Source organism: Zophobas morio, unplaced genomic scaffold (assembly GCF_036711695.1).
Source record: "Zophobas morio isolate AGI-343-1 ecotype UQ-CSIRO unplaced genomic scaffold, CSIRO_AGI_Zmor_V1 ptg000007l, whole genome shotgun sequence".
NCBI classification, from domain to species: Eukaryota; Metazoa; Arthropoda; class Insecta; order Coleoptera; family Tenebrionidae; genus Zophobas; species Zophobas morio.
In genome coordinates, this window is record NW_026972112.1 from 2,889,837 (window position 1) to 3,033,509 (window position 143,673).

Genomic DNA, 143,673 nt, shown 5'->3' on the forward strand with positions numbered 1-143,673 from the left:
ACATTTACACAAGGAAAATTTTTGAAGGTAGGATGCAAGTTCTAACTACTATAGTAGGCGCTGAAATTTATTTTTAAAATAATGATGCGTCATTGTTGCCAACATCATTTTTTTTAACTTTAAATTTCAGTACTTTCCAGACGACTTACAGTGTGCAAAGTACTAATCATAATTTCACAAGTGTGGACACTTACGATACAAACACACAAAAAACAACGCAATGAAAGAAGATTGCAAAATGTAAAGTTTTATTTTTAATAGAAACAAACTGCGAATTGCTTCACACATATTTATCGTCATTAAATCATTTACTTATGTGTCAATGTCATGACACCATTCGTATAAAAATCTATTTTTTGTATGAAAGCGAAAATGGTTTCATTATCAATCCACCATCACCAGTAAACAAATTATTTTACAGGTTTTCACCCTGGTGCCAACATTCCCACATCCCCCTGACACCATACAATTAAAATTTAACAGAAATCAATACTAAGGTCACCATTTCGCAACTACCAACTTTATCATATAAATCACTCCCTCCACAATCGACAAAATACTCAAACCCATAACAATGCCAAAGATACCACCAACACTGCCTGAAACACAAATCACTCAGCAACAAAAATCGGTTTGTGATATAAGTACGAACTTAGTATGTCAAACCAATAGTGCACTACGTCTTGCTGATACAAACTGTGGAATCTGTTTCCGTAGAAAATATGAATCGACGTGTAATTCCCCGCGGAACTAAAACAGTAGTGCCAGCATAAAGTAGCATAACCTCAAATGTGTGGTATTTTACTCGAAGAGTCTGACAGATGAAGTGGTAATTTCGTAGAGCGTGGCCTCGCAAGAAGGATAACACGTTTCGGTGCAGAAGAGACCATCTTCCTGTTCTTTGAAAGTGTACCCGTCTACATGATCGGGGACCAAAGCTGTCCATTTTCCTAAAATTATCTACTTAATATTTTATTGCGATTTGTACAACTCATATGTATCACAAATTTACTTTCTAAAATTTTGATATAACCTCATTTTATTTAGACAGACAGTCGTTGACAGACAAACAAACGGAAACTTACACTCCAGCAGTTCTCAAACAATTAAATACAAATTATATACCCTCCACGAAATACTTTTTTAATCGTCAATTTTTTCCCTTTTTGTGTTAGAACTGCGTACAAATTATACTCCTAATCCAACAGATTAATTTTAATCCGAAATGACAGCTGTCACTTCCAGACGGATGATTACATCACCTTTCCTCCTCCGCCGCCCTCACACCTACTTTGATATTTGCTCAAGCATGGCAGATCCAGCAGAGTGCAAACAGTCGAGTCATCAGTAAAAGGGATGGTAAAAGGGATGCACTCACAAAGCGTCATCATACTCCTAACCCTACAGTCCACAAAACAGTCGCTTTGAGAGTACACCCCGAACTGCGTGATCTGCTCGACTTCGAACAGGCAGTTTCTCTACAACAGGCAACTTAGTTGGGGGTTGCGGTTTAAGGGTTGATTTACTTTGACGACGTTGTAGTTCATCACCTCCTTCATCGCTCGTACGGTGGTGGGAATAACTTCGATGAAGTTTTCTGACCCGATGTCGGCTAGGCTTTCCATCAAGTTGCCGCTGGACTTGTCCGGGTAGTCGGTGGGGATGAAGACGTGCACCTAGGGGCGGAGTAAAGTGGGTGTTAATGAGGGGGTGGGGACTAACGTTAACTCCGGAGGATGAGAGAGTGGTGTAGAAGTAGTCGTCGGGGTCGTTGTTGATGGTGACGGAGAGGCCGTTTTTCATGCCGGGGGTGCCGTGGGCGGGGGCTGAAAAGGCGAGATGTAGTTGTAGTTGGGCGAGGATAGGATTAGTGCGGCTGGAGCTCCGCCCGCTTAAGAAAGTCGCTTTTTGATTAGGCGCCAAAGCTCCGCCCTAGTTACTATGTACATCGTCTGTCGTACTAAGACTCTTGTGGGGTGTGCATCGCGTGTTTTTAAAGTTTATGAAAATTTAGGAACGAGGTCTTCACCACCGTTTTCACCTGTCAAAATGATAATTCTTCAATTATTTTTTTTTGTTTCTGCAGTTTTCGGGTTTTTAAATCCCCAACTTTTGAATTTTCCAATTTTTAGATTTTGCACTTTTTCGATATAGAATTTCTCTAGTTTTCAATTTTTTATTTTTCAGTTTTTAGAGTCTTCAAATTTTCGATTTGCAATTTTTTGTTTCGGTTTTTTGTTTTCCTTATTTTTACAATTTTTCGATTTTTCCATGTTCCGAATTTATAATTTGTTGTTTTCTCTATTTTTCGGTTTGCAATTTTTCAATTTTTCTTCTTTTTTTGTTTCTTCAATTTTATGATTTGTAAGATTGTTCCGTTTTTTGGATTTTCCAACTTTTGGATATTGCAATTTTTAAATTTTGCAATTTTTCGATTTATAATTTCACGAGTCTCCAATTTTTAATTTTTCATTTATTAATTTTTCAACTTTTAATTTTTCATTTCTTAAATTTTTCAATTTTTAATTTTCGAATTTTTAATCTTCCAATTTTTAATTTTCCAAATTTTAATTTTCAATTTTTAATTTTTGAATTTACAATTTTCCAATTTTTTTATTGTTTAATTTTACATTTCTCCAAATTTTCGATTTGCACTGTTTCGTTCCGTTTTTTTATTTTCTTTAGTTTTTCGATTTTTAAATGTTCCGAATTTATTATTTAAAAAGAACGAAAAAGGACGAAAAGGACAAAAACGAAAAAAAAGGACGAAAAAGGACGAAAAGGACGAAACAGGACGAAAAGGAAGAGAAGGACGAAAAGGACGAGAAGGACGAAAAAAAACGAAAGGACGAAAAAGGACAAAAAGAACGAAAAGGATGCAAAAGAACGAGAAGGACGAAAAGGGATAATAAGGACGAAAAAGGACGAAAAGGACGAAAAGTACGAAAAAGGACGAAGAGGACGAAAAAGGACGAAAAGAACGAAGAAGGACGAAAAGGACGAAAAAAGACGAAAAGGACGAAAAAGGACGAAAAAGGATAATAAGAACGAAAAAGGATAATATAGACGAAAAAGGACGAAAAGGACGAAAAGGGCGAAAAGGACGAGAAGGACGAAAAAGAACGAAAAGGACGAAAAGGACGAAAAAGGACGAAAAAGAACAAAAAATAATTTGTTGTTTTTTCAATTTCAATTTCCTCAATTTTCCGATTTTCAATTTTTCAATTCTCAATTTTTCCACTTTTAATTTTTCAATTTTTAATTTTTCAACTTTTAATTTTTCAGTTCTTAATTTTTCAATTTTTAGTTTTTTAATTTTTAATCTTTAATTTGTAATTTTCCTTTTTTCAATTAATCAATTTTCTGTTTTTTCAATTTTTTTTCAATTCTTAAATTTGCAATTTTTTGTTTCGATTTTTTATTTTCTTTATTTTTTCAATCTTTCGGTTTTTCAATGTTTTGAGTTTATAATTCTTCTTTTTTCTATATTGATTTTTTAATTTTTCGATAATCCAATTTCAGTTTTTCAATTCTTCAATTTTCGATTTGCAATTTTTCTAGTTTTCATTTTAAAAACATGTAATTATAATTTTTGAAATTTTTTCACTTTTTCAATTTTTGATTTTTGAATTTTTATTTTTTCAATTTGTAAGTTTTAGTTGTAATTTAAATTCTAGAAGTTACAAAAGAAATATTGCTGACTTACCAATTCTTCAATTATTATTATTTTTTGTTTCTTCAGTTTTTCGATTTACATTTCTCGAGTTTTCAAGGATAAATTTTTCGGGTTTTTAAATTACCAACTTTTGAATTTTCCAATTTTTAGATTTTGCAATTTTTCGATATAGAATTTCTAGTTTAAAATTTTTTATTTTTCAGTTTTTAGATTCTTCAAATTTTCGATTTGCAATTTTTTGTTTCGGTTTTTTGTTTTCCTTATTTTTACAATTTTTCGATTTTTCCATGCTCCGAATTTATAATTTGTTGTTTTCTCTATTTTTCGGTTTGGAATTTTTCAATTTTTCTTTTTTTTTTGTTTCTTCAATTTTATGATTTGTAAAATTGTTCTGTTTTTGGATTTTTCAACTTTTGGATATTGCAATTTTTAAACTTTGCAATTTTTCGATTTATAATTTCACAGTCTCCAATTTTTAATTTTTCATTTCTTAAATTTTTCAGTTTTTAATTTTTGAATTTTTAATTTTCCAATTCTTAATTTTTCAATTTTTAATTTACCAATTTTTAACTTTAAATTTTTAATTTCCAATTTTTAATTTTTGAATTTACAATTTTCCAATTTTTTTATTCTTTCATTTTACATTTCTCCAAATTTTCAATTTGTAAATGTTCCGAATTTATTATTTAAAAAGGACGAAAAGGGCTAAAAAGAACGAAAAGGACGAAAAAGAACTAAAAAGGACGAAAAGGACAAAAAAGAAAGAAAAAGGACGAAGAGGACGAAAAAGGATGAAAAGGACGCAAAGGACGAAAAAGGACGCAAAGGACGAAAAAGAACGAAAGAGGACGAAGAAGGACGAAAAGGACAAAAAAGGATAATATGAACGAAAAAGGACAAAAAGGAGAAGGATGAAAAATAACGAAAAGGGCGAAAAAGGACGAAAAGGACGAAAAATAATTTGTTGTTTTTTCAAATTCAATTTCTTCAATTTTCCGATTTTCAATTTTTCAGTTCTCAATTTTTCGACTTTTAATTTTTCAATTTTTAGTGTTTCACTTTTTAATTTTTCAACTTTTAATTTTTCAGTTTTTAATTTTTCAATTATTAATTTTTCAATTTTTAATCTTTCAATTTGTAATTTTTCTTTTTTCAATTGATCAATTTTCCGTTTTTTCAATTTTTTTTTATTCAATTCTTAAATTTGCAATTTTTTGTTTCGGTTTTTTATTTTCTTTATTTTTTCCATTTTTCGGTATTTCAACCTTTAGATTTTTTAATTTTTCGTTATTCCAATTTTAGATTTTTCTGTTTCCCGACTTTTCAATTTTTCGTTTCTTCAATTTTCGATTTGCAATATTTCTAGTTTTCATGTGAAAAATAAGTAATAATAATTATAATTTAAATTTTTTTCACTTTTTTTCTAAATTTACGATTTTATAATTATTCAATTTTTCAGTTATTCGATTTTAGAACATTTTCATTTATTTAAATTTTCATTTATTTGATTTTTCAATTTTTCGATTTTTAAATTTTTGATTTGTTTATTTTGAGTTTCTCGATATATAATTTTTGAATTTTTTGGTCTTCCAATGTTAAAGTTTTTCAAATTCACAATTTTAATTAATTTTTAGATTTTAAAATTTTTGCGTTTTCAAAATTTTCGATTCGATTAATTTTTTCTTCTATCCAATTTTTCGATTCATTAATTTTTGTTTCGATTTTTAGTTTTTCAATGTTCAGTTTTTGTTTTCCTCAGTTCTTCTATTTGCAATTTTTCGATTTTGCAATTTTTCGTTTTTTCAGTTTTGCAATTTTTCGTTTTTTCCTGATATTTTAGTTTTTCGATTTTTCAATTCTTCAATTCTTCAAGTTGCAAAATTGTAGTTATAACTGAAAAAACGAAAAAGTAAAATGAAAACTTTGAAAAATCGAAAAACTGGAAATCGAAAACTTGAAAAATTGAAGGAGCGAATTATTGAAAAATTGAAAAATTAAAAATTCGGAAACTTAAAAATCAAAAAATGAAATATGTATTGTAAAATCGAAATATTGAAAATTAAAGAAATCGGAAAATCAAAAAATTGGGAAAGGCAAAAATCGGGAAATCGAGGACTCGAAAAACCAAACATAGAAAATTTGAAAAATTGAATAAATGAAAAATTGTAAATTCGAAGGAAACATTGAAAAAATAAAGGAAATGAAAAAACGAAAAATTGTGATATGAAAGGAAATGAAAATTAAAAAAGCGGGAAAATGGAACATAAAAATCAAATACTTGATTTGAAGATAAACGAAAAATTGAAAAGTCGTAAAATTAAAAACTGAAAAACTTAAAAATTGGAAAATCGAGGAATTGAAAAATCGAGCATTGAAAATTTGAAAAATTGAACACGAAAACTTATAAAATCGAAAGAAACATAAAGAAAATAAAAAAAAACGAATCATTGTGATATTAAAAAAAAACGCAAATTAAAAACAGATATAATAAAAATAAAAATCAAAAACTTGAAAAATTGTGGAAATGAAAAATTGAAAAGTACAAAATCGAAAAAACGCGATATAAAATCGAAATTTCAAAAATGAAAAAAATCGGAAAGTCGGATAATTGAGAAACTCGAAAATTGCAAAATTGAAAAACCTAAAAATTGGAAAATCGGGGAATTGAAAAATCAAAGATTAAAAATTTGAAAAATTTAGCACAAAACTTATAAAACCGAAAGAAACATTGAAAAAATAAAGGAAATAAAAAACGAATAATTGTGATATAAAATAAAATGAAAATTAAAAAATAGCGAAAATGAAAAATAAAAATCAAAAACTTAAAAATTGAGGAAATGAAAAATTAAAAACTGAAAAAGTTCAAAATCGAAAAAACGAGATGTAAAGCGAAATTTTGAAAATAAAAAAAACGGAAAGTCGGATAATTGAGAAATCCAAAAATCGCTAAACTGAAAAACTTAAAAATGGGAAAATCCACGAATTGAAAAATCAAAGATTGGAAATTTAAAAAATTGAACACGAAAACTTATAAAATCGAATGAAACATTGAAATAATAAGGAAAATTAAAAAAGATATAATTGTTATATAAAATAAAATGAAAATAAAAAAAATAAGGATAATGAAAAATAAAAAATAAGAACTTCAAAAATTGACCAAAAGAAAAATTGAAAAGTCGAAAAATTAAAAATTAAGAAACTTAAAAATCGAAAGAGTACAAAATCGAAAAAACGAGGTGTTATAAAATCGAAAATTCGAAAATAAAAAAAATCGGAAAGTCGGTTAATTGAAAAATCCAAAAATTGCAAAATTGAAAAACTTAAAAATTGAAATATCGGGGAATTGAAAATCAGAGATTGAAAATTTGAAAAATTGAATGCGAGAAAAAATAAAAATAAAAAAATTGAAAAATGAAGGAAACCAAAAATTGAACAAATTGGAAATCGAGAAATTGAAAAATTGTAAACATTTATAAGTTGAAAAGGGGAAAATTGTGATATCAAAAAAATGAATAAATGCAGATGTTTCGAAAAATGATAAGATTAATAAATTCGGACAGACAGCAAACAGACAGACAGACAGACAGACAGAAACGCGTAGTCGTACTCTACGAGTCATGAACGTCCAGGAAATATAAAACTAGCCAGCTTAGGCTCAAAAAGTAAAAAAAATCTTTTAAACAAAATAATTTATCTTTTAAAAATACACGCATACTCGATAATCCAGTTAAATTTTGCGAGTGAAAATAACCCCTTGTGTGTAAAACAAAATTAACTTAATTGATCTCATTACACCTTTAACCTTTAATTTTTCCGAGTGGTTACTACAGCAACAATACCTCACATTTTCCCCCAGATTTCCCTAAATTAATCCAACTACACAGCCCGCTTATTGTCATAGCTCACGTTTCACTAATCCCAAGCATGACAATTAATTATGCACAAACCCCGCAAGTGGTTTAATTTAAGCCTTTAAAATCCTCAGTCGAGGAATAACATAAGTTCCCGTAAAATTTCAATGAAACAACGTGAGCTTATTAAAGTAAATGCCGTCAAGTTGCCATCACTGATAAAATTACACTATACATATTTGTATAGTAATACAATTTTACAATCTGCTCAATTTAACTTTCCATAACCTCAAAAAAATGGTTGTTAAATAAAACGTCGCTCACCTAATTTGGCGGGATGTCGATGCTCCTCCCACAAATCGCTCGCATTCTTGATGTAGTTGAAAGTACAACAATAACCTTCAAACGTCAGCCTCATGTGGAAAATCTTCGAACAATTAACTTCAACACCTCCCCATAGACAAATCTGAAGAAATTCCTCACAAGGCGTCATCAACTAAAGTAGACATTTCTCAAACATTAGTAATTACAAGTCGACTCAGTAATCAGTATACGAATAAGACAAATGACAATTTACAGTCCTACCAACCCCCCAACTTACACTCCTCATCAAATCCTTGATCTTCAGCTTCAACCCATCCAAAATCCCCTGAAACTCCTCAATGTGCCTCTTACTCCCCACGTTATAATCCGCATCATACAAGAACCCCAAAAACCTAATATACCCCATGACCTTCTCCCGCTTCTCCCCCGTCTTCTCCACTCTACAACAAACCCCCTAAAATCCCTCCCACCTCTCCGCTTCAATTTACATGTAATCCGCCAAACTCGCAGCCCTCTTCTTGCTGATTTTGTTCAGGTTGCAGAAGGAAACTCCGGGATAGGGCACTCTGGTGACCGGGAAGACCGAGCTCTCCAGTGACGTCACTGTCGGGTTGTCGACGAACCGGTTCCACACGCTGACGAGCAAAAACGCGGTGAAAGACGTCAGGCCGAGGTAGACCAAGCCGGGTCCCAGAAGCCTGAAAAGAGGACTAAATAATTAAATCGTGCTCATTCCAGAGCACTTACCTGTTACGAAAATGGCTCGCAGGGTTGTTATTCTTTAATTTAAACATGTTTGCGTTAAGTTAAGGGTGAAACGGTGGGTTTGCGGCGGATTCGACCGGAGTATTGAAATTGTAATGAGGGTGTACGTGTAAAATATTCATTCTTGTTGTTATTATCAAGGGTAAGTAAATGGGCGCGGATTGCGGAGGGGCGGTTTTGGAGGAAATGGGTCAGAGGGCGCAAGGTGGATCGTGGAAATGTATGTACGAGGAGTTATAGTCGGGTTTTGGGTTTTTTTCCAGAGAAGGTTTATGATTTATGTTTCCGTTCCGATTTTTCTCTTGGGTTTATTTTTGTAGTTTTCAATTTATAATGGTGGTCGTTTAAATTTATAATGGTGGTCGTTTAATGATCTCGTGATCTCTTAATTTGTGGAATAGAGTGTGGATTTAATTCTAAATATTTCGTTTTCAATTTTTGTTTTTCCGATTCCCATTAATCTTCAGTTTAGATATAATTAATATTTGTATTCGATTTTTCGCTACACTAAGAACAATCTTCTGGAAAGTCAAAAAATCGAAAACTGAATAATAGAAAAATCGAGAACTCGAGAAATTAAAAAAAGAATGGAAAATTTGAAAAATTGAATCAAACTGGAAATTCGAATATCGAAAAAAACGAAAATTTGAGAAACAGGAAACCCGAAAATGGAGAATATAAAAATCGAAAAACCGAAAAATCAAACAATCGAAATATAGGGAAAATATCGAAAGTCCCAAAATCAAAAATTCGAAATTTCCAAAATTGAAATTTTGAAAAATCGAAAAGCCGAAAAGTAGAAAAATCGAACAACCCAGAAACCGAAACATGGGAATATTGAAAATTTGAAACATCAAAGATTCAGAAATCCAGAAATCGAAGGTCCAGAAGTCGAGAAATCGAAAAATTTTGAACACTGAAAAACCGAGACACGGAAAAATTGAAACGTCGAGCAATTGGAAAATTGAAACATCGAGAAATCAAAGCATCAAAATATCGAGAAATCGAAAAATTAAGAAATTGAAGTAGCCCAAAATGGAAAAATTCAAATTTGAAAAATTGAAAAAATTAAATTTAAAAAAAAATGAAAAATCGAAAAATCTTAAAATTGAAAAATTGAGAAATCGTAAAATGTAAAATTTAAAGAAGGAACGATTGAAAAATTGAAAATCTGAAAAATCTAAAAACCAGAAATCAAGAAATCGCAAAATCTAAAATTTGGGAAATCAAAAAATTGAAGAATCGAAAAATTGAAAAATCCCAAAACTGAAAAATTGAATAATCCAATAAAAATTGAAAAATCGAAAAACGGAAAACTCCAAAACTAAACCATTGAAAAACTGAGATATAGAAAAATTGGAAGATCGAGAAATCGAAAAATCTCAAAAAATTAAAAAATCAAAAATCTGAAAATTTTAAAAATCAAAAAATTGAAGTAGAAAAGTCGAAAAATTGATAAATCGAGTAATCGAAATAGCCCAAAATCGAAAAATAAAAAAATTAAACTTTGTAAAATTGCAAAAATCTAAATTTAAAAAAATCGAAAAAAGGAAATCGCAATATTGAAAAACTGAAAAATTTCGAAAACCTGAAAAATCGAAAAACAGAAATCAAGAAATTGAAAAATGAAAAAATTGAAGAATCGAAAAATTGAAAAATCCGAAAGCTGAAAAATTTAATAACCGAAGCAAAATTGAAAAATCGGAAAGCAGAAAAAATCCAAAACTGAAATATTGAAAAATTGAGATATAGAAATATTGGAAGATCGAGAATTCGAAAAATCGAAAAATTTTGAAAAATTGAAAAATCAAAAACCTGAAAATTTGAAGTCGAGAAGTCGAAAAATTGAGAAATGGAGAAATCGAAATAGTCCAAAATCGAAAAATCGAAAAATATGTTTAAAAAAAAATTTTACAACGAGATATCAAAATATTGAAAAATTGAAAAATTTAAAAATCTAAAGATTGAAAAACTGAAAATCTGAAAAATCAAAAAACAAGAAAAAATTGAAGGATAAAAAAATTGAAAAATGCCAAATAATAATAATAATAATTGACGAAAAATTGAAAAATCGAGACAAATATCGAATATAGAAAAATTTGAAGATCGAGAAATCGAAAAATTGAAAAATCAAAAACCTGAAAAATTAAAAAATCAAAAAATTAAAGTAAATAAATCGAAAAATAGAGAAATCGAAATAGCCGAAAGTCAAAAAATCGACAATTAAAATCTGAAAAATTGAAATTTAAAAAAAAATCGAAAAAGCAAGCAATTAAAAAATTGAAAAAACGAGAAATTTAAAAACCGAAAAATTGAAAGCAAAAAATTTTAAAATTTAAAAAACGATAGATTGAAAAATTGAAAAATCGAGAAATCAAAATAGCCCAAAATCGAAAAATCAAAAAATTAAAATTTGAAAAATTGAAAAATGTAAATTAAAAAAAATTGAAAAATTGAGAAATCGAAAAATTTAAAATTTAAAAAACGAAAGATTGAAAAATTTAAAATCAGAAAATTCAAACAACCAGAAATCAGGAAATCGCAGTCTAAAATTTAAAAAATCAAAAATTAAAGACTCGACATACTGAAAAATCCGAAAACTGAAAAATTGAATAATCGAAGAAAAATTGAAAAATCGAAAAACAAAAATCCTAAAATGGGAACATCAAAAAATTGAAAAATCAAAAAATTGAAGACGAGAAGTCTAAAAATTGAAAAATTTATAAACCGAAAAATCGAAAACTGTAAAATTTAAAAACCGAAAATCTGAAAAATCAAAAACCAGAAATGAAGAAATCCAAAAATCTAAAATTTAAGAATTCAAAAAATTGAAAAATCCCAAAACTGAAAAATTGAATAATTGCAAAAAATCAAAAAAAAATCCAAAATTGAAATATCGAAAAACTGAGATATAGAAAAATTGAAACATCGAGAAATTGAAAAACCTGGAAAAATTGAAAAATCGAAAACCAGAAAAATTGAAAAATCAAAAAATTGAGGTCGGGAAGTCGAAAAATTGAAAAATCGAGAAGTCAAAATAGCCCAAAATCGAACAATGAAAATTTGCAAAATTTAAATTAAAAAAAAAAAATGGAAAAGCGAGAAATCGAAAAATGTAAAATTTAAATGAAAAATCGACATTTGGGAAATCAAAAAACAAGAAATCAAGAAATCGCAAAATCTAAAATTTAAGAAATCAAAAAAGTAAAAAATTCCAAGACTGAAAAATTGAATAAACGAAGAAATATTGAAAAACCGAAAAAAAATGGAGAAAAACTGGAATATATCAATCAAAAAATCGAAAAATCTCGAAAAATTGAGCAACCAAAAATTGAAAAATTGACTAGTTGAAATAGCGCAGAATCAAAAAATAGGAAAATTAAAATTTGAAAATTAGAAAAATTTTAATTTAAAAAATCGAAAAATTGAAAAATGGAAAAATTTTACATGCGACAAATTGAAAAACCGAAAATCTGAAAAATTAAAAAACCAGAAATCAAGAAATCTTAAGAAAATTTAAGAAATCAAAAAATTAAAAAATCCCAAAACTGAAAAATTAAATAAACGAAGAAATATTGAAAAATCGAAGAAAAACCAAAATTGAAATATCGAAAAACTGGTAGATAGAGCAATAAAAAAATCGATAAATCTCGAAAAATTGGGCAACCAAAAACTGCAAAATTGAAAAATCAAAAAATTGAAGCCAAGAAGTTTAAACAGCGCAGAATCAAATAAATCGAAAAATTAAAATTTGGAAATTTGAAAAACTTGAAAACCGAGAAATTGAAAAACGGAAAAATGTAAAAATTTAAAAGACGAAAAATTGAAAATTCGGGAATCTGAAAAATTAAAAAACTAGAAATAATCAAGAAATCAAAAAATCTAAAATTTAAGAAATCAGAAAATTGAAGAATCGAAAATTTGAGAAATTCCAAAACTGAAAAATTGAATAATCGAAGAAAAATTGAAAAAAAATCCCAAAACTGAAACATCGAAAAACTGAGATATAGAAAAATTGGAAGATCGAGAAATCGAAAAATCAAAACATCGAAACTTTTCGATAAATTGAAAAATCAAAAAATTGAAGCCGAGTAGTCCAAAAATCGAAAAATTAAAACTTGAAAAATTGAAAAAGCGAGAAATCGAAAGATTGAAACATGGAAAAATTTAAAAACCAAAAAATTGAAAAATCAAAAACCTATAAAAATCGAAAAATTGAAGTCGAGAAGTCGAAAAATATAGAAATTAAAATGTGTTCAAAAATTTATAAATGCAAAAATTGAAATTATAGAAAAATCGAAAAATTAAAAAATGGAAAAATTGAAGAATCGAAAAGCTAAAATTGAAATGATAGAAAAATCGGAAAATTAAAAAATTGGGAAACTGAAGAATCAAAAAATTGGAAATTCCTAAAACTGAATATCCCAAAATTGAGAAATCAAAAAATAAAAAATCGAGAAATCGAAAATTTGAAAAATCGAGAAATTGAGTAATCAAAAAAATTGAAAATAGGGAAATTGAAAAACTGGATGAAAAATCGACAAATTTAAAAATCAAAAGTCTTAAAAATCTCAAAACTCGTACTTGTACTCTCAGGGTCATGAAACCTCTGAAAAACAAAAAGTAGTCAGTCGCCCAATGGACTGGATTATAATTATTAAAAATGTCAGACTTCATAACTCAAGCGAAGCTGATTTAAATGAATTACAAAATTTCAGTTCATTTTTACAAAAGTGTGTAACCTGTATTTAGTGCTGTCTTTGGAAAAATTATACGTGTTGGGGTACCTAATTCATTCACAAAATACGTGTCAATATTTTTTTCCCAGAATATAAAAGAGGGTCTACTATTTTTGCATAGCCAAATAAAATGTTAATTTTTGTGCTTCCATTTCGTCAGAACAGGCTTTTTATTATTCAACAAAAACCAAAACATGCGTGCTGTACAACACTGATTTAAAAAAATAGTAACAATGCTAATGATATCTCCGAACTTAATTCTAGTATAATTCCAGTCTGTTTAAATATGTATTTAGATTTTGTATTCTGTGCTTTCCTGTGTTTAGGTACTAAATATTTCTAATAATTTTTGAGAAAATTCGGAAAGAAATATCGAGGTCAACGCTGGTGGACTGGCACGTGAGTTTCAACACAATATACATTAGACATTACATAAAAGAAAATAAATTTCTTACAAAACATTAATTAACACATTGATGCTACACGTGATCAGCACCAACGTGACACGAAGAAATAGCGCATTCAGCATCTGAAGTCGCAGGTGTTATTTAAAATTTAATTTTAAAATAAACGTGAAAAAAATACTATGTTCCACGCACGTGTTAGAACATTTTGTTTTAAATCCTACAAAAACTAAAAGCCGTGTTTAAACACGACACATTTTATAACATATTTGACGTAATCACTTTTTGTAGGGGATTAGTTGTTAAATTTTAGTAAGTTTTTTACCTGAAAAGTTCAAGGTAGTCGGATTAGTGACCTCAGCTCAGAAATTCTAGGCATTATAAAAAAAAAAAACCTGTTGTCTGCCTTGATTTTATTCACTCATGTAGATAATTAATGACCAGATATCGCATATTGGTGGATGCGCCGGGAAAGCCTCATTATCACCCCCACCAGCACTCAGCTGCTACTTTTGTGTTGACACGCAACTGCCCACAATTTCCCCACATATTTAGTCTCCCATTACTGCCAACCTGATAGCCTGTCATTCCCCATTAACCCGCCTCACAATACTTTATGATGGATCCGCCCGGCCCTCTGCCCATAACTCCTCACTCTATTGAATAAACGTCATGTCCCCAAATCCGTCTGACATCCGAAACTATCAAAACGATTATTCAGCATGATCGTCCCATTATCTATTTTCGTCCGAAAATTATGTAAGGACCCGTCGATAAATCACTTTTCCTCCCGCGAAAGCTCACCTCCCTTAAAATATTAAATTATCCTCCCCCCGCCTTGCTGTTTTTGCATTTCTTTTTCCGCCTCAATTCGTGTGTCAGCGCGAACATTCGATTTTATTCATGAGTGGCAATTCCGATGAAATCACATGTTTTATTTAAATAGTCCCTTGTATCGATTCTGGCCGTGAACGCGTGATTTGAGGTGTACGTACGTGTTGTCCTGCGTATTCGGAGAAGTCGGCTGAGGAAACCAGCGGTCCTCAAAATGCCGAATCTGCAATGCTAATATTTCGCGTGATGGTTTTGCTGGATTAGGGCGTTGAAGTTCACACGACCTGTTGATTTATATTGGCATATATCGGGCGTGAGATGGAAGGAAAGTGGGTTCGAGCAAGCCGTTGAAAGATTCATTAGATTGGTAGCACTGGCTAGTGGCGGTTTACACGGGCGAACCCGTTTAGGGTGGTTGTAAATTGATTCTCAAGTTAAAAATACACGAGCCACAATTTTGCTGGTTTGAATATATCAACAGCGTAAATTTTATCCGTCAAGTTGGCAGCAGAAATATCTTGAATTATTTCGGAAAAAATGGAAGTGTACTTTGATTTTAACCCTCCAGCTACAACAAAATTCTTATAGACAACATTAATCAAGATAGCATTGAAAAAATTGTGAATTACCTCACAGGAAAAAAATATGTCGATTAATTCATGATTGGTTATAAACAAGATACAAGGAGATGATGCTGTAAGATCGAATATCGTGTGTTTTCTCACCAGTTATAAATATATAAGGTGCTCTACATCTTTGACTTTAATGGCGACTTTGAATTTTTATGGCTAAAAGAAATTGTGTACAGTAGCGGTCATTTCTACGGAACCACTCGATAAAAAGTCAAGTTGGTAGCCCTGTCATCTAGTACTTTACGCCGAACGCAGTTGGTAGCGATAGTTGACATGGCAATCGAAACTAGTACAACACGAATGTTTCGGTTGCCCTCAGCTATGCCGCACTGTATCCCGTGCAGACTGTATGTTCTGTTCATCTATTTATTAAAATAAAATATCTACATTGACAATGGGGCCATCTAACCTGTCAAATTTTTGACACATATGTTTTCCCCCAGAAACCCGTCAAGGTCACTTACACCAAACAAATTTTGAAAATTTACAGTAGGGAGTGGTTCTATAGAAAAGATCGCGACTTTATTTCCAAAAACTGACGACGTAATCTCAAAACAAACTTTTGAGCTTTTCAGAGTGAAAATACTTTGAGAACAACACACCAAAAAAAAACGTTATTTCACATCTTCTTTTTGTTATTTATAACCATAATAATAATAAATCTAGTAGCTGGTAAGATAAGACTTATTTTGGCAGATGACATACTTTCTAAGAAAAGAGAGGGTGGGTGGGCGGGGTTAGTAGCTGGTAAGATAAGACTTATTTTGGCAAAAGACATACTTTCTAAGAAAACAGAGGGTGGGTGGGCGGGGCTAGTGCCTGCTAGGATAAGACTGATATTGGCAAATGGGATCCCTCTAAGAAAATAGAAAAATGGAAAAATTGAAAATTCGAAAATCGAGACTTCAAAAAATCCGAGACTCGAAATATAGGAATGTCGAAATATCGAAAGTCAAAAAATCAAACATTCTAAAATCGAAAAATCGGAAAGTCGAAAAATGGATAAAACTGAAAAATCAAGAACTCGAAATTTAAGAAACTAAAAATTTGAATACCGAAAATTCGATAAATGGAAAAGTCGAACGTTCTAAAAATTAAAAATCGAAAAAAACAATTGACAATTCGAGTAGGAACGTAAAATTGAAAACTCGAGAAATAAAAAAAGTGAAAATTCAAACATCGAAAACTCGAAATGTAAAAAAATTGAAACTCTAAAAACTCAAAAATGGAAAAACTGAAAAATCGAGAAATTGAAGAGGCAGCAAACTGAAAATTCGAATATCAGAAAATCGAAAATTCTAAATCGGAAAGTCGAAAAATTGAAAATTCCAATATCGGAAAATCGGATACCGAAAATTTGAAAACCTAAAAATCGAAAAACAAAACCGAAAATTGGAAATTCCAAATTTGAGAAATGCAAGCAACGAAATACAGAAAAATCGAAATATGGAAAGTCAATAAAGCGGAACTTCGAAAATTCGGGTTCGAATCGAAGACTGATTTTGGCAAGTGGCATACCTTCGAAGAAAATAAAGGGTGGGTGGGCGGGGTCAATACTTTCCAAGATAAGGCTAATCTTGCCAAATGAGATATTTTCTCCCCTTCATTTTCTTAGAGGGTATCTCATGAGCCAAAATCAGTCTTATCTTAGCAGCTGCTAGCCCCGTCCACCCACCCACCCTTTCTTTTCTTCAAGGGTATGTCATTTGCCAAAATAAGTTTTATCGTAGCAGGTACTAGCCCTGTTCATCCGCCCTCTCTTCCCTTAAAGGGTGTGCCATTTCCCAAAATTAGTATGTATCTTGATAGCTTACCTGCTAGAATAAGACCGATTTTGGCAAATGACATACTTTCTAAAAAAAGAGAGGGTGGGTGGGTGGGGCTAGTAGTTGCTAAGATAAAACTAATTGTGGCAGATGACATACTTTCTAAGAAAAGAGAGGGTGGGTGGACGGGGCTAGTAGCTGGTAAGATAAGACTTATTTTGGCAAATAACATATTTTTTAAGAAAAGAAAGGGTGGGTGGGGTTAGGCTAAGGTAAGAATGATTTTGGCAAATGCGATATCCTCTAAGAAACCAGAGGGTGGGTGGGCGGGGCTAGTGCCTGCTAGGATAAGACTGATTTTGGCAAATAGGATCCCTCTAAGAAAATAGAGGGCGTCTGGGCTGGGTTAGTACCAGTGGTGGGAAGGTTTACTGTAATTCAATTCCTTTTCAAGTAGTGAAAGTAATGCATTACTTTTCAAAAAATGTAATGAGAAATTGTAACGAATTATTTTTTATACAACTTATACAATTACATTTTGCTCAGTAGAGAGTTAAAATCTAAAACAAGTTTACCACAGAATTTGTTAAGAAACCAAATAACCATAATATACAGAAGCTCTTCATCATTTTAACTACCTCTTTTTGTTGTTTATAACCATAATAATAATAAATCTATTAAATGATAAATTGTGATTCCTCTCATAATATTTTCCCTCTAGTTATTGTCGATAGAAGTACTATATAGGATGTTTCAAAAATTAATTACTATGCGAATGAAATTCCCTCCAAAGAACTGATGACGTCATTTCATTCGAAAGCTTACATTACAAGCAATGTGATGAATTCGATTTTTTTGCGTATCTTTTAAATTTATTAAAATAGAATTTGACGTTTCAACCAGAAACCAGTTTTTTCATAAAGAACAAACAACACCTTACTGATAATAAGTGGTTTTTCACAAAAAATTTCATGGGCAATTTTTTCAATCAAGGAGACTGGATAACAAGGAAAAAATAAACGACGTATTTCCATGAGTGATACATTAAGATTGCAAAAGTTACTGCTCCCAATCCTATCACATTTATTAAATACCACTTCTCTAATTACTACACATTCGGAGTCTGCCGCACTCATTTATATTAGTTGCTCTGGTTGTAAGCCGTTAAGTCACTCGTAGGTATAATGACAGAAACGAAGAATTGGGTGTATCGTGAGTAGCAACAGACGATCAAACCTATGTGTTAGACAAAGAACAAACATCAGTGCAGACATTTTTTCAGCTGTGGATTGAGACAAATCCATCTCTTTTCTTTATTATGTAGATGTTCTACAGTGACATCTGGTATAAAGTTAAGGAACTAGTTTTAGTGGAACTGATACTTCATTAATCCAGAGCGATAACGATGTAACCTTATACACTACATCAGTCAACATACAATTACGACAGTAATGTTATGTAGTTAAAAGTCGCGTGTTACTGACGTCTTTAAATTATCATTTATCAGTAAATGGAGCGCGCCACAGGTCATTTAGTTTGTGTAGTTACACGAAATAACATGCCATCAGATATAACACAAATCAATACTTGAAAATTGTCCAAAGTGAATACAATCATCTGTCGTTTCGGCATATCTTTCAGTATTCTGAAACTGATTTGATTGACGTTTGTTTATATGTATATTTTAGTCATTACTGAAACGAAAAAAATAGGTCATCTATTTTTTAGATGTTAATGGTAATTTGACCGTATACTTAAAATTTTCCAATTTATTGGACATTGGCATGTTTATAAATCTTAAAATTTGCTTAATCTAACCGTAAATGAAATGCTAACTTGGATCATCGTCATCATCATCATCGTTTTCTTTTTCTTCACGAAAAAAGAACTAAAAAAAAAACAGATGGAATTATTCTGATAGTTTTGGTATATCGATTCACAAAAACTCAGTATTAAGGCAAAAAGTAGCTGCCTTTCGGAAACAAACCATTTTTATTTTCAAGTTTGTGCAAAAAGCGCGTTTTTCTTTTTTGATTGTCCACAGCCCCACATTTTGGCAACTCCCGCGCTGGCCTTTCGCGCCATGCCAGTGCCGGCATCCGCTGAACGCTCCTCAGTTGACACTCCTCAGCTGTCAGTCGCGCCATGGCCGCCTCTGTCTAACCACAACAAAGTCCGGTGGAGTCTCCAGCATGTCTCACGTCCGCGATTCCCGCAGCACCGTGATCGGCGTTATCAGCGCGTCAGCGTCGCGCCTCCGCAGCCGCCCCTCCCGAACATAACCTCACTCTCCGTCATTCGCGCAGCGCCAAGTTCAAAGCCGTCTTTCTGAAGAGATGCAGCAGCGAAGGCATCATGGTGTTGAGCACGGAATGGTCGCAAGTTGAGATAATCGATTTGGTGAACGATGGCTCGGGCTTGGGGTTCGGGATCGTGGGAGGGCGCAGCACCGGGGTCGTCATAAAGAGCATCCTGCCCGGAGGGATAGCGGACAAGGATAGCAGGCTCCAGAGCGGCGACCACATCCTGCAGATCGGGGACGTCAACCTCAGGGGGCTCGCTGCTGATCAAGTTGCCACCGTACTGAGGCAGGCTGGGGCACAGGTGGTTAACATTTTTAATACACGAATATGTAAGACATCACTTAACATTGTGCACTGTGTTCGTGTAGGTTGTAGCTGTAGGGGGGCCCGGGCATGCACACGCACTCACGCACGGGTATTGCATGGTTCACACGTGGGTAGTGATAGTGGTAGTTTTATAGCGTCAAAACTGTCATGATTGGCAGTTGTCACTAGGCAGTGACAGTTTTGACTGTTTGCACTTGTCAGTGCCGCAAACTATAAAAAGTCAATTGTCAGAATTGTCTACAGTCAAGTTTTTTCGAAAAACACTTGTTAGTGACATTTTCTGCCAACATTATTATTTTAAAAATAAATTTCAGGACCTACTAGACGATTTTTTTCTTCATTGATCACATCTATGTAATGATCAAGTGTATTATTATTATTATCATTATGATTTATTTATTGCCCAACAGTGTAAAAGACACCAATGACAGGTACAATTTATTTATGTGGAATGCCTACACTTAATATAAATTCAAATTAGTGATATCTATCACTCAAAAATGAATAAAATATTTGAAAATACTTGACCAGTAAATACATATTACGTATTCAAAAGCAATTTCAATATACATTTTTTAAATAACAAGTATTGTATATGAATATGTCAACATAATAGCACACAATGAAAGCAATTTTACTTTGGTTGTATATTTTTAATTGCTCAGTAGACTTAAAAGGGTGCGGACTAGTCCACTTGCGAAGTTAGGGGGGAAGATTGTATGTACTAGTTATACCGGGTGTCTGGAAAATGGCGGATCTTCAGTGCGTTACGTACGGGGGTTTCGGGAGTCCCAAAAAAATAATAAAAACAATCTTTATGATGTAGATTACGAAAAAAATGTAATTTATTAATTATATTCTTCTGTAGAATGAGAATGGAAACTAATAAAATCTAGGACGTGGAAAACGTAAAAAGCGCTAATCTAAAATTTCTTGTATAAAAACTTTATTTCTTATTTCAGACGAAAAAAAAAAGAGAACGGAAGGGTGGGTGGGTGGGGCTAAGTTTAACTTTTCTTTAATGAGTGTTTTATAAGTAAACAATAGCCCGCCCACCCACCCACTCTTCATTCTGGTGACTACTCTTAACACTGGTAATTAATGATAACATTATTATGTTACAAGAATCTTAAGCAAATCCATTAAACCATTGGTGAGAAAATTGTTCAATTGTTAAACAAAGTATCTTGCCAGAAATCATGTTTAAAAGACAATATTGCTGATGCTCCTCCCACTCGCAGAAGCTCCACCTTGATAAACCATTTCATTGGCTCGGAGAAGAGGGGCGGCCTTTACAATTGTATTGCGTTGGATCTACTTTATATGATTTTTGTTATTGACGTGTAAATGCTGGCGGAAAAGACATTTTTCTAAAAAAAATTAAGTGGGTGTGTGGGGCTAGTAGCTACTAAGATAAAACTAATTTTGGCAGATGGCATAACTTCTAAGAAAAGAGAGGGTGGGTGGGCGGGGCTACTACCTGCTAAGATAATGCTGATTTTGGCAAATGACATATCCTCTAAGTATAAAATCAGTTTTATCTTAGCAGGTAGTAGCCCCACCCACCCGCCCTCTCTTCTCTTAAAGGGTATCTCATTTGCCAAAATCAGTCTTATCTTGGCAACAACTAGCCCCGCCCACCCACCCTCTCTTTTCTTAAAAGGTATATCATCTGCCAAAATTAGTTTTATCTTAGCAGGTATTAGCCCCACCCACCCACCCTCTCTTCCCATAAAGGGAACTTATTGGCCAATATCAGTCTTATTTTGGGAGCACCTAGCCCCGCCCACCCACCCTTTCTTTTCTTCAAGGGTATGTCATCTGTCAAAATCAGTTTTACCGTAGCAGGCTTAATGGTAGCTTACCTGCTAGAATAAGACCGATTTTGGCAAATGACATACTCTCTAAAAAAGGAGAGGGTGGGTGGGTAGGGCTAGTAGTTGCTAAGATAAAACTAATTTTGGCAGATGACATACTTTCTAAGAAAACAGGGTGGGTGGGCGAGGCTAGTGCCTGCTAGGATAAGACTGATTTTGGCAAATGGGATCCCTCTAAGAAAATAGAAAAATGGAAAAATTGAAAATTTGAAAATCGAGACTTCAAAAAATCCGAGACTCGAAATATAGGAATGTCGAAATATCGAAAGTCAAAAAATCAAACATTCTAAAATCGAAAAATCGGAAAGACCAAAAATGGATAAAACTGAAAAATCAAGAACTCGAAATTTAAGAAACTAAAAATTCGAATACCGAAAATTCGTTAAATGGAAAAGTAGAACGTTCTAAAAATTAAAAATCGAAAAAAACAATTGACAATTCGAGTAGGAACGTAAAATTGAAAACTCGAGAAATTAAAAAATTGATATATATTTAAAATTGATCCATAAATAGGGAAAACCAGATAATCTCATACTCATCACAATATTAACCCGTTGTAGCTTTTTTTGACAACCAAATTTAAAAAACGGAAAAGCAGTCTGGGTAGGGTTTTTACGCTCATTTCAATGGTGTGAAGTTTGTTACAATCGGACGTATATTTTTGGCAAAAACTTGGGCAGAAGTTTATATGTATTTCCCTATGCTGGAATATGCTTTAGCTCACCCTTAAAATGATGAAGAGCTTATGTATATTGTATACTATGGTTACGTGGTTTTTTAACAAATTCTTTGCTAAACTCGTTTTAGATTTTAACTCCCTACCGGGCAAAAAGTAATTGTAAAAGTGACTGAATTACTCAAAAAAAGTAATTCGTTACAATTTCTCATTACATTTTTTGAAAAGTAATGCATTACTTGAAAAGGAATTGAATTACAGTTATGAATTACTTATAAGTCAATTACTTCCAGCCCAGACGCCCTCTATTTCTTAGAGGGATCCCATTTGCCAAAATCAGTCTTATCCTAGCAGGCACTAGCCCCGCCCACCCACCCTCTGCTTTCTTAGAGGATATCGCATTTGCAAAAATCATTCTTACCTTAGCAGGAACTAACCCACCCACCCTTTCTTTTCTTAGAAAGTATGTCATCTGCCAAAATAAGTCTTATCTTACCAGCTACTAGCCCCGCCCACCCACCTCTCTTTTCTTAGAAAGTATGTCATCTGCCAAAATAAGTCTTATCTTACCAGCTACTAGCCCCGCCCACCCCACCCTCTCTTTTCTTAGAAAGTATGTCATCTGCCAAAATAAGTCTTATCTTACCAGCTACTAGTCCCGCCCACCCACCGTCTCTTTTCTTAGAAAGTATGTTATCTGCCAAAATTAGTTCTATCTTAGCAACTACTAACCCCACCCACCCGCCCTCTCTTTTTTTTAGAGAGTATGTCATTTGCCAAAATCGGTCTTATTCTAGCAGGTAAGCTACCAAGATAAGTACTGATTTTGGGAAATGGCATACCCTTTAAGGGAAGAGAGGGCGGATGAGCAGGGCTAGTACCTGCTACGATAAAACTGATTTTGGCAAATGACATACCCTTGAAGAAAAGAAAGGGTGGGTGGGTGGACGGGGCTAGTAGCTGCTAAGATAAGACTGATTTTGGCTCATGAGATACCCTGAATGAAGGGTAGAAAATATCTCATTTGGCAAGATCGGTCTTATCTTGGAAAGTATTGGCCCCGCCCACCCACCCTTTATTTTCTTCGAAGGTATGCCACTTGCCAAAATCAGTCTTCGATTCGAACCCGAATTTTCGAAGTTCCGCTTTATTGACTTTCGATATTTCGATTTTTCTGTATTTCCTTTCTTGCATTTCTCAAATTTGGAATTTCCAATTTTCGGTTTTGTTTTTCGATTTTTAGGTTTTCAAATTTTCGGTTTTCCGATTTTCCGATATTGGAATTTTCAATTTTTTTACTTTTCGGTTATCGATTTTTCGACTTTCCGATTTTTTTCGAATTTTTGGTTTTCTGATATTCGAATTTTCAGTTTGCTCCCTCTTCAATTTCTCGATTTTTCAGTTTTTCCATTTTTGAGTTTTAGAGTTTTAATTTTTTTACATTTCGAGTTTTCGATCTTTGAATTTTCAATTTTTTGATTTCTCGAGTTTTCAATTTTACGTTCCTACTCGAATTGTCGATTTTTTCGATTTTTAATTTTTAGAACGTTCGACTTTTCCATTTATCGAATTTTCGGTATTCGAATTTTTAGTTTCTTAAATTTCGAGTTCTTGATTTTTCAGTTTTATCCATTTTTCGACTTTCCGATTTTTCGATTTTAGAATGTTTGATTTTTTGACTTTCGATATTTCGACATTCCTATATTTCGAGTCTCGGATTTTTTGAAGTCTCGTTTTTCGAACTGTCAATTTTTCCATTTTTCTATTTTCTTAGAGGGATCCCATTTGCCAAAATCAGTCTTATCCTATTTCCCTATTTATGGATCAATTTTAAATCTTCTAAAAGGTACATTAGTAGAAATTGGATTAAAAAATCCTTTGCGCTTGCTTAAATATAATTGAATAAACAGGGGCAGAATATTTAAAATTTGTGGTCAAACAAACTTTAGCCATTTTTCTGGTCCACTCAAATCTATAACAAGTAACGATTGAGCCCGTCCTTTTAAATCCTTCATAATCCGACAGTAAAATTTTATGAGAGTTAAGGTTTTCTAAATTTAATCTGTAAGTCACAACGCCAAGTAAAAGGCAATTAAAGACAGACTTTTAAGGTTAGCTAGTTCCTGCTAAGATAAGAGTGATTTTGGCAAATGACATATCCTCTAAGAAAACAGAGGGTGGGTGGGCGGGGCTAGTACCTGCTAAGATAAAACTGATATTGGCAAATGACATACTCTCGAAGAAAATGAAGGGTGGAAGGTATATCATTTGACAAAATCAGTCTAATCTTGGAAAGTATTGACCCCACCCACCCACCCTTTATTTTTTTCCAAGGTATGCCATCTGCCAAAATCAGTCTTATTTTGGTAAGTTCTAGCCCCACCCGCCCGCCCTTTATTTTCTTAGAGGGTATTTTATTTGACAATATCAGCCTTATCTTGGCAAGCCCTAGCTACGCCCACCCGCCCTTTATTTACTTAGATAAGACCGATTTTGGTTAATGAGATCCTTCTAAGAAAATAGAGGGCGGGTGGGTGGGGTTAGTACCTGTTAAAAGAAGATCGATTTTGGCAAATGACATATCAAAAAAATCTCCAAATAATACACCATGGGTACCCAGAACTCTCTCGAATTAAAAAAAAACATTGCGGCACTCAAGACTTTTTCAAATTCGTAAAAAATAAAACACTAAAAAAAGTTTTATTGATGCCATTTTCCAGACACCCGGTACAATAATTCGTACTTTAATCAAATGAGATTTTGTCAGAATTACTTGCTATAAAAATAATACGAAAATACATTTTCCAGAAGACAAATGATATTGGCTAAACCCTGAGTGACAGATGTGATGACTTAGCTCGTTCTTCTCATAGCATCTCCATTCTGGCTTTCGACTTATTTGAATGATCACCTACGGTAAAATTTCTGACAAACAGAATAAATCTATTTTTACCTTTAGGTTGGTAACATCATTAAAATTTGGCAAACTATTCAGTAATTTTTAATTGGTGATATTGGCAGTACTAATTGTCACATTTATCTTAGCCGCCACGAATTACTAAAACATTTAAACCGGGCAAAGCAAGACAAATCGTTATCATCAGTGTCATTTTATAATTTATCGCTTCGCAATAAAGAATAAAGTGACAGATTGCACGACAAAATTAATGGAACTTTTCTTTTCCGACTACAACTTGGAATCTAAAATCGAAACAAACTTGGTGTGTAGCATACGGCACGTGGTCGGCCGTTATCGGAAAAATACAACATGTCACCTAAATCTTACTTAGCACAAAAACCTAAATGACAGCTTGACCTAGCCGATGTATTATTCACTACGTCTCAGAATAACACTTGTTTACTTTAAATCACGCATTCACAAGCTTGACGGATAACAAGTTTTGTTTAGATAATTCAAATGACTTAATTTTACATTGACTTTAATGACATTGACGTCACTAATGTTATTAAAATCAAGTTTTACATAATTAACAACGATAGGAGAATGCATGCTGTTTCTGAGACTAGATCCTAACTGTTCAATTATGTGCCTAATAGACTTGGGAACTTGGTAGGTAAGTAGATTAGGCGATCTTATCATATAATGTAACATAATGATCTTGATTTTATGTGTTGTAATTACGAGTTGATTAAATCTTGCCAACTTGGAGAACCATTTGTGAGACACTAACTTGTTACTGATTTTATCCACAAAATTGGAATATTCTTTTTAACGCTTTTGAGCATCATCATCAACGCGGCTCTGACATTTCGTGAATTTGCCGCCTCGTTGTGATGATTGATGGCGACTACTTGTCACAAATGTCATTCATTCGAAAACGAATAAGCTACTTTCAGTGGTTTCAGTGCTACCAAATGTTTTTTTTGCTGGAGCCTGGAAATGTCATAATTGGGTAGTCCATATACAGCGTAATCTTTCTGAAGCCGCCTCTCCATCTGGACTAAAAACAATTCAATACGGCAGCTATAAAAACTTTCCGAATTGTGACGGAAATGTTGTAAAATTTAGTTACAGGAAATAAAGTTCGAGAAACGAAATATAGCAAAGAAGAGAAAACAGAACGCAATTCAAAACAACGCTAAGCATTCTTGGACGTTTTATACGTTGCTGAAAACCATAAAGTCACTTAAGTAACTTATGTCAGCAACTTTATTGATTAAGAAACTTGTGATTGGATCTTCCGTGAAACTGAATTTTGTCTTGTGTGCTAAATTCGATGTCCCAACAGTTGAGTCAAATACAGCATTTCAGTTTTAACGATGACTCGATTACAAAGAATCGATAAACTTTGCTTGACGTGAATTTAATCTGATAATGATTTGACAGGTAACATGAAAACAAAAACATTTAGTTCATTTAGAATCTCGCGGGTTTAGAAAACAATTTGACAGAATTGTTTTCTGCAATTATGTTAAGCGGTCTTAGTTTTTAAGAAATTTCCCGCCACGTGCCACTCCCCCAATTCTCGGCTTGTTTTTCTCGCCTAATTCCCTTAAAACTTTAAACCGCCGTTATTTTTAACCCAAACAGCCCCTTTCCGCAATAAAAGTGCCACTCTAGCCTTATAAGACGAAAAACCGCCATAAACTTGTTTCAGCCCACCTGCGATCGAAACTTCATTCATAAAAAATGGCCCGGGGTTAAGCGTTCCCTTGTTTTTTTCTTCGTCCTATATATTATTTCCACAACTTTTACTATTAAGAAAGTTGTCTGAAGTCTGATTCCATTACGGAAAGCCTGGAATCGGTGTAAACACCGCCGCCTAAAATGGCGTGCTTTGGGGTGAAATATGTATTTGTTATGGTCAAATTTAATCGATAGGTATACATTTTAACAAAACTAGGGGAGGAGGAATCGGAACGACGTTGTTTTTTGGGGGTTGTTTTATGGAAAGTTCCAATATCGTGATGCGAATGTCACATGAAACGTTTAATTTCGGGAATAAAATTAGAATGAGAATAGACTGGTCGGTAGGAGAGAAATCGCGAAAGTAAATAAGTTTTGTTTGGATACCGTAAAATGGGATCAATAGTCGAGGGGTGTTGCTTTTCGCACGGTGAGTTAATAGACACTCGATTTGTCAAGTTTTCAGTGTGCAGTTTTTTTTTTCTCAGGTTGGCGCCTGCAGTGACATGATTTGTTTTCGTGTAAAGGTCGATTTATAAACTTGTCGCTGACGTTGCCGGTGTAAGATAAATACGCAGCGAAGGTATGCGTCGTTTATACCATCCGTCGACGTTGCCGTTGAAAGTTCGAGATGTCCAACTTTTAACTTTCGCCGTTAAGGTCAATTTACATTATGAGAATTTTCTTATGATAATTCCTAAGCAAAAATACGACGGTACCCATTTTTTGTGAGTAGCTAGGGAATTTTGTACAGAAACTTTTAAATCTGGCGCTAAAATATAGTAATTTTCACAGCTTCTTATATTTTAGGTGTGCTCAGACACAGTTGTCACCTCTTTATAGGTTAGAAAATTTTAGATTTAAGGTTAAATGTCAAAACCAATCCTAACAAAATTCCAAGTATTTTTACAACAATGTAAACCCGAATATTGCTCATAGTGTTCATTCCACAAGAAAATCATAAGGAATTTGCTTAAGAAAGTTCCTAAGAAAAATCCCATATTGTAAACTGACCTTTACGTTGCCGTTGACGTTCGGTTTTCAACCAATCAAATTGTGGTAGTGTGCAGTGCTGCCAACTTGAAGGAAAATCCCCTGAAGTACAGCAGACATTTTTCAGGTTGACCGCAGTATTTAAAAAGCCATTTAATGACCTGTTCGCCGAAACCCTCATATTTTTATTTTATTTAACTGCAAGGGCTTACATTTTGCCCTTTTTTAAATATAGGTAGTGCAGTCTTCTTTTCACAACAAGAAAAATAAAACATGGTTAAATTGGTAAATGTTTGTAGGAAAGTATCGATTTTGCAATTTGGCTCCGCCCCTCGCCTCGCCTGAGAACGAATGAAGAATTGAGATTGGAATGGATGTGGGTGGGGCTTAATTTTTGACCCGTTGTTTTCTTAATATACATACCTACATGGTATTTTTTGAACAACACGACATTCAAAAATATGTTTTTCATCTCTAGAGAAATAAGGATTTTGCGATTAAGCTCCTCCCCCTTGGCTCACGACGAATAAAAAATCATCCCAATTGAGACAGGACGGGTGGGCGAGGCTTACATTTTGCCTTTTTTCTTAATATGTGTAGTTATCTTTTCGCAACAAGAAACTTAAAACATGTTTAAAATGGTAAATTTGTATAAGGAAATATCGATTTTGCAATTACGCTCCGCCCATCGGTCTGAGAACGAATGAAAAATTCATCACGATTGCGATCGAGACGGATGGGTGGGGCTTCTCTTTTGGTTTGCTTTTTTAATTAATACATTTTGTTTTCTTTGTATAACACGATTACTTAACATATTTCACATGGTAATTTCTCGTAGAAAAATAAGGATTTTACAATTAAGCTTACGACGAATAAAAAAAATCATCAGAATTGAGATAGGGCAGGTGGGCGGAGCTTATATTTTGCGTTTTGAAAAGTCCAGAAAAAGCGAGAATTTGAAAAACCCAGGAATCGAAAAATCCAAAATTTAAAAAATTGAAAAATTAAAATATCGAAAAGTCGAAACATCGAAAAATTGAAAAATCGAAAATTCGAAAAACCGAAAAATCTAAAAACTAAAACATCAAGATATAACATTGAAAGATCGAAAAATCAAAAAATTGGGGTATCGGAATAACCCAGAATCGAAGAACTGACAAATCAAAAAGTTTTTAAAACCCAAGAATTGAAAAATTAAAATATCGAAAAGTCGAAACATCAAAAAACTGAAAAATGGAAAATTCGAAAAACCGAAAAATCTAAAAATTAAAACATCAAGATATATCATAGAAAGATCGAAAAATCGAAAAATTGGGATATCGGAATAGCCCAGAATCGAAAAACTGACAAATCAAAAAGTTTTTAAAACTCAAGAATTGAAAAATTAAAATATCGAAAAGTCGAAACATCGAAACATTGAAAAATCGAAAAACCGAAAAATCGAAAAACTAAAACATCAAGATATAACATTGAAAGATCGAAAAATTGAGAAATTGGGATATCGGAATAGCCCAGAATCGAAAAACTGACAAATCAAAAAGTTTTTGAAACCCAAGAATTGAAAAATTAAAAAATCGAAAAGTCGAAACATCGAAAAATTGAAAAATCGAAAATTCGAAAAACCGAAAAATCGAAAAACTAAAACATCAAGATATTACATTGAAAGATCGAAAAATCGAAAAATTGGGATATCGGAATAGCCCCGGAATAGCCCAGAATCGAAAAACTGACAAATCAAAAAGTTTTTAAAACCCAAGAATTGAAAAATTAAAATATCGAAAAGTCGAAACATCGAAAAATTGAAAAATCGAAAATTCGAAAAACCGAAAAATCGAAAAACTAAAACATCAAGATATAACACTGAAAAATCGAAAAATCGAGAAATTGGGATATCGGAATAGCCCAGAATCGAAAAACTGACAAATCAAAAAGTTTTTAATACCCAAGAATTGAAAAATTTTAATATCGAAAAGTTGAAGAATCGGAAAATCGAGAAATCGAAAAATCACAAATCCGAAAAATTGAAAGATCTACAAATTTTGTTTTTTTTTCATATGGATTTTGCAATTATGGAGCGGAGCCTAAAATAAGAAGTATACACATATTAAAACAAGAAGGCAAAATGTCAGCCCGCCCACCCGCCCTGTCTCAATTGTGATGATTTTTTTATTCGCCATTAACCAAGGGGGCGGAGCTTAACTGCAAAATACTTATTTCTTTACGATAAATTAAAAACATATTTTCGAGTATCGTATTGTTCAAAAAATACTACTACATTAAGAAAAAAAGGCAAAATTTGCAATTAAATTCCGCTGCTTTAGCTCTCGACGATTAAACAAAATTATCACAATTGAGATAGGGCGGGTGTGTGGGGCTTATATTTTGCTTTTTTTCCTTAATATACGTAGCCATATTTCCAAACAACAAGCTAAAACATGGTTAAAATGGTGCATTTTTGCAAAGAAATGTGGATTTCTGCAATTATGGGGTGGAGCCTAATTGCAAAATCAATATTTCCTTGTACAAATTTCCATTTTAAACATGTTTTAAGTTTTATGTTTTGAAAAGAAGTATACACATATTAAAACAAGAAGACAAAATGGCAGCCCGCCCACCCGCCCTATCTCAATTGTAATGATTTTTTTTATTCGCCGTTAACCAAGAGGGCGGAGCTTAACTGCAAAATACTTACTTCTTTACAAGAAATTACAAACATGTTTTTGTGTATCGTATTGCTCAAAACATACTATGTACATTAAGAAAATAAACCCCGCCCACCCACCGCATCTCAATTGTGATGAAACTTTAAACATGTTTAAAACGGTAAATTTTTGTAAAGAAATATGGATTTTGCAATTAAGCTCCTCCCCTACGTGTGCCAACGAATGAAAACTTCATTACTATTTAGGTCAGGCCAGGTATGGGTGGGGCTTAATTTTTGCTTTTAAGTTTTTCTTAATATACATAGTATTCTTTGAATAACACGATACTCAAAACATGTTTTTTATTTCCTGTAGAGAAATAAGGATTTTACAATTAAGCTTACGACGAATGAAAAAATCATCAGAATTGAGATAGGGCGGGTGGGCGGGGCTTATATTTTGCGTTTTTTTTCCTTCATATTGAAAACTCCAGAAAAAGCGAGAAATTGAAAAACCCAGGAGTCGAAAAATCCAAAATTTAAAAAATTGAAAAATTAAAATATCAAAAAGTCGAAACATCGAAAAATTGAAAAATCGAAAATTAGAAAAACCGAAAAATTGAAAAACTAAAACACCAAGATATAACATTGAAAGATCGAAAAATCCAAAAATTGGGATATCGGAATAGCCCAGAATCGAAAAACTGACAAATCAAAAAGTTTTTAAAACCCAAGAATTGAAAAATTTTAATATCGAAAAGTTGAAGAATCGGAAAATCGAGAAATCGAAAAATCACAAATCCGAAAAATTGAAAAATCTACAAATTTTGCGTTTTTTTTTCCTTAGTATACATAGCTATCTTTTCGCAACAAGAACATGGTTAAAATGGTACATTTTTGCAAGGAAATGTGGATTTTGCAATTATGGAGCGGGGCCTAAAATAAGAAGTCTACACATATTAAAACAAGAAGGCAAAACGTCAGACCGCCCACCCGCCCTATCTTAATTGTGATGATTTTTTTTATTCGCCGAGAACCAAGGGGGCGGAGCTTAACTGCAAAATACTTATTTCTTTACGAGAAATTAAAAACATTTTTTTGAATATCGTATTGTTCAAAGAATACTATATACATTAAAAAAAGGCAAAATTTGCAATTAAATTCCGCTGCTTTATCTCCCGACGATTAAAAAAAAATATCACAATTGAGATAGGGCGGGTGGGTGGGGCTTATATTTTGCTTTTTTTCCTTAATATACGTAGCCATATTTACAAACAACAAGCTTAAAACATGGTCAAAATGGTGCATTTTTGCAAAGAAATGTGGATTTCTGCAATTATGGGGTGGAGCCTAATTGCAAAATCAATATTTCCTTGTACAAATTTTCCTTTTTTACATGTTTTAAGTTTTGTGTTTTGAAAAGAAGTCTGCACATATTAAAACAAAAAGGCAAAATATAAGCCCCGCCCACCCGCCCTTTCTCCGTAGGTGATGATTTTTTTATTCGCCGTGGACCAAGAGGGCGGAGCTTTACTGCAAAATACTTATTTCTTGACAAGAAATGTTTTTGAGTATCGTATTTTTCAAAACATACTATGTACATTAAGAAAATAAACCCCGCCCACCCACCCCATCTCAATTGTGATGAAACTTAAAACATGTTTAAAACGGTAAATTTTTGTAAGGAAATATGGATTTTGCAATTAAGCTCCTCCCCTAAGTCTTCCAACGAATGAAAACTTCATTAATATTTAGATCAGCCCAGGTATAGGTGGGCCTTAATTTTTGCTTTTAAGTTTTTCTTAATATACATAGTATTCTTTGAATAACACGATACTCAAAACATGTTTTTAATTTCTCGTAAAGAAATAAGTATTTTGCAGTTAAGCTCCCTTGGCTTACGACGAATAAAAAAAAATCATCACAATTCAGATGGGGTGGGTGGGGGGGCTACGTTTTGCCTTTCTTTCTTAATATGTGTAGACTTATTTCGACAACAAGAAACTTAAAAAAGTGGTAAATTTGTATAGGGAAATATCGATTTTGCAATTACGCCCCGCCCCTCGGTCTGACAAGGAATGAAAAATTCAACACGATTGAGATCGAGCCGGATGGGTAGGACTTCTCTTTTGGTTTTCTTTTTTAATTAATACATTCTCTCTCTAATTAGTTTTCTTTGCAAGTATAACATGATTAGTTAACAACATATTTCACATGGTAATTTCTCGTAGAAAAATAAAGTTTTTACAATTAAGCTCCGCCCCTCGGCTTACGACGATAAAAAAAAATCATCAGTATTGAGACCGGGCGGGTGGGCGTGCTTTATATTTTGCCTTTTTTTTTTCTTAATATGCATAGCCATCTTTTCACAACAAAAAACTTTAAACGTGGTTAAAATGTTACATCTTTGCAAGGAAATACGGATTTTGCAATTATGGGGCGGAGCCTAATAAAAAAAACGATATTTCTTTATACAAATTTTCAGTTTTAAACATATTTTTAGTTTAATGTTGTGAAAAGAAGTCAACACATATTAAAACAAAAAGGCAAAATGTAAACCCGCCCACCCACCCTGTCTCAATTGTGATGATTTTTAGTATTCGCCGTGAACCAAGAGGGCGGAGCTTAACTGCCAAATCTTTATTTCTTTACAAGAAATTAAAAACATGTTTTTGAGTATCGTGTTATTCAAAGAATACTACGTACCTATGTACATTAAGAAAAAAGCGCAAAATATGAACCCTGCCCGCCCACCCCATCTCAGTTGTGATGATTTTTTTTATTCTTAGAAACTTAAAACACGCTAAAAACGGTAAATTTTTGTATGGAACTATGTATTTCGCAACTAGGCTCCTCCCCTAGGTCTGCCAACCAATTAAATCTTCATCACTATTTAAATCAGGGCAGGTATGGGTGGGGCTTAATCTTTGGCTCTAATTTTTTTTAATATACATAGTATTCTTTAAATAACACGATACTCAAATACATATCTTACATAAAATATGGATCTTGCAATTAAGCCCCGCCCCTTGATCTGCCAACGACTGAAAAACTCATCACAATTGAGAATTGAGATCGGGCCGGGTATGGGTGGCGCCTAATCTTTGGCTTTATTTTTTTCTTAATATACACAGTATTGTCTAATCAACACGATACTCAAAAACATGTTTTTAATTTCTCGCTAAGAAATAAGTATTTTGCAGTTAAGCTCCACCCCCTTGGCTCACGACGAGAAAAAAACCATCACAATTGAGATAGGGTGGGTGGGCGGGGCTACATTTTGCCCTTTGTACTTAATATGTGTGGATTTATTTCGCCCACAAGAAACTTAAACATGTCTAAAGTGATAAATTTGTATACGGAAATATCGATTTTGCAATTACTCTCCGCCCCTCGGTCTGACAAGGAATGAAAAATTCATCACGATTGAGATCGAGACTGATTTTTTCACATGGTAATTTCTCGTAGAAAAATAAGGATTTTACAATTAAGCTCCGCCTCTCGGCTTACGACGATTAAAAAAAAATCATCAGAATTGAGACCGGGCGGGTGGGCGGGGTTTATATTGTGCCTTCTTTTTCTTAATATGCATAGCCATCTTTTCACAACTAAAACATTGTTAAAATGCTACATTTTTGCAAGGAAATACGGATTTTGCCATTATGGGGCGGAGCCTAATAAACAAAATCGATATTTTCTTATACAAATTTTCAATTGTAAACATATTTTTAGTATAATGTTCTGAGGTCTACACATAATAAACTAACAAGGCAAAATGTAAGCCCGCCCACCCACCCTGTCTCAATTGTGATGATTTTTATTATTCACTGTGAACCAAGAGGGCGGAGCTTAACTGCAAAATCCTTATTTCGTTACACGAAATTAAAAACAAGTTTTTGAATATCGTGTTATTCAAAGAACACTACCTATGTTCATTAAGAAAAAAGGCAAAATATGAACCCCGCCCATCCACCCCATCTCAATTGTGATGATTTTTTTTATTCTTAGAAACTTAAAAACGGTAAAAAAAATTTGTATGGAACTACGTATTTTGCAATTAGACTCCTCCCCTAGACCTGTCAACGAATGAAAATTTCATTACTATCTACATCAGGTGGGGCTTAATCTTGACTTTAAATTTTTTTTAATATACATTGTGTTGTTTAACAACACGATACTCAAAAACATGTTTTTAATTTCTCGTAGAGAAATAAGGATTTTGCAGTTAAGCTCCGCCCACGCTTGACTCACGACGAATAAAAAAAATCATCACAATTGAGATAGGGCGGGTGGGCGGGCCTACATTTTACCCTTTTTTTCGTAATATGTGTAGATTTTTTTCGCCAACAAGAAACTTAAACATGTCTAAAGTAGTAAATTTGTATACGGAAATATCGATTTTGCAATTGCGCTCCGCCCCTCGGTCTGACAACCAATGAAAAATTCATCACGATTGAGATCGAGATGGATGGGTGGGGCTTCTCTTTTGGTTTTCTTTTTTAATTAATATATGTATTTAGTTTTCTTTATATAACACGATTAGTTAAGAACATATTCCACTTGGTTATTTCTCGTAGAAAAATAAGGATTTTACAATTAAGCTCCGCCCCTCGACTTACGACGATTAAAAAAAAAACATCAGAATTGAGACCGGGCGGGTGGGCGGGGTTTATATTTTGCCTTGTTTTTCTTAATATGCATAGCCATCTTTTCACAACAAAAAACTTTAAACATGGTTACAATGTTACATTTTTGGAAGGAAATACGGATTTTGCAATTATGGGGCGGAGCCTAATAAAAAAATCGATATTTCCTTATACAAATTTTCAATTTTAAACATATTTTTAGTGAAGTCTACACATAATAAAAGAACAAGGAAAATGTAAGCCCGCCCACCCACCCCATCTCAATTGTGATGATTTTTTTTTTTCTTAGAAACTTAAAAACTTAAAAACGGTAAAAAAATTTTGTATGGAACTATGTATTTTGCAATTAGACTCATCCCCTAGACCTGTCAACGAAAGAAAATTTCGTTACTATTTACATCAGGTGGGGCTTAATCTTGACTTTAATTTTTTCTTAATATACATTGTATTGTTTAAACAACACGATACTCAAAAACATGTTTTTAATTTCTCGTAGAGAAATAAGGATTTTGCAGTTAAGCTCTGCCCACGCTTGACTCACGACGAATAAAAAAAATCATCACAATTGAGATAGGGCGGGTGGGCGGGCCTACATTTTACCCTTTTTTTCGTAATATGTGTAGATTTTTTTCGCCAACAAGAAACTTAAACATGTCTAAAGTAGTAAATTTGTATACGGAAATATCGATTTTGCAATTGCGCTCCGCCCCTCGGTCTGACAACCAATGAAAAATTCATCACGATTGAGATCGAGATGGATGGGTGGGGCTTCTCTTTTGGTTTTCTTTTTTAATTAATATATGTATTTAGTTTTCTTTATATAACACGATTAGTTAAGAACATATTCCACGTGGTTATTTCTCGTAGAAAAATAAGGATTTTACAATTAAGCTCCGCCCCTCGACTTACGACAATTAAAAAAAAATTATCAGAATCGAGACCGGGCGGGTGGGCGGGGTATATATTTTGCCTTCTTTTTCTTAATATGCATAGCCATGTTTTCACAACAAAAAACTTTGAACTTGGTTAAAATGCTACATTTTTCAAGGACATATGGATTTTGCGATGGAGCGGAGCCTAATAAAAAATCGGTATTTCCTTATACAAATTTTCAATTTTAAACGTATTTTTAGTTTAATGTTGTGAAAAGAAGTCTACATATATTAAAACAAAAAGGCAAAATGTAAGCCCTCCCACCCACCCTGTCTCAATTGTGATGATTTTTAGTATTCACCGTGAACCAAGAGGGCGGAACTTAACTGCAAAATCCTTATTTCTTTACAAGAAATTAAAAACATGTTTTGAGTATCGTGTTATTCAAAGAATACTACGTATGTACATTAAGAAAAAATATGAATTGTGATGTTTTTTTTAATCTTAGAAACTTAAAACACGCTAAAAACGGTAAATTTTTGTATGGAACTATGTATTTTGCAATTAGGCATCCTCGCAACGAATTAAAACTTCATTACAATTTAAATCAGGGCAGGTATGGGTGGGGTTTAATCTTTGGCTTTAATTTTTTCTTAATATACATAGTATTCTTTGAATAACACGTTACTCAAATACATATCTTGCATAAAATATGGATCCTGCAATTAAGCCCCGCCCCTCGATTTGACAACGAATGAAAAATTCATCGCAATTGAGAATTGAGATCGGGGCGGGTATACACACTATTGTTTGAACAACACGATACTCAAAAACATGTTTTTAATTTCTCATAGAGAAATAAGGATTTTGCAGTTAAGCTCCGCCCACGCTTGACTCACGACGAATAAAAAAATCATCACAATTGAGATAGGGCGGGTGGGCGGGGCTACATTTTACCATTGTTTTTTCGTAATATGTACAGACTTATTTCGACAACAAGAAACTTCAATCCTCCACTTCTCTTGAACGTCAACGGCAATTTTATAAATCCCACTTAATAAATGGTTGAATTTTACTGCATTGTTATTTCTTTACATTTAAGTATCGTTAGTACTGCGGGGGTCAGTGTGAACTTCCTACAAATATAATAAAATAGGGTGCAATTACCTGCAGTCATTAACCTACTTTTTCTGTGTAATACAATGAATAAAAATTATGGGTTCCAGATTGTTATTACACAGTTCAAAGGTCGATAATTATTGATGGAAACTACTTTCAATAATATTATAGATAATGATTTGTCTTGTTATTGTATCATAATTGTTTACATGAACGCACGAGACACTTTTATTGATTAAAATATATTTAGCGTTTTTAATCGTCACTTAAATGTCGCTTACATATGCAGTGCTAAATTTACATAACTTTAAGAGCTGGATGGAGAGCGGTAGATGGCACCACCTGCGATGCGGAAATAAAACTTCAAAACAAATAAGTAACTATTATTAGTTTAATCTGCAACTAGGGACCACTGGTTTAAAGGTAAAATTTTGAACAAAGACGATTTTGTTTCATTAATTCGGGTTATAGGGTTAATTTTGTGTGTATGCATATTTTACTTAACGCATTGTCTACCCTTGAATTAGTTGTAATTACACAAATATTTTTAACATGACGTACCTACTTAAGCTGCGTCATTACTTCATTGATATTTACATTTATTAGCCGCATTTTTTCTAGTTAGTTTCTATTTTTCCATTGCGTAGGTAGGAGTTACCATGGGGGAAAAAAGATCAATGAAGTATGTAAGTGTCTCAAATAAATTTTGGTGTGAATTTTGTTCATCACAATTACACATATTTGACCAAATGGAAATAATTGGCCTACGAAATACAGCCAAAATAATTTCGAAATTGAAGTTTATTCAGTAAGTAGCTAAGAAGTTATTGTAAAGTAGGGTCCGTCAAATAATGAACGTTGACTTTCTTGGTCGTTGACATTTAACGTTCGTCAAATTTACATCCTCCGTCATCAATTTTTGTGACTTTTATTACTGCATGATCATCTCTAAATGTGTATAATTTGGACCCTTTTTGTCAACGCCAAAACACACCCATTTCGAATAACTAGCTCTCCACTGTCCACTCCAACCGCACTGTTCACTTCCAGGTCAGAATGGTGGTTGCCCGTCCCGTCGAGCCCTCGTCTTCGGACTTCCAGAACTTCGGCTGCTCGGCACCGATAGTCCCGACTAAGATCCTCACCGACCCCGAGGAGCTCGACCGCCAACTCCAGCAGAACGGCTACGCCTCCTTTTACACGTACAACGACCGCACAATCTGCGACGACCTCGACCAGACCGACCTCAACTCGGACGCCAATCCCCTTACCTACAACTCGCTGGACGTCGCCGTCAACAATAACAACAACAACACCAACGACTACTCGCCGGTTAATGATGGCCATGTCGTGATCATACCCGCGGATATCGAGTACACCCTGCCGGAGACGGACCGCTTCACCGTAGAGCTGAACAAGAACGAGTACGGGTTGGGAATTACGATAGCTGGGTAAGTGGGAGAGCTGGGGAGTTCAGAGGGTGAGTGAGGTGAGTCCGTGGAGGGTCGGGAGACTCCTGGTGCCGGTGGTTGACTCGGGAAGATGATGGGGAATTTGGGGTAAAGCCTCCAGTTCAAAATCGAAGTTTTTGCTCGACTCGGGAAGATGATTGGGGTTTCGGGTAGTCTACCGCAAATGGTCAGAGGGCTTGCAGGTTCCAGAACCTGTTGGGTGTTTTGGAAAATCAAGGGAAATAAAAAATCGAAAAATCCAGAAATTAAAAATTATAAAACTTGAAATGTTGAAAAATCGAAAAGGCGAAAATTTTTAAAAATCGAAAAACCTAGATGTCAAGGAATCGAAACATGAATAAATCCTAAAATCGAAAAATGGAAAAAACGAAAAATCAAAAATTCGAAAGATAGAAATTCGAGAAATCGGGAAAACGAAAAACATAAAATTTAATAAATGGAAGAACTGTAAAACCGAAAAAACGAAACAACAAAAAATCGAAAAGTTGAAAAATTGCAAAATCGAAAAGCTGATAAATCGAAAAATCGAGAAGTCAAAAAATCGAAAGACCCAGAAATCGAAACATCAAAAAAATAGAAAACACTAAAATTTAAAATACCCAAAAATCGAAAAATAGAAATATGGAAAAATCAAAAAATTGAAAAATCGAGTAACCGAAACATCAAAAAATGGAAAAATTGAATTAACCAGAAATGGGTTATTCCCAAAATTGAAAAATTTTGAAAAGTCGGGAAATCTGAAAACCCAAAAATTGAAAAACTTTCAAAATCGAAAACCCAGATGTCAGGAGATCGAAATATCAAAAAAAAAATGGTACTTAAAAATTGTATAATTTAAAAAAACAAAAAATTCAAAAATCAAACAGCTAAAACAGTAAAAATTTGAAAAATAGAAATATGGAAGAATTAAAAAATCGAAAAACTTAAAAATTCCAAAATTAAAATGTTGAAAAATTGAGAAATTTGAAGCTTGAAAAATTGTAAAAATTGAAAAACCAGATGTCAGGAAGTCAAAAAAAATTGAAAAATAGAAATTTCGAAAAACTGAAAAAAAAAATCGAGAAATCAGAAATTCTAAAATTTAAAAAAGTGAAAAAATAAAATATCGAAAAATTGACAAATGGAAGCATCAAAAAGCCGAAAAAGCGAAACATCAAAAAATTGAAAAACTAAACATTCAGAAACCGAAAGATCGAAAAGTCGAGAAGTCAAAAAATGAAAAATTTGGATACCTTAGCCCTTTATCTAAAAATAGATATTAAAATTTGAAAAATTGAAAATCCGAAAATCTAAAACCGAGAAGTCGAAAAATCAAAAGATCGAGAAATTGAAACATGAAAAAAACCGAAAAGTCTAAAATTTAAAAATTCCAAAAATTCTGCGAGAAATATCGAAAAATTTAAAAATTCCCAAAATTAAAATGTTGAAAAATCAGAAATTTAAAACTTGAAAAATCGAAAAATTGCAAAAATTGAAAAACCAGTTATCAGGAAATCGAAACATCAAAAAATTCTTAGATCGAAATATGAAAAAATCGGAAAATTTAAAAATCAAAAAAATGAAAAATCAAAAATTTTAAATTTGGAAAAATTGAAAAATAGAAATATCGAAGAACTGAAAAAAATCGAGAAATCAGAAAATCTAAAATTTAAATAAGTGAAAAAATAAAATATCGAAAAATTGACAAATGGAAGCATCAAAAAGCCGAAAAAGCGAAACATCAAAAAGTTGAAAAACTAAACATTCAGAAATCGAAAGATCGAAAAGTCGAGAAATGGGTTATTCCCAAAATTGAAAAATTTTGAAAAGTCGGGAAATCTGAAAACCCAAAAATTGAAAAACTTTCAAAATCGAAAACCCAGATGTCAGGAGATCGAAATATCAAAAAAAAAATGGTACTTAAAAATTGTATAATTTAAAAAAACAAAAAATTCAAAAATCAAACAGCTAAAACAGTAAAAATTTGAAAAATAGAAATATGGAAGAATTAAAAAATCGAAAAACTTACAAATTCCAAAATTAAAATGTTGAAAAATTGAGAAATTTGAAGCTTGAAAAATTGTAAAAATTGAAAAACCAGATGTCAGGAAGTCAAAAAAAATTGAAAAATAGAAATTTCGAAAAACTGAAAAAAAAAATCGAGAAATCAGAAATTCTAAAATTTAAAAAAGTGAAAAAATAAAATATCGAAAAATTGACAAATGGAAGCATCAAAAAGCCGAAAAAGCGAAACATCAAAAAATTGAAAAACTAAACATTCAGAAACCGAAAGATCGAAAAGTCGAGAAGTCAAAAAATGAAAAATTTGGATACCTTAGCCCTTTATCTAAAAATAGATATTAAAATTTGAAAAATTGAAAATCCGAAAATCTAAAACCGAGAAGTCGAAAAATCAAAAGATCGAGAAATTGAAACATGAAAAAAACCGAAAAGTCTAAAATTTAAAAATTCCAAAAATTCTGCGAGAAATATCGAAAAATTTAAAAATTCCCAAAATTAAAATGTTGAAAAATCAGAAATTTAAAACTTGAAAAATCGAAAAATTGCAAAAATTGAAAAACCAGTTATCAGGAAATCGAAACATCGAAAAATTCTTAGATCGAAATATGAAAAAATCGGAAAATTTAAAAATCAAAAAAATGAAAAATCAAAAATTTTAAATTTGGAAAAATTGAAAAATAGAAATATCGAAGAACTGAAAAAAATCGAGAAATCAGAAAATCTAAAATTTAAATAAGTGAAAAAATAAAATATCGAAAAATTGACAAATGGAAGCATCAAAAAGCCGAAAAAGCGAAACATCAAAAAGTTGAAAAACTAAACATTCAGAAATCGAAAGATCGAAAAGTCGAGAAGTCAAAAAATCGAAAAATGGGGATATCTTAATAGTCTAAAGTCTAAAAATAGATATTAAAATTTGAAAAATATAAAATCGGGAAAATTGAAAAACTGAAAAATCAAAAATTTTAAAAATCGAAAAATTGAAAATCCGAAAAATCTAAAACCGAGAAGTCGAAAAATCAAAAGATCGAGAAATTGAAACATCAAAAAAACTGACAAGTCTAAAATTTAAAAATTCCAAAAATTCGAAAAACAGAAATATCGACAAATTTAATTCCCAAAATTAAAATGTTGAAAAATGAAGAAATTTAAAACTTGAAAAGTCGGAAAATTGTAAAAATTGAAAAACCAGATATCAGGAAATCGAAAAATTGAAAAATCAAAAAACTGAAATATAAAAAATTTTAAATTTCGAAAAATTTTTAAATAGAAATATCAAAGAACTGAAAAATCGAGAAATCAAAAAATCTAAAATTTAAATAAGTGAAAAAATAAAATATCGAAAAATTGACAAGTCGAAGCATCAAAAAGCCGAAAAAGTAAAACATCGAAAAATTCAGTAATCGAAAGGTCGAAAAACCGAAAAGTCGAGAAGTCAAAAAATCGAAAAATTGAGGTATCTTAATAGCCTAATCGAAAAATAGATATTAAAATTTGAACAATTTAAAAATGGGAAAATTGAAAAACTGAAAAATATATCCAAGAATTGAAAATCGAAAATATTTCGAAAAATAGAAGAGTCCAAAATCGAAATATTGAAATAACCAAAAATTGGTAATTCCCAAAATTATAATATTGTGAAAAATCTAGAAATTTAAGAACCCAAAAATTGTAAAATTTTCAAAATCTAAAAACCGAGTCCTTGAGAATCATCAAACTATCGAAAAATGTAAAATTTAAAAAATTCAAAAATTCAAAAATCACAAATTTATAAATACGAAAAATTGAAAAATAGAAATATTGAAGAACTGGAAAATTGAGAAATCAAAAAATATAAAATTGAAAAATTAAAATAACGAACAGTCGAAAAATAGAAAAACTGCGAAATTTGAAAAATCGACAAGCTGGGAAATTTGAAAAATTGAAGATTCGAAAAATCCAAAATTTAAAAAATACGAAAATTCAAAAATCAAAATGCTGACAAATCAAAAATTCATAAATTCGGAAAATTGAAAAATATGAATATCCAAGAATTGAAAAATCACAAATTCAAAATTTCGAAATATTGAAAAATAGAAATACATATCGAAGAACTGAAAAATCGAAAAATTTAAAAATTCTCAAAATTAAAATGTTGAATAATTGAGAAATTTGAAGCTTAAAAAACCGAAAAAATCTAAAAATTGAAAAACCAGATGTTAGAAATCGAAACATCAAAAAATCGAAGAACTGAAAAATTGAGAAATCAAAAAATTTTAAATTTAAAAAAGTGAAAAAATAAAATGTCGAAAAATTGACAATTCGAAGCGTCAAAAAGCCGAAAAAACGAAACATCGAATAATTGAAAAACTAAACATTCAGAAATCGAAAGGTCCAGAAATCGAAAGTCGAGAAATAGATATCTTAATAGCTTAAAATCGAGAAATAGATATTCAAATTTGAAAAATTTAAAAATGGGAAAATTGAAAAACTCAAAAATCAAAAAGTTCGAAAACAAAAAATTGAAAACCGAAAAGTCGAAAAATTGAAAGATCGAGAAATCGAAAAAATAAAAAAAACTGAAAAATCAAAAATTTCAAAAATTCCAAAAATAGAAATATCCAAGACTTGTAAAATCAAAAAGGTATCGAAAAATTGAAGAGTACAAAAAATTGAAAAGTCGAGAAATCGAAACATCAGAAAATCGAAAAATTGAAATAACCAGAAATTGGTAATTTCCAAAATTGAAATATTGTGAAATCTAAAAACCCATAAATTGAAAAACTTTTAAAATCGAAAAATGTAAAATTCAAAAATTAAAAGAATTCAAAAATCAAAAAGCTGAAAAATCAAAAATTGATAAATAGAAATACTGAAGAATTGAAAAATCGAAAAATTTAAAAATTCCCAAAATTAAAATGTCGGAAAATTGTAAAAATCTAAAAACCAGATGTCAGGAAATCGAAACATCAAAAAATCGTAATCGTAAACATCTAAAATTTAAAAATAGAAAAATTAAAAATCGAAAGGCCGAAAATTCGGAAAATCGAATAACTGAGAAATTGAAAAACCGAGCAATTAAAGAATCCAAAATTTAAAAAATCGGAAACTTGAGAAATCAACAAATCGAAACATCGAAAAATTGAAAAATCGATAAGTCGAAGAACCGAGAAATCAAAAAATCGCAACTTAGAAAGATCGAAAAGTCTAAAAATTGGGAAATAGCCCAAAATCGAAAAATAGAAAAGATACAATTTCTAAAATTTAAAATTAAAAAAATTAAAAAATCGAAAAATTGACAAATCGAAAATTTTTGAAACCAGAGAATCGAAAAATTAAAATAACGAAAATGAATCGAAAAATTGGAAAAATGTTAAAATCTCAAAACTGAAGTATCGAAAAATTCAAAAACCGAAGAAAAATTGAAAAATCCCAAAACTGAAATATGGAAAAATTGAAAAATCGAGAAATCCAGAAGTCGAAAAATTCAAATAGGAAAATTGAAAATTTAAAAAATGGACAAGTCAAAAACCTGAAAAACTGAAAAAGTAAAAGATCCAGAAATTGAACAGTCGAAAAATCGTAATCTCAATAATTCAGAAATTGAAAAATCGAAAAACTGACCAATCGAAAAATCTAGAAATCGAAACATCAAAAATTAAAAAAATTGAAACACTTAAAATTAAAAAATCCCAAAACTGAAAAATCAAGAAATCGAAAATTTGAAGAACGAAAAATTGAAAAATAAAAGGCTGAAAAATCCCAACATTGAAATACATATCGAAAAAATGAGAAATCGAAAATTGCAATATCTACAATTTGAACTTTTTTTTAAGTAGGGATGTCCAAGAAAAAAAATAAAAACGGATCCATAGACCACTAGTTAACGACTTTGTTACTTTTTAACATTTAAATAACATTTATTCACCAATTCCTGGGGGGGGGGCAATCTGGAAAAACTTAGGTAAAAACTCAACGGGGATTCATAAACCACAAATGGAGGAGTACGTTATTTTATAAAATTTAAATAAAATTTGCTCTTGTAAATTGACAATAATCAGTCCGGAAATTTCGGAGATTATCTGTCTAGGGGCTAGGGGTCGCCCGATGGACTCGATTACAGCACTTCCTTAGCTTACGCTCGAGAAGCAAAATCAACCCTCCGGTGTATCAATTCTGTGCTTTGACTGTGACACGTCCCGACCATCTCATGACTCGGTAGGACGATAAAGGACTCCGGGATTCCGTTTACAGACATGCAAACGCACGCGGTTTCAATAATAAATACCCTTTACGATTCATCAAAACGCGGCAAGTGCTTCCGTGACTCGGCTGGATGATGCGATATAGGTAAGGCATTCCCCGGCCAGATCAGCCGGGGCTCCGATGACCGACCGATCGTGCGCCCTCCATTACCTCGTTAGATCGGCCCGGGTTTTAATTCTGACACGGATGGATAAAATTGTCGCAACCCTCGTGGGGATGACAGGTCCTTTTAACGAATTAACATTACGCCACACCGAACTCCGCCTGACCTGATCCAAGGCGGAGGTCTTTTTGATTACTCGTGATCTCGGCTCGGGCTGAACACCGTAATGCGATCCCCGAACTCGCCCGTTTCGCAATTTAAGCCCCAATTCCTCCGACTGCCACTAACGAGGGTTTAAAATTCCCCAGGTACGTGTGCGAGAGGGAAGACCTGAGCGGTATTTTCGTGAAGAGTTTAAACGAAGGCAGTGAAGCTTACAAGTGCGGAAAGATAAACATTAACGACCGAATCGTGGAAGTTGACGGACAATCTCTTCACGGTTTTACGAATTATGAAGCTGTAGAGAAGATTAAGCAAACTGGGGGGAAGGTCGTGCTGACTTTCGAGAGGTACTTAAGAGGGCCGAAGTTCGAGCAGCTGAAGGAGGCGCTCGCGACGCAGGAACAAAAGGACTTAAGTCCGCCGTCGCCCTCGCAGACGACGCTCAGCTGGATCCCGATCGAGGCGTCAGAGGTAATGAGAATTAAATAATCATGCGGGGATGAAGGTAAAACGATGTAAAGTTCAAGGGGACGAATTCGGAGGTTATTTTTAGGCGGAGTAATGATGGAATTGCTGCCTTTATAGGCATAATAATAGGGAATTTAATATTCTCGACTCCCACTCGTTTAATGAACGCGGAACATCCGCCTAAAAAAGCGAGGAATTGGATATCACGTGGAAAGTTCTGTCGCACGTAATTGTGTTATTCTAGAAGTGTCAACATTGTTTTGTCTTTTTTTCCTTTGAATAAATTTATAAGTCACTTTTAGAAGTTCTTGATCATCCCTCGGAGCGCTGACTGCGTTCAAATATTTCGGTGCTGTGGGAATAATAACGTGTTTGAATTAAAATTTCTTGTCATTCAGAAAAATCTATTGTATTAGTAATTCGCGCCGTGGATATTGAAGGAAGAAGAACGAAGTCTTGTGAGTTTGACACAGTTTACTTTATTTAAATTAGAATGAACCAGAAGCCCCAATATGCGATCTACAGTGTCATTCCCTAATTGTTCAATCGTTATAAGGTCGTTCCATATGAAAAGACAAAATTTGAATAAAAGAGTGCGCTGTCAATTAGTTTTTGGATTTTTGAATTCCGATTGGCACCCCTTGGAAATCTGAAGTTGTGCCATTTTCAAACTCTCCTATTATAGGCTGTAACTTTTTTTCTGTAACACGTATTTAAATTATTGTAATTTTATTTTACTGCTTAAAAATGTGCTTTCAATAATAAGTATCATATCTGAACAAGTCTTCCATGCATGGTGGGCTACTTAAACTTGGTTATAATTTCCTGATTTTGGTGATTTTTAGCTGGTTTGTGTGGCAACACTGGTGATCTAAGAGAGTTGTTTTTTTTTAGGCATTTAGTACTCATATAATAGAAAATGTAACGGAAATTTTATGATCCTGGACTATCTATCATTTTCTTGCGGAATAAATTGCTTGAAATATGTTTTTCGAATTTTCAAGTTTAAAATTTTCATTTTTTAAATTTTACGATTTTTCGATTAGAGTTTCTCGTGGTTTCAATTTGCAATTTTTCATTTCGGTTTTTTATTTTCTTTATTTTATCAGTTATTCGATTTTTAAATATTTCCATTTTTTAATTTTTCGAGTTGATATCGAAAAGTTCAAAAATCGAAGAAAAAGTGAAGACTCGGAAAATTGTAAAATTCCAAAACTGAAACATCTAAAAATTGAAAAATCGAGAAATCGAAAGGTCGAAAAATCCATTAGCAAATTCGAAAATTTAAAAAATCGAAAAACTGGAAAATCGAAAAATTAAAAAATTGAAAAAGTGATAGATCTAGAAATTGAATAATCGAAATATGTAGTGAGAAATTGAAAAATTTAAGAACCAAAGAAATTTTTCAATTTTGGAACTTTTGAGCCTTTCAGTTATTCGATTTTTAAATGTTTCGATTTAATAATTTTTGCGTTTTTTCAATTTTGATTTATTCAATTTTTCGATTTTTCCATTTTTAGAATTTGCAATTTTTCGATTTAAAATTTTTCGAGTTTTCAATTTTAATTTATTCAATTTTCCGATTTGCAAAAATCCTAAAATTGAAATATCTAAAAATTGAAAAATCGAGAAATCGAAAGGTCGAAAAATCCATTAGGAAATTCGAAAATTTAAACAATCGAAAAACTGGTAAATCAAAAACCTGGAAAATCGAAAACTTAAAAAATAGAGAAAATGATAGATCTAGAAATTGAACCATCAAAAAATCGAAACAGAAATCTCAATGGGGAAATTGAAAAATTGAATAATCGAAATACTGAGAAATCGAAAAATTTAAAAACCAAAGAAATCTTTCAATTTTGGAGCTTTTAAACTTTTCAGTTATTCGATTTTTAAATGTTTCGGTTTCATAATTTTTGTGTTTTTTCAATTTTGATTTATTCAATTTAGCGATTTTTCCATTGTTTTGTTTTCTCCATTTTTAGAATTTGCAATTTTTCGAGTTTTCAATTTTAATTTATTCAATTTTCCGATTTGCAAAAATTCCAAAATTGAAATATCTAAAAATTGAAAAATCGAGAAATCGAAAGGTCGAAAAATCCATTAGCAAATTCGAAAATTTAAAAAATCGAAAAACTGGAAAATCGAAAAATTAAAAAATTGAAAAAGTGATAGATCTAGAAATTGAATAATCGAAATATGTAGTGAGAAATTGAAAAATTTAAGAACCAAAGAAATTTTTCAATTTTGGAACTTTTGAGCCTTTCAGTTATTCGATTTTTAAATGTTTCGATTTAATAATTTTTGCGTTTTTTCAATTTTGATTTATTCAATTTTTCGATTTTTCCATTTTTAGAATTTGCAATTTTTCGATTTAAAATTTTTCGAGTTTTCAATTTTAATTTATTCAATTTTCCGATTTGCAAAAATCCTAAAATTGAAATATCTAAAAATTGAAAAATCGAGAAATCGAAAGGTCGAAAAATCCATTAGGAAATTCGAAAATTTAAACAATCGAAAAACTGGTAAATCAAAAACCTGGAAAATCGAAAACTTAAAAAATAGAGAAAATGATAGATCTAGAAATTGAACCATCAAAAAATCGAAACAGAAATCTCAATGGGGAAATTGAAAAATTGAATAATCGAAATACTGAGAAATCGAAAAATTTAAAAACCAAAGAAATCTTTCAATTTTGGAGCTTTTAAACTTTTCAGTTATTCGATTTTTAAATGTTTCGGTTTCATAATTTTTGTGTTTTTTCAATTTTGATTTATTCAATTTAGCGATTTTTCCATTGTTTTGTTTTCTCCATTTTTAGAATTTGCAATTTTTCGAGTTTTCAATTTTAATTTATTCAATTTTCCGATTTGCAAAAATTCCAAAATTGAAATATCTAAAAATTGAAAAATCGAGAAATCGAAAGGTCGAAAAATCCATTAGGAAATTCGAAAATTTAAACAATCGAAAAACTGGAAAATCGAAAAATTAAAAAATAGAAAAATTGATAGATCTAGAACTTGAACCATCAAAAAATCGAAACATCGAAATCTCAATGGGGAAATTGAAAAATTGAATAATCGAAATACTGAGAAATCGAAAAATTTAAAAACCAAAGAAATTTTTCAATTTTGGAACTTTTGAACTTTTCAGTTATTCGATTTTTAAATGTTTCGATTTCATAATTTTTGTGTTTTTTTCAATTTTGATTTATTCAATTTTTAGATTTTTCCATTTTGTTTGTTTGTTCCATTTTTAGAATTTGCAATTTTTCGATTTAAAATTTTTCGAGTTTTTATTTTTTCAAATTTTCGATTTGCAATATTTGGTTTGGGATTTTTATTTTTTTTTTACAATTTGTCAATTTGTTAAAGTTCTGGTTTTATAATTCTTTGTTTTTCAATTTCAATTTTTCATATTTTTTTGTTTCTTTATTTGTACGATATACATCCAGTTTTCATTTTTAAAATTGTCAGTTTTCCGATTTTCCAACTTTTCGATGTACCGGAAAATTGTAAAAATCAAAAAACAGAGACGTCAGGAAATCGAAAAATTGATAGAAATGTAGAAAAACTGAAAAATCGAGAAATAAAAAAAAATTGATATTTTTAAATATCGGAAAGTCGAGAAATCAAAAAACCGAAAATTCGAAAAATTGAGGTATGTAGTACAATAGCCCAAAATCGAAAAATAGAAAAGTTAAAAATTGTAAAATTTAAAATAAAAAAAAACCGAAACATCGAGATCTCGAGAAAAATTGAAAAATCGAAAAATCGACAAATCGAATCGTCAAAAATTCGAAAAATTCAAAAATCGAAAAAAAATTGAAGACTCGAAAAATTGAAAAACCAAAAATTGAAAAATCCAAGGAGGAAATTCGAAAATTTAAAAAATCAAAAAACTGGAAAATCGAAAAATTGGAAAATAGAAAAAGTGATAGATCTAGAAATTGAACCATCGAAAAATCGAAACATGGAACTCTCAATGGAGAAATTGAAAAATTGAAAATTCGAAAAACTGACAAATCGAAAAATTTAAAAGCCGAAGAAGGTTTTCAATTTTCTAACTTCTGAACTTTTGCGATTTTTGGATTTGAGTTTCTAGTTTTCAATTTTTAATTTTTCTATTTTTAAATGTTTCGGTTTTATAATTTTTTATGGTTTCAATTTTATTTTTTTCAATTTTTCGTTTTTTTTTTCTTTCTTTAATTTCCAGCTTTTACAACTTTTCGATTTAAAATTTTTCCAGTTTTTAGTTTTTAATTTTTCGATTCTTTAATTTTTCATGACTTCAAATTTTCGATTTGCAATTTTTGGTTTCGGTTTTTTATTTTCTTTATTTTAACAATTTTTCGATTTTTTAATGTTTCGTTTTTATAATTCTTCGTTTTTTCAATTTCAATTTTTCATTTTTTGTTTCTTCGTTTGTACGATATGCTTCTGACTTTTCAATTTTAAATTTTTCAGTTTTATTTTATTTTTTATTATGATGTATCGAAAAATTGTAAAAATCAAAAAACCGAAATGTCAGGAAATCGAAAAATAGTAAAATCGAAAAAACGGGAAATAGAAATATTGAAGAACTGAAAAATCGAAATATCGAAAAATTTTAAAAATCTAAAAACCCAGTTGTCAGGAATTGAAAAATGAAAAAATCAAAACATTGAAAAATAGAAATATCGAAGAACTGAAAAATATCAAAATCAAATATTTAAAAAAAAAATTGAAAATTTGAAACATCTAAAATTTTAAAATTGAAAAATTAAATGTCGAAATGTCGAGAAATCGAAACACCGAGAAATCGAGAAACCCAAAATTTAAAAAATCGGAAAATTGGGAAATCGAAAAGTCAAAAAGTCGAAAAACTGAGAAGTCGAAAAGTCAAAAAACTAGATAAAACAGTAGCCCAAAATCGAAAAATAGAAAAGTTGAAAATTGTAAAATTTAAAATAAAAAAAAATCAAAACATCGAGATCTCGAGAAATTGAAAAAACCGAAGAATTTAAAAATCGAGACATCGAAAAATCTAAAATTTTATAATTGAAAAAATTAAAAGATTCAAATATCGAAGAAAAAATGAAGACTCGAAAAATTGAAAATCCCAAGACTGAAACATCAAAAAAATTGAAAAATCGAAAAACTAAAAAATCAATCGAGATATTGAAAAATTGAAAAATCGAAATGCTGGCAAATCGAAAAATTTTTGAACCGAAGAAGATTTTCGATTTTCAAATTTTTGAACTTTTCAGTTATTCGATTTTTAAATGTGTCGATTTTATATATTTTTTTTTTTTTCAATTTTCATGTATCCAATTTTTCGATTTGCAATTTTTCGATTCTTTAATTTTTCATTTCTCAAATTTTTGGTTTGGGATTTTTTTTTTTTACAATTTCTCGATTTTTTAAAGTTCCGATTTTATAATTCTTTGTTTTTTTAATTTCAATTTTTCTTTTTTTTTTCTTTCTTCGTTTGTACGATATGCATCCGAGTTTTTATTTTTAAAATTTTCAGTTTTCCGATTTTTCAACTTTTCAATGTATCGAAAAATTGTAAAATTCAGAAAACCGAAATATCGAAAAAATCGAAGAACTGAGATTCAGGAATCAAAACTTAAAAAATCGAAAAATTGAATAGAAAAATCGAAGAACTGAAAAATCGAAAAATCAAAAAATTTTAATTCAAAAAACTAAAAATTTTAAGTATCAAAAAATTGAAACATCCAAAATTTAAAAAATTGGAAAATTTGGAATTCGAAAAATTGAAAAATCGAAAACTCAAAAATCGAAAAACCCCAAAAGCCAAAAAAAAAAGTTGAAAATTGGAAAATTTAAAATAAAAAAATTAAACATCGTGATCTCGAAAAATCGAAAAAAATGAAGAATTTAAACAAACTTTTTCCAACTTTTCGATGTATCAATTTTTAGATTTTGCAATTTTTCAGTATCCAATTTTAGGAGTTTTCAATTTTTCCGTTTTTCAGTGTTCTGGTTTTCTAATTTCTCTTTTTTTTCAATGTGAATTCTTCAATTTTTGGATATGGCAATTTGTCGTTTCTTCAATTTTTCCTTTCGGTTTTTGATTTTCTATTTTTTCCTTTTTTTCATGTGCATTTTTTAATTTTTGGATTTTTCAATTTTTCAATTTGCAATTTTTCGGTTTTCAGTTTTTCGATGTTTCAAATTATAATTCTTTAATTTTTCGTTTTTTCAATTTAAAATTTTTCAGTTTCTCAATTTTTCAATATTTCTTTCTTCAATTTTTGATTTGCAGTTTTTCTAGTTTTCATTTTATGTTTCTAATAATAATGATATTTTTTTAAATTTTTTGCTTTTCTAATTTTACGATTTTAGAATTTTTCGATTTTTTAGTTAAAACGTTTTCACTTGGTTGTTTTTTCATTGTTTTATATTTTTCTTCTTTCCAATATTTCGATTTTTCGTTTCCTCTGTTCTTTAATTTGCAATTTTTCAATGTCCCACTTTTTCGATTTTGCAAATTTTCCATTTTTTCAGTTTTCCTATTTTTCAATTTTTTCCGATTTTTTAGTTGTTTTCGAATTAAAAAAAATGAAAACTTGCAAAATTGAAAAATCTAAAACGAAATAGTATAAAATGAAAACTGAAAAGTCAAAAAATTAAAAATTGAGAAACTTAAAAATGGAGAAAGTGCAAAATCGAAAAAACGAAATGGTGTAAAACTGAAATATTGACAATTAAAGAAAAATAGGATAATTAAGAAATTCAAAAATTGGAAAATTGAAAAATTAATAATCGGAAAATCGAGCAATTGAAAAATCGAATACTGAAAATTTAAAGAATTAAATACACAACAAATTGTTAATTAAAATCGAAAAAATGAAAAATAAAAATCTGGGAATGAAAAATGCAAATCAAGAACTTGAAAAATTGAAAAATTTAGGAAGTTTTGAAGTTGACAAATTGAAAAATGGAAAAATTTAAAAATTAAAGAAAATGAAAAAACGAAAAATTCTGATAGACAAATAGACAGGCGGAAACGGAAGACCCATTTTTTTCGTACTCTAGGAGTCATGAAATGTCAAAACAGAAGAGTTGTTCAGTAAATTTTTTCCACCAAAATCAAAAATCGTTTGGTGTTTTCATATGGAACCACCCTATATAAAGATAAGTAACTCTACTAAAGCGCACTAGATCCCCCCTAACCACACCCCAAACCACGCCTTCTTTGCCACTCGACTTCGTTCTCCGCCCTCCTCCATCGCCACGCCCCTAACCTCACTTTGCCCAGCAGAGCCAGATCGAGCCCGAGGGCGAGTCAGTCCTCAGCGTCAACAGCGAGATCTACGAGCAAAACCCCGAAAACAAGGAAATCTTCATCGAAGAGAACTTTGAAGCCAACCCCGCCGACGACCTCGAAACCGCGACAAAGAAAAAGTGGGAGGTCATCGTGGGGGACGATGTCGAAATCGTCGTCGCCAACTTAACCAAACTCAAGGGTCTGGGCATAAGCTTGGAGGGCACCGTCGACGTCGAAGGAGGCGTGGAGCTGCGCCCCCACCACTACATCCGCTCGATCCTGCCCGAGGGCCCCGTGGGCCTCAACGGGAAATTGTCTTCCGGCGACGAACTGCTGGAGGTGAACGGGCAGAAACTCCTCGGGATCAAGCACGTGGACGTGGTGAAGATCCTTCGGGAGCTCCCGAACACCGTGCGCCTCGTCTGCGCCCGCAAGAGCGAGAGCGGCGAGAACCGGGTCATCAACACCTCGCAGGATAGGGCCGCGTTCGAGGCCAGGAATATCCTGGGGGGCAGTTTGAAGAACTTGCTTCCGCAGCCGGAGCAGCGGCTGCTCAAGGCGCTGAGTGACACGAGTTTGAACACGTCGAGTACTGTGACCGTCACGAGTGAGCCGAGTTTGCAGAAGGCCAAGTCGCGGTCTCTGGAGGTTACGAATTTGGCCATGTGGTCGGACGAGGTGGAGTTTATAGAACTGATCAAAACGGATCGGGGGCTGGGGTTCTCGATACTGGACTACCAGGACCCGCTGGACCCGAAGGGCACGGTTATCGTAGTGCGCAGTTTGGTGCCCAACGGAGCCGCTGAACACGATGGCCGCATCACACCTGGTGATCGCCTCATCAGCGTCGACGGTAGGGTCATCAAGAACGTGACACTAGACCAGGCGGTCCAGGCCCTCAAAGGTACCCTCCCTGGCCCGGTCAAGCTGGGCATCTCCAAACCCTTGCCTAGTTCCAGAGCCAGCGAGAACCCCAGCACCGTAGGCTCCTAAATCACGAAAAAGTGTATATAACATATTTTAGTACTTGGATTTTGGATAAGCACAATCACTGCTGCCTTTTTGAATATTTTTCCGTAGATAAGTCAATAAATAGGTGATTAGAACGAATTTATAAGCTGTAAGGCTTCAAGGGCACAAATCCGTATGTATTTTATATGCATATCAGCGAGGTCACGAAGGGCGGGAATCTGCGGAGGCGTGACCTAATCGGACACGCCCACTTGCGATTCCGGCCACTTCCGGGTTTTAATGCTCTAGTCGCTAGATTAAGGGATTCTAGTGATATAGACGGTTGTATACAGGTTCTCGTGTTCGGTCACTAGTGCTTCATCGGTTTCCTTCTAAGAGCTGGTTCTTCCATAAATCAATACGTAACAAGGAATTCTATGCACAATACTGGTTGACGAATCAGGAATTGACACTCGATGTTTTACGTACACCCTGTATATAATTACGTGTGGTGTTATATGTTGCATTTATTCTTGTCAGAGGCGAGTTGTCTCAAACTGTCTACTACTCATTTAAAATTATTTAGTTAGTCGCTCGAGGATTGGTCACTTTTCAAAAAGACCGAGTTTGAGACGACTCGACTCGTCTCCTATGTCCGTGCCATATATGTTGTGATTTTTGTTTGGTTGTGTTTGTAAGACTGATTTAACAAACATGGAGGTCAATATTTAAGCAATACGTTTATTATTATGACGTGATCTCACTGGATCGCGGCTGTCGTCGCCATTTTTATTTTTTAACCACTAAATACATTGGTAGCACTGACAATTAAGGTCGATTTATAAACTTGCCGCTGATGTTGCTGTTTTAAATTCAACGTGGTGAGTCATCAGAATCTGACAACGGACTGTCAATCAATAGCGTAACATGCACAGTTCACAAGGGGGTGATTTTCAAATCGCAAACAATAACACAGGGAAACATAAATTTAAGTGAACTGATCAGCACGCTAGCACCAATGCGAATCTATTAGACACAAATCTAAGCAGGTAATACTTTTGCGCAGGTATATAGAAACTATAACAGAGAAACGATGACGGGCGCCTCTGAGGGTACGTCCACTCCTTAAATTTGAAAGTGGACTTGGCCCGACTGATTTTGTGCTTCTACCCAGATTTACGGCTGTGTTGATCTTACAGTGAACGGTGTCTAGTACAGTGCTGCCAACTTGAAGGAAAATCCCCTGAAGTAACAGAAAACAGATTAGGTATAACTACAAGGGCTTACATGTTTTTTCTTAATATGTGTAGTCTTCTTTTCACAAGAAAGGTAAAACGTGTTTAAAATAGTAAATATTTGTAGAAAAGTGTCGATTTTGTTGGGAAAAGAAGACTTCGTATATTAAGAAATATACGAAGTCTTCTTTTCCCAACAAAATCGATAATTTTATTATTCGATATTAAGAAATAATCGACAAAATATAAACCCCGCCCACCCACCCGTTCTCAGTTGTAATGAATGCTTTATTCATCGTGAGCTCAAGGGCGAAGTTTAGCTGCAAAATCCTCATTTCTCTACAAGAAATTACCATATGAAATATGTTTTTAGAAGGGTAGAATTTTCTAGAGAAATATTGATGTTACAATTAAACTCCGCCCCTCGTCTGATTAGAAATGAAAATCTTATCACAATTGAGGTAGGGGTGCGTGAGGCTTACTCTTTTTTTTAATATAGGGTTTTTTTCAACAACATTTTCAGTTTCTTGTTGGGAAAAAAAGACTTCGTATATTAAGAAATAATGGACATAATATAAGCCCCGCCCACCCACCCGTTCTCAATTGTAATGAATGCTTTATTCATCATGAGCTGAAGGGCGGAGTTTAGTTTGCAAAATCCTCATTTCTCTACAAGAAATTATCATTTGAAATATGTTTTTAGAAGGGTAGAATTTTCTAGAGAAATATTGATGTTACAATTAAACTCCGCCCCTCGTCTGATTAGAAATTAAATACTCATCACAATTGAGGTAGGTGTGGGTGGGTGGGGCTTACTTTTTTTTTATGTATAGAGTTTCTTTCAACAACATATTTTCAGTTTCTTGTTGGGAAAAGAAGACTTCGTATATTAAGAAATAATGGACAAAATATAAACCCCGCCCACCCACCCGTTCTCAGTTGTAATGAATGCTTTATTCATCGTGAGCTGAAGGGCGGAGTTTAGTTTGCAAAATCTTCATTTCTCTACAAGAAATAACCATATGAAATATGTTTTTAGAAGGGTAGAATTTTCTAAAGAAATATTGATGTTACAGTTAAACTCCGCCCCTGGTCTAATTAGAAATTAAATACTCATCACAATTGAGGTAGGGGTGGGTGGGTGGGGCCTACTATTTTTTTAATATATAGAGTTTTTTTCAACAACATATTTTCAATTTCTTGTTGGGAAAAAAAGACTTCGTATATTAAGAAATAATGGACAAAATATAAGCTCCACCCACCCACCCGCTCTCAATTGTAATGAATGCTTTATTCATCATGAGCTGAAGGGCGGAGTTTACTTTGCAAAATCCTCATTTCTCTACAAGAAATTACCATATGAAATATGTTTTTAGAAGGGTAGAATTTTCTAGAGAAATATTGATGTTACAATTAAACTCCGCCCCTCGTCTGATTAGAAATGAAAATCTCATCACAATTGAGGTAGGAGTGAGTGGGGCGGAGCCTTATAAAAACATCGATATTTCCTTACACAAATTTTCAATTTTAATCATATTTTTAATTTAATGTTGTGAAAAGAAGTACACAGATATTAAAACAAAAAGGCAAAATATAAGCCCCGCCCACCCGCTCTTTCTCTATTGTGATGATTTTTTTTTATTCGTCGTGAACCAAGAGGGCGGAGCTTAAGTGCAAAATACTTATTTCTTTACAAGAAATTAAAAACATGTTTTTGAGTATCTTGTTCAAAGAAAACTATGTATATGAAGAAAAAAAATAACGCCAAAGATAAGGCCCCGCCCATACCCGCCCCGATCTCAATTCCCAATATGACATTTCTCTGCACGAAATTTGAACATTATACGTAATCTGTAAATATAACTGTCACATCAAAGTCGGCCTTGACATTTGCCGCCTCGTCAAAACAAGAACAATAGTCAACTTGTCAAACTAATGCCACGTAGAAGATTATGAAAGAATTAATAAATGTTATCGTAAAGATAAGTATCTATATTTCCAACTCTAATTTGAGAAAACTTACTCAAGCATTCAACTGTAAAATACAGGACACTAAATTTATGCTATAGAGTTGTAATTTACGTCTCCCTTGAAGTAAAGTCCACTAAATTTCGTTTCTTTGAAAAATGATAAAATTTTATTTTGTCGAAACCGAAAATTGAAAAATTGAACCAACGAAAATTCGAAAATCGAAAAAACAGAAAAATTTAATGGAAATTCAAAAAATCAGAAATTCAAAAATCGAAAGTAAAAAGATTGAAAATTCTAATATCGAAAACCTGAATAATCAAAAAATCAAAAAAAAATGAAAGATCGATAAACTGAAGAATCCAAAAATTGAAAATTTTAAAAATCTGAAAGTAGAAACATTGAAAATTTGAATGTCGAAAATCGAAAACTTGAAAGATCAAGTAATCGGAAAGAAAAAAAAAATGGAAAAACTGAAGAATAGAAAAACTGGAAATCGCAAAGTAAAAAAAAAGTGAAAATTCGAATACCGAAAAATAAAAAATTGAAAACTAAAAAAGGATGGCAAATCTGCAAAAATCGAACATTCGAAAAATAGAATAAATGAAAAATCGAAAAATTGAAAATTCGAAAATCGAGATTTCCAAAAAATCCAAGAATGGGAATGTTGAAATATGAAAATAACGAAATTCCAAATTTTAGAAATTGAAAAGTGGATAAACAGAAAAATTAGAAATCGAAATTTAAAAAACTAAAAACTGAAGAATGGAAAAGTTGAAAAATCGAACATTCGAAAAATAGAAGAATTGAAAAATCGAGCAAATCGAATATCGAAAACATGGAAAAATTGGAAAATCGGAAAACAACAAAATCAAAAATCAAAAAACCGAAAATTCGAAAATTGAAAAATTGGAAATTCGAAATCGAGACTTCGAAAATTCCACGAAGTGAAGCATAGAAATATGGAAATCTTGAAAGTCGAAAAATTGAAAGATCGAAAAACTGAAGAAAGGAAAAATTGAAAAATCGAAAAGTAAAAAAATTGGAAAGTCTAAAAATTAAAGAATCTAAAACTTGAAAATCTGAAAAATTTAAAACTAGAAATATTGAAAATTGAGTGTCGAAAATCGAAAACTCGAGAAATCAAGAAATCGGTAAGTAAAGAATTGAAAAAGGGAAAAACTGAAAAATGGAAATACTGGAAATCGCAAAGTAAAAAAATTAAAATTCGAATATCGAAAAATTGAAAACTAAAAACTGAAGAATGGAAAATCTGAAAAACATTCGAAAAACTGAATAATTGAAAAATCGAAAATTAAAACATCTGAAGACCGAAAAATAGAGAATCTAAAAATCCAAAAATTAAAAATTCGAGAAGTGAGACTTCCGAAAATCCAAGAATCGAAATATAGAAATATGAAAATATGGAAAGTCGAATAATGGAAAAACTGAAAAATCAGAAGTCGAAATTTAAAAAACTAAAAGTTCCAATACCGAAAATTCTAAAATGGAAAAACCGAACATTCTCAAAATTCAAAATCGAAAAGTATAAATATTGAAAATTCGAATATCGAAAATTGAAAACTCGGGAAATCAAAAAATTGGAAATATCGAAAAATAAAAATTTGAAAACTAAAAACTGTAGAATGGAAAAGTTCAACAATCGAACATTCGAAAAATAGCAAGTTAAAATTAAAATTGTACATTTTTGCAAGGAAATATGGATTTTGCAATTATGGGGCGGAGCCTTATAAAAACATCGATATTTCCTTACACAAATTTTCAATTTTAATCATATTTTTAATTTAATGTGGTGAAAAGAAGTCCACACATATTAAAACAAAAAGGCAAAATATAAACCCCGCCCACCCGCTCTTTCTCTATTGTGATGATTTTTTTTATTCGTCGTGAGCCAAGAGGGCGGAGCTTAAGTGCAAAATACTTATTTCTTTACAAGAAATTAAAAACATGTTTTTGAGTATCGTGTGGTTCAAAAAACACTATGTACATTAAGAAAAAAAAGGCAAAAGAGAACCCCCCTCCCCTCCATCTCAATTGTGATAATTTTTTTAATCCTAAGACACTGAAAACACGTTTAAAAAGGTAAATTTATGTAGGGAAATACGCATTTTGCAATTAGGCTCCTCCCCTAGGTCTGGCAACGAATGAAAGCTTCGTTACTACATATTTAAATCAGGGCATATATGGGCGGGGCTTAATCTTTGGCTTTAATTTTTTCTTAATATACCTAGTATTCTTTGAATAACACGATACGCAAAAACATGTTTTACATGGTAATTTTTTGTAGAGAAATAATAAGAATTTTTCGCTCCTTTAGTTCTCAACCATTAAAAAAAATCATCACAATTGAGATGGGGCGGGTGGGCGGGCCTTATATTTTGCCTTTTTTCTTAATATACGTAGTCGTTTTTTCAAAACAAGAAACTTAAAACATGTTCAAAATTGTAAATTCTTCTAGACAAATATGGATCTTGCAATTAAGCCCCGCCCCTCGATCTGACAACGAATATAAAATTCATCACAATGGAGAATTGAGATCGGGGCGGGTATGGGTGGGGCATAATCTTTGGCGTTATTTTTTTTCTTCGTATACGTAGTTGTCTTTGAACAACAAGATACTCAAAAAATGTTTTTAATTTCTCGTAGAGAAATAAGGATTTTGCAGTTAAGCTCCGCCCCCTTGGCTCACGACGAATAAAAAAAATCATCACAATTGAGATAGGGTGGGTGGGCGGGGCTACATTTTTCCTTTGTTAATCTGTGTAGACTTATTTCGACAAGAAGAAACTTAAAACACCACAACTTCAACGTCAACAGCAAGTTTATAAATCCCAGTGTAGCTGCGGCTCTTTCAATGCGCTTGTTCTTGTATTTTGTAGTGTATTCGATAACTCATAGATGGCAGCACTAATTTTCAATGTCTTCGAGTGTGTTTAGAGAAAAAATCAAAAAGCGAGGATGGCAGCGATCCCTCACTAATCCGTTGGCCTAATCTCCCAAATTACCAAAATTTCGTCTATTCGTTACATGTAAATAAAACTCGAACCTAATAAAACATGTTAATTTATTAATAAATAAAACCTAGAGGTAAATGTACAGGGAAGCAGTGCGGCGCATGTGCGATTCCTAACCTCAACGCTTTGGCGCGAAATTCAAACGAATCGATCATGTGACCCGCCGTAGCGTTAATAAATAACACTAAAAGATAACTTAAATGTTGGAGGGTGGTCGTACCGAAGTTGAGTTGCTGCATGATATTTAGGTACCACAGAAATTACTATCTCGTTACTAGACACTGTTCAAGCTTCATTATTTACAAATGAGCTCTTATCTAACTATTGTGTAAGTGACGTTATAAATAAATTATATTTATTACGTAGGGGGTGTTTCATTTTTTGTAGAAAACGCTAGTGCAGCAGCAGGCTGTGATGAGTTTGTGTTCACGGCAGGTGTTGGCGTGCAGGAAGTTGCAGTCGGCGTACTGGCACTGGTAAGGGAGACGATCTGCAACAGTTAGTGTTAGATGTGCTCGCTGCGCTCGCAAACTTACCGTAAGGGTTATTAGGGTTGTGACAGCAACACGAGTCGTGGAAGAGTTTTTCGCTGCAGTAGCTGTACACGGAAGAGTCGCAGAGTGGACACCGTCGTCGCAGACCTTCAGTGTGGGCCAAACCGAAAGAACCTTCGATGTCGTTGTTCGTGTATATTGCTACAACAAGTGAAGGGAGTAGGGTTTTTTGCGCGTCATGGTTGGAAGCGCTTATTTAATATCGAGTGATTTACAAAAAAAGTCAATTTATTTGTTGGTTTTTCAACTACTTTGAAATATGCGATTTCTAGTCGATCCAAGGGTATGGCATAGAGGTCAAGTGTGACTCATGGAACGTGAATTTAACACCACATTTACTTAACTAATTAAATGATTAAGGTATGTACAAAGGGCTTAATTGGAGGGACTAATTTAGAAGACTTACTGGTTGTCTGTGCAGCTACAAAGCACACGATTACTAAAACCACCAAGCACTTCATCTTTTCGCTGATCGAGACCGACTACCTCGGTCCCATCTATAATGTACAAGACATTCCCATCTAACTGTATCTTGAACCGATTTAGCGTCTGCGATTTCGCAACAGGTAACGGAAGAAAACGAAACTAATTAATACAGAAAGAGAAGCCGAAGAAAAAAAACATAAACAAACTTGCGTAACAAGAAATTTATTATAATACTGTGCATCAATAATGTTATTGCTTTGGTAATTAGAAGTCATTTACAATATGTACACAAAATGCACCATCATCAACGCCAACACTATTGTCCCTTTGTTGACGTGTGAACGAACCCCTGCAGACTTTTTCTTCCCTGGAAAAAAGCCCCAATCAATAGATGGAAATGTGAACGACCGGTTAAACTATTTATGTAGACAAGTGGGATTTTATTGTTGAAGACGGTCACGCGAACTCGAGGCCGTCCTCTCGTAATTAATAAAGCTTTCATAAGCTGTGGACCGAATTCCTCAATTACTTACATTTCTGAAGGGCGTGCTTATCACAACAACAGCTTCGTAGGCGGCTGTACTCGGTGCAGTCACCGATGACGGGCTTGCAGACTTGGGTGCCCAAGTAGCAGGTGTGGGGGATATAAGGCAATACCTCTGGAAAAATTAATTAAATCGGCGAAATTAGGGCAATTTTCTTAACAGGGTAATTAAAGTTGGACGTTCTTAGCGCCTTGAACTAGCAATTAAGAGGTCACTGTTGCATCTGATATGTTGATCGTCAAAAATAAAGTGACGGAACGTGCATTTATTATGCACGGAAGTGTACTTTCGGCACTTATTATGTGCAGATTTGTACAACTCGGTGATCTCTGATTCTTGGAAATTGTTAATTAATTGGAGTCAGTGGGACTTTCGCGCCGTTAGGTTGGTACTTCTGCTGTTAAAATATGAAGGGGATTTCCGTAGATACTCACCATGGTATCTTCGGTCACAGCAGCAGTGATCATTGATGAGGTCGATTCCCAGGCAGTACTGTATTTCCGCTTTGGAACACTTTTGACACCCGGCAGGTTGTGCAACTACAAAATAAAGTTCCTAAATGTATTAAATTCTAAACAACTCTTTGTGTGCTAAATCCATACAGAGGAAAGAATTCTGAATGTTTTTTAATTTTCTTTTGTTGGTACTAAAATTACTAAGTTTTTTAACAGTTTATCAGAATTTTAAGTTTTTAAAAATGCTAACTTTTTTTTTGTAAAAAGAGGAAAACAAAATATAAAACACTGGTGTACATTAAAAATGAATAAAATTGTTTTAACCTCCAAGTGTAATAGTGGTCTAATGTCACCTTGATGTTTTTTCGAGGAAATCAAAATTTAGTTATCACATGGGGTCAGGTTTCATACGAATATCTAAAAAAAAAAGTAAATAATGCGTGACTTATGACATTTCTCTGCACGAAATTTGAACATTATACGCAATTTATAAATATAACTGTCACATCAAAGTCGACCTTGACATTTGCCGCCTCGTCAAAACAAGAACTATAGTCAACTTGTCAAATTGATGCCACGTAGAAGATTATGAAACAACTAATAAATGTTGTCGTTTAGATAAGTATTTGGACAAATTTAGATTTCCAAATCTAATTTGAGGAAACTTAATCAAACATTCAAAAGTAGAATGCTGGGAACGATACTAAATTTATGCTATTGGTATGTATTATGTAACTTTCCTCCCCAATAAATGCCGATTCTTTGAAAAACGATAAAGTTTGTTTTTGAAATTTTTTGTTTTGTGATAATCTCTATAAAATAAAAACCAAGAGCGTACATAACAACTCCAAAAATCGAAATTCGAAAAATGGAAAAACCGAAAATTGAATAATCTAATATTGAAAACTCAAAAAATCACAAAAAAATTGCAAAATCCTAAAACTGAAGGATGAAAAATCGAAAATTCGTGAAATCGAAAAATAAAAAACCTGGAAATCGCAAAGTAGAAAAAAATGAAAATTCGAAAAATTGAAAAGTAAAAAACTGAAGTATGAAAAAGTTGAAAAATCGAAGAACAGAAGAATTGAAAAATTGAGCAATCGGGAAACAAAATGAAAATTCGAATATCAAAAATTCGAAAAATCGAACTAACGAAAATTTTAAAATCGGAATGTCGAAAAATTAAAAAATGAAAATTTGAATATCGAAAATTCAAAAAATGGAAAAATTCGAAAATCTATAAATCAAAAATTGAAAATTCGAAAATCGAGAATTCGAAAAATCCAAGAATCGAAATATATATAGAACATCCTAAAATCGGACAAACTGAAAAATCGAGAAATTGAAATTTAAAACACTGAAAATTCGAATAGGTACCGAAAATTCGAAAAATGAAAAATCGATCATTCCGAAAATTAAAAATCGAAAATTAAAAATATCATGAAAATTCAAAGATCGAAAATTCGAGAAATTCGAAAAATGGAAAAACCGAAAATTGAAAGGCAGACTAATGAAAATTCGAAAATCCAAAAAATGGAAGGATCTTACGGAAATTCAAAACATCAAAAATTGAATAATCTAATATTGAAAACTTAAGAAATCAAAAAATCACAAAAAAATTGCAAAATCCAAAAACTGAAGGATGGAAAAATCGAAAATTCGTGAAATCGAAAAATAAAAAAATTGGAAAGTCCAAAAACAGAAGAATCTAAAAATTGAAAAAAAAACGAAAATTTTAGTATCGAAAATCGAAAACTCGAGAAATCAAAAAATTGGAAAGTAAAAAAATTGCAAAAGGGAAGAATGGAAAAACTGGAAATCGCAAAGTAGAAAAAAATGAAAAATCGAAAGTAAAAAATTGAAGACTCTAAAAACTGAAGGATGGAAAAGTTGAAAAATCGAAGAACAGAAGAATTGAAAAATTGAGCAATCGGGAAACAAAATGAAAATTCGAATATCAGAAATTCGAAAAATCGAACTAACGAAAATTTTAAAATCGGAAAGTCGAAAAATTAAAAAATGAAAATTTTAATATCGAAAATTCAAAAAATGGAAAAATTCGAAAATCGAGAATTCGAAAAATCCAAGAATCGAAATATATATAGAACATCCTAAAATCGGAAAGTTAAAAAATGGAAAAACTGAAAAATCGAGAAATTGAAATTTAAAACACTGAAAATTCGAATAGGTACCGAAAATTCGAAAATCCGACGAATCAGATACTGGAAAAATCAAAAATTCCAAATCGAAAAGTAAAAAAATTGAAAATTTGGAAAATGGGAAAATCAAAAAACAAAAATTGAAAATTCCAAATTCGACAAATCCAAGAATGGAAATATAGAAAAATCGAAATATCGAAAGTCGAAAATGCTATTCTAAAATCCAAAAAATCGGTACATCAAATACTGGAAAATTTAAATCAAAAAATTTAAATAAAAAAATTGAAAACCGTATTTCGAAATTTCGAAAAAAATGGAAAAATCTGAAATTCTAAAAATCAAAAATCAAAAAGTAAACATTTTTCAAATTTGAGTATGGAAAATCGAAAACTCGAGAAATCAAAAAATCCAAGAGGAAGAAAAATAAAAATTCTAAAAACTGAAAAATGGAAAATGTGTAAAATCAAAAAATCGAAAAATCGCAACAACAAAAATTCGAAAATGGAAAAATCGGAAAGTCGAAAAATCGACAAACTGAAAATTCAATATCGAAAATTGGAAAAATGGAAACATCGAACATTCTAAAAATAAAAAACCGAAAAATTGAAAAAAAATGAAAATTCGAGTACTGAAAATTGAAAACTTGACAAACCAAAAAATTGAAAATTCAAAGATCGAAAACTCGAAATATAAAAAAATTGAAACTCTAAAAACTCAAAAATGAAAAAACTGAAAATTCGAACATCGAAAATTCAATGAATCAGATATCCGAAAAGTCGAAAAACCGAAAATTCTAAATCGATAAGTCGAAAAATCGATAATCGAAAAGTAAAAAATTTGAAAATTCGGTAAGTCGAAAAGTCGGAAATTCTAAAATCCAAAAAATGGAAAGTCGAAAACTGGAAAAATTTTAAATCGAGAAATCTAAATTAAAAAAAATATTGAAAATCTAATTTCCAAATTTCAAAAAAAATTGAAAAATTAGAAATTCTAAAAATCAAAAATTAAAAATTTTGAAAATTTGATTTTTGAAAATCAAAAATTCGAGAAATCAAAAATTCGAAGAGAAAAAAAATAAAAATTCTAAAAACTGAAGAATTGATAAATTATGAAATTGAACACTGAAAATTCCATGAATCTAATACCCGAAAAATCGTAAAAACGATAATTCGAAAATCGAAAATTCGGAAATTCGAAAAATCGAACATTCTAAAAATTAAAAATCGAAAAAAAAATTGAAAATTCAAACATTGTAAACTCTAACAACTCAAACATGGAAAAACCGAAAAATCGAAGAATTGAAAAATCGAGAATTGAAGAGGAAACTGAAAATTCGAACATTGAAAATTCGATGAGTCAGATATTCGAAAAGTCAAAAAACTGAAAATTCTAAATCGAAAAGTGAAAAAGTCGAGAATCGAAATGAAAAAAAATAGAAAATTCGCAAAATAGAAAAATCGGTAAACCTAAAATTTGAAAATCTAAAAATCGAAAATCAAAAAATCAAAAATTGAAAATTCCAAATTCGACAAATCCAGAAAAGAAGGAAAGTCGAAAACTGGAAAAATTTAAAAATCGAAAAATCTAAATTAAAAAATTGAAAATCGAATTTCGGAAATTCGAAAAAAATTAAGAAATCAGAAATTCTAAAAATCAAAAAGTAAAGTTTTCAAAAATTTTAGTATCGAAGACTCGAGAAATCACAAAATGGAAGAGGAAAAAAAAATTCTAAAAACTGAAGAATGGAAAAGGTGTAAAATCGGAAATTCGAAAAATCGAAGAATTGAAAAATTATGAAATTGAAAAGGAAACACTGAAAATTTCATGAATCTAATAATATTCGAAAAAACGATAATTCGTAATCGAATTGGAAAGTCGCAAAATTGAAAACTTGAAAAGTAGAAAAATCGAAATTAAAAAAATTGAAAATTCGCATATCGAAAAATCCGAAATTCTAAAAGTCAAAAATCGAAAATTAAAATTTTAAAAAATTTGAATATCGAAAATCGCAAAACTGAAAATCGAAAATTGGAAAATGTAAAAATCGAAAAATTGAAAATTCGAAAATCGAGACTTCAAAAAATCCAAGACTCAAAATATCGAAATATCAAAAGTCGAAAAATCAAACATTGTAAAATCGACAAGTCGGAAAGTCGAAAAATGGAAAAAACTGAAAAACCGAAAATTTGAAAATCTCAAAATCGAAAAGTAAAACCGAAAATTGGAAATTCCAAATTCGAGAAATCCTAGAAACGATATAGAATAATCGAAATATCGAAAGTTGAAAAATCGGAATTGCTAAAAATCAAAAATCGAAAAGTAAAAATTTTTTAAATTCTATTATCTAAAATCGAAAACTAGAGAAATCAAAAATCGAAGAGGAAAAAATTAGAAATTCTAAAAACCGAAGAATGGAAAAGTTGCAAAATCGAAAATTCGAAAAATCGAAGAATTGAAAAATTGAAAAGGAAACACCGAAAATTCGATGAATCAAGTGCGAAAAACGAAAATTTGAAAATCGAAAAGTCAAAATCAAAAAGTAAAAATTTTAAAAATTCAAAACTCAAGAAATCAAAAAATCGAAAATTGAGAAACTGAAAAGGAAACCGAAAATTCCATGAATCAAATGTTCGAAAAAACGAAAATTTGGAAAATCGAAAATTTGAAAAATCGCAAAATTGAAAATTGAAATGGAAAGAACTGAAAATTTGAACATCGAATAATTCCAGTAGTTTCTGAGATCTGTGTAATAAAAATCCGGACAGAAGGCAGACATGCGAAAACGGGGGACCAATTTTTTGCATTCTAGAGATCGACTCGATTACAATGCTTCTTTAGCTTAGGCTCGGGAAGTAATAACTGGTTAATATTTTCTTTTTAACCTCCCAATGTCAGCAGTAAATAAACATTAGTAATTCGAAGCAGTCTATTAGATAATGCGAGATAAACCATAAAATTTTTAATGGACTGTTAAGGGGATACTTCCCAAATTCTTCTCATTGTAAAATCGCCGTATTGCATATTAATTTTTCTACACGCGTTGCGTTAGGGATGTTTTATACGAAGTAGAGCTGAATAGGGAACCAACAAAATACTCAAGCTAGAGTCGCATAAATTAGTCAAGTACTTGAATGGTCTATTGTATCGGACTGGTGGTCTCGTAGTCGTTTGTAGTAAGTAAATATGCCGCACAGCTCCTAAAAATTGGTCATACCTAATTTATTTCGACAGAACTTCCTTCGCTCCTGAAACAAATCCCGGTTCTTTGAACAAGTATAAAATTTGAAAAGTGCGAACGATAGAAAATATATTTAACGAGAAAGTCGTGTAGTATGCAATACGGTAATTTTACAATGAGACGAATTTGGGAAGTATCCCCTTAATTACATGATCAACTTCGAGTATTGTGTTTATGCTTCGAAAGAATTCGAATTATTTGGATTGTGACATTACTGTAATTTTCGAGTATTTTTGTATTTTTGTATCGCTTGGATATGGTATTCTTGATTTTAGAGGCTTATTATTATTTTCATTGATGAAAAATAATTTTAGGAAATGGAATTACTTAATATAAATAATGTATTCTTAGGATTTACATATTTATTTTACATAGAAAGAGTAAATAAAGTTACACTAATAACACAATATTTTGTGCTCAATTGCGTTGTTACAATTAATACAACAGCTTCTTTAAAATACATAACTATAGTATAAATAACATAATTCAATAACAAACAACACTATAAGGCAGTCGTACATATATACATAATATCAATTGCACATATGAAACATAAGACATATTTACTTAGTGCCAACTATTGAGGTAATTTAGTAACATAGGGCAAAAAATGTTGAAAATAAAAATTGTTAAGTTTAGAGCTCATATTATTTTCAAAGAATTCGTCGTCTCGTTGAATCTTTTCGAAAAGAAATCCTTTCGGCGTCCATACAACAAAATAACAAAAATCGCGCTTAGTTATGTGTAGCTGTCCCTGAACCTGATAAAAATAATTATGATTTTGTTTTAAGTGCATAGTGTCATTTTGGAAAATAGCGTATGTAATTTTTTTTGTTAAAATAGCTTCCTGAGGTGTTAGTGTTCTACAGCTGTAAGGGCATTTAATTTCAACAAGGCCGTTAGAACCAATAAGACCGTCTGGACTCGCTCCAAGGTAATTTGCTTGTTCATCGATATAAAATCCAGACGGTTCTACAGATTGCTCCAAGTACTCAGAAAACTCTGTGATTGCTATGGGTTCGTGTTCAATTCCGTAAGAAGTACTTTTTGAGGAAAAACTTTGAAGGAAGTTTTTTATTGTTTTACCTGGATTTGTTGTAGGCCTCAGTTTACAAATTTTACCGAACATAGAAGCGGTAATCCTTTTTCGTCTTTCTGTAAACCATAATGCGGATTGTCTTTGTTCTTTTGTATTCTCTGCAATTTCTAATATTTCTTCCTTAGTTTTCTTCAATGATCTAAGAAACACGTTTGTTCTTCTTGTCAGTTCTTCAGCATCTAAAATTTCTTCCACGTCCCCATAGTCTTCGTCTGCCTCAGCAACAACTTGCTTCTTATTGGATTTCTTTGTTTTTTGAAATAGCTGTCTCTTGCAGTTTAATTTCTTTTTTCTTTCAATAAACTTTTTTGTGTGGAAACCGGGACTTTTATCAGTGATTGCTTTGTGCAAAACCGATTGAAATGCAACCCCTGTATTGTAGCAAATACTCGCCGCTTGACACCTCATTTTATACCCTCCTCTTTTTGAAAAGTCTACTCTCTTTCCTCCAATAAACTTAGCAACGACGCTGTTATATGATTCCGCGGAATTGTTTGTCATATTTTTGATCAAACTTTTACTATTGTATATAAGTCTGTTAGCAAAAGACATGATATCATTGTACAACCCACATTGTTTTAAAGTCGAAACTTGATTAAATTCATTTGGTTTATCACCTTTGCAAAAGTAATTATCACATTTCTTATGTTCACCAAAAACATGAGAAACACTGTTTTCTATGTCTTTTTTCAAATTATTGACTTGGTCTTGAAATGAAACATCCTGAGATCTTCTATATTTGACCGCGCAATCCACTGCTGTTCTAAGGCGTTGTATGGACTTTTTCAGAAATTCTCGAAGAAAAGGTGCGATGGGAAGTCCTTTGGAACTAAATTTTTTTGTTGCTAGATTTTTTAAGTTAGTGCAATAGTTCCTTAACAAATGATTAGAGCACTCAATTTTTTCCACTACATACGGACTCTCTGCTTGAAGTCTCTTCAGAACACTACTGTCGCCATCACCAACGAGATACGCATATTTTAGTCCGTGAATTGATATGCTTTGCTTAAATCCCTCTAAAATAATGTCACTTTCCATCCCAGTAGATGTTCCGTCCCAGTTTTTAAAACATACATGCTCCATTCCTCCCATATGACACATGGCACAGAATTTATTGCGTATTCCCAGGAATAAGAGTTTAGCGGTCCTTTGTCCAACGATACATGCTGCACCAGAACGAGCGTTGTATGCTGAACGATAAGATCGTTTACACCACGCTCCGTCAGTTATCACTGTGATCATCGGAATATCATTTTCGTCAACATCGCCATTTTCTTTGGCCATCTCTGCTTCTTTTTTCCCAGCTTCAATCATGCATTTCCAAGACTCTTCTTCAATAATTTCTTGCAAATTATCTTCTACATCTTTATATCTTTTATAAGATATTTCTGGGATGTTCATGGCACTGACAAATTCATTTAATTGTGAAAATCCGCAACCGATGCTTATTGCACCCAGTACCGCAGCTCCATTTGTATTTAATTTTCCATCAGTTTTATCTGAATAAACTTTATGCTCAACTTTACATAAGTCGCATATTAATACAAATTCAGAAATAAAACCTTTTCTTACTTCCTTTAAAATGCGAACAGTGTTTCCAGAAGAGCCCGAAGAACAAGAAAATAATCCATGGTGAGGAAATGACAAAATCTGCTCGATAAATGATTGTACTTCAACGATTCTTCGCCCGCCCATCGAATCGCTGATTACCTTTTCCTTTTCGCAAGGCGTACTTTCCTGAGAGCAGTATAAAGAGTCCTGACTATTGTTTGAATATTTCCAATCTTCTTGTTCTATAATGCTTGCAGAAGTACTGGGTTGATCAGTTGTCGTACTAAAAGATGCGGCTGTGTGTTCTTCAATTATTAGGCTACTATTTGAAGCAGCATTTTGTCCACCATTTTTTAGTGTGTCGGGATTTGTGGACCATAACGTACGCATTGCTATTCTGAAAATAAACCAATATTAATATTGTAAAGGTATACTTTTGACCCTACAGTTCAGTGGATAACAATGTGACACAAGTAAATGTTCTTTAACTCAATACTTTTATTTCACCTAATTTTTATGCACTTAAAGTACGAATAAAAAACTTCTCTTACCTTCGCTTTGCCAACAGTCTTTTGTTTTTTCGATGACGGGTAAGTCCCAATTGTTTATTCTTACATCCTCCCATTTTGTTGAGGTGGAGATAAACGAGATGAACGTGATAAATAAAAAACTACTATACACTACGATTTATACACTACCACTTTTCGCAAGTTTTTTGATGTAGAAAATAAACACTTGTATTATAATATTTTATCTTGTGAAACGATCCCTAAGATAAATAACAAGAAAATTACTAGGTCCCAAATTTATATGAGTTTTTCTTTCCTCCACCAAGATTCATCCCCAACCACTTTCTAATTTGCCTATCAAAAATTAGCATTCTGTTGTGACGTAGCCTTTCAAATCCAATCGGCATCAATATATCCACCTGCGAGAGAATTTCCAGGAACAGACTGTTTTCACGCATCTGTTTTTAAATTTCTCATATTCGGGCACCCAAAATTTCTGACGAATCTTAAGAGTCGTCATGCATCACCATGTAATGATCAATAACAACTTTATAGAAATGGGTTCGGTCTTTTTTTACGGCCCAGCGATTTACACCATATCCCATTTCCACAAGAAACGTAGTAAGTATTTGACTTATCGTGATTTACGAGTTGGTGCAGCGCAGCGTGTGACAAAGACAAGAACAGTTGAAACAAAACATTCGAGAGTTGATTTCTGATGTAATGTAAGGGTATTTTCTAGCTGGAATTTTGGGCACAACTATTAAAAACAACTTTCAGTACTTATTTAGAATGGTTGATATAGGAATGATAGAGCCCGCTGGATCATTTTCGAATGAAAAAACTCACACAGTCGCCACAAAAAAATAGTACAAAGCTATGATTTTATTAGGGTTTTTAGGATTTTTTTACACAAAACTGTGATTTTTTTTGCAATTTCAAGGATACAGCGGGCTTTAGATTTAGTTCTTCTAAACGCACGATTTTTTTCGTCATAACTGGTTGCTTAGTTTTGGCGCAAAATGTGTTCGAAAACAGCTGAAATTGTACCAAATTTCTACCGGGAAGTATCCCCTTAATCCAGAAATAAAGGAGCATGTTATAATACATTTTAACGAGAGATTTACGTAACCAATGAATAGACAAATGTCGATTAGCGTGATGTCATTATTTTTATAATCTTAAACTGAAGGTAAAATATTAAAGAATTAGGAAACCTGCATTTACGTATTTTATCGGGTTTCAAACCGAAGAAAATTGAAAATTAGACATTCACAATACGTTCTTTAGTTATTGCAAGGGAAGCAAAATACAAGACATTGTTAACAACAAGGAATCTGTATGATAAAATCTAGCATGACTAAAGCCAATATACCAAAAACTAATAGACTCCTGTTTCAACGAAATTAAAAAACACATAAACTGTGAAACTTTATAGACCTAAAAAACCCCATAACTCTGGGAAAACAAAGTCAAATATCAGTATTATCCTTGCTAAATTTGAGACACAATTAACGCGATACCCACCGGTCAAACAAAAACTTCCAGATACTAAAACCCGTCTTCCTCCTCCAATTCCTCCAACTTAGTCTCATCCAACACCCAATTACCTTGTCAAGGTCCCACTTCAAACAAAACCCTCACCACTCACCGTCCCCTAAATAAACCCATCCATCTCAACCTAAAATTAGCCGATCGGCATCTCGATTGTTGATTTTTTCGCTCTAATTTTAACCCTCAATTGCTTCAAGTGTGAGATAACTTCAACACACACCAGGAAAAACCGTTGGAAAAACATCTAAATGTGTAAATGTGTCATTATTCCGTGCGCTTGTTGCGTGTAACCGCACTTTTATCCTCGAACGATCAGTTTCCGTGTTTGGGACGGGATTAGGCATGCATTAAGGGCATTGTGTCACGCATCTTGTGAGTTATGGCTGGTCAAGACTTACCGGAGTTCAGATCGATGCTTAGGGCGGCATTTTTCGCTTGCCCGGCCGATATTTCGTGCTCGACAATGTATTCCTCGTAGCGTAGGCCCTTATCGTACTCGATTATCGGGCTGAAAGCGGCTCTTGGGGCTAAATTCAGCACCAGAAGGGCGACGGTGTATCCGAAGATGATTCCCGGCATTTTTCATTTTTGATGGCACGCGCGGACCTGGAATAAAACCCAAATAATGAATTATACTAAGAACTAATCGTCAAATCTACTACTCTGAAGTCTTTTTCAAGACTTACGGATTTACACAGTCGTTGAAAACTAACACTTTTGTGCATAAAATGATCTAAGCGGAACTGGGTGTTTAAATAATGTAGTGTCTGTAGCAATTATTGTGTCAAAGTGGGACGTGATTTTTGCCGCCTCTTTAAAACAAGAACTATAGTCAAATTGTCAAAACGGCGTTGCAAACTAATTTGTGTAGGCTACTTAATGTCATCATATGAAGTTCAAGCTTGTTCAATAGAATTAATAACTTAGAAGATTATACATTCACATTTACTCTGTATTATACAGTACGTGTCACTTGAATAAATTTTCTGTTGGACCCACCTGGTTACCGCACACGTGCTTATACGAAGACATTCCGCCATTTTGATAAACTTTTTTTATTTTTCTAAGTTCTAAATAATAATAATAAATCGACGCAGGTTGAAAGGTAGGGGGTTAATAAAATATAGAAGAAAAGAAAAAGTACGTTTTCGAAAGATTACGGATGCATAAAAAGACTTTAATAAAGTAAAAAAAAGTATTATAAGAAGAGCATATAACTTATGAAAAAAAATTGTTACTTTAGGCCGCATATGAGAATGCAGTTTGTTTCCGAGTGTTGCAACCCAATGAGTAGGTGACATATCCTCTAAGAAAAGAGGGGTGGGTGGGCGGTACTAGTAGCTGCCAAGATAACACTGATTTCGGCAAATGGCACCCTCTAAGAAAATGGAGCGTAGAGGGTATATCATTTGGCAAAATTAGTCTTATCTTGGCAAGTATTGGCCCCGCCCACCCACCCTTTATTTTCTTCGAAGGTATACCATTTGGTAATATCAGTTTTATCTTAGCAAATACTAGCCCCGCTCACCCGCCCTCTCTTCTCTTAGAGGGTGTCTAATTTACCGACATCAGTCTTATTTTGGCAAGTACTAGCCCCACCTAGCCGCCCTTTATTTTCGTAGAGGGTATGTTATATGGCAATATCAGCCTTATCTTGTCAAGCACTACCTCCGCCCACCCACCCTTTATTTTCTTAGAGGGCTAGCTGATTTTCGCAAATGACATACCCTCTAAGAAAATGAAGGGTAGAAAGTATATCATTTGGCAAAATCAGTCTTATTTTGAAAAGTATTGGCCCCACCCACCCACCCGTTATTTTCTTCGAAGTTCCGCTTTTTTGACTTTCGATATTTCGATTTTTCTATATTTCGATTCTTGCATTTCTCAAATTTGGAATTTCCAACTTTCGGTTTTGTTTTTCGATTTTTAGATTTTCAAATTTTCCGATATTGGAATTTTCAATTTTTTTTACTTTCCGATTTAGAATTTTCGGTTTTTCGATATTCGAATTTTCAGTTTGTTTCCTCTTCAATTTCTTGATTTTTCGATTCTTCGATTTTTCAGTTTTTCCAAATTTGGGTTTTTAGACTTTTATTTTTTTTACATTTCGAGCTTTCGGTCTTTGAATTTTCAATTTTTTGAGTTCTCGATTTTTCCATTTTTCGAATTTTCAGTTTCTTAAATTTCGACTTTCCGATTTTTCGATTTTAGAATGTCTGATTTTTTGACTTTCGATATTTCGACCGTCCTATATTTCGAGTCTCGGATTTTTTGAAGTCTCGATTTTCCAACAATTTTTGGATTTTTAGATTTTCGAATTATCGATTTTTCAATTTTGCGATTTTCAATACTCGAATTTTCAAACTTTTAATTTTTTTTTAATCTCCGATGTGAATTTTCAATTTTTTTCGATTTTTCGAATATTTGATTCATCGAATTTTCAATGTTTCCTGTTCAATTTCATAATTTTTCAATTAATTTTAATTTCATTGATTTTTGGATTTTTCGATTTTACTATTTCTCCATTTGTAAAGATACTAAAAATGTACTTTTTAGTATCTTTAGTTTTTTTCCTCTTCGATTTTTTGATTTCTCTAGTTTTTGATTTTAGACACTCGAATTTTCAAACTTTTTACATGTCGATTTGATTTTTAGAAATTCCGATTTTTTGACTATCGATATTTCGATTTTTCTATATTTTTTTCTTGGATTTCACGAATTTGGAATTCCCAATTTTCGGTTTTGTTTTCGATTTTTAGCTTTTCAATTTTCAGTTTTCTGATTTTCCAAATTTTTCAATTTTCGAATTTCAATACTGAAATTTTCAATTTTTTTACTTTTCAATACTTTTCATTATCGATTTTTGGACTTTCCGATTTAGAGTTATCGGTTTTTCGATATTCGAATTTTTAGTTTGTTCCCTTTTCAATTTCTCGATTTTTCATTTCTTCGACTTTCCGAATTTCGATTTTTCAGTTTTTCCATTTTTGAATGTTTAGAGTTTTCATTTTTTTACATTTCGTGTTTCCGATCTTTGAATTTTCATTTTTTTGATTTCTCGAGTTTTCAATTTTCTGTAGCTACTCGAATTTTCAATTTTTTTTTTTCGATTTTTCGATTGTTAATTTTTAAAATGTTCGATTTTTCCATTTTTCGAATTTTCAATTTCTTAAATTTCGAGTTCTTGATTTTTCAGTTTTTCTATGTTTCGACCTTCCGATTTTTCGACATTCCTATATTTCTCGATTTTCGAATTTTCAATTTTTCGATTTTTAGGTTTTCGAATTTTCGATTTTTAATTTCGTGATTTTCGAAACTCGCAATTTCAAAATTTTTACTTTTCGATTTTTGACTTTTAAAATTCAACATTTTTCCATTTTTCGACTTTCCGATGTGAATTTCCAAATTTTTTTTTCGATTTCCCTATTTTTCAATTTTTCCATTTTTCGATTTTCGAATTATCGTTTTTTTCGATTTTTCGAATATCTGATTCATCAAATTTTCAATGTTTCGTGTTCAATTTCATAATTTTTCAATTCATTTCATTGATTTTTCGAATTTTCGAATTTTCGATTTCACAACTTTTCCATTCTTCAGTTTTTAGAATTTTAATTTTTTTTTCCTCTTCAATTTCTCGATTTTTCAATTCTTCGACTTTCCAAATTTTCGAATTATCAGTTTTTCCATTTTTGAGTTTTTAGAGTTTTCATTTTTTACATTTCGAGTTTTCGGTCTTTCAATTTTCGATTTTTTGATTTTTAATTTTTAGAATGTTCGATTTTTCCATTTTTAGATTTTTAATTTTTAGAATGTTCGATTTTTCCATTTTTCGATTTTTAGATTTTCGAATTTTCGATTTTTCAATTTTGCGAGTTTCGAAATTTTTACGTTTCGAATTTTGACTTTTAGAATTTCGTATGTTTCCATTTTTCGATTTTCCGATGTGAATTTTCAATTTTTTTTTTCGATTTCTCTATTTTTCAATTTTTCCATTTCTTTCCGAATTTTCGATTTTCGAATTATCGTTTTTTTCGATTTTTCGAATATTTGATTCATCGAATTTTCGATTTTACAACTTTTCCATTCTTCGGTTTTTAGGACTTTTATTTTTTTCCTCATCGATTTTTTGATTTCTGGAATTCACACACCACAACTGCAGGAGTATCTTATTTTATAAAATTGAAATAATATATATAATACAAAATGTGACAACAATCGGTCCAGTAGTTTCGGAGATTACTTGTCCAATTAAAAATGGATCCAGACACCAGACAGACAGACAGACAGACAGACAGACGGAAATGGGAGAGCACTTTTTTCGTACTCTAGAGGTCATACCACGTTGAGAAAATATGAAAGTGACAATTCGGCCGATGGACTCAATTACTATACTTCCTTAGCTTACATTTGGGAAGTAAAAAAGTGACCCATTACATCAGCCATCTTATACTAGTACCAAAATAAAAAAAATGCTCCTCTAGTAGGCTGTGCAATTTATTTTTAAAATAACGATGTTGGCAATGCAGCTATTTGACCTTTATTGGACAGCAACTGTCAAACTGAGCAAGGAACGTGTGGGTGTTGCCAACATCATTATTTTAAAAATGAATTATACGGCCTACTGGAGGGTTTTTTTCTTTCTTCCATTAATTTATACGGCAATGTGGAACAAAAAAAAATGGTCAAACAAGAAACGAAGTTATACCGCGTGATCAGAAATAGTTGAGTCTGTTGGCAATCTTGGATTTTTAGTTGAAATTGGTGTCACGATGTTTTCTATCATTTCCGGTTGTCAACTGTCAAGATTGACCGATTGTTGAAATTTTTCATGTGCAAAATGTAGCCAAAACCTAACCTACATTTATGGCATGTCACGATTGACATATCTGTCACACAATGACTTCCGTTATGCCAATATAAACGCAAAAAAAAACACAAATTCGGGTTGTCAGCTGTCATCGATTAAATTTTAGGTTAATACTTGCCATATCGCTTCTCAATCTTTGTAAAAAATCAAAGCGAACCTGACGATTTTTCCAATTAAACACCCGGTAGTTTGAAATGATACAGTATGAGAAAGAAGTGTAACAAATTCGCTAAAAAAAAAAACACAAACGTGTGAACGAATATCGACTATAAAGTGTAATAGATACGAAAGACTGCAATAACAATGAGATAAAATGCGTCAGAGGAGAGGTGATAAAAATACTGTAAACTTAGAACAAGGATTCAATTATCCTTTTTGGTAACCCGAACACACAAACGCCAAGGACACATCGAAATTCGACCTAGAACTCTGTAAAATATCGACGCACTCGAACGTTCCTAAAACGACATCAAGCTTTAAATGACTAAAATTCCAAAAAAGAGAATTTGTTTATACACTTTTCGTGTTTTGACGCCAACAGCTTTTATCATTTTGGCCGGAACATATTATTTTATCATTATCCGGGGATTTTCTGACGCTTCAGATACCGTCTAGGTTTGTAAACACAGAGGAAGTGTTCAAGTTCGAATTGCTTAAATATCAGTTTGTGGTTGAATTTCACTATTTGTGGTTTTAAAATATGTGTTTTTCGAAAAATATAACTTTAATTGACAACTTAATTACGACCCTTATGTCAAGAAGGCGGCACACGTGAATAGATATGTGTGATTGGTCACTTATTTTTAGTACAATAAATCCCTCCCTACGTCACCTAGGTACACATTAAACAATTATCCCCAACAACAGTCCCTTTCATTACTCCCCAATTATCCTAATCATCACAATTTACAAGCCTTAACAAATAACTGGTAATAACCGAATCGAACAGCCCATCAACAAACACTCGAAAATTACTCAAACGCTTTTCCTTTGATTGCTTAATTGACCACACGAACTATGTGTCAGCAAGGGTTTATCCCTAATTCGCAACTAACTCACGAAGTTATCTAGTGACGTCAGCACATGTCCATTACAAGAAGCAATAAAAATATCCCAACTGCGTAAATAAATCGCTTGACAGTTATTAAAACTAAAAATTTGTTTTTAAAGTTAATTAAAAGCGTGATGCTTTAATTGAAGCCGCGTTGAGTGAAGACGAAAATAAGCCAAAAATACCGATTCGCGTGAAGTTGAGGTCAATGGCGAAACCATTGCAGAGGGTCGTGAACTTCGGATTCCTCCGAATATAGTTATTGATCAGGTTATAGAATATTTAAGAAAGGGGTCAATGACAATTTGGTAAACTGTGTCGAAGGTAATGGAGTATGATACTAGTGAAGTAAAAAACAGGGATGGCTGGATTAATAAAAAAGATAAAGTCGTTAATTACGTGAAAAATCTTTGTTGTAGTGTAATAAAAGCGCTATTTAATAAATTTTCTAGGCCGTAAAATTTGTTTATAAGCCTGTTGGAAAATGTAGGTATACAACTTCGAACGGAAACATTAACAAGACAAAAATGTCTTGGCTTAATTTAGTACCTACGCACTTGCAGAAGTGTATACACGTACACAGAATATTATTAGCGAGTAGTTCAAGGGAATTAATTTTTAGGCGAAAATTCGTTCCTATTGTAGGAGTGGTTAAATGTCGAATCACAGCACCTAGCAACCTACTCACGCACTGTCCTAAAAAATACCGTTAGAGAGTTTATTTCCTGTGGTCAAAGGTGATAATTCATCCTGAAAATAGAAACAAGTTGTGGTATATTGTCCATACAGTAATTTATGTTATGTTTGGCCGAAATATTACTGTATGCTTTATATTTTCTTTTTTTTATTATTATTATTTGAAATTATGAAAAATTAAAAAAAATGTTTGCGGTTTTTGTTTTGTGATAACCTCTATAAAGTAAAAACCAGTGGCGTAGATAAATAATTTTTTTAAATCGAAATATTGAAAAACCGAGAAATCGAAATCCCAAAAGTCGAAAAATCGAGAAATCAACAAACCAAAAAATCTAAAATTTTAAAAATACAAAAATCAAAAAATCGAAAAATTAAAAAAATTCAGAAATGGAAAAATTCCCAAAATTGAAATGTAAAATCAGAAAGTCGTAAAATTTTAATAACAAATAATCGATAAAATCGAGATGTCGAGAAATGGAAAACTCGAAAAATCTGAAAAACCAAAAAACCGAGAAATCGTGAAATCGAAAAATCTAAAACCGAAATGTTGAAAGATGGGTAAATGAAAAAACTGAAAAAATGAAACATCGAAAATTTGGAAAATTGAAAAAACGAAAATCCGAAAAGTCTAAAAATCGGAAAAACAAGAATAATCGGAATATTGAAAAATTTAAAATTGAAACATCAAGGAATCGAAACGTCAAAAAAATCGAGAAACCAAAATAGCCCAAAATGAAAAAAAAGTCAAAAAGTTAAAAATTGAAAAACTAAAAGAAGTATTTAAATTAATAAAAAGTTGATAAATCGACAAATAGATCTAAACATCAAAATCTTGATAAATCGAAAAATCAAAAAATTAAAAATTCGAAAAATTGAAAATTAAAAAAAAACGAGAAATATAGAAATCGAAAAATCAAAATATGTATAAAAAAAAATGAAGAACCGAAAAATTGAAAAATCCCAAAACTCGAATATCAAAAATTGATAAATTGATAAATCGAAAAATCGAAACATCGAGAAGTCGAAAAATTAAATTAATCCCAGAAAATTTGAAAAATCAAAATATAAAAAACTGAAGAATGGAAAAATGGAAAACCCCCAAAGCTCAGATATCAAAAAATTCATAAATTGATAAATCGAAAAATTAAATTAATTAAAGAAAATCTGAAGAATCGGAAAACTGAAAAATACCAAAACTGAAACATCGAAAAGTTGAAAAATCGAAAAACTGAATTGCAAAATTGAAAAATCCAGATATTGAAAAATCCCAAAACTGAAATGTCGAAAGATTAGGAAATCAAAAAAATTTGAAAAATTAAAACATCGAAAAATTGGAAAATCGAAAATCCGAAAAGTCTAAAATTCGAAACACCAAGAAATATTGAAAAATTTAAAAACTGAAACATCGAGGAATCGAAACATCAAAAAAATGGCGAAGTCGAAAAATCAAGAAACCAAAATATCTGAAATATCGAAACGTTGAAAATTGAAAAATTTTATTGAAAAATCGAAAAATCGAAAAATTAAAAAATCCCAAACTTGAAATGTCGAAAGATTGCGAAATGAAAAAATTGAAAAATCAAAACATTGAAAAATTGGAAAATTAAAAAAGCGAAAATCCGAAAACTAGAAAAACCAAGAAATCGAAAAATCAAAATATTGAAGTATGTATTTAAAAATTGAAACATCGAGAAATCGAAACATCAAAAATGTCGCGAAATCGAAAAATCGAGAAATCAAATAGCCCAAATTCGAAAAAATAAAAAATCGACAAATAGAAAAATCTGGAAAATCTCCAATAAAAAATCGAAATTTCGATAATTCCAACAACTGAAAAACTGAAAAATCGAAAAACTTAAAAACCGAGAAATTAAAGAAGCGGCAAACTGAAAAATACCAAAACTGAAATATCGAAAAGTTGAAAAATCGAAAAACTCAATTGCAAAATTGGAAAATCGAGAAATTGGAAAATCCCAAAACTGAAATGTCGAAAGATTAGGTAACTAAAAAAGGTGAAAAATTAGAACATCGAAAAATTGGAAAATCGAAAAAACGAAAATCCGAAAAGTCCAAAATTCGAAACACCAAGACATATTGAAAAATTTAAAAATCTACACATCAATAATGTCGCGAAATCGAAAAATCGAGAAATAATAAATAAAAGAAAATCGAAAAATTAAAAACTGAAAAATTTAAATTTATAAAAAATTGATAAATCGACAAATAGAAAAATCGGGAAAATGAACAATAAAAAATCGAAATCTCGATAATTCGAACAACTGAAAAACTGAAAAATCGAAAAATTTAAATACCGAGAAATTAAATAAGCGAAAAATGTAAAATTTAAAAAGTCAAAAATCGAACATTCTAAAATTTAAAGAACGGAAAAATCGAGGAATCAACAAACTGAAAAATCTAAAATTTCAAAATTAAAATATCGAAAAACTGAAAAATCCAGAAATGGAAAAATTTCCAAAAAAGTAATCGAAAAATCAAAAATTGAGATGTCAAGGAACGGAAAATTGGAAAAATTTAAAAAATGAAATTATAAAAATAAAAAAATAATGAAAAATTACAAATTGAAGACTTGAAAAATTGAGAAATTGAGAAATTGAAAAATTGAGAAACTGAAAAATCATAAAAACTGAAATGTAGAAAGATTGGGAAATGAAAAAATTGAAAAATCAAGACATTGAAAAATTGGAAAATTGAAAAAGCGAAAATCCAAAAATTCGAAAACTCGAAAAACCGAGAAAAACTCGAAATACAAATTGAAAATTTTAAAAATTGAAACATCGAGGAAAGGAAAAATCGAGAAATTAAATAGCCCAAATTAAAAAAAAAATAGAAAAATCGGGAAAATGAACAATCAAAAATCGAAAATTCGAAAAACTAAAAAATTGAAAAATATAAAAAACTGAGAAATTGAAGGAGGGAAAAATGTAACATTTAAAAAATCGCAAAATTGAAAAATCAAAAGAATAAGAAATCTAGAAATCGGAAAATATAAAACTGAAAAATCGAAAAATCAAAATATAAAAAACTGAAGAATCGAAAAACTGAAAAATTCCAAAACTCAGACATCAAAAAATTCATAAATTGTAAAATCGAAAAATCAAAACATCAAGAAATCGAAAAATTAAATTAATCGAAGAGAATTTGAAAAATCGGAAAACTGAAAAATACCAAAACTGAAATATCGAAACGTTGAAAAATCGAAAAATTGAATTGAAGAATTGAAAAATCGAGAAATTGAAAAATCCCATAGCTGAAACGTCGAAATATTCGGAAATGAAAAAAGTGTAAAATAAAAAAAATCGAAAAACAGAAAAATCAAAAACCGAGAAATTGTGAAATCGAAAAATCAAAAATTAAAAAAATCGAAAAATTGAAATGAACAATTGAAAAATCCCAAAACCGAAATGTCGAAAGATTGGGAAATGAAAAAACTGAAAAATTAAAATATCGAAAAATCGCAAAATCGAAAAAACGAAAATCCGAAAAGTCGAAAACCAAGAAATCGAATATGTGATCGAAATATTGGAAACTTTAAAAATTGAAACATCGAGGAAACGAAACATAAAAAAAATCGCGAAGTCGAAAAATCGAGAAACCAAAATAGCCCAAAATCGAAAAAAAGTCTAAAAAATAAAAAATTGAAAAATTTAAATATTTCAATTTATAAAAAATTGATTAATCGATAAATAGAAAAATCAAGAAAATGAACAATAAAAAACTTTCAAGATCGAAATCTGAATAAATCAACAAATTGAAAAATTGAAAATTTGAAAAACTAAAAAATCGAAAAATTGAAAAATGAAAAAAACAGAAATCTAGAAATCGAAAAATCTAACATTTAAAAATCGAAAAATCAAAATATAAAAAACTGAAGATCGAAAAATTGAAAAATCCCCAAACTCGAATATCAAAAAATTGATACATTGATAAATCGAAAAATCGAAACATGAAGAAATCGAAAAATTAAATTAATCGAAGAAAACCGAAACAATGAAAAATCGGAAAATTGGATTGAAGAATTGAAAAATCAAGAAATTAAAAAATTACAAAGCTGAAACGTGGAAAGAATGGGAAATGAAAAGTTGAAAAATTAAAATATCGATAAATTGTAAAATCGAAAAAACGAAAATCCGATAAGTCGAAAAACCAAGAAATCGAATAATCAAAATATTGAAAAATTTAAAAATTGAAATATCGAGCATTCGAAACATAAAAAAAAATCAGGAAGTCAAAATAGTCCAAAATAAAAAAATAAAAATTGAAAAATTGAAATACTTAAATTTTTAAAAATTGATAATTCGACAACAGAAAAATCATAAAAATGAACAATAAAAAATTGAAACCGAAATCTCGATAAATCCGGAAATTGAAAAATCGAAAAATCAAAATATAAAAAACTGAAGAATGGAAAAATTGAGAAATCCTAAAACTTGAATATCAAAAAATTGATAAATCGAAAAATCGTACCATCCAGAAATCGAAAAATTAAATTAATCGAAGTAAATTTTCTTCGATTAATTTAATAAGCATCGGAAATTGAAAAATCCCAAAACTGAAATGTCCAAAGATTGGAAAATAAAAAAACTGAAAAATTAAAACATCGAAAAATTGGAAAATCGAAAAAACGAAAATCCGAGAAGAAAAAAAACCGAAAAACCAAGAAATGGAATAATCGAAGTATTGAAAATTTTAAATATTGAAACATCCAGGAATCGAAACATCAAAAAAAGTTGAAAAATCGAGGAATCAAAATAGCCCAAAATAAAAAAAAATCAAAAATTAAAAACTGAAATATCAAAACCGACATACCAAAAATTGAAAAATTGTGAAGTCGGGAAATCGAAACATCGAAAAGTCAAAAATCGAAAAATCGAAAAGCAAGAAACTCGCGAAATCGAAAATTTGAAAAATCGAAAATTCGAAAAATCCCCAAACCGAAATATCTCAAAAATCGAGAAATCGAAACTTGGAAATTCGAGAAATCCAAAGTTCAAAAATTGAGAAAACGAAAAATCGTTGCACAATTTTGACTTTTTTCCCAATATCTCGATTTTTAGGATAAAAATTCAACATGGACTTCCTTGGCTTACACTCGGGAAGTAAAAAGTAAAAACGGAATAAGCTCTACAAAAATGCTTTGAAAGAATGAGTTTTTCAAATAACCGTTTTGGTAAACTAATTTTCTATACAAGTGTAAGTAATTATAAAAATCAGCTAGATTTTTTAACCGATTTTTAAATTGTTTCAAAATCATAAGTTTTAGTTTATTGCAATAGATAATGCAATGTCTTAAATTTTTTAATGGGAACAAATACACTAATTTAGATGCGTACAAGGTAACAATAATCACAACGTAACTGTGTTCGCAGAATCCCTGGGACACTAGATGAAACGCTTATAAGGCAATCGATGGAACAATTCAGTTATATTACATTAATTTAAATGCGTACAATGTAACACTAATCACAACGTAACCGTATTCACAGAATCGCAGAGATATTAACTGAAGTAAATGAGTCGCTTATAAGGTGACCAATAAAAAAATTGGTTATTGTTATTATGTACATTAATTGTGTGAATTGTAATCGAGTAAAAGAATGTTAAAAGGAAATCACTGTCGTGCATATTTGTCAGTAACAACGCATATGAATGGAAATGACGTCATCAACTTTCCGGAAGGTATGAAGAAATATTTAAATTTTGCTTAGTGTTCTAAAGTCTTAGCGACTTACCAAAATTAGATTAGATACACTTGTGTTGAATGTTTCTGTTTTAAACTACTTCCAGTTACTAAGTACTATTCACGTATTGTAGAAAAATTTACCTTAGTGGACACATTTTGAGTAATGATGTTTTACTTACGTTGTCAATTATGAGCTTTCGTGCAGATAACACAAACATAAATTTTACGTCCGTCCGAATTTATCACACGGATGACACTCTAGATAAGCTCGAAGTACTAAAAATACCTCAAAGTTGACCATTTTCCGCGGTCATTAATACATTTCCGCGATACCACTCTTAATTGATAATTTTCAACAAGTGGCTGTAATTAAACGATCCCGGTGATGTCATTGCACAAAACAATAATAATAATGGTAATATGAGTAAGGAGCAAGCTAGCATCTGCAGTGCCGTTAAAATTCGGTTGCGCCGAACTTGGACACCTGCCTCTAGAAGGGTCAAACTCTGTCCTTCACTGCAATTAAGCCCACTTCACGTGTTTAAAAAATACCAGCACACTAATTACAACCAGCAAACACTTAAAAAACTGTCCAACACGTTTCGATTTCACCTTAATTGCAAGCGCTCATTTTGCCATGATTTTCATTTTGTAAATTAACAATACATGTCCTTTTTCCTTTGTGACACACTTAATTGCATAATGAATTTCAAATTGGAATAACAACAAGAAAATGATACATAAATTCCCAATTATTGTGAAGGTTAGTCCCGTGTACTTCGACTTTATTGCTTACACTTTTTTCACCTTGCGGTTTTTATCTAAGAGATACATAAACTTGTGCCCGATAAACGTGATTTTACTACTTACTCGCATTAGCGCCGTCAGCACGATTTTCGGTCACATGTACAAACGAACCAATAGAAAAACACTAGGCAACGTCTCGACGCTCCGCACTTGACCGGCGCTTTATCACCAATGACAATACAGGGATAGTTGCGAATAAATAGTTGTCAAAACGCGCATGTCTCTACCAAGAAACGCGCCAAAGCCGCATATTTATTGCAAATTACTGGGTTGATGGGGAATTTATGCTAATGGGGCGCGCTTTTTGGCGAAAAAGGGCCGCGGGTTTTGGGGTGGCGGCGATCAAGAAGGCTTAGAGCGGCGACGTGCCGCGCCTACTCTAATTGCTGAAAAGCGGGCTTTGTTCTGGCTAAATTGTACGCATTTTGCCCGAATTTGTATTCCAATCATGCTCGAAAATACCTTACATAATGGTATTGTATTCACCTGTGCGATGGGACACGTCATAACCCTACCCTTCCGGTGCCCAGAGGCGGTCCGTTGCGAATGGCTAAATACCAAAAGTTAGCACGAGTTTTGAAAATTTGAGGTGACTGATGAAGAAACCCTAGATGCGAAACTCTGCAACATTTTAGGCAGTTCATTAATACTAATCAAGGCCTAATCTAGACCCCGTACTCTTTCAAAACGATATAAATAATGACAATAACAACGGTAAAAACACTGCAAAACAAAGTAAAGATAGGTGGTTTTCCACACTATGTGTTGATGATTTGAAAATTTATAAATTAACGTATTTATTCAATATAATCAAAAAAGTCCGGCTTTAAATATTGTGAAAAAAGTAATTTTGCTAAGTAATGTAATTGACGCTACTTATTTAAAGTAAAATAGCCAAGTAATATGTTATAATAAATTAAAACATGCATAAATTTAAAATAACGACAACTGGCTGTACAAGGTCGTAAAAAGAATGGAACAGGTTTAATGTTTTGAAAAGTGTTTATAATATTTTTTTTAATTTGTTATAAATTTGAAAAAAGTGAGGTTATTCGAACACAATTTTATCCTTTGGAACTTATCTGCTGATTTTTGGCAAAACGTTATGATTCCCCCCAAAGAATTGATGACGTCAACGCGATATTTTTTATCTTATTAGTTATGTCTACCTAACACGTTATTATGCAATTACGAAATTACAAAGATATATTTTGTGAAATTTTAATTTCTTCATATATTTATGTCATAGAGCTGCTAAAAAATAAAAAAAAATGTTTATTCAATTTCAGTTTTATGTACATATCTACATTTTTACCTTTTGTTGATTACATTGTTTGTCTTTTTTTATGTTATATATACGCGTCATAATAATATAGTATATTCACAAAATGTTACAAACTTGATATAACTTGTCGGTTTGACCTGGACTGATTATTATTTATGATTCAAGTGAACTAAGTATCTAATATAGTAGTAACGCAAAAAAAATCTGACTGTTTAATTATACCTTACTCATGTGACGCGTTTATTAAATTCTGTTCTATTTAGTTTAATTGGTTTGCTGTAATATAGTGATTCAGTAGCTAACAATATTTTTTAGACATGTTTTAAGTTTCTTATTGTCGAAACAAGTCTACAAATATTAAAACATAAACGCAAAATGTAGCCCCGCCCACCCGCCCCATCTCAATTGTGATGATTTTTTTTTAATTCGTCGTGAGCCAAGAGGGCGGAGCTTAACTGCAAAATCCTTATCTCCACACGAGAAATTAAAAATATGTTTTTGAGTATCGTGTTGTTCAAAGAATACTATGTATATTAAGAAAAAATTAATGATTAAGCCCCACCCATACCTGTCCTGATCTAAATATGCAGTGATGAAGTTTTCATTCGTTGCCACACCTAGGGGCAACATTCCTTACAAAAAATTACCATTTTAAGCGTGTCTTAAGTTTCTAAGAATAAAAAAATCATCACAATTGGGATGGGGTGGGTGGGCGGGGTTTATATTTTGTCTTTTTTCCTAATATACATACTATTCTTTGAGCGACACAAGATTCAAAAGCATGTTTTTAATTTCTTGTAAAAAAATAAGTATTTTGCCTTGCTTCACGGCGAATACAAAAATTCATCACAATTGAGATAGGGCGGGTGGGCGGGCTTACATTTTGCCTTTTTGTTTTAATATGGATAGACTTCTTTTCGCAATATGAAACTTAAAATGTGTTCAAAATGGAAAATTGGTATAAGGAAATATTAGGCTCCGCCCCATAATTGCAAAAACCATATTTTCTTGCAAAAATGTTCCATTTTAACCATGTTTTAAAGCTTCTTGTTGTGAAAAGATAACTATGCATATTAAGAAAAAAAAGGCAAAATATAAGCCCCGCCCACCCGCCCGGTCTCAATTCTGATGATTTTTTATTGGTCCTAAGGCGAGGGACGCAGCTTAATTGCAAAATCCTTATTTTTCTAGAAGAAATACCCTTTGTGAAATATGTTCTTAAGTAATCTTGTTGTACAAAGAAAACTAATACGTGTAATAATTAAAAAAGAAAACCAAACGAGAAGCCCCACCCATCCGGCTCGATCTCAATCGTAATGAACTTTTCATTCGTTGTCAGATCGAGGGGCGGAGCGTAATAGCAAAATGGATATTTTCCTATACAAGTTTACCATTTTAAACATGTTTTAAGTTTCTTGTTCGGAAAAAATGACTGCATATATTAAGAAAAAAGGCAAAATATAAGCCCCGCCCGCCCACCCTATCTCAAATGTGATGACTTTTTTTAAACATCGAGAACCAAAGGAACGGAATTTAACTGCAAAATCCTTATTATTTCTCTACAAGAAATTAGCATGTAGTACATGTTTTTGGGTATCGTGTTATTCAAAGACTACCATGTATATTAAGGAAAAATTAAGCCCCACCCTGGCCTGGCCTGATAGTAATGAAGTTTTCATTCGTTGACAGACCTAATGGCAAAATCCTCATGTCCTTACAAAAATTTATCATTTTAAACGCGTCTTAAGTTTCTAAGAATAAAAAAAAAATCACAATTGAGATGTGGTGGGTGGGCGGGGTTTATGTTTTATCTTTTTTTCTTAATGTATATAGTATTCTTTGAACAACACGATACTCAAAAACATGTTTTTAATTTCTTGTAAAGAAATAAGTATTTTGCACTTACGCTCCGCCCTCTTGGTTCACGGCGAATAAAAACAATCATCACAACAGAGAAAGGGCGGGTAGGCGGGGCTTATATTTTGCCTTTTTGTTTTTTAACTGTTTTGCAAAAATGTACCATTTTAACCATGTTTTAAGCTTCTTGTTGCGAAAAGATAACTAAACATATTAAGAAAAAAAAAGGCAGGATATAAGCCGTAAGCCGAGGGGCGGAGCTTAACTGCATAATCCTTATTTTTACACGAGAAATTTTTGAGTATCGTGTTGTTCAATGAATAAAATTAGTATATTAAGAAAAAATTAAAACCAAAGATTAAGCCCCAACCATAATCTGCTAAATATGTAGAAATGAAGTTATCATTCGTTGCCAGACCTAGGGGCGGAGCCTAATTGCAAAAATCCATATTTCCCGACAAAAAAATACCATTTTAAACGTGTTTTAAATTTCTAATAATACCCATTACTCACAATTGAGATGGGGTGGGTGGGCGGGGTTTATATTTTGACTTCTTTTATTTACATTGTACTCTATAGATAATTTACCATTTTAAACATGTTTTAAGTTTCTTGTTTTGAAAAAACGGCTACGTATATTAAAAAAAAAAGGCAAAATATAAGCCCCGCCCACCCGCCCTATCTCAATTGTGATGATTTTTTTATCGGTCGTAACCCGAGGGGCGGGGCGTAATTGTAAAATCCTTATTTTTTTAGAAGAAATACCCTTTGTGAAATATGTTTTTCAAGTAATCGTGTTATACAAAGAAAACTAATACATGTATTATTTAAAAAAGAAACCAAAAGAGAAGCTCCACCCATCCGGCTCGATCTCAATCGTGATGAATTTTTCATTCTTTGTCAGATCGAGGGGGGGAGCGTCATTGTAAATTCGATATTTCCCTATACAAATTCACCATTTTAGACATGTTTTAAGTTACTTGGGGTCGAAATAAGTCTACATATATTGAGAACAAAAGGCAAAATGTAATCCCGCCCACCCGCCCGATCTCAATTGTGATGATTTTTTTTATTCGTCGTGAGCCAAGGGGGTAGAGCTTAACTGCAAAATACTTATTTCTTTACAAGAAATTAAAAACATGTTTTTGAGAATCGTGTTGTTAAAAGAATACTACATGTATGTATATTAAGAAAAAAATAAAACCAAAAATTAAGCCCCACCCATACCTGCCCTGATCTACCTATGTATTATGAAGTTATCATCCGTTGCCAGACGTAAGGGAGGAGCCTAATTGCAAAATCCATATTTCCCGACAAAAATTTACCATTTTAAACGTATTTCAAGTTTCTAAGAATACCCATTACTCACAATTGAGATGGGGTGGGTGGGTGGTTGTATATTTTGCCTTCTTTTAATACATTGTACTCTTTAGATAATTTACCATTTTAAACATGTTTTAAGTTTCTTGTTCTGAGAAAACGGCTACGTATATTTAAAAAAAGGCAAAATATAAGCCCCGCCCACCCACCCTGTCTCAATTGTGATGATTTTTTTTAATCGTCGAGAGCCAAAGAAGCGAAATTTAATTGCAAAATCCTTTTATTTCTCTACAAAAATTACCATGGAAGACATGTTTTTGCGTAATTGCAAAGTCGATATTTCCCTATACAGTAGCGGTCATTTCTACGGAACCACTCGATAAAAAGTCAGGTTGGTAGCCCTGTCATCTAGTACTTTACGCCGAACGCGGTTGGTAGCGGTAGTTGATATGGCAATCGAAATTAGCACAACACGAATGTTTCGGTTGCCCTCAGCTATGCCGCACTGTATCCCGTACAGACTGTATGTTCTGTTCATCTATTTATTAAAATAAAATATCTACATTGACAATGGGGCCATCTAACCTGTCAAATTTTTGACACATATGGTTCCCCCAGAAACCCGTCAAGGTCACTTACACCAAACAAATTTTGAAAATTTACACTAGGGAGTGGTTCTATAGAAAAGATCGCGACTTTACAAATGTACCATTTTAGACATAATTTAAGTTTCTTATGGTCGAAATAAGTCTACACATATTAAGAACAAAAGGCAAAATATAACCCGGCCCACTCGCCCGATCTCAATTGCGATGATTTTTTTTATTCGTCGTGAGCCAAGGGGGTGGAGCTTAACTGCAAAATACTTATTTCTTTACGAGAAGTGAAAAACATGCTGTTGAGTATTTGTTCAAAGAATACTATGTATATTAAGAAAAAATTAAAGCCAAAGGTTAAGCCCCACCCATACCTGCCCTGATCTAAATAGTAATGAAGTTTTCATTCGTTGGAAGACCTAGGGGAGGAGCTTAATTGAGAAATCCATATTTCCTTACAAAAATTTACCATTTTAAATGTGTTTTACATTTTGCCTCTTTGTTTTAGTATGTGTAGACTTCTTTTCACAACATGAAACTTAAAATATGTTTCAAATGGAAAATTTGTATAAGGAAATATGGATTTTGCAATTGTGGGGTGGACCCTAATTAATTGGAAAATCCATATTTCCTTCCAAAAATGTACCATTGTAACCATGTTTTAAGCTTCTTGTTGTGAAAAGATGGCTATGTATATTAAGAAAGAAAGGCAAAAGATAAGTCCCGCCCACCCACCCTATCTCAATTCTGATGATTTTTTTATTCGTCGTAAGCCGAGGGGCGGAGCTTAATTGTAAAATCCTTATTTTTCTAGGAGAAATTACCATGTGAAATGTGTTGTTAAGTAAGTAATGCTGTTATACAAAGAAAACTAATAAATGTATTATACTATTTCCAGCGATAGATTGGAAAATTTTGAATTCACAATCGCCAACCGGAGAATCCAAAATATACTAACATTATACGCTTAAAGCAGTTAAAGAGTTGTAGTTTAAGTTGGCAACCAACGTTCCTTTTCCCGCGCAACGAATTTCCTACGCCTCTATGCCTGCGCCAGTCGGCCGGTTTCGTTTAACCTGTGTTTTGGTCGATCAGCTAATTGACGTTAATTTAAAATTTTGGTTCAAAAAGTTAAAAAGTGTGTTTTTTGCGTTTAGTGTTTGTGTTTTTTTACTTGTTTTGATTTGTTAGGTATGATATTATAGACCTTTGTGCTGTTTTTTGTATAGTGGCTGAAGTTTGGACATTTTAGGTTAAGTTGTTTGTGTCAAAAAACGTTTCATATGGACCCCATGAAATACGAATAAAATTCATAATTACGCAAGAATGAGTTGTTGATTTATTCCCTGCAATCATTATATACCATTATATTTTGTAGCCCTCTTCAACCCGATGCAGTATGACTGTTGACAACATCGTGGCACAGAAAATGATTACCAATGCGTATTCATTTTTCAAGAAGGAAAATTTTAATTTAAGATGCCATACAGAGGTTGTTACTTCAATATAAAGTACGTAATGTTATTCGAAGTGTATGTTCCAGTATAGATAATATTGTCTGTTGGAAATAAATTGTGTTATTATTAAAAGTAATTTTACGTCGTTCAACATTATTTTCAAATCTCCTTATATTTCAAATAAAGCGCCTTTGGCACTACTTTTTACAGCGGTCTATTTGGTGACTTTTCTGTCAGCTAATCTATCGGTGGAAATACTATAGAAAAGAAAACCAAAAGAGAAGCCCCACCCATCCGTCTCAATCTCAATCGTGATGAATTTTTCATTCGTTGTCAGAGCGAGAGGCGGAGCTTAATTGCAAAATCGATACTTTCCGACACAAATTTACCATTTTAAACAAGTTGACCTTTCTTGTTGTGAAAACAAGACTACACATATTAAGAAAAAATGGAAAAATATAAGTCCTTATAACAATCTTGTTGATTTAAATCTTCAACAATGCATAAGTACTGACAGAAAGCTACAGTGTACAAAATATTGCATTAATTTTTATAGAATGACAGTTCTTTACTTGAATGTTGTGATAACCCAAACTTCCCGCCTTAAAAATTTGACCTTGAAACAGTTTGAAAGGCCCGCAAAAATTTAAAAATTCAAAGTTTGGCCTTGGCTGTGATCGTCTAACAAATGAGAACCTACGTTGTGTGTTTTTTTTTTTTTTTTATTCACTTTTTGGTTTTGAAAAGTGGCGGGAAGACGTTCTTTCATACAAGTGCATACACTGTCGAGAGCGCAAGAAATAATTAACAGAAATTGTTTTGGAGGGGGGGAAACGGCACCACCCTCACAGGGGGAAATACGCTGCGAAGATTTACCCCTCAGCGCAAAAACCCCCTTGGTTTTATTCCCGGACGACATTTTATTACATTTCAAACACCTTAAGATATTTGAAAGAAAAACACTCGCGGATTGACAGACATACACATGTGAAAACCGAACAAACACAAGACCTACACATATGTAAATTGGATGGCAGAAACCGAATCATTATGAGAGTGTGGCGATCGAACAAAATATAGAACAAAATATATCAATTTCATTTACGAGCACAGCAAAATACCCAGAGGGGGTGTCGTAGCGTGAGCGAAGTTTGGAGCTCCCGGTCTGGGCTGGTTTCCCCCGCGACGGTGATTCTATCTACACCAAGCCTGCCAGACATCACCCCTCCATTACGAACATGTTGTCCAAGCAGGCCGTTTCGGCCTAAAACTAGCGGTGAAGTCTCGTCAACTACTACCTCGTCGTCAAGACCGTTCCCACTGAAATCTAGTTCAAAGCCTGCACATATGTGCAGAGAGCGCGACACATTCCGCTACCTCAACTAGGAACTGCGCCCATCGCCGACACTACGTGTTATCGTGTTATTTACCTCCAATTCTATTTAAATGTTCAATCTCTATGACTCTAATATTAAATGACAACCGAACAAGTGTTAAAGTTTCAACAAGGAGCAATAAACAACATTTAAATTCGCCACACACTCTTACGAAAATTCAACAACAAATGATTCTTAATTGAGATTAAATTTGGACATCAGATAATTTACATGATAGAAGTATTCATCAACAAAACATTTACATGATCAAAACTTAGCAAGGATTTATAAAACAAAGATCTGGTGTGAAATAAACTTGTGCAAATAAAATATTATGTTAGGTCAAAACTGTAGAGCATGGAAATTTACATTCAATTCAAATTATACAGCAAAGAAAATTACTGAATCTAAAATTGTGAGACAAAGACAAATTGCATGAGGTGAAAGATTGTAAAGTTAACAGATTTACATGTGATTAATATTAATTCGTGTCCAGTCAAGTTATTGGTTAAAATTCAAACGTGAAATTATTTAAATGCATTGTGGGCCATTATTACACATACATTTCCCCAAACAAAACACATAAACAAACATGGCAGACTAGCTGCAGTTGCAAAATGGCGTTGGACGAATTCGTCATTCCAAATAATAGGCGTCGAAAATATGCGATGCAAAAATACGATGAATCCTGTGGCGTTGTATAAACGATGTGCTAAATCCAAAGAATAAAGGCACGTCCCCCCATGACCCACAATGTTGTTATTTTGTTCAATAGATTCAGTTAAAACATGTGCTCGTTTAAAAGAAACAAAATGGACGCTTCAAAATGGCCGCTGCCTGAACAAAGAACGGTGAAAATAACAACTCGTTTGCCGCCATCCAAAATACAGATTTCACAAATATAGCTAAATAAAGCATGGCCCGAACTAGAAATCACTTCCTGTAAAGCCCTACTGCGATGGATTTTAAATGAAAGATAAAAAAACGAGATTAGTGGAAAAAAGCGCACGCGTCGATGTCACGAGGCCAGAAGCATCGTCGGGGCTTGAAATTCGCCGCCAAACAGGTGTTCAAAACATACCTCTCCAAAGATGCGAAGATTTCGACACGGCTTACCGCCAACAGGAACACAAAAACCTCGTCGTAAGAACGATGAGAAATCAGGAACACCCAATGGCTCAACGAGGCTGCTAGGTTTTCCAATGGAACAGATCAACACTGGAAAAACAAAACACAACAGCAAAAGGCACAGAATAATTCACAATTAAAAATACAACCTGTTGCTCGAAGCGCTCGAAAAGAAGTCGACCGTTTGTTCCAAGCGGTCAAAGCGAAGTGGGTGATCTTACACGAGACGAAAACACCCTAACATTTGCGCATGTCTGTTTCTTTGGGGTTGGTTGCCAACCTTCTTTTCTTCTTCTCACCAACTGTTTCTTGCGCGCGCGAAATTCATTTGAAATTTAAAAATTCGAATTGGATCCTTACAGTCGTCCCCCAGCGTTTTCGGAGCGAAGCTACGCGTAGCGACTGGAAACGCTAACCTAAAGGAAGGCCAATCGAATTTTTATCTTCTTTCTTCTGGACACGTCCCCCCGATTCCAAGTGTACCAAGACACGTTTGCCTCACCAACGTGTCCTCCGGGCGTTTCCCGAAGTGTTGGGCGGAGGAAGCGAAAAGGGGTTAAAGGGTGCCTGAGCAGGCAACGCGGGGACAGGAGCGTGTGACCTGGAATCTTCACGACGCCTGCGTCGTGGTGATTGGCGCTCACGCCTTCGATGGGGCGACCCTCTGTCAGAGTCCCTGTGTTCTCGACCGGACCCACGTCCAAGGAGGAACTCCTGAGCCCTGGCAAAACTCCTTTCCCTCGGTGGAATGGTGCTCCATGCGCTCCAGACGTCGTCCGGGAATACCCTCATGACGTCGTCTATGGTGTCGAGCTCGCTGTCCGGTAACATCAGCGACTTCAGGAGCCCGTACTTGTTGATGAAATAGTCCACCATGAGTCCGTCTCGGTGGGGGTCAAAACGTCCTCGCCGGACCTCCTCAGCCACGGCCCTGCGTTGGTGTGCAGGCCAATACAACTCCACGAAGTCGTGGCGGAAGTCTTCGTAGGTGCTCCAGCTGTCTTGGCTGGCCGTCGCCCATGTCCTCGCGTCTCCCTTGAGGCACTTCAACACCTCTCCCAGCTTGCTGGAGGAGGGCGTGTGCGCCTCGGCGCAGTAATCCTCGAATTCCCGCAAGAACTCCAGAGTCTTCTTTCGCGTGCCTGAAAAGGACGGACGGGGCAAAGATGTCGCCGCCAATCGTCGCTCGAGGTCCAAAGCGTATCGCCTCCAGCCCCTGTCGTGGGACCTGGATCGGCTTCGCTCGTAGGACCGGTGGCGTCGTTCTTCTGGGGTCCTCTCGCGTCGCTCTCGGCGTCTGCCGCGTTCCTGGCTAGGGCTCCTCGAACGTCCTTCGGAGGAACGTTCCGGTTCCCTGCTAGGGCTTCTTCGGCTACCCTTGGAGGTCGTGGCTTGCGTGTGATCTGTCCACACGTCCGTGATCCGGAAGTCGGGGTCGTCACGGTTATCGCTGCTGCGTTCCCGTCTTTCGGCCATTTCTTCAGCTGATCACTTTGCCTGTTCTAAATCAAAACACATGAGTATTTATGCAACATTAAATGCGCTCCTCTAACACAGTATGCAACATTGTATCCTGGTCACGGCACCAAATTCTGTGATAACCCAAACTTCCCGCCTTAAAAATTTGACCTTGAAACAGTTTGAAAGGCCCGCAAAAATTTAAAAATTCAAAGTTTGGCCTTGGCTGTGATCGTCTAACAAATGAGAACCTACGTTGTGTGTTTTTTTTTTTTTTTTATTCACTTTTTGGTTTTGAAAAGTGGCGGGAAGACGTTCTTTCATACAAGTGCATACACTGTCGAGAGCGCAAGAAATAATTAACAGAAATTGTTTTGGAGGGGGGGAAACGGCACCACCCTCACAGGGGGAAATACGCTGCGAAGATTTACCCCTCAGCGCAAAAACCCCCTTGGTTTTATTCCCGGACGACATTTTATTACATTTCAAACACCTTAAGATATTTGAAAGAAAAACACTCGCGGATTGACAGACATACACATGTGAAAACCGAACAAACACAAGACCTACACATATGTAAATTGGATGGCAGAAACCGAATCATTATGAGAGTGTGGCGATCGAACAAAATATAGAACAAAATATATCAATTTCATTTACGAGCACAGCAAAATACCCAGAGGGGGTGTCGTAGCGTGAGCGAAGTTTGGAGCTCCCGGTCTGGGCTGGTTTCCCCCGCGACGGTGATTCTATCTACACCAAGCCTGCCAGACATCACCCCTCCATTACGAACATGTTGTCCAAGCAGGCCGTTTCGGCCTAAAACTAGCGGTGAAGTCTCGTCAACTACTACCTCGTCGTCAAGACCGTTCCCACTGAAATCTAGTTCAAAGCCTGCACATATGTGCAGAGAGCGCGACACATTCCGCTACCTCAACTAGGAACTGCGCCCATCGCCGACACTACGTGTTATCGTGTTATTTACCTCCAATTCTATTTAAATGTTCAATCTCTATGACTCTAATATTAAATGACAACCGAACAAGTGTTAAAGTTTCAACAAGGAGCAATAAACAACATTTAAATTCGCCACACACTCTTACGAAAATTCAACAACAAATGATTCTTAATTGAGATTAAATTTGGACATCAGATAATTTACATGATAGAAGTATTCATCAACAAAACATTTACATGATCAAAACTTAGCAAGGATTTATAAAACAAAGATCTGGTGTGAAATAAACTTGTGCAAATAAAATATTATGTTAGGTCAAAACTGTAGAGCATGGAAATTTACATTCAATTCAAATTATACAGCAAAGAAAATTACTGAATCTAAAATTGTGAGACAAAGACAAATTGCATGAGGTGAAAGATTGTAAAGTTAACAGATTTACATGTGATTAATATTAATTCGTGTCCAGTCAAGTTATTGGTTAAAATTCAAACGTGAAATTATTTAAATGCATTGTGGGCCATTATTACACATACATTTCCCCAAACAAAACACATAAACAAACATGGCAGACTAGCTGCAGTTGCAAAATGGCGTTGGACGAATTCGTCATTCCAAATAATAGGCGTCGAAAATATGCGATGCAAAAATACGATGAATCCTGTGGCGTTGTATAAACGATGTGCTAAATCCAAAGAATAAAGGCACGTCCCCCCATGACCCACAATGTTGTTATTTTGTTCAATAGATTCAGTTAAAACATGTGCTCGTTTAAAAGAAACAAAATGGACGCTTCAAAATGGCCGCTGCCTGAACAAAGAACGGTGAAAATAACAACTCGTTTGCCGCCATCCAAAATACAGATTTCACAAATATAGCTAAATAAAGCATGGCCCGAACTAGAAATCACTTCCTGTAAAGCCCTACTGCGATGGATTTTAAATGAAAGATAAAAAAACGAGATTAGTGGAAAAAAGCGCACGCGTCGATGTCACGAGGCCAGAAGCATCGTCGGGGCTTGAAATTCGCCGCCAAACAGGTGTTCAAAACATACCTCTCCAAAGATGCGAAGATTTCGACACGGCTTACCGCCAACAGGAACACAAAAACCTCGTCGTAAGAACGATGAGAAATCAGGAACACCCAATGGCTCAACGAGGCTGCTAGGTTTTCCAATGGAACAGATCAACACTGGAAAAACAAAACACAACAGCAAAAGGCACAGAATAATTCACAATTAAAAATACAACCTGTTGCTCGAAGCGCTCGAAAAGAAGTCGACCGTTTGTTCCAAGCGGTCAAAGCGAAGTGGGTGATCTTACACGAGACGAAAACACCCTAACATTTGCGCATGTCTGTTTCTTTGGGGTTGGTTGCCAACCTTCTTTTCTTCTTCTCACCAACTGTTTCTTGCGCGCGCGAAATTCATTTGAAATTTAAAAATTCGAATTGGATCCTTACAATGTTTTACTGATAAATTTCTTTTGTAAATAGTAGATCGTTTTCCGTAATTAAAAATAATAAGTAAATTACTGAACTAAAAGGAAGTGAGTGTTCGATTATAATGGATTTCTTATCGCATGTCGCAACGGTTCGTATATAACACAAATTGTAAACTTGTTGAAAGCTTTTTTTATCACAGTTTTGTCTCAAGAACGAAGGAGAACACTAGACTTGGTTAAATTCTTCGATAGCAATAATCTCTAGATTATGATTAGGAACAAGTAGAGTGGAACTACTTTGAGAAGAACATCTTGCAAATTTATTATAAAAAGATACTCGATTTCAAGTGATACGCCACTGGTCTAAGCCTAAACGACAAACTGTGATGACTCAACAGGTTCTTCTCATGGTATTTCCACTCTATTGACGTAAAACACCCTGAGTTTGCTTAGGTCAGTATTTGTATTAGTTGTCACGAAAGAAAACAAATAATCAAAAGATTTAGATTAGTCATGTCATGGTTTTATTTCTGGTTGTTTTCATTCAAAATCTAGTTTTTTTTTTGACAATTTTGAAACAAAGTTGGTAAGCTTTTTCATTTCACTTTGACAGACTGCTTGTCTGCATATTTGTATTAGCCCAAAATAAAGTTATTATTATTATAAATAGCTTTGTCAGCTTACAAAAATAAATTTGATGTAAGTTATTTCTCTTCCTGTGACGGTTAATTTTTTTTTCTGTTCCACGTAAGAGTCCTTTTAATCGATGGATATTATTACCTCGGGTGCTTGGTACCGTCATCACCTCTCAGAGGGTTGTCGGGTGAAAACACCCTTTTGAGCTTTTGTACTTAAGGTGCATGACCCAAGAAATTAACACGGTTAAAAGTAATTGATTTTCGTATGAGCGTTGAAGCAAAACGTGTTGTAATAAAATCATACAAAGAGGAAGAAAAAGTTGCTACGAGTATGATTAAGGTCGGTTTTTGCGTGACGCAATAATTTGGTCTGCTTTACATGAAACGCGTGTTTTTTGTACAAAGTAACAGAAATATTTATTCATGGCAATGGTTCCAGTAGGCTGTGTATTACGCGCTTCATTCAGATGGTGGACGCAATTATTCTTGGGTACAGTCTGGGATCTCTTATCTCGAGAATGCGGCAAAATTTATATTTATAACCCAGAAAGATAACAACTTACGTATATTTATAATTACCGTGTTTACGGTTTAGGTGGGTAAATATACAGAAGTATTTTAAACAGATGCATAAATAAAGATCAAACAATATAAAACATATTACGGGTTGTACAAAAATGCACTTAAGCACAACAACAATACATCATGTACTCATAATCTTCGCACAGGTCGTAATTATTCAGAGGACAATCCAGATGAGGCGGACAATTTACAGGAAGCACATCTGCGAAAAACTGTTTAGAACAAACTCACCCACAACCATGACATACCGAAAAATCTAGCACAGCCACAACAGTACCCATGGATGATGGCTGGGTCATCGTCACAGAAATGTGGTGGGCATCCAGTGCAGCGTGGGCCTAAACCCAAAGATGGAATATGAACTAAAAAGCAAACAATCAATTTTGTTATTCTATGTTCGCATAACTTACTTCTTCTGGAAGATCTAGAGGTGAGAGTACCAGCAAACGACGAAGCCAAAAAACCGAATAAAACAAACAAAAGAAAGCAGACTCTCGTAGGGGACATTTTTAAGATCGACTGGCAATAAGTGTCGTTTGCACATTTTTAAATAAAAATTTATCAAAAAGTGGTTAAAAAGTCATTTAGATAGGGGGTCAGACGGTGGCTAGAGAATTAGTTAATGGAAGGTTTTACTGTTTATAACATTTATGTTCTTGGGAACGTAATCATTATTAGATAATATGCGATTATAATGGGTACCATATGGTACACGCACGAAAACAACATTAAAAAATATAGGGTGATTCACACGCGACAATGAACTTCCATTGTCATTTTTTGCAAGCACTTATTAATTTTGGTATTAGAAATAAAAGTGTTGCTGTAAGCACATTGTCCGGAATGTAAATGTGTAATTGAAAGTAAAAAGTACTTCTGATCTTTAAACATACTGTATATTATGTGTCAAGATTTTTCGTGTAGGCAACCACCAATACACAAAAAGTGTTGCGTCGGTTTCATACTTTGATATTATCTGTCAATTATAACTGTCACAATTTAAAGTTTTCCGTATTTTTTTAATAAAAAACAAGCTTAAACCACCACCAAAATGGGTTTCCTGACAGTACTAAAGAAAATGAAGCAAAAAGAGAAAGAAATGCGCATCTTAATGCTGTATCCTTACCTCTAACCTAACCTAAAATTACCCACTCGTGCAACAATTCGTATATTACGCCCTTAATTCGCAACACAGAGGACTAGACAACGCCGGAAAAACAACAATACTCAAACGCTTCAACGGTGAACCCATTGACACAATTTCGCCCACTTTGGGGTTCAATATTAAAACACTGGAGCACCGGGGGTGGGTATTTTTTTGTAGTTATAATTTCACAAGTGGCAAATTTCAGCTTCACTTTAAACCTCTGGGACGTCGGCGGCCAGAAATCTCTGCGCTCGTACTGGAGAAATTATTTCGAATGCACAGATGGTCTGATTTGGGTGGTTGACAGTGCCGATAAAAGGAGGCTGGAGGACTGCAGGGCCGAGTTACACGTTCTGTTGCAGGAAGAGGTGGGTATGCGGACTGTGGTAGGCTTAGTAATGGTTGTTTGAGTAGAGGTTAGCTGGGGCCACTCTTCTCGTGTTTGCCAATAAGCAAGATTTGCCAGGGGCGTGCACCCCAGAAGAGTTAAAGGAAATTTTGGAGTTGGACCAGATTAGGACCCATCACTGGCAGATCGCGAAGTGTAGCGCGGTCACAGGGGAGAATTTGTTGAAGGGGATGGATTGGTTGATTGACGATATTGCGGCGAGAATTTTTACTTTGGATTAATTTATATTTATTAAATTTTTTTTTTATACAATATTGACTTTTTCTTTTCGAAAAATTGATGAATTTAGACTTCAATAACTATAGGTTAATTAATGACTGTTGAAAATTCTGAAAACAAAACTTTGAATGTTCCAAAGTTTACGTTGAAAATAAAATGAGAAAAGATCTAAATATATTTTTAAGAAAACACTGGTAATCTACACACCCTTCCACCCCCTCCTAATTTCCTATATTGATGTTTTCTCCTCATATTTACACAATTACGCGATTAAACCATACAACCTGAACAACTTGGCCATCATGAACCTCAAGCTCTCTATAAAAGATATCAACTCCATCATCTATTTATACAAATTCTTGAACATCTTCCTGATAACACCATGGTACGACTTCGGCAAAAACACCATCTACCGTCCCATCACATGTAAGTTCTATGGGTGTCTGATAATATCGGTTAAATTTTTTTGGATAATTCATACCATGACCGACAAAAAACTGCGCGAACTGTACCAAGACATGGTAGTTTCCCAAAAATTCATCTTCTTTGGAATTTACACCCTCCTGCTGAGCCTCAGTATCCTAACAGTGTCGAAAAGTTGCTTCTGGGATAGCGAAAACTGGAAAACCCTCATCACCAATTTACAACACGTCGACGAAAAGCTGAAAAATAAAGGGAAAACCGAAACGTGTGTCCTGAAAAACATCTATTTTCGGTTTATCATCGAACAAGTTATTTTTTTCCTAATCATTGTCTACCAAGTGTACGTCTGGATGAATTATATTGAAGTGTCTGTATTTAAAATAGCTTGTATGAGTTGTCTTAAGGAAATTTATTATGAGTTTTTAACAATAACGCTGTTAAGTAGTTTAGTTAAGAGTTTCAAGACGAGATATGAGGATGTTAACTACAAACTAGCTACGATAACTGGAAAATCGAACGTCAAAGAAGAGTTGACACAAATCTTACAAGAGTATCGAATTTTGGGTGAATCTGTGGACGTTTTCAACACCATTTTCGGTTATCAGTTAGTTATGATTATGTTTCACATTGGGCTGGAGTTAGTTAATTGCTTAAATGTTGCTTTTGTGTTGCACTTGACGACCAATCGGAATCTAGACCACCATATGTTACTAGCTAGTGCTTGTATAATAACTGTGGTTTCAGTAAGTTTTTACTACGATTAACTTGTGTTGTTATTATTATTACTATTATTTTAGTATAATTGCCTCAGGATTGTACTACCCATCGATTCGACTGTCCAAGAAGCTAAAAAATTCCAGTATTTAGCTTACAAGGTCCAGGAAAATTTTGCCGAAGACTTATCAGAACTGGAAAGTTTTATCAAAATGACTCAGCACTCGAAGGACTTCGTGCCACAATTCAGTGCAAGCGGCTATTTTAGGGTCGATAAAAGTTTGATTTTTAGTATTGTGGCCAATGTGGCCACGTATTTTATAATCGCTATCCAGCTGAACGAAGCTAGTCGTAGCTACATATCGCTTAAAATTTAATAAATAACACGTTTGTTATGTAATGTCTTTAATTTTTAATGTGTTTTTATTTTATCGGTAAGTTAACAGAGGCAAAATCAGATCATTAACGAAACGTATTTTCGCAATAAACTATATTTTTCATTCTTTCCAATTCATGCTTAAATAATGACTCTATTGTGTTTTAACAGTATATTATTGTAATTTTCCTAATACCCAACGTATAAAATGCGCTAATTGCAATGAAAAATCGCATTTTAATTTAATGATCTGTTCTCAGAACATTCAGTTTGTTATTAAAAAAATGTTTTTTTTTAATTTTGCCGTGTTGGCACTTCACTGCATTTTCCAGTTGAACGCGGATCTCATATTAGATAATGGTAAGTGGTAGCACATTAATTTGTTTTATATCGGTGGCTTATGAATGCGCCTTGATTTTTACCGTCCTACTTTTTCTTCCAAATATTCTGTTATGGTTAAAATATTTTTATAGGGGGTTCTGGAGTATGCTTTGACCAAAACCACGGACATCTTCCATTAGGAGAAACCTCAATTCCACTAAAATGTACTGCTGCTGTGTGTTTTCCAAATGGAGAAGTAAAATACAAAAAGTTAGTTCATTTTACCGCTACACAATAAAAATAGAGCTAGTGTTTGTTCAGATAAAAAATTTTAAATGAAACGAAGTACATAAACAAACGTTAAGTAATCTAAAATTACTCCAATCAAAATTAATTATTGAGTTGGCAATTCTGGCAATGTGTTGCCACAATAAAAAAAACAAAAATTAATAGTCATTCGGTATTATAATTGGTCGATCCAGTCCACTCATACCTAATCATGATCAAAACGTATTTTTGTATTTATATATTTTGTTACCATTAATAGAAAGTAAAATACTTATAACACTGTGATAACCCAAACTTCCCGCCTTAAAAATTGACCTTGAAACAGTTTGAAAGGCCCGCAAAAATTTAAAAATTCAAAGTTTGGCCTTGGCTGTGATCGTCTAACAAATGAGAACCTACGTTGTGTGTTTTTTTTTTTTTTGGTTTTGAAAAGTGGCGGGAAGACGTTCTTTCATACAAGTGCATACACTGTCGAGAGCGCAAGAAATAATAGACAAAATTAGGAGCCTTCCTAAGGAGGAAAAAGAAACGAAGAACGACAGACGCTCGATTTGCCCTTCTGGCGAGTCCGCAGGGCCAAGGCATCATCGGTCTTCATTCCCCAAAACCCCTTGGGGTTTTATTCACCGACATATTACATGTCAGACACCTTAAGATATGTGAAAGAAAAACACTCGCGAATTGACAGACATACACATATGAAAACCGAACAAATACAAAACCCTACACATATGTAAATTGGATGGCAGAACCCGAATCATTATGAGAGTGTGGCGATCGAACAAACATAAAACAAAATATATCAATTTCATTTACGAGCACAGCAAAATACCCAGAGGGGGCGTTGTAGCGCAAGTGGAGGTTGGGACTCCTGATCGTCACTGTTCTCCCTCACGACGGTGATTCTATCTACACCAAAGCCTGCTCACACGCACATCTCCATTACGAACGTGCCCTGCGAAACGAGGCGGTTACGATCGCAGATCCGTAGTGGGGTCCCGGCTATCACGAAACCGGCAGCGTTAAAAACCCGCGACCGCCCCCTGAAGCTATACAAAACCCGCGGACTTGTGCAGGTGACGCGATTAATCCCGTCAGTTTGAGAAGAAGTCGCGCGCCCCACGTACACTACGAGTTATGTGTTATTTACCTTCAATTTCATTTAAATGTTCAAACTCTATGACTCTAACATTAAATGACAACCGAACAAGCGTTAAAGTTTCAACAAAGAGCAATAAACCACATTTAAATTCGCCACACACTCTTACGAAAATTCAACAACAAATAATTCTTAATTGAGATCAAATTTGGACATCCGATAATTTATATGAGAGAAACATTCACCAACAAACATTTACAAGATCAAAACTTAGCAAAGATTTAAAAAAACAAGATCTGGTGTGAAATAAGCTTGTACAAATTAAATATCATGTTAGGTCAGAACTGCAGAGCATGGAAATTTACGTTCAATTCAAATTATACAGCAAGGAAAATTACTGAAGCTAAAACTGTGAGACAAAGACAAATTGCATGAGGTGAAAGATTGTAAAGTTAACAGATTTACATGTGATTAATATTAATTCGTGTCCAGTCAAGTTATTAGTTAAAATTCAAACGTGAAATTATTTAAATGCATTGTGGGCCATTATTACACATACATTTCCCCAAACAAAACACATAAACAAACATGGCAGACAATCTGCAGTTGCAAAATGGCGTTGGACGAATTCGTCATTCCAAATAATAGGCGTCGAAAATATGCGATGCAAAAATACGATGAATCCTGTGGCGTTGTATAAACGATGTGCTAAATCCAAAGAATAGAAGGTACGTCCCCCCATGACCCACAATGTTGTTATTTTGTTCAATAGATTCAGTTAAAACATGTGCTCGGTTAAAAGAAACAAAATGGACGCTTCAAAATGGCCGCTGCCTGAACAAAGAACGGTGAGAATAACAACTCGTTTGCCGCCATCCAAAATACAGATTTCACAAATATAGCTAAATAAAGCATGGCCCGAACTAGAAATCACTTCCTGTAAAGCCCTACTGCGATGGATTTTAAATGAAAGATAAAAAAAAACGAGATTAGTGGAAAAAAGCGCACGCGTCGATGTCACGAGGCCAGAAGCATCGTCGGGGCTTGAAATTCGCCGCCAAACAGGTGTTCAAAACATACCTCTCCAAAGATGCGAAGATTTCGACACGGCTTACCGCCAACAGGAACACAAAAACCTCGTCGTAAGAACGATGAGAAATCAGGAACACCCAATGGCTCAACGAGGCTGCTAGGTTTTCCAATGGAACAGATCAACACTGGAAAAACAAAACACAACAGCAAAAGGCACAGAATAATTCACAATTAAAAATACAACCTGTTGCTCGAAGCGCTCGAAAAGAAGTCGACCGTTTGTTCCAAGCGGTCAAAGCGAAGTGGCTGATCTTACACGAGACAAAAACACCCTAACATTTGCGCATGTCTGTTTCTTTGGGGTGGTTGGTTGCCAACCTCTCCTTCTTCTCACTAACCGTTTCTTGTGCGCGCGGAATTCGTTTGAAATTTAAAAATTCGAATTGGATCCTTACAACACATTTAATATGTTCTTCATATTTCAGTTGTGAGCCACTTCCCAAAGCCTCACTGGAATGCGTAGACATGCCTATGGATATTATGTTATCTTTTCCACATTGTTGTGCGCGCTTAATATGCATTGGCTAAATGGGTCAAGTCAACATGTACTTTTCCAAAAATTGACATATATATTTCAATTTACATTAGGTACCCCTTTATAAAATGTTAAAGATGTTGCCAACCTGACAATAAAAATCACAAAAATTACTAGCCATTTGGTATTATAATTGGTCGATCTAATCTACTTTGCAATATAACCCAATCATGATAAAAACGTAATGTTATATTTATATATTTTGTTATCGTGAATAAAAAGTAAAATATAACACACTTAATATGTTTTTCGTATTCCAGTTGTTACCTAGATCTCGGAGATGCTTTTAAGGAATGCCAAGTCTATCATGAGGATGTTAGATACCCTTTTCCATACTGTTGTGCGCGGGCAATATGCCTTTATTAAATGGGTCAAATCAACATGTACTTTTCCAGAAAATGAAATATATATGTCATGAGAAAAACAATAAAAAGTAGTCGTAAAATTGGTTCTTTAAACTTCCCTCGCTATAAAAAGTTTGAGAAGCCCTGACTTATTAGAGAAAGAAGAGTTATTACTGGTTGCCTATATTTGCACTAGGAAAAATAATAGTGGAAAAAATTGCACCCATACACGAAATATAGCAATAATTTCTAACTTCGTCACTAAACGTGTAACAGTTAACACTTGTGGCTATAAACAATAATTGGAGTAGTAAATAAATCGAAACCCCATTTTGAATCGAACCCCGCACTGAAGTGTGGTAAACCTACATCATCTAAAATAACTAGTTTTCAACGAATGCATCCACAATGTAAACCATCTAGGGACTTTTGGGCGATTGGCACTAGCCACCATTCGTCATTGACAATCACATGACAGTTTGTAGTTTCGAGGTGTGATCTGTTTCAGCCAAAAAATTCGAAAATGCCAGTGTGCGGCCCGAAATTGTCCCTCTGCGGCTTAATTTTAAGCGTTTGGGGAATTATCCAACTGGTAAGGTGTTGTTATTGCAAAACCCCCATTTTTTTTCTAATTTGTACCCTAGGCCTTAATGGGCATTTTTTATTACGTACATGCCGTGGCCCTCGCCGAAGATCTGCCCGAGGCACGCCACCCCCACGACCCTGACAGCCTCAAAGACTTTTATACGGACATAGACAGAGGATACACGCAGGTACGATTTTTTCAGTTCAGCCCTATCACGAAATTATTGAATTTTTCTTGATAGAACGCTTTCAACTGCTGGATCGCCGCTCTTTTGTACGTTGTCACATTGGCGCTTTCGGCGCACCAGTTCTGGGCCAACAACAGATCATCCTTGAGCGTTTAAAATCCAATTTTAATGTTCAGTATTGTTACTCGTATATCAATTTTAGTGTACATATGTGTAAGAAAGATTTTGTTTAGTTGTACTTTCCCATCAGTTTAGAGTTGTTATGATTGTTTTATGGTTTTCTACTTCTAAGTGGTGTTACATGTGGCATAGTCTCAATATGCTGTGAACCTAGAGTAATTAAACGAAAATAAATACATAAATTAACACATTACGACTTGTGTGTGACGTTACAGGTTTGAAGGCCACGTACTTAAAAAGTAGACTGATTTATGAGAAAACCCTAGATTATAATTAATACCTTTATGCTCCTGAATTAAATTTATTATGTACTTGATGGAAACGCTACATGCGTATAAACATAGACCACGCCTCCGCCGTTGCGATTCGCCAATACCACCCAAAATCGACCAACTGAATTGCATCGTTCATTTTTCCCTCGCGTGAATGTGGTTGTTGTGTTTACGCCACGCCCCCGCAACTAAAACACCAGCGTTTATGTCAAAAACACGGTTTATTAAAATAACAAAAAGAGCACCTCCAACATACACCTCTGAGGATCTTTCACTGGAAGTGACTTTACAGAAAAAAATCATGTAAACTTGACCATAAATATAAAATAATCAGGGGAAAAAAAAATTAAATATGCTGTACATCATCTGCGTTTTAACTATCAGAACTATCCGAATCGTACGCCGAAGGCCTGGAATACCACAAATTCGTCGACGCCTCTTTCTTCAACGTGTTCCTTAAGCGGCCGCTGCTCGGCCCCGCCCTATGCTTATCCTCCCCCCTCACTTCTCTAACCTTACTTTTCACGTACGGTTTATGTTCACTATAAAAACTTTCGTCACTACTCGAACTGTCCGTCTTATTTTCCTCGTCGGAATTCGAACCGGAAGTGTACTCCCTTTTGTATCTTCTCTCTTTCTTTTCACTGGTGACCGTGTGTGACTTGTGTTTACTGTGCTTTGATCGCTTCTTCCGCGCGAAACTAGCCAAGGGTAAGTCGTCTTCGTTCTCGGAACTGACTTTCTCGACGTAGTAGCTCTCTTTCCTCTTCTTCTTTTCCCGCCTCATCTTCTTTAAGAACCTCTTCTGCTGGTATCTCTTGTAATCACAGTCTGAATCCGTCGAACTCTCCTCGCTGGAACTACTCGAACTGGTGGAAGTGACTTGTCGATGCCGCTTCTTCGCTTTTCTCTTTTCTTTTGACTTGTGTCGGTTCTTTATCCGAAGTTTGAGGGGCAGAATGGGTTTTCGGTTCTCTTCTTCGACGCACCTCGGCTCGTTCCTTTCTTCCGATACTGGAACAACAACGATTTGGTAACTCGAGCCCACGATCTATTATGTTTTTATTAAATAATATCATTTTTATATGGTTTGCCTAGAGACAATACAATTGGTTGCCACCTTTGGGTCACGTGGCTTATCATATCGAAGCTATAAAACTTCACAAAACCGTCCCCATTAAGAAGTTATTTGGAGTAGAATTTATGCATAAAAGAAGACAGAAGATATATCTATCCTTGCCAAGGTTGCCAAATTACATTATTAAAGTAAGAATGACATTGGTAAGTTTGGGTTCTAAGTGTGGTACTAATGATATATAACAATAGCGGTAACAAGTGCCACCACGACGACACAAAACATTTCTTGTCAAACTGCCCAAAATTTACGGACGAAAGGAAAAGACAGAGATGTACAGTCGTGACCAGAAAACTTCGACGTCATTTTGATGTAGTCTATGCTTTGTTGTCATTTGACGTTTGAAGTTTAACAGATTACGAACCTAAAATAACTGGTACGTTATTGCGACAGAACTTTCCTCGCCCTTGAAGTATAAAGGCAGTAAATCCCGTTCCTTTGAAAAATTATAAAACTTGATTTTGCGATTTTTTTTCTTATCTCTCTATAATAAAGTAAAAACCAGTGGTGTAAAAACTACCAAAAATAGATAATCGAAACAATTGAAAAATCTTCCGGAAAGTCAAAAGAACTGAAGAATGTAAAAATTGAGTCTAAAAATCAGAAATCGAAAACTAGGAAGATCGAAAATTCCAGTATCGAAAATCGAAAACTCGAGAAATAAAAAAATCGAAAATTCAAAAATGGAAAAGTGAAAAATTTAAAAATTGAAAGTTGGAGAAGTCGAAAAGAAAACAAACTGAAAATTCGATTATCGAAAATTCTAAAATTGAAAAACCGAAAAAAGTTAAAAAAATTGAACTAAAATGAAATATCGGGTAAATCGAAACATCAAAAGATCGCGAAATCGAAAATTTAAAAAATCAAAAAATTAAAGTACCAAAAACTGACTAAACGTTTTTTTTTTGTTCTTCGGCTTTAAAATTTTTCGATTTTTCAATTTCTCGATTTATTGAGATTTCCATGTTTCGTTTTTTCGAGTGTTCAATTTCACGATCTTTCACTTATTGTTTTAATTTTTCAGGTTTTTGATTTTTCAGTTTTTCGATTTTTTGAATTTTCGATTTTCCTATTTTTCGACCTTTCGATTTCTCGATTTTTGAATTTTTCGATGTCTCAGTTTTGGGATTTTTGAATTTTTCGAGTTTTCAGTTTTTCATTAATTTTTGAATTTTTCGATTTTTTGATTGTTCAATCTTCCTTTCAATTAATTGATTTTCCGATTTTTTTATTTAAAACTTTTCAAATTTTAACTTTTCTATTTTTCCATGTTTCGATTTCTCGTTTTCGTTTTTTCGACTTTTTGGCTTTTTAATTTTTCGATTTCTTAAATTTTAGATCTTTCGCTCGGTTTTTCAATTTCCCGGTTTTTCGAAATTTATTTTTTCTATTTTAAATTCCTAGGATGTTTCAGTTTTCCGATTTTTTGATGTTTCGATTTTCATTTTTTTAAATTCTATATTTTTCGATTCTATGATTTTTTTGTTTCCATTCCTGACAACTCGGTTTTTTGATTTTTTAAATTCTAGATTTCTCAATTTTTCGATATTTTAAATTTTTAATCCTTAAAATTTGCGATTTTTTATTTCTTCGATATTTCTATCTTTTCAATTATAAATTTTTGATTTTTAAATTTTATATTTTTGATTGTTCAATTTTCCGATTATACGATTTTTTGATGGTTCGACTATTCGATTTCACTATCTTTCGATGTTTCGATTTTTATTTTTTTTTAATTTTAGAATTTTTGATTTCTTGATTTTTCAAATCTTCGATTTTTTAAATTCTATATTTTTCGATTCTACGACTTTTTTGTTTCCATTCCTGACAACTGGGTTTTTCGATTTTTTAAATTCTAGATTTTTCAATATTTCAATTTTGGGAATTTTTCAATTTTTGAATCTTTTAGTTTCTGAATTTTTTATCTCCCGATTTTTCGACTTTTTGATTGTTCAATTTTTTAATTTTTCTGGATCTTTCAAATTATTTGATTTTTCGATTTTTTTATTTAAAAGTTTTCAATTTTCAACTTTTATATTTTTCCATGTTTCGATTTCTCGTTTTCAATTTTCCGGCTTTTTGATTTTTCGATTTTCAGATTTCTTAAATTTTGGATTTTTCGCTTGGCTTTTCAATTTCCCGGTTTTTCGATTTTCATTTTTTAAATTTTCGATTTTTTAAATTTTAGTTTTCGATTCTACGATTTTTTTGTTTCCATTCCGGACAACTCGGTTTTTCGATTTTTTAAATTCTAGATTTCTCAATTTTTCAATATTTCAATTTCAGTAATTTTTCAGTTTTTCGATATTTCTATTTTTTCAATTATAAATTTTTAATTTTTAAATTTTATCTTTTTCGATTTTTCAGTTTTCCGATTTTTTGATGGTTCGACGTTTCGATTTCACTATCTTTCGATGTTTCGATTTTTCATTTTTTTAAATTTTAGAATTTTTGATTTCTTGATTTTTCAAATTTTCGATTTTTCAAATTCCACATTTGAATCACACAAAACTGTGATATCCATAAATTGAACAATCGAGAAATCCAAAAATTGAGAAATTGAAAAGTCTAAAAATCAAAAATCGAAAATTCAAAAATGGAAAAATCAAAGAATTAAAAGTTGGAGAAGTTGAAAAGAAAACAAACTGAAAATTCGAATATCGAAAATTCTATAATCGAAAAACGGAAAATTGAAAAATCGAAACTTTAAAAAACCGAAAAATCGGAAGATTAAAAAATTGAAATAAAATGAAACATCGGGTAAATCGAAACATCAGAAGACCGAGAATCTGAAAAATCGAAAAATTGAAAAAAACAGAAATCGAGAAATCCAAAATTTAAGATCTCAAAAAATTAAAATATCAAAAAACTGACTAAACGATAAATCGAAAAATTGAAAAATGGAAAAAAAATGAAGAATTGAAAAACTGAAAATCCCAAAACTGAAGGATTCAAAATCGAGAAACCGAAACATCGAAAAATCGAGAACTTGAAAAGTCGAGAAGTCGAACAGAAAACAAAGTGAAAATTCGAATATCGAAAATTCTAAAATCGAAAAACGGAACAATTGAAAAATCAAAAAGTTAAAAAACCGAAAAGTCCGAAAATCAAAAAATTGAAATAAAATAAAACATCAGGTAAATCGAAACATCAAGAGATCGAGAATTCGGAAAGTCGAAAAATTGAAAAATCAAAAAATGAACAATTTAGAAAAGGAAAAACTGAAAAATAAAAACCGAAATCGAGAAATCGAAAATTTAAGAAATCAAAAAATTAAAATAACAAAAAACCGATTAAACCATAAATTGAAAAATCGAAGAAAATTGAATTGTAAACCTGGAAATTCCAAAACTGAAACACAAAAAACCGTGATATCCAAAAATTGAACAATCGAGAAATCCAAAAATTGAAGGATTGAAAACCGAGAAACCAAAACATCGAGAAATTGAAAAGTCGAAAAATAAAAAATATCGAAAATTCAAAACAGGAAAAATCAAAGAATTGAAAGTTCGAGAAGTCGAATAAAAAACAAACTCAAAACTCTAAAAACGAAAAACGGAACAATTGAAAAATTGAAAAGTTAAAAAGCCGAAAAATCGAAACATCAAAGGTTGAAAATTCGAAAAGTCGAACAATTGAAAAATCAAAAAATCTACAATTTAGAAAAGGAAAAATTGAAAAATCGAAAAACTGAAAAAAAAACAAATCGAAAATTTAAGAAATCAAAAAATTAAAATACCAAAAAACTTACTAAACGAGGAATAGAAAAATCGAACAAAATTGAAGAATTGAAAAATTAAAAATCCAAAACTCATATCCATAAACTGAATAATCGAGAAATCCAAAAATTGAAGGAATTGAGAAACCGAAACATCAAAAAGTCGAAAAATCGAAAATTGTAAAAACAAAGAACTGAAAGTTAGAGAAGTTGAAAAGAAAAACTGAAAATTCGAATATCGAAAAACGGAAAAATTTAAATGAAATGAAACATCAAAAATGAATAATTTAGGAAAGGAAAAACTGAAAAATAAATAAAACTGACTAAACTATAAATCGAAAAATCGAAGAAAATTGAAGAATTGAAAAACTGAAAATCCCAAAACTAAAACACAAAAAACCGTGCTAGTACGAAAACATGTGTGTCAGCGAACATGTTTGGAATAAATTTCTAGACTTTAAAAAACCACGTTTAAATTCCTAGAGTGTGCCCAATTTCAGCAAAGAACAACCATTTTCAGGATTCAGTTTTAAAAAAATAAAAAACGCGCTTATTAATAATTCAGCTTCTTAGGGACACTAACGAGTAGGGTTCATTCAATAGCAGTCCAGACACGTCATTTGCCAAAATCAGTCTATCCGAGCAAGTGCTAACCCCGCCCACCCGCCCCTTATTTTATTACAGGAAATGTCATTTGCCAAAATCCGTCTTATCTTAGCAAATACTAGCCCCGCCCACCCGCCCATTATTTTCTTAGCAGATGCCATTTGCCAAAATCAGTCTTAACTTAGCAAGTACTACATTAACAACACATTTCATAGCATCCACGGTTAGTTTCAAAGTTACATTGGAAAATATGTTATAAAATTTTCATCGTCTTTTCCAATAATCTGGAAGTCTAGGGGTAAAACGCTAAAAACTCAACATGGATTCATAACCCACAAGTAGTGCAGGAATTTTACTTTATAAAATTTAACTTTTACTAATGTAAACTTTGGAGATGGCGTCATCCTATTGTTGGTGGGGATGATTAGCCAAATTTGGTATAACGCCAAGCCCAGTAGTTTCGGAGATTATCTGACTAATAAAAATCCGAAGAGACCTATTTTTTTGTACTTTAGGGGAATGAAACTTGAAGAAAATATAAAAGTAGTAGTGAGATAGTGGAATGCCATTCACGTCGAAGATTTTCTGGCTCCGACTGTATAACCGTTTATTTGCACTATATAACTGTTCTGAACGCTTCATTATTTTTATCAGTAGGACCACCATAATTTGTACAATTAATTAGATATGCACGATTCATGCTTTGATTGATTTGTACTGATTTATTGACGGTAGTTAACTCCTTAATTGTCAGCGTTTCATATAACACGTAATCGTTTTGCTGTAATACTTAAACACCTAATAATAAGTAATCTCCCGTTACAATATGTTAACAGCTACTTATTTCAGATACGGCTCACTTAACTTAATCTTAAATCCAGATTTTACTTTGTTCTCTTTGTTTTGCTCTAATGTAAATATTGTAAATTATCATTCTCATCTAGTGTAATTTGGGTCAGCTTAAAATTGACATTAATCCACAAACCTACTAAAAATAAAGACTCCAATTCTTGACCTAAAATAAACAAAATGGTGTTCTGCGCTCATGCAAAACTGGACCTAATGACACGTGGTCATTCGTAAAAACGAACTACTTTCTTCGAGTTCTTGCTACGGCCATCCTTGATATTACTGAGGACACATCGTCACTATTTTTTACTATTCACACTTACCTGTTATTATCTTAACCTATAATATCGGAAGCCATATTTGATGTCAAGCATTTAACAGACCATTTTGTATACTAATAAAATTTTACAACGTAAAAATTGGAAAAACCTATACTCCAGACCCTAAAAATATAATTGTAGACCACCGGTCGTGTTTAGTGGTCGGCAAACGCTCAAGAGGAGCGTATATTATATACTTTGTAACGAATTTAATGCAGGTGTCGTACAATAATAGAATACTAACTTGGATGTTTATTTATTATATGTAAGTCACAAATTCACGAGGATCTTTACCCCAAAGGTTGATTTAAATCACACTTATAGGTTATAAAATTTTATTGGTATACAAAAATGGTGCGCAAAGCATCAGGCCAATGTTTTTTACAAACACTGTGTCATTAATTTCAACGTTCCGTCTTTTACTTTGTCCCCTTTTTTTTGTATGTGTAATAACATTTTTTCCCTATATATTTCTTATTTATTTTTTTTTTATTGTCCGTCCACAGGATTCGCTCAACCGCTACTAACTCTAAAAAACAAAACCAAAACCCGAGCTGAACACTAATCAATACCTATGATCGGTTCGTCCGAATCCGTCTCCACCAGATCTATGATGACGGGGTCCGAGACCTGACCTTGGTTATTGTTAGTGTCGCTGACCAAAATCACGTCACTATCGTAGTCCGAGACGTCGACTTCGTCGATGAAATGTATAGGCGACGACTGCTGCCTTTCCGTGTAGATGACGTGCCGGTCATAACCCACCATATCGTACGGAGATCTCATGAAATTGTAGAATTCGTGAATAAAATGGTCGGTTTTGTTGCTCAGGTATTCGTAGAGGAGGGAGCGGAACATGTAACTGCAGATGTGGTGGAGGAGGAGGTGGTCGAGGATGATGTCCACGAGCCGCATCACGTGCTGGGTGTTCTCGTGAAGAAGAGCGTTCAGTTCGCGGTTCAGCCACGGCACGAGGCGAGTCCGCGCCGCTGGATTGTTCCTGGAAACACAATCGTCATTCTCCATCCCACTTTCCCTCTCTCTCGCACTCACCTATAGTACGACGGCGACACGTCCCTATACCTGCCCGTGATGTCCGGCGGCGCGTAGACCCACAGATTCTCCGCATACACCGACCTCCTGAACGACGTCGATGTGTCCCCTCTGCGCCTCCTGTGGTGCGTATACCTAAAACTCACACAGTAAAAATCCCCGTTCGAGGAGCGATCTCTGCGTCGACTGATCGTCGCTCCAACCACTTTCAAGTTACCTTTCGGGGTTATAACCGCCGATGAGTAACGGATGATGGAGCAACAAATTCTGGATGGCGTGCTCGCCGCTCGAGTCGACGGTGAGTGTCGTTCTGGAAAACGTACGCAAAATTTCCTTTTTTTCCTTTTGATTGGATACTCACCGGAATTGGTAGTGGTGCATCGGCGGCGTCGCCGGGGGCAGGTAGATCAGGGACGCGTTGTCGAGGTAGCGGTTGTTCTCCACCGGGATGTTCTCCACGATGTGGACGTCGTACTCGTTGATCGATTTGATATTGTGGAGGATGGATTTGAACTCTTGCTTGCAAAGGGGGCATTCTGCTTTGATCTGGAATAGAAGAGCACGAACAGGTTGAGTGGTAGGTTGAAAGTGGCGATGACGCACGGCAAACCCGGAATGTGAGGCGCGCGGTGGGGATACAAGTGCGCAGATGACGTCACAAGGGTACAGTGGAAGGGCAGGTTTAAATCTGATTGGACTGAAAAGGCGGCGATTTTTAAATTTCAAATAAGTTTCGTTTTTCGTACAAAAACTAAATTTGTAAAAATGTGTCCTTGGGTGTGTATTGTACGACGAAAGATATTTGCAAATGACTGCAATTATGGAAATTGCAGCTGCAAAATTTCCGACCACTTTGGAAAGTGCACCCAGCATAAAACTGTCAATCAAGATTACTCGCCACCCTTACCTTTCCAGGACCGTCTTTGTTTCAATACGTGAACAGGTGGATTGTTAAAGGGACAGCTTTCAAGGAATTTAATCTTAAAATTTAAGGACACATGAAAGTGTGGTTCTTAAAACTTTTGACGACTTCAAGCAGCAGACTGTCGTCTAATTCACGTCAATATTTGGTCATAACTCGTCGCCCAAAAAATCACGTGATAATGACGAGATTTTTATCACTTATTTCTGACTTCAAGTAATGACGTCAAAAAGCCGTCCTTTCTGCGTCATTTTTTAATTATATTTAGAGCAAAAAAATTGGTCGAAAGTTGTTTCGACAGAACTTCCCTCGCTCCTGGAATACAATATTTTTTTGAGTCACCCTGTATACGCAAATCCAAAAAATATGAACGGAATAATAAATTACAAGTACAGATTCATCATACTTTGTACATTTTAGATAGGATTTATTCAGCAAAATTTTGGGGTGACGTCTTCAATTGTTTAGAGGGGATGAACAAATACATTTTGACTAATAATTTACCATGCCTTTGATAATTGTAAAACATCTCCAAGATTTCAAAACATTCGGTTTTGTAGTTCCCGATTAACTCAATTAAATAAATTCACCCACTCATTAGTTTTTTTGAGGCACCCTGTATATGCAAATCCAAAAAATATAATAAACATTTTAGATAGGATTTATTTGGCAAACTTTTGAGATGACGTCATCAATTTTTGGAGGGGACAAGTAAATACAGGGTGTTATTGAAAGGTACGTACAACAAAATGGACAGTTCTTCGCGAAGTCTAAGAAGTCGGAAAAACTTATTTTGTGTTATCAAAATTATAAGGGGAAAATTAACCCTTATCCAACCTTTTTAGACGCTACTGAAGGATAAATAGGTAAAATTAATTTATTTTAGTAAATCCTACCAACTGTAACAATAAAATTTTTGTCAAGACTAAATGTTGTTATAGAAACGAAAGATGATCTTTTTGTCAGAGGCGTACAACGAATTTGGTCATAAATTTTAATAATTTTTATCTCTAAAAGGGTAACACTTTTACCTGAACTTTTTTTAACTTTTAGCACCCATACTTCGAGACCAATTGCCGATTTTATTTTGTACGTACTTTTCAATAACAGGCTGTATATTTTGAATAAAAATTTATCATGCTTATCATAACTGTAAATCATCTGCAAGATTTCAGAGCATTCGGTTTTGCAGATTTCAAATCAAATTAAATTGCAGAAGGTTGTTTCCTAATTTTGATATTTTTTTTTCAAAAAATCTGGACGTTTGGGGACGTCATCACATTATTGGTGGGGATGATTAGGCAAATTTTTGTTAGCGTTTTACCATCTACATGATATTCCTAATATAAATACAAAATTTCACAACAATCGGTCCAGTACTTTCGGAGATTATCTGTCTAATAAAAATCCGGGACGGCAGACAGATAGACAGACAGACAGACGGAAATGGGAGACCTATTTCTTCGTCTTCTAGAGGTCATGAAACATCGAGAAAATGTAAAAGTAGAGAGTCGGCCGACGGACTCGATTACAATACTTCCTTTGCTTACGCTCGGGAAGTAAAAATACAACGGCTTTATTATAAATACACCAAAGACAAGTTTTTTCATTCTAATAATTTCTAATAAAACTCGAAGTGTTCTGAAGTGTTATTTTGTAAATATCCTGCTTGGCAAATTATAAATAGAACATCTGGGGTTGAGCCTATAATAGTGAAGACCCAACAACACAAACAAGTCATAAAAATTCTTTGTCCATTGTCCCTAAAACTGGACAAGGTTTTGAAGAATTCATTCGTCGAATTTTGATTTTATAAAGACGTTTATAAAGTGATGATGGTTACCAAAAAAATTAGAGAGTGATTAATTTTTAGTTTTATTAAATTTATTTCATCTAATGAAAAAATAATGCTCAACTTCCGTATTTACTATACAATACATCAGATGTTGGGGGCGTGCATTCGGACTTTCCCTTTTTCGTTTTTTTTTTTTCTTTAAATAGCATATTTTATTGCAAAAGTTTATTTTTGATTACCTATATATTGTATATTATCCATTTTAGACTAATTTGTTTTAACTTTAATTAATACTCCATATATTTTGTATTGAAGTTTACCTGGTGATTATAACGAGTTATAATATTTTATTTAAGGTAAGCAATATAAAAATATAAAAAACTCCTTAAAATGGACAGTAAATGCCGTCTCTAAGACGTCAGTACATCACGTCAACAGTTCGTTACAAAATGACGTCATCTGGACGAGACATTTGACCGTCATTGGTACGTCAATATCACGTGAAATCTTTGGTCACTATGACGTAGTTGATGACCATTGTTGCCTGGGTCCGTTGCGAAGGGTTCGTAATGGTTTTATTGCAGGTTGCGGTCTAAAGTACTAAAGACCCCTCATAAAGTAATTGACGGCGTTTGCAATTATATTTCCTAGTAAAGTAGCCCAAGAGCTATAAGATAAGACCATCATAAAAGTAGTTGGCCGCAAATAAATACCTTCTTTGTGTGGTTCGCATTAAGCTTACCGGTTGGCAATAAATCGTCTTCTAAACATTTCTTGCTTAGATTTAGATATTTAGTGAAAGTCTGCAGTGGACACGTTATTTACGACCCTAAAACCTTTTCTATTATAAAAAACTTAACTTCGACACAATGGGATAATTTTAAGATGGCCATATAACCTTATAGCTTTTGGTTTACTATACTTTAACATTGAAATTGGACACCTTGTGGATTATGTCAATGCCTAACCTGAAGATTTAACTATTGTAAAAAATATATTTTAATTTTACTTCTCTTCAATTTTTATATTGACTTTAAAGATTTAATTGTTAATTAATAATGGTAATCTTTACTCTCCAAATTTTAAAGAAATCAACTCGCCGGAATTAACCAATTAATCAGTTTATCCAACGTGAAGAAAAAATTCCATGGCTCACTTTACATCTATAGTTTGAAAATCATCTGTAACATTAAAAACTTGGTTTTATATTCACCAAACATTTGATGACATAATTTACAATGAAAACAAACACATGTTTTTCGTTTGCACTATTTTTACTCTGCCTGGATCATTCTAAAAGGTAACAATAAAAGATCACGCTATAAGCATAAGTTGGCCGTGAAATTTCGTCAATTTTGCCGCTTCATTGTGATAATTAATGACTATTAACTACTCGTCGCCTATCAGAAATGTCAATCATAACCTAACTTTCTAAGCTGAGAATGTCTGTGGCAAAATGGGGCCATTTTGAACGCTTCTAAGAATGTCTGAGTACAACTAAAACAAATGATAAACAATTTACTTATCTATGTTATTTTTAGGTTCAATAAATTGTTTAGTAAAGTACGGAAGCGGCAAATTCGTATCAAAAATGAACTGACAGATTGTTCAGAACCAACTTGATGTGGTATTTTTATAATCGTCGTGTGTAATTTATCATCTATTTATTTCTTGTTAGATTGCCAACTTAGAAGTTTCATCTAAAAAAAACAAAAGTGTTTCCTTAATTGGATCATCACAAAACTTTTCACAGTTGGTAGATAAACGTATGGATAAGTTTACATTGCATTTAATTCACTTCCTGCAACCACTATCTCTTTCTACAAACCTATCAACACAGAGATCTATCCAGTATCGGTCACAATCCCTAAAACACGTCATTCTCCAAGAACGGTCCCATTATTAAATCTGTCAATTCATCATATTTACATACTTCCTCTAATCAAGAAAAACCCCACAGCCTTATCTGTGTTCCTTGATTACAATCAACCTGAAGGTGACCCAAGCCCCACTGGCTTGAAACCCTTGACCCTACACCTAATCTTCATTGTAATCACTTTTTATAACAATGCAACGCAAAATCTACGCCCTATTTCGCAATTTTAACAAATACTCACCCTCGACCACTCCAACAGACAAGTGTAGCAAAATTCGTGCATGCAGGAGTTGGCACGAGACTTGTTCTTGCAAGTCCCCAAGCAGATGGCACAGTGCGGGGGTGGACTCGCCGTCTCCGACCGAGGGACCGCCAGCTTGCTGTCTGCCATTGCTCACAACTAACTCACTCGACAAGGAAATTATTCTCAAAACTGTATTGTGGAGATGAAGGATGTCATGTTGATCTGTCAACTAGTCTTGACCTTGCAATTCTCGCGAATTTTCCATCGTTACTCACACTCGGGGCGCGGGCGACGACGACATTTGACAAAAACGACGAAAATGAGGGGGTTCGACGGATGGGATGGAATTTTGCGGTGAAAACTGCACGAAAACTTAGAAATTTGTGAGATTTGTGTACCGATTGCTATCATGGAGTTTGACGTAAAACATCTGAAGCGCGCTGCCAACCTAAGCGGAAAATCCCCAAAGCGCGCCACCTGGCGCCGCATATACACGGCGATTTAGGGTACCCGGTGAACAAAAATTCTCACCGAATTTTTATATGAAATAAATGAAAGCACTTCTTAGTGTTATATTTTAGTTGTTTGCGTTGCTGATTGTCATGGGAGGGGGTGGTGATTGAGACAAGAGTTAGTGTTATTACAAAAGTACCAATTTTATTTAGTGTCATAAAATTATAAAATAAATATAAATCCAGAAACACAATTTCATTATATAGACGCAAAAATTAAACTGAAGCATGCTTTATAAGCGAAACGACCCAAAGGATAACAAAAAAAAAACCTAGACCTACCATGGCAATAAAATTACAATTTAAACCTTTGGGCGTCCAACTTTAGTAACTCAATATATTAAATGATATAATTACGAAAAATAAACAATCATACATAGACAAAATAGACTAGTTCTATACACGGTGTTGTGTTCAGCGGGGTTCCGTCTCGCGCCCTCTTACGTTAAGGTGAAACACTATTGGAAAACCGGCTGTGTGGACGGAAGCCCGCTCAAGTGATGCTTGACAATTAAAAAACCTGCGATAAGTCGTTTGCACTAAAATATTTGTAACGTGGTCCTATTTACATAATCCGTGTACTAAAAGTTCAACGAACGCGGCTTAAGTCCCGTCGTTTTTAAGAAATTGCGCGCTCTCTCTGTCAGATCGATCTGATCCTGCGTCCTGCCGCACGCCACCATCGCCCACATCTTTTCGATCTGCAATAGAAACATAACCTCACTTTGGGTGGTCTCGCCGGCGCCATTTTGTGGGAGGGGTTCGGCGCGTGTGCTCACCTTGGGAGCTCTGGGCCTGCTGTCCTCAAAAGTGATCCGCTTGGCGGCGGTGCTTCGTGGACCAGAGGCGCGGGATGGGGCACTGGCAGATGGCAGGCGCTGCCGGGACAAGGATAAAAAGCTACAATACCACCACACAAACGACCACATGCTCTGATCCCCCAAGCCTAGCACTTTACACCCCGCGCGCCCTCTGACGGGAGCGACTGACTTAACAACTAGGAGAAAATGCGTGGAACCGTCCAGTGCAACAACACTACTAAGTACTTTAAGTGCTCTATCTACACTATTAAAATATGACATTTAAACAACAAAAACCTGGCGTATACTATCTGGTAACGCTAAACTTTGTTCATTGTTGCATATGCTTCGCATTTTCTTCGTAACAACACAATTAACAATCAAAATAAATATTTAAAGACACAAAATGTCGTAATAGTTTCGCAGGTCCGACCGAGATAACCACGTGACTGGTTTGAGGTTATGTCGGCGCGACCGGCCCCTGATCGTGTGACAATACTTGCGTTCTCTGTGCGATGGCATAAGCTGACTGAAGAAGAAGAAAACAGGAATGGTAATGGGCTTTGGTTATTTATGCTCAACTTTTGAGTCAGCATAGACTAGAAGGTGAAGTGAAAAGGTACGATCGTACGGTACATGCAAGACTGATTTTGTCACTAATCTAAGAAAAAATGACAAACGAAAACTCATTTTGTGTTTAAATAAATCATAAAAAAGAAAACAAAAATATACACAAACAAAACCTACAACCTAGACTAAACCGAAAGAATAATTTCAAAGCATAATCCCAAACAGAGGTTAATGGGGGCTGGGAGCAGGTACAGAAGTGTTATACAAAATTAGGATTAGGATGGGAACAAATTATCTTCGAAAAACCATCCATGTACCTTGGATGATCCTGATTGGGCAAAATCCATAAGACTGCTCACTCCCAGAGAATCTTTCATTATGGAAGAAGGCGTTGAAAATAACGCTGATGGATCGTCGCCTAACGATTTACTCTGAAAACATATCATCAGTACCAATACCGCACGCACCCATCGCACAACGCCGACTTCGACATTGTGCAACGGACTCGAAATCCTGCTTACGGGAGTCTCCACCGCGAACGACATGTCCTGCGACGAAGTGGAAGCCCAAGCTGGCGCCAAAGCCTTCCGGACTCTCTTATTGGGCAAAACGTTCTCTTTGCCCGACGCCAAGCCACTCCCATTTTTCCGTTTGCCCGTCAGGTAACCACTATCATTCTGCAACAAACCATCCGAAATCAATAAAAAAAAATCTCCAACGTCGACCACCAACCGTTATCATCAAACTCGTGTCCGTCTCGTAATTAGCGCTGATATCCTGATCCTTCTTCATGATCTCGGTGATGTCCTCCAGCCGCGTGGGCGTGTCAGGCAGCTGCGGAATAGGGCCGGACTTCTTCTCGAGGTCGGCGAGAGCTTTCTTGAAGGGCGTCGGCGTCCGCGGCGTGTCCATGAACGAGCGCTTGTTGGGAGTGACCGTGGGATCGGGCACCGACGTGGGCAACTCCGATTTGACGGAAAGCCCGTTGGGCGTGCTCAACGGACTGTAGTCGCGATCCTGCAACCAATCCTGTAACGACCGCACCTCCACTCGGCGTCATACTTACAGGCTTGACGCTTCTGTCCTTCAACGGTGTGGTGTTCTGCGCTTGGTACCTCTTCACGGGCGTGGAAGACAGCGGCACGTCGAAGAATCCCGGACTGTTGAAGAACTGCGAAGGGCTGAAGGGCAGCTGCTTTATCGGCGAGTTTCCGTTTTGTTTGCTGTTGCAGCCCAGCATGACGGCGAAGTCGTCGACATTCTGTAAAAGACTGAGTGAGTAAAAGGGCGGAGCTTGCACTAGACCCACCTTCGAGTCTTCGCCGTAGTCCGACAGGATGTACTCGCCGTCGCTGTCGCGCCTCCGCCTCGCCTTGGAGCCCCGCCTCAAAATGGGCGGAGTCGAAGCCCGCGTCATGTTTATCGTGTTCGTTACAGGTACTAGAGTGTTTTGGTTGAGGTTCGATGGTGCCAGACCTACAACTGACGTGCAGTGACGTTTTCGGCGACGTTTCGTTCACTTACGCGTCTTGATGAAGTGGCGGTCCTCGGAGGCGTTCTTCAGGGGGCTGATTGCGCGCGTGTTGTATAGTTTCATGTTGAAGTCGTCTGTCATTGGTGTTAGTTTCACGGGACTAGGTTGCCTACTGTACGTATTTACATCTAAGTAGTTGAAAGACGGCAGCTCCGTCTTTAAGGAGGAGGAGTTCGGCGGGGAGGAGCCGTAGTTGACCACGGTGTGGCTGGGGGTGGGGGTTAGAGAGCCGGGACTGGGCGTGGCGGCGAGCGAGAACCCGCCCGTGCTCGACTGGTTGCTCCCGTGGTCGAACGTCTCCAACGTCCAGTCCTGCAAGCAACCGTCAATGACGCAACCTCCCGCGGCTCGCTTCGCTCGACTTACGTCGCTGATTATCAGATTATCGGCAGCGCTCCGGCTGTCGCAGTTGTCGATAGCCACAACCTGATTGTTCTGGTTCTGGTATTGATAACTGAGAGCCTCCACTTGCCGACTCTGGTTTTTCCGCGTCCTCCCCCTCCGCGTCTCCCCCTCGCCCCTGTTCTCGTTCTCGTACCGCCGCCGCATGGTCGAGTTCCAGTGGTTCTTGATGGCGTTGTCGGTCCTCCCAGGCAGCAGCTTGGCGATTTTCGCCCACTGGTTGCCGAGGACCTGGTGCGCCTGGTAGATGATCGTGTCCTCGTTCTCCGTCCAGGCGCTCTTCTTGATCTTCGGGTTGAGGTGGTTGTGCCAGCGCTCGCGGCACTGCTTGCCGATGCGGCCCTTGAGATGGCGCGCTATAAGCGTCCATTTCTTCGCGCCGTACTTGTTCACGAGTTCGATGACCTTCTCGTCCTCCTGGAAACGGAAAACACGCTTAGAAACGGGACAGTGTCACTTGACCGCACACAAGGCGCCGCTTATGGACCAACGCTATTGCTGCTGCGGCGTCCCACAGGGCGCCACTTTTGGATCATTTTTGTCGCGGATGGTACGATTGCGCCTTCAAGGTGGCAGCTTTTTTTTCCCACGTACTGTCATAGTTCACGAAACACATATGGCGGCGGATTCGGGGGCAATTGCGCGTTCTGACCATATGGCGGCAACGCATCGATTGTTCTGACGGATTATTTGAAAGGTGACCAGAGCTGATTGTTTGCGCCTCGTCATTAGCAAAGGTCCGAGAAACTGCAGGTAATTTTTGTTTGTCGGAGTGTTTCTGGTAAAGGGGTGGGATTAACTTTGGGTTAGTTAGTGGACCGATTTAGTGTCCACGGCTTATGAACCCACAGCTGTTGGAACTGTTTTGTGACCGTATGTCTTATCTGAGATGTATATACAATTGACATGAAATGAATATGTGCATGCAATTCTTTTATATGATGCTTAGGGGAGAATACAATCAGGGTTGTAATTAATGAGGAGTGAGAAAGGGATGGAGTGTGTTGGACAAGGATGGGAGAAGGGTGGAAAATCGATAGGGTGACATGCTGAGACCTGCAACATTCTATGAAGTTGTACCAGGTGTCTCAATGCTCTTACACGCAATACCTCGATTACGAGTGGAGATGTTAAGATTTTTGATATCATAATACAGAGAGGGTGACTTTTCCATTGTTCATTGAAATTTTATAATGACGTCATCACTTTTTTCCGAATTTAAACAATACATAAATTTCGATACTTACAGACAACAATCTTGTGTTGCTAAAATTGCAGCAGAATCACGTTTATCCTGTGCAAACACAAACAAACAAACAAAATGACGTCATCAAACTTTTGCTTGGGATGAATGAACAACTTTTGTTGGCGTTTTATCACCGACACGATAATCTTAAAGTACACCTAAAATTTCACAGCGATAAACTAATTAAAATTGCCAACAATTGGCAGACAACAAAGAGAGGAAAGCCGGGGACCGGTCGCTAAAACGATCTTAGTTTAACTCCTCAGGAAGTAAAAATGGTCATCGGAAATGTTAAAAACTAACTAGTAATAACCGTTTGTCAAACTTTGACAGTTAAGTACACCGAAGCAAAAAAATACGAACACACCATGCAACTTCCGACAAAACAACAAACAAACTATTATTACAAACAGCAGACCATTTAATTATCCGTGTAAACATTTACATAAATAATAATCGGTGATCCCGCTAAAAAAATCCTGCCACGCCACTGGCAGCACGTTCAATTTAATCGCAGTCGCACCTGATTGGTGTTGCCTAGACAACGGTGCACCAACAATACTACCGACCAATCAAAAACCGGTATCTTCAAACGACAGTTGCAAAAATTCAACGATCTCCAAAACCGACTTGGCCCGGAAAACTGCCCCAAAAATTCACAAACAGGTAGGAAAACCCCCCAAAAACGCCCCAAACCCCCTACTTTCACCCTCTCTTCCAGGCTGGCACGCTTTCCTCGATCCGGACTTCGAATTTCCACCGACCGTTAAACGGATGTTAAACCGTTTCTTCTTCTCATTAGCTCTGTTTACCTAATCAGTAATCACCATTCGAGCGCTAGACGGACGTTATTCCCCACAGAGTCCTCCATGAAGTATGCAAATACCGGATTACGTAAGTACCACATAACCTGGGGGGCAGACCAGATCTCCCCCTCGCGTGGGAAGCGCACAGAACGTGAATTTAACCCATCTCGGACCATCATCATCGTGGTCGACATGGCCCTGAAAGACCGCCTCGGATTACAACAAAGCGAGGAGTGCCAAAACAAACCTGTCGGGTTATGGGTTTGTGTTTTTGTAGTGACTTAATTACACACGCAATAAAAAAGATTGTTACGTGAAGGGGCGCGGGGTGAGGTAACCTTGGTGGAGTTCAAGGGCCGCGGTGGCTTACTCCCACGAGGGCCCCGTGTGTAGTAAACGTCCGATGAAAGAGATGAGGGAGAAAAAAAAGAACTAGTTTGGCACAGTTCGGCCGGTGACCGTTATGGGCAAATTTGAAGTTTTTTGTTGGTTTTACTGGCACGGAATTTGGACGGTGGCCTTGGCAGGTATGCGCGATGCTCGGAATGGATTAAAAGCGAAAGCGGGGCTTCCGTCCAAGTCGCGGGTCTAATTTAAAAAAGTCGCGAGCGGTGTGAATGCTGCGGAAGAAAGTGTTTTTGGGTAGATAGCCCCCTTGGTTTCCGCGGTTGCTCGACGTGACGTTTGTAGGTGATTTGGTGTTGCCATGGGGTCGCAAAGACAGGTGGCGGAAAGGCGAACATGTCACTTTTCTACTTCCGGTTTTTCTTCGGGGAGCTAATTTATTTAGACACTATAATTACTATTGTTGCGATATAGTGTCATTTCCTTTGTTAGAAGTCGTTTTTCGCAGAACTTTTAATGTTTCTATAATATACGTTATTGTTTAAAATACCGGATAGTTATAATGATTGATTGAAGCAAATTTTTGGGTTGGTAATTCTGAATTATTGGCAGCCGTTCACAGGTGTCAAGTTTGACATGAGCGCGCCTAAAAAACGATGACAAGATGGCAGCTACGTAATTGGTGTCAAAATTCCAATTTAACAATAAAATTTCGGAACACATAAACTTAAAATGTTAATTTCTTTTACTAAAAATATTATATGTTTAAAATTTAAAATATTATTATTAGTAACAGCCGAAATTATACGAAAAAAAAATTAGTCGAAGGTTATTTCGACAGAACTTCCCTCGCCCAACAAATAACGCTTCTTTGAAAAATTGTAAAAATTGTTTGATTTTAAGGAACACTTCCGCAGCTTTTTTGACTCGAATTTTTCAATTCTTTGATTTTTTTTTGTTTCTTCAGTTTTTCGGTTTGTAAGTTTTTCAAGTTTTTCGATTTTCCAGTTTTGAATTTTGAATTTTTCCATTTTTCAATACATATTTCGATTTTATAAGTTTTTGTTTATGAATTTAGATTTTTCATCTTTTTGTTTCAATTTTTAGATTTTGCAATTTTTTCACTTGAAATTTCTCGATTTTTCAATTTTTCATTACTCAATATTTCGATTTTTCAATTTTTCATTTCTTCAAATTTTCAATTTGCAATTTTTCATTTCGGTTTTTTATTTTCTTTATTCTTAAAATTTTTCCGTGTTTCGATTTTATAATTTTTTCAATTTCAATCCTTACAATTTTCCAATTTTTTGTTTCTTCAATTTTACGACATCCACTCTTCGAGTTTTCATAATAAAATATTTCAAGATTTTCGATTTTCCAACTTCTCCATGTTTCAAATTTTAGATTTTGCAATTTTTCTATTTGCAATTTTAGATTTTTCAGTGTCTAGATTTTTTAATGTCTAGTTTCTCAAATTTTTTAATTGCAATTTTATAGTTTTCATTTTAAATACATATGTAATTATAATTACATACAACTTTAAAATTTTGTCACTTTTTCAATTTTACGATTTCTCGATATTCAATTATTAAATTTTTCAATTTTTGTATCTTACAGTTTTTCAACTTCACAATTTTGACGATTCTATAACTTTTCGAATTTTAATTTTTAGTTTTCAATGTTTCGATTTTTCGTTTTTTCAGTTCTTCAATTTGGAATTTGTCGATTTTCCACTTTTTTGATTTTACAATTTTTCGATTTTTCAACTTTTCGACTCAAAAAATGGGAAAACCGTAAGATTGTACGAGTAAAACTGAAAATTCAAAAAGGAAAAATCCAAGATTATTTCGACAGAACTTCCCTCGCCGTTGAAGCGTATCCTAACAAATTCCACTTTGAAAAATTGTAAAATTTGTTTGATTTTAAGTAACGCTTCCGCAGCTTTTTTGACCCGAACCTTTCAATTCTTTAATTTTAATTTTTTTTCAGTTTTTCGGTTTAGAATTTTTTCGAGTTTTTAGTCTTAAATTTTTCAATTTTTCGATTTTCCAATTTTGAATTTTCAATTTTTCAATCCATATTTCGATTTTATAAGCTTTTATTTATCAATTTTAATTTTTTTAGTTTTTCGTTTCTTGAATTTTTAATCTTTTTGTTTCAATTTTTAGATTTTACCATTTTTCTATTTGCAATTTCACGATTTTTCGATTTTTCATTGCTTCAATTTTTCGTTTCGGTTTTTTATTTTTTTAATTTCTCGATTTTTCAATGTTCTGATTTCACAATTTTCCTGCTTTTCAATGTGAAATTTTTCAGTTTTTGGATTTTCAATTTTAGATTTTTTAATGTCTCGTTTCTCAAATTTTTGATTTGCAATTTTTCTAGTTTTCATTTTAAATACATATGTAATAGTAATTTTTGAATGTTACATTTTTGGGTTTTCGAATTTTTTGATTTATTATTAATTTTTTTCGAATTTTAAGTTCCTAGATTTTAATTTTTCAATGCTTCGAATTTTCGTTTCTTCAGTTCTTCGGTCTGCAATTTGTCCATTTTTCGTTTTTTTTTATTTTGCAATTTTTAGTTTTTTCAGTGTTTCGAATAAAAAATTTGGAAAACTGCGGAATTGTAAAAGTGAAAATCTAAAAATTGGAAATCAAGAACATGAAAAATTGAAGATATAAAAAATTCAATGCAATGGAATTTATGCAAAATCAAAAAATCGAAATATTCAAAATTAAAGAATTTGGAAAATAGTATAATTCGACCTAATGAAAAATGTTTAAATTGAAGGAAACACAGAAAAAAAAAAAGAAAAAAACGAAAAATTGTGATATAAAATCGAGAAAATTTTTCAATTTTTCGACTTTTGAATTTTCAATTTTTCATCTTTGTTTCTTCAGTTATCGATTTTGCAATTTTTCGATTTTAAATTCCTCCAATTTTCAATTTTTAATTTTTCAATTCTTCAAATTTTCGATTTGCAAATTTCCGTTTCGGTTTTTTATTTTCTTTATAACTACAATTTTTTGTTTTTTCAATGTTCCGATTTTATATATTTTTTTGTTTTTTCAATTTCCAATCTTGTCAATTTTTCATTTTTTTTATTTCAACTTTTGTGTTTCATTTTTACGATTTTCATTTCAGGATTTTACAATTTTTCATAGCTTCAATTTTTCCGTTTTTCAACGATCTGATTTTATAATTTCTCTATTTTTCAATGTGAAATTTTTCAGTTTCTGGATTTTTCAATTATTCAATTTTCAATTTTTGATTGCAATTTTTCTAGTTTTTATTTTAAATGTGTAATAACAATTATAACATTTTTTTTACTTTTTCAATTATACGATTTTAGAATTGTTTCATTTTTTAATTGTTGGAATTTAAAACTTTTTCATTTTCATATTCGATTTAACAATTTTTGGGTTTTTCGATTTTTCAGTTTTTCGAATAAAAAACTTGGAAAACTGCGGAATTGTAATACTGAAAAATCAAAAAGGAAAAAACGAAAAATCATAAAATGAAAAATTTGAAAATCTAAAAATTGGAAATTAAGACATGAAAAATTGAAGATATAAAAAATTCAATGCAATGGAATTCATGCAAAATCGAAATATGTATTTAAAATTAAAGAATTTGGAAAATAGTATAATTCGATCTAATGATTCAAAAAATAAAAAAAAAAAAACGAGGAATTGAAAAATTAATTATTGAAATTTTGAATAAACGAAAAATGTTTAAATTGAAGGAAACACTGAAAAAAAAGGAAATAAACGAAAAATTGTGATATAAAATCGAGAAAATTTTTCAATTTTTCGACTTTTGAATTTTCAATTTTTCATATTTTTGTTTCTTCAGTTTTTCGATTTTGTAATTTTTCGATTTAAAATTTCTCGAATTTTCAATCTTTAATATAATTACAATTTTTTGTTTTTCCAATGTTCCGATTTTTTTTTTGTTTTTTCAATTTCCAGTCTTCAATTTTTCATTTTTTTTATTTCAACTTATGTTTCATTTTTACAATTTTCATTTCACGATTTTTCAATTTTTCATAGCTTCAATTTTTCCGTTTTTCAACGATTTGATCTTATAATTTCCCTATTTTTCAATGTGAAATTTTTCAGTTTCTGGATTTTTCAATTATTCAATTTTCAATTTTTGATTTGCAATTTTTCTAGTTTTTATTTTAAATGTGTAATAATAATTATAACAATTTTTTTTTACTTTTTCAATTATATGATTTTAGAATTGTTTCGAATCAAAAAATGGAAAAATTGCAAAATTGTAAAACTGAAAAATCAAAAAGGAAAAAACGAAAAATCATAAAATGAATACTTTGAAAATCTAAAAATTGGAAATAAATAACTTGAAAAATTGAAGACATAAAAAATTCAATGCAATGCAATTTATGCAAAATCGAAAAAACGAAATAAATATTGTAAAATGGGAATATTGAAAATTAATGAATTTGGAAAATAAGATAACTCGTGCTCAAAAAAATATATCGAGGGATTGAAAAATCAGAGTTTGCAAATTTGAATAAATAAAAAATTATAAAACCAAAAAACACATTGAAAAAATAAAAGAAATTAAAAAACGAAAAATTGTGATATGAAAAAATTCGTCGAAGGTAAATAAATGCAATTTTTCGAAAAATTAAAAGATTTTATATTGCTAATTTTATTTTTTTATAATAATTGATAACCCTTATAAGTTAAAATATAGACATGTATCCAATGTTAAAGTAAATTTCAAGGAGTGTGCTACGCATTTGTTCCAAGTGAGCTTTTCCACCCCAAAATTTTGTGATGAGGTCATCAATTTTTTGGGAACCGATAAACCAATAAATTTTGATGAACGATTTACCACAATTGCGCTAATTTTAAAACGTTTGCATTTTATCCAAAAATTGATGGTGGGGATCATTAACCCAATTTTGGTTAACGTTTTACCATCTACATGATATTCCTAATATACATACAAAATTTGACAATAATCGGTTCAGTAGTTTCGGAAATTATGTGTCTAATAAAAATTGGTACAGACGCCAAACAGACAGACCTACGGAAACGGAATTTTTGTCAAAACGTCAAAATCAATTTTTTTCTGGAAATTGACGTTGTCCACTTTAAATCAAGTTGCTTCTGTTGTTGCTTCTAAACCCTCTCTCTTGATTACACTTGGACCAAATCAGAAAAAATCTTTGACAACGTCTTTCTAATACTGACTTAGACTTAGAAAACTTCTGATTTCAATGCCAATATGATAAGAGTTATTTCCAAAAATATATTCTACACCTTGACCAAGTCAAAATACCAAACCACCACGACGAGACAAAACCTTCATTACCAACGACTGCGAAACCGCGCGCGCTTCCCTCCCCCCGCGCTAATTTCGTCATGTTGACACGATTTCCCCTTCGCCTTGGTGTCCGTCTTTCGCCCCTTTTTCTCGTGCGCGCCCAAGCATATCGAGATAGCCAAGACAAAAGCCGAAGAAACCCTTCTGTAGAATTTCTCGCTATACCGGTTCCCACCACGAACGGAAGAGGGGCAATGCCCTTTGTGTGTGTGTGTTACCTCTATGCATTCATTGCACAAGAAGACGCCATAATAAGAAGAAAAGCAATTTTCTCTCAATAGCCGACGGAGATGCGCTCATCAAAAGACAAAAAGGAAGTAACACGTCGTCATTATGGAATTTTTTTCCTGGCGACGATCGACGAATCTCGATGAGAGGCGTCGTCCTTGGACGGTTTTATTAAACCGGGTCACGCTTACCTCTTTAGTCCAGGGTCCTTTGACCAGCTCGGGATTGACGACTTTGGTCCATCGCTGCTGGCACTGGACATCCGAGCGGTCGGGGAAGAGCTCCGCGATAAGGTCCCACTTTTCGTTGTACTCTTCCACGTACTGCTTCAACAGAGCGTCCTGGAAGAAGAACTGTGTGTAGGATCGCAGATGTGAATGGGTGGACGTCCATTCATATGGATATACATAGGTGCATTGTGGCTTGGTTGAAATTGATTCTAGAATTCCTTTTGGTTGGCAAATTGATTACTGGAAGTTATTGCTTTATCAATAGACGCGTCTGGCAAATAAGAATGACGTCAAGGCACGAAGTCTATAAATACCAGAACATTATGCGGAAACCATTAAAGCTTTTGAACTATTACAATGTTCGATATTCTTTAATAGACGAAAAAGATCTTGGAACGAATATTCGTTCATGCGCTTGGTTTATTCCACGCAAAAACCCGGCATGAACACGGAAATGAGAAAACCCGAACAGGTCTTTCCATCACAACAAGATCTGTCAACTGCGATCCTCGCTAAATAATAGCAAAAACGACTTAATGAATCGTTAATGAATTCGAAGCAGGTGTTCGACGCACCGTCAGGTACATAAAACTATTCCTTCCTTACCTCCTCCTTGCTCCACCGTCCCTTGTTTATCGGTTTCTTGGTTTTGGTCTGCTGCGGTTCTTCAGTCAAAGCCGACGAGTCCGAGTCCTCGTTTCCCGAAAGATCGATTTCCGAGTCTTCCTTTTTGTATCTGGAACAAAGGATAATTGGTTATTTGGGAACGCTAAAGCGGCTCGTTTCCCACATTTCGCGCAAATTCGAGGGTCGCCGGCCAGGTGCAGCGACGCCCGAGCAAAGAAAACGCGACTTCGCGACATTTCCCATACGCAATTCCACCCCTCACGATGACCAAAACCACCCCGATTCTCACCCCATCGTGCTCCCCTTCCAAATTTTCCTATGGGAATGGCCTATTTTCTATTCACGGCGAGGATCCAATAATCTTCTATCTTTACCTGATGGCAGGTCCCGATTAAAACGGGGTCGCAGAGGTAAACTGGCCGCCCTTCCGGAAATGCGTGACAATGACAGGAAGCGTTCCCTTAAGTGCATACGCCAAGCATATCGCCGGACGCCCGAATTTCCTCCAGTCCCAATCAAAATCGGGAGTTATTATTTATTGCGAAGCAGTTGGAGAACGAGAGAAACTGGATACGAAGCCATATGTTGGCGAGTGATCGGAACCAGACGCGCAGAAGAGGCATTTTTAGCGTCTAGTGGAAAAGCGGCCCACACTCGCCGAGATTTGTTTACAACGAGGTCGCTGCGGAGGAATGCACGACACCCACCAGACTGGCGGGAAAAATGGGTCCCGGGTTGGGGCACCCGGGGCCGAAGTTTGAGGCGCGGAGAAAGTCGGGCGGGCTTGTTGCTTCTCAAGGTCGCCGGATGATGGAGGATTTTCGGCCGGGAGAAGAGGGCAAAGGTCGCGTTCGCCGCTCCGCGGGTTTGGACCGCAGCTCGTCAGGTAGCTTCTCACGAAAAGGGTGAACATCGCAGGATTAAGATTAGTGGTCCTGGAAGGGTTCGGGTACATTGTGCCCGGAACCCTTTATTATTCGGATGATGCTCCGAGGAATTAGCCGCAGCTAGCTCCAATTAGAACAATTAGAGCTCACGGAACGCTGGACTGGGTTTATCGAGTTGACTGCGGCGATCAGCGGTTCCAGAAGTGTGGGGCACGAGGATTTAAAAAAAAAAGAGAAAAGTATTTACGTCGTTCTGAATCTAGATTTAAATATTATATCGGACAAAAATTATATCTTAACAAGTTTGTTGGATATCTGGGAGCATAAAATGACGATTTCATCTCGCGGAATGAAAAAAAAATTGTTGGAGTTATATTTAAATTGAACTTTCCTCGCCCTTGAAGTAAAGCCAAATAAATCCCGCTTCTTTGAAAAAGTTATAAAATTTGATTTTGCGATTTTTGTTTTTTACCTCTACAAAGAAAAAACCTGTGGCGCAAATAGTCCAAAAATCGAAAAAATAGAAAAATCTTTCCGAAAATAAAAAAAAGAAAAATCGAAAAATGAAGAATGGAATTGAAAATCTGGCAAATAGAAAGGTCCAAAAATTGAAAAATTGAATCAAGAAATCGAAAAGGAAACAAATTGAAAATTGGAATATCCAGAAACCGAAAAATAAAAAAAAATCGATAATCGAGTTTTCGAAAAATCCAAGGATCGAAATATAAAAAACGAAAAACGACAGTTGAAAAATAGAAAAATCGAGAAACCGAAGTTGAAACAATTCAAAAATAGGAAAATTTGAAAAACTGAGAAATCGAAACAGTGAAAAATTGAAACATCGAGAAATGAAAACCTCAAAATATCGAGAACTCGACAAACCGAAAAATCTAAAATCCGAAAAATGGAGAAATGGAAGATTCAAAAATTGAACTATCAAAAAATCGTAACATTGAAAAACAAAAAAAATGTAAAATTTAAAAATTGAAGAACACAAAAATCGAAAAGTCAAAAAGTTGAAATTGGAAAGTCGAGAAGTTGAAAAATTTAAAAATCTAGAAATCGAAGTAGTCCAAAATCGACACATTGAACAATCAAAACATCGAAACTCGATAAATCGAAAAATTGATCAATCGTTAAAACGAAAATTTGAAAAATTGAAGGAAAATTAAAGAATCAAAAAACTAAAAAAAATCCCAACCGAGTTATCGAAAAATTGAAAAATCGAGAAATCTAAAACCCGAAAAATCGAGAAATGGAAGATTCGAAAAATTGAACAATGTATTAAAAAATTTAAAAATCGTAACATTGAAAAACAAAAATAAATTTAAAATTTAAAAATTGAAGAATACAAAAATCAAAAACCAACAAAAACACGAAAAATTGAAGTATTGAAAATCTGACAATCGAAAAATTGAAAACTTGAAAAATAGAGAAATTTCAAAAGTCGAAAAAACAAAAAATCGATTAATTGAAAAATTAAAGAATCGAATGATTTTAAAATTGTAACTGAAATATGCATCTGAAAATACAGAAATCTAAGAATAAAAAAAATCGAGAAACCGTTGAAAGAATATCGAAAAACGGAAAAATCCAGAAATGGAAAAATTCCCAAAATTGAAGTGAGAATTGAAATGAGAAATCAAAAAGTTAAAAAATCGAGAAATGGAAAAATTTTAAACTTTGAAAAACCGAGAAGTTGCGAAATGGAAATTTCGAAAAATGTAACTATTAAAAAATTTAAAAATTGTAAAAATGAAAAATCAAAAAATCTAAAATTTAAAAATCGAAAATTTGAACAATTCTAAAATGTTGAAAAATTGGGAATTTGAAAATTATAAAACAGAAAAATCGAAAAGCCAAAAAGTCAGAAAAAATTAAACATCGTGAAATCGAAACATTGAAAGATCGAGAAATCAGCAAATCGAAGAGTCGAAAAATTAAAAAATCTAGAAATCGAAATAGTCCAAAATCGGCACATTGGAGAATCGTAACATCGAAACTCGATAAATCGAAAAATTGATAAAACTGAAAAATAAAAAAACGAGAAATCCGAAAAACTGAAAAATCCCAAAACTCGAATATCGAAAAACTGATCAATTGGTTAAGAAAATTTGGAAAATCAAAGAAAAATTAAAGAATCGAAAAACTGAAAAATTCCAACCGAGTTATCGAAAAATTAAAATATCGAGAATTCGAAAAGTCGAAAAATTAAAAAATCAAAAACCAAAAAAAAAATTGAAGAATTGAAAATCTAACAATCGAAAAATCGGAACCTTCAAAGATCGAAAAGTAGGAACATTAAAATATGGTAAGATTAAAATATCGCAAAATCTAAAGTCGAAAAATTGAAAAGTCAAAAAATTTATTTGGAAAATCGAAACATTTAGAAATAGAAAAATTGAAGAATCGAATAACTGAAAAATTATAAAATTGGAATATGCATCTGAAAAAGGAGAAATGGAGAAAATGAAAAAAAAATTGAGAAACCGAAGTTAAAAAAAATCCAAAATCGAAAATAGGAAAATTTGAAAAATCGAAAAAACGAACAGCGAAAAATGGAAAAATTCAGAAATGGGAAAATTCCCAAAATTGAAGTGATCAAACTTGAAAAATCGAGAAATGGAATGATTTTAAGCAGAAAAACCAAGACGTCGAGAATTGGAAAATTGGAAAAATTTAATTATTAAAAATTAAAAAATCGAAAAACTGAAAAATTAAAAAAATCTCAATAACTAAAATGTTGAAAAATTGGGAATAAAACATTTAAAAATTGAAAAGCCCAAAAGTCAAAAAAATGAAACATCGAGAAATCCAAAAAATTAAAAAATCGTAAAATTTAAAACATCGAAAAATTGAAGAACTAAAAAAACTCAACAAAAATGTAGAAAAATTGGACAATTTTTCTTTTGTATTGACATACAAAAAATTGGAAAATAGAAAAATCGGAAATCCAAAAAGTCGAAAAATTGAAACATCGAGAAATCGAAACATCAAAAAATCGCGAAATCGGAAAATCGAGAACTCGAAAAATTGAAAAATTTAGAAATCGGAATAATCCAAAAACGACACATTGAAGAATCGAAATATCGAAACTCGATAAAGCGAAAACTTGATAAAACTGAAAAATCAAAAACAAAAAAAAACAAGAAATCTCGAAAAATTGAAAAATCCCAAAACTCGAATAACGAAAAATTGAACAATCGATAAAACGAAATAAAGAATCGAAAAACTGAAAAATCCCAACCGAATTATCGGAAAACTGAAAAATTGAGAAACTGAAAAGTCGAAAAATTAAAAAATCAAAAACAAAAAAAATAGAAAAACTGAAAGGAAAATCTGACGATCGAAAAATTGAAACCTTGAAAAATCGAGAAATGGGAAAATTCCCAAAGTTGAAGTGTTGAAATGTTTAGAAATCAAAACTTGAAAAATCGAGAAATGGAATAATTTTAAACATAGAACAACCGAGAAGTCGATAAATGAAAAATTAAAAAGTCTCAAAACTAAAATGTAGAAAAATTGGAAATACAAAAATTGAAAAATAGAAAAATCGAGAACTCAAAAAGTCAAAAAATGTAAAATTTAAAAAATCGAAAAATTGAAGAATTAAAAAATCTCAAAACAAAAATGTAGAAAATTGGGAATACAAAATACAAAAAAATTGAAAAATAGAAAAATCGAAAAGCCAAAAAATCGCGAAATTGGAAAATCGAGAACTCGAAAAATTTAAAGATCTAGAAATCGAAATTGTCCAAAGTCGACACATTGAAGAAGCGAAACATCAAAACTCGATAGATCGAAAAATTGATAAAACTGAAAAATTAAAAACAAAAAAAACGAGAAATCATGAAAAATTGAAAAATCCCAAAACTCGAATATCGAAAAACTGAAAAATCCCAACCGAATTATCGGAAAACAGAAATTGAGAAATCAAAAAGTTAAAAATCAAAAACACGAAACCTTGAAAAACCAAAAAAGGGTTGAAAAATTGAGAAATTGAAAAGTCAATAAATTTAAAAATCGAAACATTTAGAAATGGAACTATGAATCTGAAAACAGAGAAATCGGAAATAAAAAAAACGAGAAACCAAAGTTAAAAAATTCGAATATCGAAAAATCGAAAACGGAAAAATTTTAAAAATCTAAAAATTGAGAAATCGAAACAACGAAAAATTGAAACATCGAAAAATAGAAACATCAAAATATCGAGAAATCGACAAACCGAAAAATCTAAAATTAAAATATCGAAACATTGAAAAATCCAGAAATGGAAAAATTCCCAAATTTGAAGTGTACTGAAAACTGAGAAATCAAAAATTTGAAAAATCGAAAACTGGAAAATTTTTAACCATTGAAAAACTGAAAATTCAAAAAATATAAAATTTAAAAAATCGAACAATTGAAGAATAAAAAAACTAAAATGTAGAAAAATTTAAACATCAAAAGACCGAGAAATAGGAAAGTCGAGAAGTCAAAAAATTGAAAAATCTAGAAATCAAATAGTCCAAAATTAACACATTGAAGAATCGAAACATGGAAATCCGATAAATCGAAAAATCTATAAAACTGAAAAAGCAAAAAAAAAAACAAGAAAGCTCGAAAAACTAAAAAATCGAACAAAAATTAAAGAATCGGAAAACTGAAAAATCCCCACCGAGTTATCGAAAAACTGAAAAATCCAGAAAACGAAAAGTCGAAAAATTAAAAACCAAAAAAATCGAAAAATCGAAACCGTGAAAAATCAAGAAATGGGAAAATTAAAATATCGAAAAATCAAAAAAGTCTAAAAGACGAAAAATCGAAAAGTCAAAAAATCGGAAAATGGATAAATTGTAAAACTGAAATTTTTCTCAAAAAATCTTGAGGTCTAGAATAGAAATTCAAAACGGATTCATCATGTTACTTTTTCACATTAAGAAATGCTTATTCGACAAAATTGTGATTGAAAGATGACATCAATCCTTGGAGGGATTAACGATTGCTGTCCTTACGATAACCTTAAAAAGTTTGCAAGATTTCAAATTCAGATCATTCGCTTGTGCAGTTTCAAAGTTAAATTGAAAATGTTGTAGATTTTTTTTTCCAAAAATCTGGATGTAGATGGTGAAAATTTAATACGGATTCATACACCACAAATGCAGGAGTAACATACACACATTTTGAGGACAATCGGTCTGGTAGTTTCTGAGAATATCTGTCAATAAAAATCCGGACAAACGACAGACGGAAACGGAAGACCTACTACTTTTGCGTACTATCGGGGTCATGAAACCTAAAGAAAACAGAAAAGGAACCAGTCGCCCGATTGACTCGATTCGAGAAGTAACAATAGTGCATTCTTTTGATCCAAAATTGATTGTGGGAACCAACGAGTTACAGTTTTAAGGGTGTTTCTCTTGAAAAAGATAAACGTTTTGGAATCACTGGCGCGACTAAACAATTTCATTTAGTTTCGTAACTACAACGCGCTCTTAAATTGTGTTGAGTTTTTTTATCTCGAGGACGCTAATCCCCATTTTATTGTTCCTCGTGTTTCTCTACATGTGGTACTTATCTGTTTAAATAAGATAATAAAACCTTTCATTACGTACACAAAGAACCAGGAGGAGTACTGCTGTATATATAAACAACCCGACGAACTTCTTTTTGCCCTCGTCGAACTCCCGGCCTTCACCTTACCTTCCATTAGCACGTCTGGAAAAAATCGGTACCACCTCAGTACCATTTCCACCAACTGACGTGCTCCTCCCGAGTGAAATTAAACCTAGCACGTGTCCTCGACATATGTGCTTTTTCTAGATGAATCGCACCTGTCGTTCAGAGGGGATGTGGGCGAGAAAGGGTCCTTGCCTTCGACTGGACATTGAACTGAACTACAGTTAGACGAGGAGTAATGAACGAAAGAATGGGGGTTGTGCACTTGATTGTCAATATGTCGTTTAATTGTTGTACGGCAGCTCCTCTTTTGCAATTAAAGCGATTTACCCCTTCGCAAGTACCCCGTTGTGCTGGCAATATGCCGCGTTTTGACACGGGGGTGTGCACAGCTGCCGGTCGTGTGTGTGTATGCGCCTACAATGGCGATGCGTGGGGCTAGACCGCATCTGCGCTGGTGTTGATGTACGCCAATAAAACCAAAATTGTGAGGTAGGCACGTGACGATTTTTTAAGTCGCGGCGATGTATGGCGGTGAATTATGGAGTTGTAATGCCGCGAGGGTCAGTGACGGCATCGCTGTTGATATATGGGTTTTCAAGCATTACTGTAACATCCGAGGCCCGAGGTGGTGCACGTAAGTGACGCGAGATGGGTAATGGGCAATCGGTTACGCCCAGAGGTCAACAGTGTAACATTCTACCAACTTTTATCTACATATTTGTAATAATAATAATAATATAAATTCTGCTGGGTACATGGGTACAAATAACATCATGTATGTGTTAGAATTGAAACAAATAAGACAATATGCAGGAGTTCTAGTTACGTCTGACGCGAATTCGCTTCCACAACGGTGGAACTAAAAAATTGCTCGAAAGAACTTCTTTGCCTCTCGTCCCTGTGCAGTCCAATAAATCACGCTTCTTTGAGAAATTGTAACAAAATTTGCAATTTTTTGTTTCCTAATAACCTTTATAAAGTAAAAACTGGTGGTGTAAATGACATTCCCGCAGCTTTTTTGACTTGAGTTTCTCGAGTTTTCAATTTTTAATTTTTCGATTTACAATTTTTTGTTTTGGGTTTTTATTTTATTTTTTCAATTATTCAATTTTGTAATATTTTGATTTTCTAATTTTTTGCTTTTTCAGTGTTCCGATTTTGTAATTTTTTGCATTTTAATTTTTTTCAACTTTTCGTTACTTAAATTTTGCGACTTTTCAATTTATCTTTGTTTCTTCAATTTTTCGATTCTTTAATTTCTCATTTCTTCGAATTTCCTACTTGCAATTCTTGGTTTCGGTTTTTCTCTTCTTTATTTTTACAATTTTTCGATGTTTCAATGTTCCAATTCATAATTTTTTTTTTCAATTTCAATTTATTCAATTTTTCGGTTTTTCAATGTTCCGATTTTCCTATTTTGATTTTTTCAATGAGAAATTATTCAATTCTTGGATTTTCAATTTGTAATGTTCCAATTTACAATTTTTTGTTTCGGTGTTTTATTTAATTTTTTTAATTATTCGATTTTGCCGTATGTATTTCGATTTTATAATTTTTTGTTACTTCAATTTTTCATTTTTTTTTATGTTTCTTCAATTTTCGGTTTTGCTTTTTTTTTTCTCGAGTGTTCAATTTTTAGTTTTACAATTTTTTCGATTCTTTAATTTTTCCTTTTTCAAATTTTCAATTTTTCAATGATCCGATTTTATAATTTTTTGTTTTTTAAAATTTTTCAATTTTTCGTTACTTAAATTTTGGGATTTTTCAATTTCCTTTTGTTCCTTCAATTTTTCGATCCTCTAATTTAATTTTTCATTTCTTCAAATTTTCTATTTGCATTTTTTGATTTCTGTTTTTCTTTCCTTTATTTTTACAATTTTTCGATCTTTCAATGTTCCCATTTTATAATTTTTTGTTTTTCCAAATTCAATTTCTTCAATTTTTCGATTTGCAATCCTTCGATTTTTTCTATTTTAACTTTTTCAATTTTTTGGCTTTTCAATGTTCCGATTTCCCAATTTACAATTTTTTGTTTCGGTGTTTTATTTTATTTTTTGAATTATTCGATTTTGCAATATGTATTTCGATTTTATAATTTTTTATTAATTCAACTTTTCATTTTTTTTGTTCTTCAATTTTCGGTTTTGCATTTTTTTTTCTCGAGTGTTCAATTTTTAGTTTTACAATTTGTGGGATTCTTTAATTTTTCCTCTTTCAAATTTTCAATTTTTCAATGTTCCGATTTTATAATTTTTTGTTTTTTAAAATTTTTCAATTTTCGTTACTTAAATATTGCGATTTTTCAATTTCCCTTTGTTCCTTCAATTTTTCGATCCTCTAATTTAATTTTTCATTTCTTCAAATTTTCTATTTGCATTTTTTGATTTCTGTTTTTCTTTCCTTTATTTTTACAATTTTTCGATCTTTCAATGTTCCCATTTTATAATTTTTTGTTTTTCCAAATTCAATTTCTTCAATTTTTCGATTTGCAATCCTTCGATTTTTTCTATTTTAACTTTTTCAATTTTTTGGCTTTTCAATGTTCCGATTTCCCAATTTACAATTTTTTGTTTCGGTGTTTTATTTTATTTTTTGAATTATTCAATTTTGCAATATGTATTTCGATTTTATAATTTTTTAGTAATTCAACTTTTCATTTTTTTTGTTCTTCAATTTTCGGATTTTGCAATTTTTTTTTCTCGAGTGTTCAATTTTTAGTTTTACAATTTTTCGATTCTTTAATTTTTCCTTTTTCAAATTTTCAATTTTTCAATGTTCGGATTTTATAACTTTTTGTTTTTTAAAATTTTTCAATTTTTCGTTACTTAAATTTTGCGATTTTTCAATTTCCCTTTGTTTCTTCAATTTTTCGATTCTCTAATTTAATTTTTCATTTCTTCAAATTTTTTATTTGCATTTTTTGATTTCGGTTTGTCTTTCCTTTATTTTTACAATTTTTCGATGTTCCAATGTTCTCTTTTATAATTTTTTGTTTTTTCAAATTCAATTTCTTCAATTTTTCGATTTGCAATCCTTCAATTCCGTTTTTCTATTTTGAATTTTTAAATTTTTTGGCTTTTTAACGTTCCGATTTTCTAATTTTCCTTTTTTTCAATGTGAAATTTTTCAATTTGACAATTTTTTGTTTCGGTGTTTTATTTTATTTTTTCTATTATTCCATTCTGCAATATTTCGATTTTATAATTTTTTGCTTTTTCAATTTCTCATTATTTTTGTTGCTTCAATTTTTGGATTTTGCAATTTTTTTTTCCTCGAGTGTTCAATTATTACTTTTACAATTTTTCGATTCTTTCATTTTTCCTTCTTCAAATTTTCAATTTTTCAATGTTCCGATTTTATAATTTTTTATTTTTTAAAATTTTGTGATTTCCGATTTTCTTTAATTTTTCGATTCTCTAATTTTTTATTTCTTTAAACTTTCCATTTGCAATTCTTGGATTCGGTTTTTAATAATAAATAAGTAAATTAAATTAAAACAATTTCAATTTTTGGAATTTTCAATTTGTAGTTTTTCGATTTGCAATTTTTTGCTTTTTCAATTTTAATTTTCTCGATCTTTCATTTCTTCAATTTTTTGATTTGCGAATTTTCAATTTTTCTTTCTTCAAGTTTTCGATTTTTCAAAGTTCCGATTTTATAATTTTTTGCTTTTTCAATTTTTCTGTTCCTTTAATTTTTCAGTTTTCACTTTTTTTGTTTCTTCGATTTTCCGATTTTATCATTTTTTACTTTTTCAATTTTTGTTTACTTCAATTTTTCAATTCTTCAAATTTTTTATTTTCAGTTCTTGGCTTCAGTTTTTTTTTCTTTATTTTTACAATTTTTTGATATTTCGATGTTCCGATTTCATAATGTTTTGATCAGTTTCAATTTTTTTTTTGTTTAATACGAAATTTTTCAATTTTTGGAATTTTCAATTTTTCATTTTTTTTTGTTTCTTCAATTTTCCGATTTTGGAATTTTCAATTTGTAATTTTCCAATTTACAATTTTTTGTTTCGGTGTTTTATTTTATTTTTTGAATTATTCGATTTTGCAATATGTATTTCGATTTTATAATTTTTTGTTAATTCAAATTTTCATTTTTTTTTGTTCTTCAATTTTCGGATTTTGCAATTTTTTTCTCGAGTGTTCAATTTTTAGTTTTCCAATTGTTTGATTCTTTCATTTTTCATTCTTCAAATTTTCGATTTTCCATGGTTCCGATTTTATAATTTTTTGCCTTTTCAAATTTTTCGTTATTTAAATTTTGCGATTCTTCAATTTTTCGATTCTCTAATTTTTCATTTCTTCAATTTTTCGATTTTTTAATGCTCCGATTTTCTAATTTGTTTTTTCAATTTGTGAAATTTTCAATTTGTAATTTTTCAATGTCTAGATTTTTTTATTTTACGTTTCTTCAATTTTGATTTACAA

General features: G+C 33.3%; 9 protein-coding genes across 18 annotated transcripts in view; 3 read left to right on the forward strand and 6 right to left on the reverse strand.

Moving 5' to 3' along the window:
• Positions 1-301: 301 nt before the first annotated feature.
• LOC135124692 (sodium channel protein Nach-like) lies at positions 302-8,645 on the reverse strand. Its single transcript, XM_064049924.1, has 10 exons — positions 8,599-8,645; positions 8,340-8,549; positions 8,129-8,291; positions 7,852-8,023; positions 1,723-1,826; positions 1,527-1,676; positions 1,292-1,478; positions 806-950; positions 653-750; positions 302-599 (listed from the first exon to the last, which is right to left on the reverse strand). Exons 1-10 carry the CDS (start codon positions 8,643-8,645, stop codon positions 499-501), a joined length of 1,377 nt encoding a protein of 458 aa, XP_063905994.1. The 3' UTR covers positions 302-498.
• Positions 8,646-19,091: 10,446 nt separating this feature from the next.
• Positions 19,092-54,503, forward strand: LOC135124230 (patj homolog). 2 transcript variants are annotated; one of them, XM_064049146.1, is made up of 4 exons: positions 19,092-19,595; positions 38,145-38,545; positions 45,224-45,548; positions 52,815-54,503. In XM_064049146.1, the coding sequence occupies exons 1-4, from the start codon at positions 19,347-19,349 to the stop codon at positions 53,811-53,813; spliced, it is 1,974 nt and encodes a 657-aa protein (XP_063905216.1). In that variant the 5' UTR covers positions 19,092-19,346; the 3' UTR covers positions 53,814-54,503. The 2 variants fall into 2 exon arrangements, with proteins under 2 accessions (XP_063905216.1, XP_063905218.1); XM_064049148.1 differs by having other exon boundaries at positions 19,503-19,623.
• A 5,539-nt stretch (positions 54,504-60,042) lies between these two features.
• On the reverse strand, positions 60,043-61,080 carry LOC135124232 (uncharacterized). Its single transcript, XM_064049151.1, has 3 exons — positions 60,970-61,080; positions 60,546-60,704; positions 60,043-60,499 (listed from the first exon to the last, which is right to left on the reverse strand). Exons 1-3 carry the CDS (start codon positions 61,022-61,024, stop codon positions 60,384-60,386), a joined length of 330 nt encoding a protein of 109 aa, XP_063905221.1. The 5' UTR covers positions 61,025-61,080; the 3' UTR covers positions 60,043-60,383.
• Positions 61,081-61,195: 115 nt separating this feature from the next.
• Positions 61,196-85,400, reverse strand: LOC135124231 (uncharacterized). Of its 2 annotated transcripts, none has more exons than XM_064049149.1 (5): positions 85,285-85,400; positions 72,498-72,705; positions 61,969-62,073; positions 61,523-61,648; positions 61,196-61,356 (listed from the first exon to the last, which is right to left on the reverse strand). In XM_064049149.1, the coding sequence occupies exons 2-5, from the start codon at positions 72,676-72,678 to the stop codon at positions 61,265-61,267; spliced, it is 504 nt and encodes a 167-aa protein (XP_063905219.1). In that variant the 5' UTR covers positions 72,679-72,705; positions 85,285-85,400; the 3' UTR covers positions 61,196-61,264. The 2 variants fall into 2 exon arrangements, with proteins under 2 accessions (XP_063905219.1, XP_063905220.1); XM_064049150.1 differs by lacking the exon at positions 85,285-85,400 and adding an exon at positions 84,594-84,693.
• Positions 85,401-99,371: 13,971 nt separating this feature from the next.
• LOC135123985 (uncharacterized) lies at positions 99,372-100,070 on the reverse strand. Its single transcript, XM_064048845.1, has 3 exons — positions 99,729-100,070; positions 99,567-99,680; positions 99,372-99,520 (listed from the first exon to the last, which is right to left on the reverse strand). The coding sequence occupies exons 1-3, from the start codon at positions 99,823-99,825 to the stop codon at positions 99,420-99,422; spliced, it is 312 nt and encodes a 103-aa protein (XP_063904915.1). The 5' UTR covers positions 99,826-100,070; the 3' UTR covers positions 99,372-99,419.
• Positions 100,071-100,275: 205 nt separating this feature from the next.
• On the forward strand, positions 100,276-101,126 carry LOC135123986 (ADP-ribosylation factor-like protein 2). The gene is made up of 4 exons (XM_064048847.1): positions 100,276-100,434; positions 100,514-100,624; positions 100,671-100,833; positions 100,880-101,126. Exons 1-4 carry the CDS (start codon positions 100,370-100,372, stop codon positions 101,093-101,095), a joined length of 555 nt encoding a protein of 184 aa, XP_063904917.1. The 5' UTR covers positions 100,276-100,369; the 3' UTR covers positions 101,096-101,126.
• Positions 101,127-106,732: 5,606 nt separating this feature from the next.
• On the forward strand, positions 106,733-107,431 carry LOC135124234 (ribonuclease kappa). The gene is made up of 3 exons (XM_064049154.1): positions 106,733-106,877; positions 106,930-107,058; positions 107,113-107,431. Exons 1-3 carry the CDS (start codon positions 106,809-106,811, stop codon positions 107,212-107,214), a joined length of 300 nt encoding a protein of 99 aa, XP_063905224.1. The 5' UTR covers positions 106,733-106,808; the 3' UTR covers positions 107,215-107,431.
• Positions 107,210-120,463, reverse strand: LOC135124233 (E3 ubiquitin-protein ligase Topors-like). Of its 3 annotated transcripts, XR_010279770.1 has the most exons (7): positions 120,026-120,463; positions 115,553-115,737; positions 115,409-115,501; positions 115,192-115,326; positions 114,711-115,138; positions 107,756-108,524; positions 107,210-107,698 (listed from the first exon to the last, which is right to left on the reverse strand). XR_010279770.1 is itself a non-coding variant. In XM_064049152.1 (6 exons), exons 1-6 carry the CDS (start codon positions 120,173-120,175, stop codon positions 107,884-107,886), a joined length of 1,632 nt encoding a protein of 543 aa, XP_063905222.1. In that variant the 5' UTR covers positions 120,176-120,463; the 3' UTR covers positions 107,713-107,883. The 3 variants fall into 3 exon arrangements, 2 of the variants coding, with proteins under 2 accessions (XP_063905222.1, XP_063905223.1); XM_064049152.1 differs by lacking the exon at positions 107,210-107,698 and having other exon boundaries at positions 107,713-108,524; XM_064049153.1 differs by lacking the exons at positions 107,210-107,698; positions 115,409-115,501 and having other exon boundaries at positions 107,713-108,524.
• A 196-nt stretch (positions 120,464-120,659) lies between these two features.
• LOC135124235 (myb-related protein B-like) overlaps positions 120,660-143,673 on the reverse strand; it is a 32,528-nt gene continuing 9,514 nt past the window's right edge. Inside the window, exons 2-12 of one of the 6 annotated variants that reach the window (XM_064049159.1) lie at positions 132,669-132,798; positions 132,024-132,173; positions 123,811-124,263; positions 123,435-123,756; positions 123,220-123,386; positions 122,977-123,171; positions 122,643-122,927; positions 122,432-122,587; positions 122,228-122,341; positions 121,320-121,418; positions 120,660-121,241 (exon numbers count right to left, since the gene is read on the reverse strand). In XM_064049159.1, coding sequence (XP_063905229.1) covers positions 121,122-121,241; positions 121,320-121,418; positions 122,228-122,341; positions 122,432-122,587; positions 122,643-122,927; positions 122,977-123,171; positions 123,220-123,386; positions 123,435-123,756; positions 123,811-124,263; positions 132,024-132,173; positions 132,669-132,798 — 2,191 coding nt within the window. In that variant the 3' untranslated portion in view covers positions 120,660-121,121. Of the gene's footprint in view, positions 121,419-122,227; positions 122,342-122,431; positions 122,588-122,642; positions 122,928-122,976; positions 123,172-123,219; positions 123,387-123,434; positions 124,264-132,023; positions 132,174-132,668; positions 132,799-143,673 lie in introns of all 6 variants that reach the window. The other 5 variants (XM_064049157.1, XM_064049158.1, XM_064049161.1 and 2 more) reach the window with 5 other exon arrangements.

Coding starts and splice junctions, on each gene's coding strand:
- LOC135124232 (XM_064049151.1), bottom strand. CDS start 61,024: ATGAAGTGCTTGGTGGTTTTAGTAATCGTGTGCTTTGTAGCTGCACAG. Junction 60,705..60,969: donor TGTAGCTGCACAGACAACCA/GTAAGTCTTCTA, acceptor CACTTGTTGTAG/CAATATACACGAACAACGAC. Junction 60,500..60,545: donor CAACCCTAATAACCCTTACG/GTAAGTTTGCGA, acceptor TAACTGTTGCAG/ATCGTCTCCCTTACCAGTGC.
- LOC135124233 (XM_064049152.1), bottom strand. CDS start 120,175: ATGGCAGACAGCAAGCTGGCGGTCCCTCGGTCGGAGACGGCGAGTCCA. Junction 115,139..115,191: donor GTGTCGCCGTCGTACTATAG/GTGAGTGCGAGA, acceptor TTGTGTTTCCAG/GAACAATCCAGCGGCGCGGA. Junction 108,525..114,710: donor TTCGGACGAACCGATCATAG/GTATTGATTAGT, acceptor TTGTTGTTCCAG/TATCGGAAGAAAGGAACGAG.
- LOC135123985 (XM_064048845.1), bottom strand. CDS start 99,825: ATGTCCCCTACGAGAGTCTGCTTTCTTTTGTTTGTTTTATTCGGTTTT. Junction 99,681..99,728: donor CTCTAGATCTTCCAGAAGAA/GTAAGTTATGCG, acceptor TTTGCTTTTTAG/TTCATATTCCATCTTTGGGT. Junction 99,521..99,566: donor TGGCTGTGCTAGATTTTTCG/GTATGTCATGGT, acceptor AGTTTTTCGCAG/ATGTGCTTCCTGTAAATTGT.
- LOC135124234 (XM_064049154.1), top strand. CDS start 106,809: ATGCCAGTGTGCGGCCCGAAATTGTCCCTCTGCGGCTTAATTTTAAGC. Junction 106,878..106,929: donor TTTGGGGAATTATCCAACTG/GTAAGGTGTTGT, acceptor TTTGTACCCTAG/GCCTTAATGGGCATTTTTTA. Junction 107,059..107,112: donor TAGACAGAGGATACACGCAG/GTACGATTTTTT, acceptor TTTTCTTGATAG/AACGCTTTCAACTGCTGGAT.
- LOC135124230 (XM_064049146.1), top strand. CDS start 19,347: ATGGTGTTGAGCACGGAATGGTCGCAAGTTGAGATAATCGATTTGGTG. Junction 38,546..45,223: donor TTGGGAATTACGATAGCTGG/GTAAGTGGGAGA, acceptor AAAATTCCCCAG/GTACGTGTGCGAGAGGGAAG. Junction 45,549..52,814: donor TCCCGATCGAGGCGTCAGAG/GTAATGAGAATT, acceptor TTTGCCCAGCAG/AGCCAGATCGAGCCCGAGGG.
- LOC135123986 (XM_064048847.1), top strand. CDS start 100,370: ATGGGTTTCCTGACAGTACTAAAGAAAATGAAGCAAAAAGAGAAAGAA. Junction 100,435..100,513: donor GAAATGCGCATCTTAATGCT/GTATCCTTACCT, acceptor TTCGCAACACAG/AGGACTAGACAACGCCGGAA. Junction 100,625..100,670: donor AAAACACTGGAGCACCGGGG/GTGGGTATTTTT, acceptor GGCAAATTTCAG/CTTCACTTTAAACCTCTGGG.
- LOC135124231 (XM_064049149.1), bottom strand. CDS start 72,678: ATGCCGGGAATCATCTTCGGATACACCGTCGCCCTTCTGGTGCTGAAT. Junction 62,074..72,497: donor AAGCATCGATCTGAACTCCG/GTAAGTCTTGAC, acceptor TTTATTTTGTAG/TTGCACAACCTGCCGGGTGT. Junction 61,649..61,968: donor CTGTGACCGAAGATACCATG/GTGAGTATCTAC, acceptor TAATTTTTCCAG/AGGTATTGCCTTATATCCCC.
- LOC135124692 (XM_064049924.1), bottom strand. CDS start 8,645: ATGTTTAAATTAAAGAATAACAACCCTGCGAGCCATTTTCGTAACAG. Junction 1,827..7,851: donor TCGACATCCCGCCAAATTAG/GTGAGCGACGTT, acceptor TCGCCTTTTCAG/CCCCCGCCCACGGCACCCCC. Junction 1,479..1,526: donor TGAACTACAACGTCGTCAAA/GTAAATCAACCC, acceptor TGCCTGTTGTAG/AGAAACTGCCTGTTCGAAGT.